General features: G+C 39.5%; 5 protein-coding genes, 2 long non-coding RNA genes and 1 other non-coding gene across 13 annotated transcripts; 4 read left to right on the top strand and 4 right to left on the bottom strand.

Moving 5' to 3' along the window:
• Positions 1-4,763: 4,763 nt before the first annotated feature.
• LOC119030972 lies at positions 4,764-6,788 on the bottom strand. Its single transcript, XR_005078478.1, has 2 exons — positions 6,531-6,788; positions 4,764-5,185 (listed from the first exon to the last, which is right to left on the bottom strand). It is a non-coding gene; the product is annotated as an uncharacterized LOC119030972 (long non-coding RNA).
• A 166-nt stretch (positions 6,789-6,954) lies between these two features.
• hspa8 (heat shock protein 8) lies at positions 6,955-13,305 on the top strand. The gene is made up of 9 exons (XM_037118993.1): positions 6,955-7,100; positions 8,102-8,311; positions 9,948-10,153; positions 10,237-10,389; positions 10,485-11,040; positions 11,128-11,330; positions 11,530-11,728; positions 11,801-12,033; positions 12,876-13,305. Exons 2-9 carry the CDS (start codon positions 8,107-8,109, stop codon positions 13,071-13,073), a joined length of 1,953 nt encoding a protein of 650 aa, XP_036974888.1. The 5' UTR covers positions 6,955-7,100; positions 8,102-8,106; the 3' UTR covers positions 13,074-13,305.
• Positions 11,364-11,456, top strand: LOC119031982. Its single transcript, XR_005078756.1, has one exon. It is a non-coding gene; the product is annotated as a small nucleolar RNA SNORD14 (small nucleolar RNA).
• A 420-nt stretch (positions 13,306-13,725) lies between the features above and the next one.
• Positions 13,726-35,527, top strand: jhy (junctional cadherin complex regulator). 6 transcript variants are annotated; one of them, XM_037118989.1, is made up of 11 exons: positions 13,726-14,028; positions 14,165-14,237; positions 14,618-14,755; positions 15,201-15,651; positions 20,645-21,362; positions 25,358-25,453; positions 26,271-26,611; positions 26,786-27,086; positions 31,556-31,642; positions 33,815-33,943; positions 35,114-35,527. In XM_037118989.1, the coding sequence occupies exons 4-11, from the start codon at positions 15,374-15,376 to the stop codon at positions 35,321-35,323; spliced, it is 2,160 nt and encodes a 719-aa protein (XP_036974884.1). In that variant the 5' UTR covers positions 13,726-14,028; positions 14,165-14,237; positions 14,618-14,755; positions 15,201-15,373; the 3' UTR covers positions 35,324-35,527. The 6 variants fall into 6 exon arrangements, with proteins under 6 accessions (XP_036974884.1, XP_036974883.1, XP_036974885.1 ...); XM_037118988.1 differs by lacking the exon at positions 14,618-14,755; XM_037118991.1 differs by lacking the exons at positions 13,726-14,028; positions 14,165-14,237; positions 14,618-14,755 and adding exons at positions 17,998-18,106; positions 19,228-19,319 and having other exon boundaries at positions 15,512-15,651.
• A 3,807-nt stretch (positions 35,528-39,334) lies between these two features.
• bsx (brain-specific homeobox) lies at positions 39,335-41,522 on the bottom strand. The gene is made up of 3 exons (XM_037119001.1): positions 41,037-41,522; positions 40,198-40,388; positions 39,335-39,713 (listed from the first exon to the last, which is right to left on the bottom strand). Exons 1-3 carry the CDS (start codon positions 41,278-41,280, stop codon positions 39,471-39,473), a joined length of 678 nt encoding a protein of 225 aa, XP_036974896.1. The 5' UTR covers positions 41,281-41,522; the 3' UTR covers positions 39,335-39,470.
• Positions 41,523-45,323: 3,801 nt separating this feature from the next.
• Positions 45,324-50,791, bottom strand: lim2.1 (lens intrinsic membrane protein 2.1). The gene is made up of 5 exons (XM_037119002.1): positions 50,674-50,791; positions 47,858-48,039; positions 46,740-46,889; positions 46,253-46,387; positions 45,324-45,438 (listed from the first exon to the last, which is right to left on the bottom strand). Exons 1-5 carry the CDS (start codon positions 50,727-50,729, stop codon positions 45,377-45,379), a joined length of 585 nt encoding a protein of 194 aa, XP_036974897.1. The 5' UTR covers positions 50,730-50,791; the 3' UTR covers positions 45,324-45,376.
• Positions 50,792-72,646: 21,855 nt separating this feature from the next.
• On the top strand, positions 72,647-77,626 carry LOC119030967. The gene is made up of 6 exons (XM_037118999.1): positions 72,647-73,083; positions 73,651-73,793; positions 73,902-74,810; positions 75,169-75,367; positions 75,511-75,628; positions 75,944-77,626. Exons 1-3 carry the CDS (start codon positions 72,961-72,963, stop codon positions 74,665-74,667), a joined length of 1,032 nt encoding a protein of 343 aa, XP_036974894.1. The 5' UTR covers positions 72,647-72,960; the 3' UTR covers positions 74,668-74,810; positions 75,169-75,367; positions 75,511-75,628; positions 75,944-77,626.
• Positions 77,627-101,773: 24,147 nt separating this feature from the next.
• Positions 101,774-103,376, bottom strand: LOC119030975. Its single transcript, XR_005078481.1, has 2 exons — positions 103,312-103,376; positions 101,774-102,605 (listed from the first exon to the last, which is right to left on the bottom strand). It is a non-coding gene; the product is annotated as an uncharacterized LOC119030975 (long non-coding RNA).
• Between the last annotated feature and the right edge of the window lie 3,515 nt (positions 103,377-106,891).

Here is a 106,891-nt window from a genome sequence, read left to right as displayed (position 1 = left end):
AATCATCTCCTCTGCCCTGGGTGAGTGACACAGCGCCATTTTCAGCACAGTATGTGAACAAGAATCACGTCCTCAGTGTCAGTTCTCTGCCTGCAGTAGGTTTGTGAAACATGAACGAATCACAGCGCGAACAAGAATCATGTCCTGACAGTTCTCTGTGTGAGTCGCGGCAGTTCCACTCCTGGCCGGCATGATCGCGGCTGAGCTCAACTGAACTGAGAAAGGAACGAATCAGTCCATGAAGTGATCCCGTTCACTTCGTTCACTGAAAAGATCCGTTCGTTCGAACGACACGTTCATGACCGACATAACACTATCCAACACTGCTGAACACACCGAAAAAATCAAATTGAGCTTCAGCGTCTGTCTGAGGAGGACAGCAACAGGGCTAGGCTGCCTGGTGGAGGGAGGAAAAAGGCTAGCGAGGAGCTGGAGATAAATGTGGGGATGGGATGAGAGAGTGTCCCGCAAAATGATCAGGACGATGGAGAAACAAATGTACGCCACTCTGACAGCAGAGATGAGGAGTTTGCCATGAGTGCTGGTTTTAGCATCCTTAGAAATGACCGCACAACAACAATACACTGGTCAAATGGATCCAAGTATAAATCGCCATCAAAAAGCCACAAATAAGGTTACCTAACCCTAACCCTAACCCTAACCCTCAGAACAGCACCAAACTTAAGCAGCATTACAAATAGGGTCCAAGCACATATTTCAAGGCATCAAACATTTGATATCACTGCCTGCTTTGTCGGAAAAGACAAACAAAACTCACCTCTCCAGCTGCAGGCTCGTTGTGGGGAAGCCCTGTGAGTCGATTACCGAGTGCAGTAGAGTTCCGCAGCTCAGTGAATACATAGACATAATATACGTAGACGCCTTATAGACTGACGCTGCCTACTGGAGCTAACGTATCAGCGCGGCCGCCATCTTGGATGGGTCTCCAATGCGACCCCCCTGCATATATTTCTACTGAGGAAGGCGTATCCCCAACTACAATAATCATAACCTCCTGAATTTTTACCGGATTTTCACAAGGTTACAAACGGAACGCAGAGATTTAGTTATGATACAGGGTGCTGTCACAAAAAATATTTTAAAAAATAAATAAATCTTACTTGTAAAAGGTAATCCCCCACGATCTGGTGACAATACTGCACCAGTTATTGCAACCATAAACTGCACAATATACGGTCATAGTTGCTCGCTCTCCGTTGATTCCTATTGACTCTGGTGTTAGCCTACAGTGAGGAGACCCAACCAAGAAGGCGGCGACGCGGGATTACGTTCTAGCACGCTATGAGGCGTCTACGTATATTATGTCTATGGGTGAATATCACTACTGCGGGACTCTACTGCACTCGGTAATCGACTCGTAGGGCTTCACCACAACAAGGAGGCTTCTCGGGTGATGAGTTTTATTTATCTTTTCTGACAAAGCCGATATCAACAATCAATCAATAAACGATATCAAATGTTTGATTCCTCGAAATATGTGCTGGGACCCTGTTTCTAATGTTGCTGAAGTTTGGTGCTGTTCTGAGCATTATTTGTGGCTTTTTGATGGCGATTTATACTTGGACCCATTTACTTAAGTGTATAGTTGTTGTGCGGTCGTTTCTGAGGATGCTAAAACTATGTAAGCTAGCTGTCCGCAAACTTTATCTCTCTGGGGGGGGTCGTACTCGGTGTCAAGGTGTGTTAGACTATGGATTAAATTTACACCGGAATATCCCTTTAAGTGATTGATGCAAATAAACGCCCCAGCTATTATTTGGTATGTTATGGTGTGATAACTCTCCCGGCCGGGGAGAGAGACATGCATCAGTTTGGCCCACAGTTGTCAGCTGTAGACACGGCAGAGAGGTGACGAGATGCGACTCATCATGACTGACAGGCATCAAGGCCACTCAGCGTTACCTTACCGACCCGCCCCCAGCTATTAGCAATCCTGGACAGCTGTTTTTTTTTTCTTCCTTTTTTTCCCCTCCTGACGGCGTCTGGGCCCCGTTGCAGCTGCACCGGTTGCACCGCCAATACTTACGCCACTGCCTGGACGGGCAAACACCTCTGACCCGGAAGTGACGCATCATTGAGAGCGCACAGACCAGGCATGACAGGTCAGGGCTGTTTTGGCTGGATAAGGGGAATCCTCACAATATTAGGCAGGTGGTCATAATGTTATGCCTGAATATCATGCCATATGTATGTATGTATGTATGTATGTATGTATGTATGTATGTATGTATGTATGTATGCATAATGCAATACACATTGAAATTACAGTACAAAAAGAGGAACACTTTTCCTTAGAATATGTTCAGTGTGTCTTTCAATTTTCAAAACTCGTTAGATTCCAGTTGGCCTCTGTTAAACCCTGCCTGCATTCTACTCTCACTTTCTCAATACACCCTCAAAAATAAAGAGTGTAGACTCTCCAGACAAAGGTCATTCGAGATCAGCCAGGCCAGTGTGTAATCGATCACCAGCGATTGCCACATAATGCATGCTGGTTAGATTTGTGTCAGACTTGCTCTGATGTCATGTACATGTGGCCAATGGTAACCTCGCAGGATTGAGGCTGTGCAGTTTTTGGGGTCAGGCGCTGCAGTTTCACCAACTTCAAACGACTGGCTTTCACCTGACAGCTGATTGGCTTAGATGTTGCCTCAGCTACATGATGTTTTATTAAAACTTTTTTATTTTTGCTGAATTGAAGAGTCTAAAGGTTTAGGCTATTCTGTTAACAGAATATGTACTGCTTCACCCAGCGTTGACTAGTGTCCTGGATTGAGATTCACAGCCAGCTAAACTCTTTCTGACATTTTATCCAAGGAACAGGCTGGAGTTGTGACAGGATCGCATTTATTGCCAGAAATTGTGAAACTGAAACAAATACACAAAAGGTTCAATTACCACAAGGTAAATAATACAAGTTTACATGTAGCCTGCTAACGGAGGTAGCGGATCTAACACACACAGATCTACGTGCAGAGTCCGCGATCACATCTCGCTCGTTAATTAACAAATTGTGATAAACTACAGAAGCGTTTGCAATCTACTAATGGAAAATAATGTTTACTTACTCATATTGCCACTACAAAGGGGTAAAACAAACGTGAGGACGGAGAAATTTCTTGCTACGGAGCCGGTAAAAAAAACAACAACCTCCGGTTCGCCTATATCACTTCCTGTAAAACCCATGCACGCAAAAAACACATGAATGAAACTACTGCGCCGTCTACTGGTCGTAAAATGCAACTGCAAGTAAAAATGTACACAGTTCCATAACAGAATACATTATGTGTGGAAACTTAATAGCCCACATACATAATATGTATGTGGGCTATTAATGTGCTTTGTATGGGCTTTGTATTATATTATTATACAAAGCACATAATAAGGCACAGTTCATCTTGACGAGCCTATTGTTGAATGTACTATGAATGTGTAAAACAATACCTTTATCATAAGGTAACTTAAATCCTTTAGGCTAGAAACAGTATTCAACCACATCATAAAACGGACATATTAGGATTGTAAATTCTACAATGTCACATCAGTAGTGCAATGAATTGTGGGTAGTTAAATCAGTGAAATCCCAAGCTGACTCCCTGGAAGTCTGCAGGAGGTCCTCTTGAGAGCTCTTGTGGACTGGATGATAAAGTAGCTGTGTCCCAATTCAGGGGCAGCATCCTTCAAGGACCCTGCCTTGGCCGCCTGCAAAGGCAGGGTCGTAATTTTAATTCCAGTTATCCAGAATGTAGTTTTGAATATCCAAAAATACATTGTGACTAGTAAAAATGTCATTACGAATATCCACAATTCGTATTATGACTAGTAAAAATGCAATTGTGGACATCTGTATATATATTGTGGATATCCATAATTACATTTTTACTAGTCACAACGTATTTTAGGATATTCAAAATTACATTCTGGATGTCTGGAATAGTTTTTCATTTTGGATATCTGAAATGAAAATTATGACTAGTAACAATTGAATTGAAGAAGAGTAAAGTTTGACTGTCAAATATGTTTGAGCTACAGGAAGTCCTTATTTCCTTTTTAAACCTGTTAGTGAACCCACAGTTATGTTATCAATATTATCATTATTAGCTATAGCTAACAGTTAGGGGTAATTAACATACAGATACATTATGTTAATGCTGACATATAAACTGTTGATCGCCACCTAAGATTTTATTTTAATTTTAATGGCATTATTCTTATTTAAACTGTTTGGTATATAGTTTTGTTTGCTGTGATGATTTATTACTATTATAATTATGTTGTGAAATTATAATTCTTGCCTCTTTCTTAAAACATTGTTAATGACATGGCAGCCGTCGATCAAGTCAGCCCTGCAAACCCAGTTGATAGAGGATGTGGTGGACAGAGGAGACTGGACCCCCAAACACCCTGAGTACCAACCCAAATGATGTCCCACTGACACCAGGATCTTTATTGTGGCACCCCATGCAGCCAGCAGCACTGCCAGGGACTCAAGCTCAGCCTACTACTGTACATCATCTGTAACTGTTTTAAAATTGTTTAATAATAACTGTTTTTGTTAATAGTTAATAATAATTTGTAAATAGTTATTTATGCTGTAATTTTGCAAATAGTTGTAAATGTTAAGACCTTAATAATAAAAGAAAACATTAAATCTCTTGTTGTCCCTGAAAAGTAGCACTTGATGCCATTTGCAGTTTTAAATTGTATTTAAGTTGTAAAAACTGAATGGAATAGACACCGTGTAACAAGAGAACAATTTATTCATTAAATTTTATTTTATTTCATGAATTATGTAAAATGAACAATTATGAACAAATAATTTAAAAAAGAACTCATAAATGAACTAAATAACAGAAATAATGTAAGGATTGTCATCTGGAGCAGACAGAAGAGCCTCTCCATCCTCTCTCTGCAGCCTCATGTCCTCCTTCATCCTGCCTCCTCCTCTTCCTCCTCGGCCCTGGCTGGCTCTCCTCCTCCTCATCGTCATCTTCCCCCTATTCCTGGTCACTTGGCCCTGTGCATCCTCAGGGATGGAGGCAGTTAGGACAGGGGGGCAGTGGTACGCCTCTGTCCGAAGACCTCATCCATGAGGACAAACCAGGACCCAGTAGCAGCACTGGGCCTTCCGCTGACCCTCTCCTGTCCCTGGATATTTGCAATCCTAAGGCAGTGGAAATCAATCACGTCAGCAATATTCAGCAAATTATTTATTAACTTGCAGAGTAAAACAAATATAATTTAGTTTCCACGTCATCATTCAAACCTGCACCCCCTGTGTGCTTGTTCTTTAAATGGTCCCACTTGTTTCTGGCCTGCTAAGGCTCAATCTTCCCCTGCAGGCCCATTGTTCAAGATCACATGAACTCAGAGATGCAAAGATTTACACAAAGCGACATCAGGACTGACAAATGGGTTGTTTATTCTGTGAACAAATGTTAGATCTGACCACGGACAGTGATGAAGCTCTCTGTTTGCTCCCTAACACAAAATGAAATGTAAAAGACGTTTTGTGTTATGTCAACAGACACGGGTTCTAATACTGCAAAAAAAAAAAAAAAAAAAAAAAAAAATGTAATCATCAGAAGGATAATCCTAAACTAAGCTCTTTATTCAAACATTTAACTATTGTTGAGTGCGGCCTAAAGCACCGCCTCGCCCGAGTCCGTTGATGCAGCAAAGGATCAGCCAGAGAATTGAGGAAAAGAATAAGCATTTATTACACAGTCTGCAGAGAGTGGAGATCAGTTCAGTATAGCATCAATAGCAAATATCAGAACAGATCTAACTCGTGTCTAGGGGTTTCAGTGTTATAAGCCTGTGTTTTGCTACGCCTACTGATGGGTATGTGTTGTTCGTATCTGTCATTAATTGGCTAATGATATGTGTGATGGCCGCATGCACAGCGTGTGATCAACGCTAGGATTGGCTCTCCGTCCGCATGCATAGCCTGTGATGACTCCCATGTCTTGACGGGAACGTCCTTGAGCATCTCCCCTATCTTACGTGTTTGCACAAATAGAGTTATTTTGTCACAGTATGTAGTTATGGCTGGCTCCCGTTATCTATCTGTGTCTGCCTGTGTGTGTGTGTAAAGTGTGACTATCTGTATGAGTCAGCCTGCACATGATCACATAGTTAAGCAAGTATAATAGTGTGCGCACATCAGTAGTACTATTTGTATATTCACACTATACTTTACAGTTTTACAGTCTGGAAATAAAGCAGGCATCACTGCCTGATCTAAATCTGTTCATCTTGGTCCAGTTATGTATATGAAGTGAAAATATTCTACAACATCTCAACAGTCCCAATACCATATAAGTCAACATCTGAACGTCTATCGTTGGAAAGTGAAGGCTTTTAACGCTTTACTTCCAAAGGCATCAAGCTGAGCATTACCAACGTATTTTAACTGAGGTTTTGAGGTTTTAATGTCCCCTGAAGTTTAACATGTCTACTATCCGATGTTCAAATGAGTGAAAAGAGAGTATTAACCCAATACTTACGTTTAATATGCCACTTGAGGTCGCCGTTATTTCTTTCTTTCTCTCATCTCTTCGGGCGCGCAATGAATCTTGGGCAATTTAGCCGCAAAGGATAGTGGCGGTGCATCCCCAGGATGAAGGAAAAGCAGACAGCATATGTGGGGAGCATTTGGAGGATCCTTTGAATTGGGGCAGCCTTCGCGCGGAGTTGTGACGTAATCGCACTTTAAATGCGCACTCCGAAGGATGCTGCCCCTGATTTGGGACAAAGCCACTGTGATAGACTGCCCTCCAGACTCGCGGACTTCCCGCGAACGCGCCTGTAAAGTCTGCAAGTCTGCAAGTGTGGTGATGCGCGAACATTGGATCCAGCCTTGTATTCAGCCAAAGACACGAGATGCATGACGTCATTGGCGAACCGTTGAGGAAAGACTCAAAGACTCGACGTCTGATTGGCTGCTTTGCCGGCAATATATAACGTTCCGGTAGCTAGCATTCTTCCTTTCCTTCCTCATACCGGCAAGGGCAAGCCAGCCTCGCTGATATCCATTCCAACCCAACACGTAAAGTCATCGTCGTGTGAACAATTCGGTAAGTTGTTCCTGAGTAAGTCGTCAATAATTAACATTTATATATATCTATATTGGCGAAAAGCTTCACATCCCTCGTGGGTTGCTCAAATGGTGTAAGTGACGTTAACCTTAACATTGTACCCAGTCACTGTCGCAGTTTGTCCACGTGGTATATTCTATATCCTTGGGTTTCTGATTATCTGATGCTGAATAGAACCGATATAGATTAACAGTGAAGGGTTAGGTGATTGGTGCGGCCCAGACACGACATGTTTCAGGGCCAGGCCCACGAGCACAAGCTAGTGTTAGCAGCTAAGCAGCGGGTGGGGGATGGGATCCTGCGCTGTTTAGAATGTTCTCGAACAATCGGTGCGAAGCTAGACACGATGAGCAGACTTCCGGTTTCCCTTTTCAGAACAAAAGCCTTTTCGCACTGCGTCTGAATTATTCAGCTGTCTTTCAGTTGTGTCCAGTTTGTCCCGAATTCGAGCATTGCTGTATTTTATTTGTTTATGTGGATGATAAAGTTAATAATTTTGCCAACTTGGCTTTCCCCATGGCCAGAACCAGCGTCTTGCTTAAACAATGCATCATCTTTTCCGATTGGATTATCCACTATGTTAAATTGAAAAGTAGAGGAAATATGAAACGTTTTAAAGCTTTTTTATTTTTTTAATTTTTTTTTTTAATTTTATTTTTTTTTGTTTGTATCTTTAACTGGACAAACTGCGATCCTATCAATAATGCTACTGGCAAGGATTTCCTATCCATTAGCCACTTAATCATACAAACACTAGATTGGCTTAAAATAATTTAAAGTACAGGGGATTTACTTGTAGTATCCTGTAATTTTGAGTTATTTAATGCTACTGTGTATGCTTCTGCCACACTTTTTTAAAAGTGTTAAATGCATCTGTTAGTGGCAGGACTGAATCCATGATGATGATGATAACGATTCTTTTTTTTGTTTTGTTGTTTTTTTTCCCCCCCAATTTAAAAAAAAAAAAAAAAAAAAAAAAGGAACTATGTCAAAGGGACCAGCAGTTGGTATTGACCTTGGGACCACATACTCCTGCGTTGGTGTGTTCCAGCATGGCAAAGTTGAAATCATTGCCAATGACCAGGGCAACAGGACCACGCCCAGCTATGTGGCCTTCACAGATAGTGAGCGGCTAATTGGTGATGCAGCCAAGAATCAGGTTGCCATGAACCCAACCAACACAGTTTTTGGTAAGAAATTAAGTTTTGTTTTAAATAAAAATGGTATCATTCTTGCCACACTTGCTAAAAATAGAAAGGGGGAAAAAAAACGTAGTGTCTTGTATCAACTTTGATGAACATAAAGTCAAGTATGACATAAGCCTGAAACTTAAATTGTCCTAAGAGACCACATCAAGCACTTCCTCACTGACGTTTATTCCTGCAACTTGACGGATACCTTGTTATCTGTAACACCTTTCACATATGAATTCTGAATAACATCCAGAGAATCAAATCAGGATATTGACCACATTTCAAACATGCAGCACGCAACAGGAAAGATGTATTCACACATGCTGGGAATACTGTTTTTAAGTGAGGGGTTGGTGCCCAAGGATGTAGGTTTGCTGTAATATTGATGGCAATGCAGAACATCACTGATATTGTAATGCAAAGCATTCCCTGTTGGCAGGTTTGTACTAGCAAGCAATTACTCAAGTAACATTACCACTGTCTCAAGCATAAAATAACCATCGAACAGCAGAGCTCAGTGGTCAACACCACTGAAGGGTTTTTTGTTTTCTTTTTGAAAGGGTGTGGACCATCAAGAAGGCTTAAACAGGTTTAACGTACTTCACAGTGCAATTGCCAACAAGTACTGTAATCACAAAGACATTCTCCAATTTGTCTGCGGAATGGAATTATTGAATCCTGGACACTGTCAGTACTGTTGTCTCTTCAAACAATGATCTGTACATTTTATTTACATCTATGCTTAAACAAAAAATATTATCCACACCCTCAAGTACTCAGTACTGCTTTACTCCTATTTGAGGGAGCTAAACACATGCATACACATGTCTGTAACAGAAACCAGCTGTTAAATTTGTTGCATCTGTTTTGTCCAGGTTCATATGGCACACAGCACCATTCAGTCATTTTGGTTTTGGGCAATGTTTTAAGGCATGGGGTTTCATCTTAATTGAAATGTCTTGGTTTCCATTATTGGACGTTATATATTTAGGTTAATTAAAAAAAAAGTGATGCTTGTGAATGGATGATAACGGAGTGACTTAACTGCAGCACTGGGCTGTTTCTCCTCTCCTCCCTGTTATTTCAGGTTTCCCTGAATCACCATGGAACAATGATACAATTGGCTGAAAATGTTCATATTTGTCTTGTTTCTAGCTTTTCTTATGCCTTTTACATGCTTCAGAAATATAAATATTGTCTGACTCAAAATGACAAATGGGATATAGCTGGCTACTACAGCCAGTACACATTAATGAACCAGCCAACACAACATCAATCTTATTAGTAATATTTAAGTTAGGCAGGAATAGAGAAAAATATCTAATCGTTTGTGTACAAAGTTATTGCCAAGGACAATTTATTACTCACTTGATACTGGTAAGGATATGTCCGTAGCTGCCCTAACCTAATCTGACATCCATATAGTAAGTAATATACAGGCAAGCACCATAAATGAAGATCCCACAGTAGAGTGAAAGCTGTTGCGCTTTTGGTCCGGTCCAGCAGCAGCGTTAATGGGCTGTGTGGCACAAGGGACGAGAAATAAAGTTTACGCTTACGCTTCTATTAGTGGAAAGTCCATATTAAGCGCCTATTTTCCTATGGTTTATAAAACGGGACTTGTCATTTGCAGATGCCAAGCGACTGATTGGCCGCCGGTTTGACGATGCAGTTGTGCAGTCAGATATGAAGCACTGGCCATTTAATGTCATCAATGACAACACCCGCCCCAAGGTTCAAGTTGAATACAAGGGTGAGTCAAAGTCCTTCTACCCAGAGGAGGTTTCATCTATGGTGCTGACAAAGATGAAGGAGATTGCTGAAGCCTACCTCGGAAAAGTAAGTAATTCAGCATAGCTCTGAATTAATATTTCACATTTTGGCATAAATTGCTCCAACCTTTCCCTTATTTCTTTTAAAAGACAGTCAACAATGCTGTAATTACGGTACCCGCCTACTTCAATGACTCCCAGCGCCAGGCCACAAAGGATGCTGGCACAATCTCTGGCCTCAATGTTCTGCGCATCATCAATGAGCCAACTGCTGCTGCCATTGCTTATGGATTGGACAAGAAGGCAAATGCGATTTGAAACAATTAGTTATACTTGATGTCCAATGTAAATACCAAATTGAGCAGCTTTGAAAATGTTAATTCTAATTGTATTTCTAGGTTGGGTCTGAAAGGAACGTTCTTATCTTTGATCTTGGTGGAGGCACCTTTGACGTATCAATCTTGACCATTGAGGATGGCATCTTTGAGGTAAAGTCCACTGCCGGAGATACCCATCTTGGTGGGGAAGATTTTGACAACCGCATGGTCAACCACTTTATTGCGGAGTTCAAGCGCAAGTACAAGAAGGACATCAGCGACAACAAGAGAGCTGTGCGTCGTCTGCGCACTGCCTGTGAGAGGGCAAAGCGCACCCTGTCTTCCAGCACCCAGGCCAGCATTGAAATCGACTCTCTGTATGAGGGAGTCGACTTCTACACCTCAATCACCAGGGCTCGCTTTGAAGAGCTCAATGCTGACCTCTTCCGTGGCACCTTGGACCCCGTTGAGAAGTCACTCCGTGACGCTAAGATGGATAAGGGGCAGATTCATGACATTGTGTTGGTAGGTGGCTCCACCAGAATCCCCAAGATCCAGAAGCTGCTCCAGGATTTCTTCAATGGGAAGGAGCTCAACAAGAGCATCAATCCAGATGAAGCTGTGGCTTACGGTGCTGGTAAGTGTCTTCAGCTAGATGATGCACACATTCTAATATCATTGTATGACCAAAAACTGAATTTCAACTCATGATTTGTTTTTACAGCTGTCCAGGCTGCTATCCTGTCTGGTGACAAGTCTGAGAATGTGCAGGACCTGCTGCTGCTTGACGTTACCCCTCTGTCCCTGGGTATTGAGACTGCTGGAGGTGTCATGACTGTCCTTATCAAACGTAACACCACCATTCCTACCAAGCAGACCCAGACCTTCACCACCTACTCTGACAACCAGCCTGGTGTGCTCATCCAGGTATGCACAGCATCATGCTAATATCTGTCTGTTTCGCAGTGATGACGCTTATTCCTGCCATTCGTAGTTTCCACCAGAGGTTGCAAGACCAAAGATGGCCATGACCTTCCTTGGATGTCTGAGCGAAATAGACATCCAAGTTGAAAGCACTGTGGATACATTGTGTCAATTTTCTGCTAACCCTGCATACTTCCAACAGGTCTATGAAGGAGAGCGTGCTATGACCAGAGACAACAACCTGCTGGGCAAGTTTGAGCTGACGGGCATCCCTCCTGCTCCTCGTGGTGTTCCCCAGATCGAGGTGACATTTGACATTGATGCCAATGGTATTATGAACGTCTCTGCTGTAGATAAGAGCACTGGCAAGGAGAACAAGATCACAATCACCAATGACAAGGGTGAGTATTTTGTTGAATACAAGCAATATCTCGGATGTACTTTCAGTTTCTGACTTTGCAATTTGCTGCTAGGTCGTCTCAGCAAGGAGGACATTGAACGCATGGTTCAGGAAGCTGAGAAGTACAAGGCTGAAGACGATGTCCAGCGAGACAAGGTGTCTGCTAAGAATGGCCTGGAGTCATATGCTTTCAACATGAAGTCTACTGTGGAGGATGAAAAACTTGCTGGCAAAATCAGTGATGACGACAAGCAGAAGATTTTGGACAAATGCAATGAGGTCATCAGCTGGCTGGACAAGAACCAGGTAATTATTCAGACAATGTTGTTGTCAAACAGGAGAACCAGTTTGAAAGCTATGCGTGTAGCATGTGCAACAGCATGCAACATGACAAATATGGCCTACACCTCCGCAGGCTGCATAAAGAATTAGACTGAACTGAGAACTACACTGAGGCAACTCTAAGGTCCTCATTTAGAGCTAAGTTTCCACAAAATTGCAATAACTAGTGCTTCAAGGATATTTGTAGCATCAGACATGCAACCTAATTCAGTGCTGGAAAACCCTAGATTTGATCATTCACTTGTCGTACTTGTGGCGTCTTACCACAAAGGTGTTGTCCTTGATGTGTGATGTAAAGGAAAAAGTTATTGGAGGACTTAACAGTGCAGATTTAGTGGCCTTAACAGATTTCTGGACCTCCAGAGCAACACCAAGCTAGAAGACCATCACAGCAACACTACATTAATAATTGGAAAATGTGTTAACCCGGTCCTTCAAACTCACATCACCTATGAAGCTCACAGTATGAACATTTAGCAGAATTGCTCAGGGAAGTAGTATACACTGCAGTTAAAACAGTCACTAGGTGGCAGGTACCCTCTATGGCTTCTCTTGTTTACAGTTGGTTTCCAATTGACTAATGAAACAATTTACATTTTATATTCAGTTATTTAAATATGACTAAGGCCTTGATGTACAATGTACTCGTGACACTGAGTAGACCATCTTTTGAAGTAACATTAAAAAATGGTGTTAATGGCATAAAACCAATAATACATCAGTGTAAATGTGGCATAACCACCTGTGCTAAAAGAGGAAGTAAAGAAAATCGAATCATGACTGTTCTTTCCCCCCCCCCCCTTAAGACTGCCGAGAGGGATGAGTATGAGCATCAACAGAAGGAGCTGGAGAAGGTGTGCAACCCCATCATCACCAAGTTGTACCAGAGTGCCGGTGGCATGCCTGGTGGTATGCCAGAGGGCATGGCTGGTAGCTTCCCTGGAGCCGGTGGTGCAGCCCCTGGTGGTGGATCATCTGGACCAACCATCGAGGAGGTTGACTAAACTTTCAGTCACCTCAACTGCCACTCCAGTCCCGAAAGATGTTTTCTGAGAAAGTAACCCTCTTGTAGCACAAGCTAAAGAGTGAAAGAGTAAAATAAAAATGAGGTTCAGGGATCATATTTATTGCATTGTCTGACACCTGGGAACAACTTGTTGAGCTTTTAGTTCACATGTCTCGTAATGTTTGTATACTGAGATCGCTGCATTGACAATAAAATATCTTGCAACCCTCTGTCAGTCTTTGTTTTGTGCATTGCAGAGGCCTTCAACTTAAAGCTGATTTGTTCAGTAGTCTTTTATTTTTTTTAAAGATATATTAAGCTAACAGAGGTATTAGTGACTTGTAAAATATGACTTGAATATTTTTACTGCCATTTATTCACTGTACATATTACTCAATGTGAGACCACTGGCTTGATTAACTGGCAGGGTATTTAAATAGACTTCTGAGGTACACGTTTTTAAAGGGAAGAATGTATGCAAACAAAACTACATGTACCATCTGAATATATTGTCTGTACTGTCATTTTGTAGTCTTTAGCTCATGATTAAAACGTAACCAGTGAACCTGTAAACTGAGTGCTTTACATGGAAATGGTAAAAGCACAAATACACAAATACGGTAATTGGGCCTTGTTTGAAACTTTTCTATTTCACCCTCAGTCACAGTGACTATAACGCAGGAGACAGACGGTTCCAGTTGGAGCTAAGGACTAACGAAGGCTAGAAAGCCGTGGGCATACTGGATGATAACATCGTTTTCTCCAGCAAAGGATTACTTTATGAAAGACTTAGTAAATGTATTACTAAACATGCAGATCGCTACGTTAGTCGTTACAAGAAAAAGTAATCTAAGTTTGTTGCCGGCATAATGAATCTTGATCAAAGTGACGAATATTTTTGCTTTACGGAAGTACTAGGACTTCAATGAGGCGGATCGCATGCAACGAATGCGGTAAGAGTTTATGACCGACTGTTGCGGCAGTTCTACGTTCTAGCCATTGTGTGTTAGATGGACTTTATTGCTGAGTCAATGTCAGCTGATAAATTACTCTACATATGTGACCCCATTTTTCGGATCTTTAATGAAGAGCACTTAAAGGCAGCAAGTGTGCGTCGGCGTTTCCATGGTTGCATGGCCGCGAAGCACTGAGTGGAAATCCGGTGAGCTTATTTACCTTACTTACTAAACGTTCATTTACCATGAAACAAAGAAGTGTTGTTTTAATTGTTACTGTAAGAAATGCAGTAGATTTTTTTTTTTACATGATTGAACTTATGTGTCTCTGTTTTTTCCTACTCTTCCTTCTTGAGGCAAAATAATGGCTAACGTTAAGCTTTGATGCAGTCGTTCAGCGATAGGCCTAGAATAAAAGCCATCTGTCACGCTACCATTAAGCGACAACGCCACTAATTTCAACTCTAGAAAGATCGATAGATAGTTAATTTATCCCAAGGGAAATTTAGAAACGGTATCAGAGAACAGTTACGGTTTTCTTCTTTGGTTTGAGATCTTCTCAGGATTATTTCTCTTGTCATTTCAGTGGCGTACCCAGGAATGCCCTCTGCAGACATTTTGACTTTTGTAACGCGGGTGTAGGCTAATCAATAATAAACATACTAATGATGATGGCCGCGATCTATGTAGGCGTGTATCGCACTGTCAGCGCCTAATTGTACAGGTAACCGAACCGTCAATGTTACTGGCCCCACTCGTGTTAATGTTTGCACACATTCATTGACTTGTCCCATCTGTGTTTCAAGCAAGCGTTTTGGTTAACCAGAGCAGAGACTCCCAATGTAATGAAACAGCGTTTTTTTTTTTTAGGGAAACATTTTGTGTCAGTGATAAAAATGAGTGATGGTTGAATGTAATACTTGAAATAGAATAAAGCCATTGTTAATATTAATCGCAAAACCTGTACTTTTGGTGTCTTAAGCAATAAAGGCATAAGAAAGTACAGATTTGCTTGCTGGAATGTGAGGTTTTGATGTTTCAGACATTGATCCTGGACTTTAAGAATGTGTAGCCATGAAATAAATGTATTAATGCTCAGAATACTTGCGCTATCACAGTCTGAGATTCATCTTATGCAATAAAGCTCTCTTTCTCTTTATGTGTGTTAGCTGCAGTGTTTGTAGGTAATCACAGACCATCATCTTGATGAAGCAGACTGTCCACCTACGACACAAACACGGATAAAGGACTCAAACGTGAGAGTATGTGTCAGGTGCTGAACACTGAGCAAGAAGAGCATCCTTTTCCAAGACAAGCACTTCTGGCCTACAAGTAGGGCTCTATGGAGTCCAATACAGAGAATTTGGCCCAAGAGATAGCTTATCAACAACAGCTACCAATGTCTGTTGATCAAAACAAATACATCCTACCTCAGAAGGAGAATGCTGACAGCCTACAGCATGGAGATGGAAAGGATGAAGATGCAACTGATGAGGAAACTGAAGATCTTCATGTCTATGATAGCCTGGAAGTAGTAGCACCCCCCCATACCAAGTGGAATCCCACCCTGTTACAGAGTGAATATATGGATGCACAAATGTATGAAAGAGAGGGAACAAGGTAAGTGACAGTAATTCTGAAGTTTGTCTGAAAAACAGCAACCCATTTGACATTGCAATAACATTATAATAACATTATAATATACAAAGTAACATCAGGGCATATCTGCGAGTGGTAACTCAGCATAAGTAAGTTATGGTTGGATTTGTGTTCTGTTGCACATGAAACGTCATCTGTTGTGTCACAACAATGTTACCAGGCTGTAATCGACACATTCTGAGTACACATATATTTTTTTCACAAGGGCCCCATTTTCATTGAATAGTGGTGGGGACATAAGGGCTCGATGAAAAATATTTTTAAAATGGTTTTTAATATGATTTAGTGAATGTAATGGTATGATGTCAGAGTAGACAAATATTCCAAAAAAAGAAATGTAATTAAAGCTGCAAGCAGCTATGAGCGGGCCCTTGCCGCCAATGTAAGTCGGGCTGTGGCGCCATTGGAATGCGCACAGGTAGATGTCTGCACATGCATGCGTTTACTGGATGTTGTCTAAATTGGTGAAATAACACTGCCTGGGTCCACTATGTGGCGCTAGAGATCACCCATCAATTATATGTCATATTGTAGTGTATGATGTGGAGAAAACAATTTGTAAATGCCATGTAAATCGGATGATGTTTGGTTTTCCTTCTGTGTTGTTTTGCTTGCATTTATTGTGTAATGTACTTTGTACTACATGTTATTGGTATGAAAAGTGCTATATAAATGAAGTAAGACTGATTGATATGAGGCTGACTTCTGTGGGTGGTGCTATGGATATGACAGTGTTGATCGATAGATGTATTCAGGGCGAAACCCTCTACATTTGTGACCAATTAGGTGTAGATGAGAAAGTGTATCTGAGGACTGACTGAACTGTGTTGTGGTAAATATGTAGGAGGAGTTCCTTTAAGTATGAGGCAGGGAAATGGCACCAATTGGTGGCGAAATATCAACTGTGAATCAAAATAACAGACTTCCCCTTGGGCTGAGGGTATGGGTCCAAGAGGGTTTTTTGTGCATCTGGTCATGATACATAACGAATGTCGTGCATGTATGTGCATATAGGAGGCGGGGCTTTAAGCTTGAAACCTTGGAGATGGCAGGGCTTCAAGTTTGAAATCTTCCAGGGGGGCACTGTGGAGGTATGTTGTCACTGAAAAGGCCCAGACCCTAGCAGATATTAGTGTTCATGACTGCTGATGAATGTGAAACTTGGGCGTGTGTAGGAGTTTGGCTGTATTTACAAATAGGAAAAGCCATTAGGGGCTACTGAGCAGTTGTGCTGCACCTGAGGGCAGTTGTGTCATCAAATTAAAGTACTAATGAGTTTGAAGCTACATGCCAAATTTGGTGTGTCTGTTAACATCCTAAAGTCCCTGAAGTGTTGGCAAAATGAAAATCAATGCACTCCATTTAAGATGGCCAACTTTCTGTTGGGGCAAAAAAAATCCTCAAAATTAATTCCTGGCTATGAAACGTGTTAGTCCTGCAAATTTCATTAAGATCAATGAAAGGTTTTGGTCACATGATGCAGCTACAGAGATGAAATCTGAAATCTGAAAATAATGAGCATAAAATGCAAAACAATGCACAAAGTACATGTTTAGTTTAGAGGAAAAGGGAGGAAAAGGGAAGAAATTGTTGGAAACTACAGCAAGCGGCACTGCACAGACATCTTCATATTTTTGCAAACCATATAGCTATTCTAGCTAGCTAAACAGTCCATGTTATACACTCTGATTAGAATGTGCTGATAGACTTATTGTATGATGAACATTAGCAGTTTTCCTGCACATGTTGCAGACTGTTGCTTAGCCTTATTTTATAGTCTGCTGTACATATCAGGCCCTGGGTTACAATGTTGTCATAAATTCAAATCAGAATCAGCAGCAGCAAGTTTCGGCTGTGCAGCTGATGGGGATCGAGAAAAATGGATGAAAGCTATTTTTCTGGCACCTTTACATCAACTGGTGAGGACATGTCCAAGCATCCCAATTCTAAATGACACCTGTTTGGATAAGGAAAAAAAAGTTCTAAATATCCAAGGCAACATGAAATAAAATTAGGCTCTGGTAATACTATAGTTTGATTATTGCAAACATAATCCACTATTCCAAGTTCCTAATAAACACCTGATACATTATACATTATTTCAAAAAAAAGTTGAGTTTATTTCCTAAAACTGGGCACTGGAGAAGTACCTGGAACTAACAGCAGCAGGATGACATATGTGGGGCTGAGTCAAAATAAAGGACAGTGGTGTGGTGTGTGTGTGTGTGTGTGTATGTGTGTGTGTGTGTGTGTGTGTGTGTGTGTGTGTGTGTGTGTGTGTGTGTGTGTGTGTGTGTGTGTGTCCAGCCCAGTCAAGCATCTGTAGGAAGTCTTGGCACAAGAGGCCCCACTCGCAACCCAAGTGACTACGGGGATCTGCCAAAACCCCAGAGTTCCTGTTTCCCTGCCTCGACAGGTCAGAGCCAGGTCTCATCCATGGTGTCTCCATGGATAGGACTTGTTTTGGGATGTCCCAGCAATTCTTAATCAGATTGGGATTTGGGGAATTTGGAGACACAGTCGGTGCTTTGAGCTCTTTGTCAGGTATCCCTGGCCATTCCTGAGCAGTTACAGTGTGGCAGGGCACATTATCCTACTCTGGGTCACACTCTGTGCTTTTGCCACGAGGGGTTTGATTTGTCTATGACAGTGTGTGTAAGGTGATATCCACATGACTGCCAGGTCCTAAAGTTTCCCTGTAGAACCATACCAAGATTATCAACGTAATTCACTTTAGATGTCAGTGGTTTTAATGTTTTGGCTCATGTATGTTGCTGCACCAATGAATAAGACATATCAGACTTTACATACACAAAGGTACTTATTTATGTCCTTCCTTAGTTATTGTTAGCCTTTTCAGTAAGATAGATAAAGAATATCACCAGACACCCTTTTACTGACTGCAGAATACATGACTTACTCTGATATGAAGTTTGTCCAGTAGATGGCAGTAGATGTTCAGTAATTGATATGAGTGGAACAATCGCTAAGCACTGACTAGTAAAACAAAACCTGCTGTCATTATTTCTTAATGAAACAGGATTTGTTCTGTTCTGATTACAACTCAGTTTCTCACTGGGTGGTTATAGAGATAAGTAGGGTATAGATATTGTTGTGAAAAAAATCTGACCAATCACATTATGTTTGTAACCTTGTGTATCACTATAAGTCTACAAACATGGCATTATATAAGCTGTTCACCAGGATGAGTTTGTGCCTAAACTTGATCAATTTGTCCATTGAAGTGGACTGTCGCTTTATTGTCAGTGACAAATTTATTAAAATTAAGCAGATAATAGAACTGCTTAGACAAAATACAACAAGGAGATTCACAGCAGCAATCAAACAGTTTACTTTTATAAAGCACAGGGATGACAAAAGATGAATAGCCTTCATTCTTCACTTAACAATAGAATGGTGTCAGTTATTCAATGAGATGCAGGCACCTATGCTACATTGTAGTGAGAATGTCCTAATTCAGATGCTTTCAGCATAATGGCTTTCATTTGAGGGAAATTAGATTTTTGTTTTGTTTAGGTGGATCTCAATAAGTGGTCACTCGTGGTCCATTACAAGGATCATTGTTGCTGTAAAGGAGATATGTCTTTCTCTCTTTTGATGGAGCAGAGGTAGGCATCTATGGTGAGGAACAACACCACATCTGTTTTTGCACTCTTGTCAACTCGTACTGTTGTTTCCTCTGCTCTTACCTTCAGATACTGCCTGACACTCATTTCTCTCCAAAATAGAAAAGCGGCATTCTTCATTTTATTCATAACCCGTGCAGATTGATGCCCATCAAGTGTGGATGTGCTTGAAAAGTACATTGTTTCAGAGGAAAATGACCATGACATATTCTCACAAAGGCTCCATTTCCTAGAGCCAAGGCAGTGTACACAGCCCCATTCCAATCATCATGTTCTCATAGTCCTCTCTACTGCCTCCTCAAAGCGGATAAGCCTTTTCACCCATTGCCATTGCATAGTTTACAAACCCAATGGGCATTCCTCATTCAAGCAGAAGATTCCTATTTAAACAACTCCATTCATACCTCCTCACTATATCTTACACCTATCTCACTCGAAATGTTGCAAAGGATATGTGGGTGTTGTCCGTATAACCAGTTTTTTCATTTTACCATTCAGCATTTGTCACAATATTTCACTGCCTTTTGTATTTAGACGTCTGTATCTTGGGCAAGACATAATAGGCTGTGGTGTTTTGCCACTGTTAGAGGCATCACGCCCAGCTGCATTTTGTCTATAATGTATTCTCCAACTTGTTTAAGTCTGAGTCATTAGAGAGACATCCCTTACCCTTTTGGCCTCGTCGAAGTGAAGGGCCCTACACCTAGGCAACCCTCCCCCCTGATGCCCAGCATCATGGCAAGAGAAGTAGGCTCCCCACGTCCTCCCAGTAAGCACAACAAAGAGGCTCTCTGCTATTTATTTTAATGAGATCTTTTCATCACCATCAGAAAGAGCATTTTAGCCTGCAATTTTCAAGCCATTTCATAAGCTGAAAATTGCCGTTTGTGAACCATTCCCCTGCTTGTAGCTCTCAAATATACTCTCATTAGTGAGCCTGGAGGTGAAAATACTAAAATTATCTGTAAATACAGGCTCATAATCCCCCTTATCTGTTTCAATTTCAAAGTCTCTAACAAGGCCTAGCTTTCTTTGTTTGAGGACACCATCATTCTAATAATGGTGTAATGCCTCTTGTTCCTTTGACTTCTCATGCGTATGTGGCATTTAGGTGTCTGTAAAACCGCCTTTGTTTATGGAAATCTCATTTATAAATCTACTTACCAACAACTGAATCAATTATTCACAATGTGATTTAGACTTTCCTAAATACATATGTACATCCTCTTTTACATAACTTTAGTTTCCTATCTCAGTAATTGTTTTATATATATCTTTATTGCGCTTGTCTTTCTTTAACTTTACAGCCAGCTGGTTTCTGATGATGCCTACTATGACCCCAAATGGAGGACCAACCTGAAGGGAGCTGGATGCTTCAATGAGAGTCCACAGGTTTCCATCGAGGAATATTACGAAGTCCCGAAAGATATATCTCATCAGACATGTGCTGACAGACAGGGGCTGATAATGAGAGGAGGATACAGATATATTGTTGACACAAGTTCAGCTGTTATGGTGACCCCTAGTATGGCTGTCAATAAGTCTGAAGAGCCATACCACCTACATCAACAAGATGGTCAGAATAACACAGTAATGAGTTCCCACAACCAAGCTTTGCATTTTATATCCCCTGAGACTGAACTTTCAAGGCCAACAAGCATTTTCACCAATAATAAAAGTGAAAACAGATCTTTACAGAGAGGATTCAGACAGACATTTGAAAATAGCTGTGACAGTGCTGGTGACAATGTAAGCATGTCTCCTGAACTGAAAGAGGATGTACATGCTAGGTACTTTCAAGACCAGCGAGGACTGAGAAACACACAAGGAGGACCCAGTCAAACACAGGGTATGAACACACCTGTATTGTCGAGTCCTAAGGTTTCATCAAACAAAAAATTAGAAAGACTCACAGACAACATAGTGGAGCGGAACAAAATAACTCTGGGGTACAACACATCCAAATATGGCTCGTATGCAATGGTGCATGCACAAAAGGAAGGCATTCCTCACAGTGTGAATAAGGTATGTATACAATGCTTTCTCAGCGATTCAGCTTTTGTTTAAATCGTAGGATGAGAATTTGATTACAAATTCCACGATGCCACTGTAATGGTCACTCCAGCGCACACCCTCTTTGGAAATAGGTTGCAATTACAGAAACAGTCACCAGGAGCTGCACTAGCATTGAAAATGATTCCTGGCAACGGAGCTGCGTTACACTTGAATGATTTAAGATTAGATTTGACGGAGGACAGACTATTGAAAATATTGTGATCAACATAAATGTTCTCTTTTAAAACATAGTTTGAACTGACAATTTACAATTACGTTTTTTTTTATGTGCACAAAGGCGTTACAGGTTATGGCTTGGTGATAGATTACTATATACAGCATTAAGGTTTTTTTTTTTTACAGACAGAGATCAGTTCAGACAGAGGCTTGTTAGTGCGATTCACAACAGATGGCTTTTGTTTCTTTATATTTTCCAGCATATTTGCTGTGCACAGGTGATAAGAAAAGCAGCCAAGTGTAAGTATTTTTACTCTGCAAAACTCACTCTAATCTGGTGACAATATTAATGAGCAATTGCTCCTGAGCACAATATAGGACAATATAGGCCTTTTCTATTTTTCTCCTTCTGCATCAGCCAAGCTTAGGCTCATTTAGTGACATTATTGGTAGCTGTATGCCTTTTATTGTCATCTCAGACAACAACCAAGAGAATGATGTTTGCTCGGACCCAATCCGGAAAATTAGTTTGGCAGAGGGCCATAGCTGTTTTCATCTGCCTCCTTCTCCACCATATGAAAAGAGCCATGTCTGCCTATACAGTGCTTATTAAGAGTCGCATGGTTACCAATAGGCTCTTAGACGTCCCTGCACCTGGCACAGCAGTATAATTGGTCAGAATGTCCCACAGTCCCCGTTTGTCGGGCCACACGACTGTTTGCTGGCTATAATACCCCCAACCTTGTTCACCCATCTGAGCCCCAGCCCTCTACAGCGTCTGTTTTTTTTTTTCATTTTCCCTCTGAATTCATTTATTAGTTTTACATTGGGCTGTCTACCGAAAGACGTTACTTAATAGGGACATAGAGCATAAATGAATAGGCACCAATTTGCATGTGGTTTATTTCTTGTTTCATGGTAGCATTAATCTATGAATTGAGTGTGTTGCAAAATATGCATGAAAAGTATGGCAACTTTAATTATTATTAAAAAGTAAATTAATATTTAAACTTTGGTTAATGTTAATGTCACTGTTAACAGACAATCTAATGCTTTATAAACCACAAGTCAAAGCAATTGACAAGGTTTATAAACATTGAGATTATAATGTTTCCTGATCCTGACTCTCTTCCTCTCTTCTTGGAGCAATCATTTTCGCTTTTGCAAACATTTTGTCCCGATGGTCTGGCTCGTCACTAGTGGACTGTCTCACAGCCTGCACTTAATCCAAACCCACAATTCCTTTTTCCGATGTTGATGATTGCATCTTTTCCGTTGGCAAAGCATGCTTCAGTAGAAGGGGCGTAGAGGCGGAAAAAAAACATATCATTATTTCATTATTTAATTGTTTAAGAATGTGAAACAAAAACTAATAACTCTTTCTTTTTTACTTACTTTTTACTTTTGATTTTATGCTTAGTTCAAAAGTAATGAATAACAGGACATACTTTTAGGCCCATCTCTCAGTCTTTTGCAACTCTCCTCTCAGTCAGTCATCCTCCTGAACAAACTTCACTGCAACTGCAGTGTCCCTGGGCTCATTGGGTACAGCGGACAGGCCGGATGGTGGAGCAGTGACAGGGCAGCCCACCTCCATCACCTGGACCTGTTCGCTGTGGTGCCATGGCAAGTGGCTCATTATCTGCTGCATCAACTCTGCTGCTGGCTGGTAGTTTTAACAAACCAACCACAAGTATAACACAAGCACAACCCATTAACACCAGATGACCACTGAACATGCAGTAATGAAATAATAATGATAATAACAACAACAACAACAACAACAACAACAACAATAATAATAATATTTTTTTCATAACTGGTAATCTACCATAAACAGAGTAGTTTATGAGCAAGACCTACTATGTGATTCAGTAAAGCAGTAATAAATAACCTCTGAGTAAAACAAATTGGATAAATTAAATACAAAATCAGATTCGGTCCTTGGCCCATTATTTGTTTTTTTGTATCAAATAATTACAAATCAAATAATAAAAATAATGATCATTTTCATTCTATGATTTAAGACTAGTTTAAATCAAATTAACAAATGATACATTGACCATACACAGATCAACGCAGACAGATTATCTGAAGATACCCAAACCAAAGCGGTAACGTAAGAATTTTATTTTCGATAAAACCCAAACCAAAGAAATAACATGAGGATTTTATTTTCAATGAAACCCAGACCAAAGAAGTAACATGAGAATTTTATTTTCTACATCCAGTTTGTGATTGTTGGAACATAACATGTTAAAGGTCTGCTTCCTCCACCCTTCCTTGTCCGTAGCTCCTTGCAAAAGATATCAACACTCCACGTACAAATCACATCAGTTTCATAAATAAATGCAAGTCAAGACAAGCCAGTTGTTACTAGGCCCTTTTAAAATACCCCATTTGGTCTTTTGAAGAGAACTACTATCTGAAGGCAACTTGTGATAATTAGACATGTTATTAAATGTACACAATTTCCTAATGCAGCAGATGTTTAGCTCAGCCAAGTGGCAGAGTGGCGGTAGCAATGATTGGCTTCATCAGGGCCTGGGCCTCCTTTGATAAAGACAGAAGTAGCAGATCAATCTTCTGCTATTGCACTCACCCCTTAGAGTCCCTTCTCCTCTAGCAGGCCCTCACTTCAAAGCCAGGGGAACATAATGTACAATCTTTTAATAGCTTTAGTCCAATGCTCTGGGGAGCTCTCTGGCACTGTATACCCTGCCTCAGTCTAAACATCTAATCAAGATTACCTGGGCTGGCCACAATAGCAGCTAAATGCAATTCAAGATCCACAGATCCTTTGAAGTCTTCATTGCAAAAAGCAGATGTTTCCCAGGTACAGGAGGTAATACAGCTAGCTGCAATTGTCAGACTTTGTTGTGACATCGTCTCGCAGAGAAGCAATTATGGGCCTCCCAATTTAGTAGAAAAGATTTTACACAGCTTACCATGCTCAAAATGCAATATAGCCATGATCATTTTCTCCAGCTGATTGGAATGTTTATAATGGGTGACAAAAGGCAATGGGTAAAGGTGAGAAGCACAACGTCTGAGTGTGTGTATTGATAGAGAAGTTACTGACACCTGATTTTCGAACAACTGCTCTCTCCTTACTGTTCATCTAAAAACAGTAGCCAAATGTCCCGAAGGCTCCCTGTCATTTCAAAAAGATTCTCCTTTGGGGTTCTGTTAATGCCCCAAAACACAAAAAAATGCTGGAAAGCTGCAGACAAAAGACTAGACCACTTACATATGTAAACAGCTTCAGGTCTAGGTGGTTTGGTCAACAGTGCCCTGAAATTTTCTCAGCATAATAGTAGCCAATTAGATGCCATCACAGACACACTTATTGATGGATGTGTTACAACTGGATCCACTCATTCCTTGTGACCTTCACCTATTCACGCTCACAGAATTAGTGGCATTCAGGGAACAAGTCTTCAGCCTGTCAATATCATTGATCCACTCAGATGGTCCTCTGTCGCTGAGGGGAGTCCTGAAGTTAACTAAATGATTTTCATTACAGCATTAATAGAACATATTTCCATTTCACAAGTGGGTACATTAGGAACAACTGAAACAGTAAATTGATGTAATATGATGTGGTCAAAGGAGACAGGCACTGATAGAAATGGAGGCGGTATTGATACCACTGAATGGGTATATTTGTGTTGGTTGCATGGGCCTTAGTAAAGGCTGCATTTCACACTATATAGCCAGGCAAAATTATTTGTTTCAACTTTCATCTGTATCAGCATGTTGCTTTCTCTTTTTTTATCTGTCTAAAGGTGCATGAAACTCTGAAGGAGACGGCCATCACAGAACATCAAAAGGACAGTACAGACCTCAAGCTGTGGTGGCTCCGGAAAACAAAGCAGTTGAGGGTAGGACTCTCCTTTTCTTTTGACTTGGTCGATTTGTTGGCCTAGTTTGTCTTGCAGTATTGAAAGCGTATAGACGTTTAATTGCAGAAGGTCTAGTGAGTTCTGTCTAGCTGGTGCCCAGACAGGACACTATCACCCTGGTCTTAATTTCCTGAAGAAACTGTGTACTCATCACTGGTGGCATTGTTTAACCTTTTTTTAAAAGTAGGTCTGAGGGAAAAAGGAGAGGATCGGAGAAGCATTTTTATATTGAGCACTTGAGCAGGTACCTCAAACACTGCCAAGCAGACAAGACTGAATATTTTCCCACTGGTATGGGCAAAGCTGGTGTTTGCTAAATCAGTTGCATCAGATGCATGAGACACAGGCTCAAATAATTTAGTGAGATAATGCAAAGGAGAGTGACAGTCCTTCTTACACACAAATCATGCCTCTTTTTTTTTGGAGCTACCTGTTGTTGTTTTTGTGGTGTAAATGTGTTGTGTGTTTTCATCGCTTAAATTTGGTTCAATTGGTCCAGATCAACTGAAAGAAATTATACACAGTTTTATTTTAGTTTTGGTCTGGTTCCTTTTGGTGTTGGTATTTTACAAATGAACCAAGAAGAGTAAACATGAAGTCATACAGACTGACAGGTAACTCACTGATTGACAATTTGGGTAATTGTCATCCCACATCATTAGTGCATCATCACGGCTGATCGGCTGACAATACCGGCCAGTTGATAAATTGGTTCAGCTTTAAAACAGAGTATTCTAGCTGGGTATGACTGGACTAAAAATATATACTCAAACAGTTTATCCTACTCTCCACCCAGGTAACCCAGATCGGCAAAGGGAAGAAAGTCCAGTGGAAAGAATACCCCAACCCCCCTCAACAGCAGCAGCCACCTGCCATAGGGGTCAGTGCTGAGTGGGGAGGCAGTCTGAGTTATCCATTAGCAAGACCCATCGCTGGAACTCAGGCAAAACCTCAGAAGATGACTTCATCACAGCCTTTGCCCCACACTGTCCACCTCAACATCAACCTCAGCACTTCATCCCATTTCCTTCCATTACTCCAACAGAGGGGCCAAGATACAGTCATCAATGTAGCATCTCCTCATGATGCTCCTCAGTTGAGCCCCACAACTGAAGCTGAGATTGCATTGTCCCATGGGTATCAATATTAAATTGATTAATTTGTTGAAATGTATGGGTGATACACCATATGTAAATGAATAAAAATAGGGAGTATATAAAATAATATAATATGAGTAATTTTGACATGTTTTGTCTCATCTATTATCATGGGACCCATCATTATTCATCCACCAATAATTTTGTGTTTCAGGAAAACTGCACTACATTGTCCATTATTCTTTGTGGGGAAAGACCAGAAGTGGAGCTCAAATGAGGTTCACAGTACACTATTTCCACAAAGCCTCCCCAGGACACCCACCACCACTTTGTCAATGTGTTCAGGCTCCTACACAGTTCTGCCCCCGATCGGAAAGCCAATTACAGGAAAAGAGTCTGAGTTGAGCCCCTGTCAGAGTGTGAGCACAGCCTATCCAATCCATAGAAGTAACTCTGATGGCTACCTGGTTCAGATGGAGAAACAGAAGCAGCTGAGGGCAAAGGTCACTTATAAGGTTGGTGTGTCTGTGAGCTTCATTTGTATCGTGGCTGGAAGGCTTGTAAATGTTTACAAATATTTGTGTTTCATCAGTGTATTATGTATGTCTGCCATCATATCTGGGATGATACACATGAAAATAACTCTGAGGATTTGTTTCATATGCATGGTTTTTAAAACAGTTTTAAAGCTCAAGGACCACAAAACTCTCTCAGCATGTACTGAATAATCACATTCTAGTTAAAGAAATAACAACTCATTATGCAGTTTCACCTAACAACAGTGACACATAAAGTCTTCAATTTGAGTGCCATTCCCCTTTAATCCCCATGAACACGCGAGGTTACACAAATACATGCCCCTTTGAAGTCCTAAATAATCCCCTAGCTTTCTCCATGCAGCAACTGCTTAATCCAGCAGGAGTGTTCTGGTGACTAAGGCTCCATAACATGGGGTTAATTGTCTAGCTCCACTACGATACACTTAATTGCTATGAGACGATGACTATATAAACCACGGGCTCTGAGAAGCCATTTGAAGATGTGCAAGAGAATAAGGTGATTAAAGACAGTCTGTGAGGCGCAGGGCCACTAAAGAAACCCATTTGCATTTAAAGATTTGGCTATTGTTGTTATTTTCCCGTCTGCTTTGGTTTGTCAGGCTAAGTTGTGCAGGTGGATCCTGAGTAGAAAGTGACTCAACCAGCCAGCCTTTTCCAAGGTAGCTGCATACACAGCAGCAATGTTAGGGTTTTATGATTTGGCTTTTGGAAGGCGTTGTTTAACAGGTCAGATTTAGCTCCAGCTAACAATTTCTACATCAATGTGTAGCCTTATTTAATTAGAGGTACCTGTTGCAGAAATACCATATTCTGTACTAGTTATGTGTAAGTGGTGATACTATCCCTAGTAGTGCTTTAAAGTGACAAACAAACTTAAATATAAATATATATATATTAAATAATAAGAAAAATATTGATATTTTTTGCAACCATGCTTAATTGGCACAATGCAAGACACATTTTATGATTGTGCTGAGACTACAAGCCTCACCTGTTAGTAACAACCTTTAACACAGATAGAATGATGCAAGGATGCAACTATAGGTTTCCTTATTTGGTCTATAAAATATCAGTAAATGTTGAAAAATGTCCTTAAATGTCTTGTTTTTCTACAACATGCTTTCTACTGTCATAGAGGAGTAAAAAACAGAATATATTCACATTTAAGAGGCTGGAATCAGAGAATTGGCTTACTGAATTCTGCTTTTTGCTAAAAAATTACTCAAACTAATTAGCTGATTATCAAAATAGTTGGCAACACATGTAATTGATGACAACTAATCAAATACAAATCAATTCAAATGCATCCTATGAATTGTTACATTAACAATAATTTCATTACATTAACACACATTAAGAAATGACATTATTGATAACAATACAACGTTCCGTGTACATTTTGTACGAGTTAACAAATAACGGTTGAGTTGAATGGGCTCAACAAAATCTAGAAAGTATGCTGAAGTACTTAGAATTGTATTCATGCTGGAGCCCTCACATAGTCCTCCTGTGGTGCCCACTACTCTCAATCCCTTGACCTACCATCTCTCCCACCGTGTTAGCTATCATGTCTGACGAGATTACAGGCTCACTTTGTAAAGCAGTCTAGCTGCAGTGCCTGGGCATGAAAGTAGATGAGCATGATTTAGGAGCTGGAGAAAGAGGGTAGAGGGCTTGGATTATTTCCAGGTAGCCTGTTGCATCCATGACCAGTGGCTAAAGTAAACTGAAATCCTCCTTCTGAAAAGCAACCAGTACAATCTGGAATGATTACCTCTCTTTTGTCTGGGGCAGCATGTGGACTACATCCAACCATGGTCACACACACACACACACACACACACACACACACACACACACACACACACACACACACACACACACACACACACACACACACACACACCATCATCATAATCATCACCAGCACCTGCGAAGGAGCAGGTATGCAGTACATCTCTTTGTGCCTTTGCTTGTATTACTTATATCACCTCAAACTCAGCTCATCAGTGTCCTTGAGAAAAGTACTTAAATATCATATCAGAGCCCAGTAAGGTAAAACGGTCTGGTATGCTGCATATGATACCAAGGCAAATTCCTTCAAAAACTCAACGTATTGTACTATACATACTGTTTGAGTCAATACACTTTTACTCTTCCCCGTGAAAAGAAACATTGGTGCATACAATAATGTAACGTAGTTACTCTGTTTTTTAGGAGTAAATGGGTAGTTTAGCATAACATCGACAGCCACTATCAAGAGGTGAAATTTTCCCTTTCTGGTAGGCCACTGTGGGATGCCATGTCAGAAAAAATGTGTATGGTAGTGAATGGCAAGAGGTACAGGATTTTTGAATTGTGCTAGTGCCTGCACATGATGTTTGTCACTCTTAAAGTCTACTGTTGAAGTATAAGTCTGTGAAAATATATAATTAGAGAGACTACACACCCAAAAGTTGCACAAGTGACGTCATTTCATCTAACACTTTCTGAAACCTTGTAGAACTGGTCTCAGTATTTGCTGAGGTGGAGGACATGTTTGTGTTTTTGCTCTAAACTAAATGACACTTCACAATCTTTACCGGCAACCTTCTTAACTTGAAAGTTATCATTTAGATCAACAAACACCATACAGTCTTGGTCAGAAATGCACATACACCTCTATTGACAAAATTCAAAATTTGCACACTGACTTGTTTTCTTCAGCACAGCAACCCCATCGAATGTTCTTGACGGAGTTCAAGTCAGGACAATTTTACCCTGATTCCTTTACTCCTTTATTCCTTTTGATTCCCAACCCAGCAGCCCCAGTGCTGGAGGGTAGTTATGTTGTTCTTGGGATTAAAGGTCTCTCCCTCTCACCTCCTAACATATTGCTGCTCATTATGGCCAAACAACTCAATTTGTGTTTCATCCAAAAATCTTTTTCTTTGTCCATGTGATCAGCAGAAAACTTCCATCAAGCTTTAAGATGCCGTGTCTTCTTTCTTGCATGGCAACCTCTCAGCCCATGACAATACAAAACATGCTTGACTGCGGTCATTGACACCTGTCTTCCAGCAGATTCTAATTCATTGCAGGCACACCTTTTGGTGGTTTTTGGTTGACCCTTAACCATCCCAACAACAAGCACCAGTTACAGAGACAGAAATGTATCTATAGAAAATACACAGAAAAAGAATTCACAAGACTGAATTTATTAATTGACTTACAGGTGAACTACAATGCATAAGCAAGGATCATGTATAGGCCCATAATATTTTTGATTCTAAAGTGCCATTAAAAGAGATGAAGAGTCCAAACCATGTTAAGGCTCCACTTCAGCTCTGTGGCACCTTAAGCTAAACGCTAACTTTAGAAATCTTACATTATGGCAATGACAAGGCTAATATACTGTTATTTCAGAAGCAGGTTTACCATGTTCACCTCTTAGTTTTGTCCATTAGTATGTCAACATTTGTTAATTAGCACTAAATATGCTCTCATAATGTCAGGGGATCATCCAAAGCCTTATCTGCACAATACTAATATTACCTGGGGACATTAGTAATTTATGATAACTGTAGATGACATCTGTGATTTTAATCCCATGCAAATCTGCCATGTCCATAGTCCAAATAAGAGGTCATGTGATGATATTGGTCAAGTGCAAATTGGCATGTTGGTGATTTGGGGTTGTTTTTCTTCTATCTGTTTTCTGTTGTCAGACAACTCAATAAACTTTGGTTGTGGCACATAAAATTTTGAACAGTAGTCACTAGCTGTGCTGCGAGATCAGTTAAACTGACATTGTATACAGTAACTGAATCTTGTTATCCTCAATTAGAGTCACAAAGCATCTTTCACTTGATCTATATGAGCTGCAAATGCGTATATATGCCTGTAACTCATGCAGAAAGCAAAAGTGTATTAATAATGTGGCTGCTGAAGAGAAAAAAATAAAAGTTGATGTTACTCAGAGCTCTAACATCATATCCAGTAGAGAATGTCAGCAAATACAAGTAGAGTATAGACTTAGCATGTGTCTGACTGAGCATGAGCTAGAATCAGGCTTCATCATGTCAAGAACCCCCTTAATAGATCAACATTAGGTCATCATGCCCCATGATAAAATTTTGTCCCAAGGAATGCCTTTTGAGACTCTCCATACACAGCTCTATGTCTATATTGTTTTTCAGAGATATAATAGTGCCCAGTTCAGTAGACGTTTCAGCAGTATTGAAAATCTGTCTGGCTCTTCTTTATAATCCAGGAGAATCCAATGCACTACTTAAAACTAGAATATATATTCTATAGAATATTAGTGGAACAGTTTGGTTGTTTGGTGAGTGTTTTTTTAGTTGTTGTTGTTTTGGAGGTGTTACAAATATTGGTGGTGGTCAACTTGCAAATCTTGGGTCTCTCTCTCCCACTCTCTCTCACAGGCATACAGTCTTAAAGACTACAAGCAGCTGAAGTCAGACATAAATCTGCAAGGCCTGGGTCCTGATTACAAAGCCACTGAAAAAACAGTAAGCACTGACCTGCAATGTCATGTCATCATATCATCAGAAATTGTCACTGAGCTACCAGTTTGTGTCAGGTGCATTAATTTATCCAGAAACTGCACAGATACATGAGGAGGTTGTCTGATAACAAACATGCCTGTCATTTTTCTACGTGAAATTATCCACATTGCTGTGAACTGTGTATGCTTTGTGGACTGTTGGTAAATACAGTGGTTACACTGCTTTTTGAGCTGCAGCTCAAACCTGGTTGTGTTTTCCCTGATATTTTATTCTTAAATAGGCAGCTACAAGGAACTTTCATTTTGTTTTGATTCTGGCAGCCCCTGTTAGCAAAAGTGAAAAAGCACCACCATCTTCTGCATGCATTTGTTATGGAAGCAAGTGATACCTTGTTTTTAATATAATTTTTCATTTTTAAACAGATATTTGCAGGATAGATAGCCATGAGATAATGTATCTATTTGTGTCTGTGTAAGATTAATAGTTGTAACACGATGATGGTTAAACAGCAGACTTTGCTCAAGTGCCATTCATAAATCTGGGTTACATTCCCTTATTATGTTGTGTCTTTATAGTAATAGGCCAATATATGTAGCATGATAGCAAGCACAACATCAAATGTTACAGCGTAAGTTGTAATCAAATGTATACCATTGTAACATTGTTGTATATCATATTGACCAATACCAATGTAGATTTATTGACATAAAATCATGTCTGGAAATAAGTTTCATAAATATTATAGACATATGACATACATGTCTAGGAGGATGAGGTGCAATCCCCAAATTATCTTTGGGAGACACCTTGCAACAAAGTTGACATGTATTTTTGTCTCACTTGCTCTCTTAGGTCCAAGGTAGGTTAGGTTAAATTATTGCTGCGCTCCCTCTCTTTCTGGGCCAGTTACACTGCTTGCAGTTGGATCTTGTCTGGCTGGGTGGCTGGAAGTTGCTGTGGAAAGTGATTGTATCAAGGTTCACTGCAATTAATGCGACCCCTCACTGTCTTTCCTACATTAAATACATTTATCTCGTAGATTACCAAGGCTGTTCAGGCTCTCCGGCCCAATTTACCCTCTGATCCTGCTATTGTATTAGCTATAACCACAAAATATAATGCCAAAAGAAAAAATCTCAAAAAGAAAACTCTCCTCTGCCTCCTTTTAACTAGATAACATACTGCTCATTGTAAAATGCGTGGGAAAATTATAACATTGGCTGCCCTGGTCTGTGCACCATTAATTGTTTCTTCTGGTTTTGAAAGGACTATGATCCAATAGCATGGCAGTATTGATTGGGAGAGAGAGGGAGATAGAACAAAGTGGAATCACTTTTTGTTCCCTACTGGGCAGAGACAAGCTAACAAGCAGGAAGACACGTGTCCCTGTAACTTCTTTGTTGACTGTCTCTTTTTTTGGTGTTTTTTTTACATGCATCTATCCATGTTATGAGAGCTTTCACCAATATGAGGCAGAAATCATCTGTTGACTACAATATATCCGCATGTCACTCTTTCTATGTTTGAGACCCTGTTTGCCCTTTAATCGATTTTTTTTGCCAAGAAAGAAGATGGAACTGAAGAACATGATTCCTACATATCAGGATGTCATATTAATTTGCCTTTAAGCATTATCAGCTATAAGCAGTGATTCAAACAAAAACAAACATCTTCAGACATTGTATGAATGATGTTTAGCTGCCTAAAACCTGATGTCCACTAGTGTCTCTGCGTATCCATTCACCCTCTCCCAATTGTCCCAGTTCATCATTTAAAGGCCCCATGCTGTTCCACAAGTAAAATAACATTTACAAAGAAATGGGGGAGTGAGTGAAGAAGTTAAGTGCTCGGTGTGCATTTATACATCTTTAACCAGTTGTAAAAAGGTAGCATGTTTGGTCAGTTTGCAATGGTTTTAGCCATGTTAATCTCCATGGCTAAGCCTATTAGTGAATGATATGTGTAAATCTTGATCGGCCCCACTGAATGGCTCACTGTGTCTGTTTTTTTTTGTTTTTTTGGACTTGATTAGGCTCTGCAAAGGGCATACACAAAAGGAAGGCACTTAAGGGAGAAATGGCTCAGTAAATTAAAACCCCTTTCATAATCTGTTTCTGTTTTTGTCTCATTTTCCCTCTCTTCTCGCTCCGTCTCTTACTCTTTCACCATCATTATGTTGAGAAAATGAAACGACAGAGGCTGTATTCAATTGTTATCCGCGAGCAGAACAGAGGGATGAGTAGGATTCCATTTCTACCAGCCAAGGACCCAGAAGTCGATGACAAGAACGTACCCAGGATGAGGGTGTGTATGTGTGTGAAGTCTGGGACATGTCTCTTTTACAACCGGCATGTGGGGGGGGGGGGGGGGGGTCGGACTGGGTGTCACGATGTGTTAGAACATGGATTAAATTTACACTGGAATGTCCCTTTAACTAAGGCAGGTTGCTCACTAAGCAAAACATTGTTTATCCTGGATAACTTGTCTCTCACAACTGGTTTGCAAAAAGATACCATGACAATTCATTACTATATTTGAATACTAAATAATGAATACCTCAAAGGTTAATTCCACCAGTTTACACAATTAAAGTGTGTTTGTTTGTCTTGGGGAGTACTATGTATATGTGCAAAAAGTAATATAAATCCTTTTGTGGCTCCAGAGGATTCTGCATGTAATCTGATACATTACCTCCAGTGATATTACTCAGTGACTAATTTGCCTTGTGGGTAATGTAGGCTATAGGTTTTGAAAAAGCCTCCCAGTGGTCTACACTGCACTCCTATAACATTGTTTGAATTAACAAATGATCAAAATCATTACAGCAGAACTAGAGATATCACCTTTTCAGTTTCACACATTCTTCCTTGTCTGGTACCCACATTACCCACAATGCAACTTAGCCACCGAGTTACATCACTGAAGGTAATTTATCAGATTAAATGCAGCTTCCTCTGGAGCCACAAAAGGCTCCACACTACTTTTTTCACTATGCAGTAGTATTTCCCAAGACACTGTATGCCCACTTGTGCTCTTTAAAAGAAAAAAACACTTTATTTTTTTATTGATTTTCCATCATTGAAAAGACCATATATGAATATATATATATACATATATATTCTCTCTCTCTCTCTCTCTCTCTCTCTCTCTCTCACACACACACACACACACACACACATAAATATAGTAAAATTCAATGCCATAGATGAGCAAATGCACATGGTATGATAACAATCAATTTTCATACATGGGATACCTTGAAACCAAATTACTCCTGCAACCCTATTCATAACGTGTGTGAGGTCACAGTGGAGGTGAGAGAGTGGTAGTCACAGTTCTACAGACCTTTTCTGAAGGACCATGGCCATTTCTGACTTCTTACTGCAGCTTGATCATTACACCGTGATTTGTACAGTAATACATTAACAAATGTGGATCTCTCTCTCTCTCTCTCTCTCTCTCTTTCAATCTTAGGCCTTAGAATATGCGAAGACCATAGAAAAGCCCCCTGTACAGTTTGAACCAAAACAGAGACAGAAACACCAGTCTAAAGGCTTCACTGAGTGCACTCCTTTCTTGGAGGACTTGGACATGTCCCAGCCAGCGCCACTGGACGTCCTTAGAAAACGGCATGAAGAAGAAAAGAAGGCTGTGGCTCTCTTCAGAAAAGTACATGGTGTCTGAAGGCAAGGTGCATTTCACTTAAATATAAAGAGTAATTGTATTAAGATGTTAAATTAATATACACTGTGATGTATGAAACTATAAAGCCACCTATGCCAAAATAACACATTGGTATCTTCAATATTTAATTGTAATAATTTATGTCATGGTTACATTGTGTCCTGTCTTGTTGAAATATTAAAGTGAAACTCTTGTGAAAATGCAGCCTAGGCTTTTTTGTGAATGTATGAATCAAACCTTCATGTAAAAGCTTAATTACGATGAAAGAGGCACTTTTAAGATTGACCGTATTTTCGTTTTCGGCTCAGACTCATTTTCAATGGGAGTGCATGGGGCACTTTTACGCTACCATCAACATTGCTATTTTTAAAACACTAAGAAGGCTTGACAGAACATGAAACTTTGGTCATAGTATCACTAGGGTCTCTATACATGAATGCAAGCATTGAGAACATTGTTTGTGTACACAGAGTTTACTAAATACAACGTTTTTGAACAACTCATGTTAGCAGTAGCTTCTTCCGTCATGGCAGCCCAGATGTACTCAGGGATCGGCATGTCTGGGTGTATGTGGTTCAGTTGAGCTATGTGTTGAGACCCTGGACACCTTCAAACACAGCCTCATTTGGCCATCCATGAAAAAGCTACTCAACCTCCCACTTTTTTATAGGAATACATACTTACTACTGGCAATGCATTAGTACTAATTGATCAGACATACTTGTATGTATGTACATATAGACAGATGTAACATCAACAGTGTCACTCAGACTTTGTGTTGTTACCAAGGAAGAGACAAATAACACTGACGATTATAATATAATGATGTCAGTGACAATGAGCAATCATAGAATCACCAACAGCATGGTGTGTTATGGTAGAGACCTGTAATTATTTTATTGTTACTTAGAAACGTGGCCAGTTTGTCTCTTCTTATCACATTACCGTTAATTTATTATAGTCAAAACACTCTTTGCTGTGACTCAGCACTCTATTTCTCGGTTAACAGTGAAGGAAATCCTGCTCAAATGATGGATGACACTTTAAAGCACACCTGATTTGGTTGTAGTCCTACTTTTGTAGCCATGATCTTAGTAGAAACTGCTCCCCAACACAAAACACTCTCAAGCAGCTCATTTTACTAATTGAACCCTCAGATTATTATCAAAGCACGATTTACCTCTGTGCAATATTTTAATTAGATTGTAGTCTCTATTTAACCCATCATGGACTCTTTGAAGCTCTGTGTTTTTAGTGTTAAAGTCCTCAGATGCACGGCTGGAAACAAATAACAGAGCCCTTTTTGATTTAATGAGAAACCCTGCCTATCCAGACTGAGTCTCTTTGCATCTTTTTTAGGTCCCACCTACTCGTTTTTTGCCATTGAAATCCAGTTAATTGAAGGAGTCTTTCACCACTATACATGAAGGGGGCCAAATTAGCATCCCTTTCTGCCCATTGGGAAGCTAAGGCAGACGTGGAAGCTTTGATGTGAAAAGCACACTTTCAGTAGGCGGCAGGCTTCCTGAAAATGAGCTGATGGCCCTGCTATTAGGCCCAAATGCAGATGCGTCCATGTGTTGCAAAAAGCTTAATCTTTTAATTGATCACCTTCTGCATGGCCTATTCTCCACATAGGTTTTCTCCCTACTGCCTGTTAATCAGAATCACATTTTGAGGATGACATGAATTGCTTTTTAGGAAGGAAGCAGGAAAGGACTGCAAATCCAGCGGGAAGAGTAAGAGAGGACTGCATTGTGCAAATGGCTGTTGAGAGATGCTGTTTGTGCAAAGACTATTTAATACATGGATTAAGAGCTGTTTCAAAATTCTGAAATGTGTGTGTGTGTGTGTGTGTGTGTGTGTGTGTGTGTGTGTGTGTGTGTGTGTGTGTGTGTGTGTGAAAGAGAGAGAGAGAGAGAGAGAGATCCACATCTGTTAATGTACTAATCACTGTGTACTGTTCAAGCTGTAGTAAGAAGTCAGAAATGGTCATGTTCCTTCAGAAAATAAATGAAAACAAACAAACAAACAAACAAACAACACTTGAAGGAACCAAGCTCTCTTATCAATCTGATTTTATAGGTGTACAGCGATGTTGTCTATGGACCTGAGGGGACCTGAGAAGTGAATTTTGTGATGTTCAATATGCCTGACAACTGTTCATCAAGACTATTTAAAGACTTAAAAAAAAAAGACATATTCTAGCATGGACTAGTATTAAATTACTTAATTGAAGAATTGCAAAACTCTATTAGGATACGGGCAATACTTCTGTTGCTTTAATTTCCAGCTCCAAATTTACCAAATTACACAACAGGATCCTAAGAAAAATAAAAGGCTCATTTCTCTACAGTAGTCACTGACAGTAAAAAGTGGTAAAAATTATTTTGTTGTTGTTATTTTATTACATTCTTTTCAAGGACAGTGTTCAGAAAATTTTCCTTAAGTAGAAAAAATATAAAATGTGTAAGAAAGATGGCCTCATTTTTGCAACACTGAATACAGACTTTTTTTTTTTTTTTTTTAAATACACAATATTTCCATGACCATATTCTGCACCAAACATAGTGGACATATCAAAGATACTTGGGTGGTAAAAATAATATGACATCAAATACTTACTTTGAGGCTATTGTAGTTCTTGCATTCTAATGCTTTTAGATGAAAACAATGTTATTAGGCCAATTAGATGCAGTCAAAGGATTTAGGCAGACTGGTATTGACTATATTACCAGTTGTCATGACTGATTTTCAATGGAACATCCAAGTCGCTCTAGTAAACCCTCACCACTGTGAAAGACATTATAATTGTGTGCATGGTCCATGTGCTGCACCTTTAAGTATTCTTAGCGTTGCATTGATGCAAACATTTACACATATTAGAAAATTCTGCGTGTGATGGTCATATTTTTTCTCTCATTTTCTCTCGCTCTCGCTCAGTATAAAATTCAGTTGCCCCCAAAAAACTGTCAAGGCCCTTCCCTTAAATCAAGTGTACCAACGTCCTAATTTGTAGTGAATTTAATTATTAATTAACCGTTGTTTATGTAGAATGAACTATGAACATATATCAATAATACATGAAAATTATATTTACGAACAGTCTGGTGTAAACGTTTGGCACCTACTGACCATTGGTAATGTCTCTCTGTCTGTTTTATACATTTGTGTTTGCTGGCTTAAAAATCAGTGGGCTCCAAGCCATCATGCAGGAAACCCAATAGAGAACACGCAGCCTCGTATTCATAACTGTACTATATGCTGTGGAGACTGGCTCCTCGGGTCTAACAGAGTAAACGGAGCCGAGAACCAAGTCATTATTTATGTACTATATATACAGACAATGGTGTAAATGCCAGTCATTGAAGCAGTGTCTTCGATCAAAACTTGATTTTCAAAACTGCCACCAATATGGACACACTGCAAATAAAATATCACAAGTAGACAAATGGGAAAAAAAGGATACAAGAAGAAATTAGCGTAGAAAATGCCGTTTGAAGTTAAAAGTGCAAAATGATGGGGTAGTATCATGTGTCTATGTTGCAAATATATATATATATATATATATATATATATATATATATATATATATATATATATATATATATATATATATATATATATATATATAAAACTTAATAATATTACCTATACTATTTTGTACAGATTTCCGTCCGACAACAAAGAAGACGTAAGTGCAACAATTCAAAACAAACAAATGTGTAGAACTTTTAATAGGTTACTACTACTACTACTACTACTACTACTACTAATCATAATAATAATAATAGCGTGATATATTCTGTCTCGCCAAACATCCGGTGAAAATCCTCATAGGAAAAGGGGCAAATATATATATATATATATATATATATATATATATATATATATATATATATATATATATATATATATATGTATATATATATATATATATATATATATATATATATATATATATATATATATATATATACAAAAAAAGGTATCGGCCCCCTGCTTGTTTGAATAAATATTTACATTATATTAAAGAGCCGGCCTAGTTTCAGTCTTGTTTGTTCAACTATATTTGCGCTGGAAGCAAAAGAAAATGTGTAGCATATACAGTGCATTTACAGTGTGATTAAAGTCACTCTGCAGCCTACTATAGTAGATGATCCTGGGAGCATATGTCATCCTCTATATCCACATCGTCGTCGTTCTCATCCAGCATGTACGAGTCCGGCTCCTGTCCGTGTTTCAGTTCCTCCGAGCTCTTATCATTCAGTTCGCTCTCGCTGGAGTTGTCTGCGGATCTCTCCAGCTCCCCAGGAGTCTTCCGCTCGTCCTGCGCTTTCCTCAGCTGCTTCTTGTGCTTCATCCGTCGGTTCTGGAACCATGTTTTTACCTGCACAGTGCAAAGTCGAATTACAAAGGGAATCCGCATGATCTCTTCTAAAGAAATCACTCAATATGAAACCAAAATGCTTAAATTTTTTGAGATAATTTTAATACCACAAACAGAAATAGGGGGTTTATCGAATACAGTGAATTTGCTGTATATATTTAGTACCAAATTGACTTGTAAACTACATTTATAATTTTTTTTATTTTTTATTCTTTAGATAGATGAAATATCAGCTATTTCCTCAATGTATTTTACATATGTATTAAATACTTAATTCAGCATTGGAAGCAAATTTACATGTGTGAAACAGCCAAAACGTACAGCCATAATGATTAATGATTAATGATTTTTTTGTGTGTGTTGTTTTTTTCGTCTGTTTGTATTTAGTGTGTGTTTAATCACCACTTTCCTTTCGGCTATAATTGAAAATAAACAATGAACCTCAGACATCACCCGTCCTGCTCTAACTTTCAGCTGCGTGTACCTGTGTCTCGGAGAGACTGAGCGCCGTGGCCAGCTCAACTCTCTCCGGTGTGGACAGATACCGCTGGATCTCAAACCTCTTCTCCAGGCCGGACAGCTGCGAGTCGGAGAAAACAGTCCGGGCCTTCCTGCGTCTGCAGTGCTTTCCCGGTAACTCTGCGTGGTGCTGGAACAACGCCGGCATCTGCATCCCTGCGGGTGACAGGAAATAGAGATTTAAATGGGTAACTTCTCGAACAAAAATCAATACCTTAACAGACAATACAACTTTTAAAATGTCTCAGCAACTCATTTCTCTGTTCCTGAAATAATATTTTGGGCGATTTAAAATTTGATGATGACTGTTATCGACATGATTGTTGCGTGAAGACAGTGACACAGTTTAGCTCCAATATTAACAGAATATTTACAGCATAAATAATTACCGAAAAAATAATTATTTTAATTTTAATTTTATTTTAACCAAGACAACTTTTCATAGTTTGATGCAGCAAATGAGAACGGCAGCTTATTGTGAGGCTATTTCCCATGAGGCTCAACTATAACTCCTTTGACTTTTCGTTCATTTTTCCTGCATTTTGTAGTAAGCTATGTGAGGTCAATCATTTCGACCCGTCTGCTACTGAAAATTATGTTTCATTTCTATATTCATTCGTGTAATACATGGTAGATAAATAGATTAGTTAGTAATAACAATGGTTGTCGATGTTTATTATTGCTTTTTTCAAATTTACCGTTTACAGCTCGTATTAGAAGGCATAACAACCTACGTTGTACTCCTGACACAAGTTTCCTTAGTCAAGTCGTGTACCTGCTCCTCACACTCTCTCCTGGTCTTACCCGATGTGAAGAAGTATTGGTGATGCTCTGGCTTGTGTAGAGGATGGTGCGGATGTGGCGCGAGTATTGGGGTTGGCATCAGTGGATATCCATACTCAAGGATGGGCATCCGGGAGGCCAGGGTGCTACAGAACGGCGAGGGAATCACCTCTCTCAGCGGCTTGGGTTTGTGCAATAAGATGTCCTCAATGAAAAACGACGTCGACCTCTGCGTGGTCGCCGCAGACGCGTAGTTCATGCTCATGATGTTAGTTTAGGTTTGTGCTTTTCCTGCCGTTAAACCTGCATCAGCGTTTGCCTCTTCGAACCCAAGTCTCGCAGGTTTAAATGCAGCCTCTGTGTGTGATCAGTGAATGACACTTCGTCGAGCATTACAGAGATATCAGTGGGAGGCCACATCTCCGACAAGTACTTATTCACAGAGAATAGCGGATTGGGGAAACTGATTTGCGCATCAGCCAATTGGAGCTGTGTATGGGCGGTGGGGAGATGCGGGGAGGGGGGGTTGATTGGCTGAGACGCATTGGAGGCAAGTGAAACAAAGCTCACAGATTCCAGCGATGCACCGCACCTGTAACCGCATCCCTGACAATCCTCACAGAGAATCACCACTCCTCGCGGTGCTTATCTGGTCGCCGAGCAACCATGCTGTTTTCGCCGGGTTTGCGCGCATTGAATGGCCTCATGGCAGAACCATTCTTCATTTAGTTTAGTCAGTAAAGTACAGTTTCCCAAAAACATTGCGATTAAACGTTCAGTTCCTCAGTTCTGAATACAAAGGAGGGCCTACTACTATCATGCTGTCAGGGGATGTAACCCATGGAGGTGCAGTGAGCTGCTCATTAAGTGTTTAACAGTGAACTGCGCTGGGCTGTAGTTAGTTTGTGGAGCCGGGAGTTGGTCATGGTGCTGAAGAAATACGTATATTGGTAGGCCTGTTTCTTTTTTAAACTTGTTTTATATTACTAGGAGAGACATTTCAAATTTGCGGGTCTTTGCCTACTGTTGACAGGATATTCGAAACTGTAATTAACGTTGCCTATAGAAAACAATTTAAATTATTGTTTGAATTGAATTCGTACAGTAGTTCATAATTGGTCTTCAGCCTCAGCAGTGAATCAAATGTGGCTTCACCCTATAGCAATATTCTAGCTTTTGACTTGGGACAGACCTGTTAAACATCTGGCTGATAATCAGCATTTTTCCGATTAGATATGAATGTTTTCTGTTTGTCTTTTGTCCAGCTGCCGATCAAACGAATTGATTTAAAGATGCACTGCTTTGGCTTTGATACAGCATCCGTTCTGACAGTAGTAATCACTCTGTGGTGTCACACAGTGTCCTGCCCTCAAAGTGGTTACACTCACAAGTAATACCCTATTAACACTGAATATAATGATAACAACAACAGCAATAATAATAATAATAATAATAATAATAATAATAATAATAATAATAATAATAATAATAATAATAACAACAACAAATAATCTGCAAAGTAACTGACAATGATCAAATAAATGTTTTGGAGATCTAGTATAAAGTAACAAAAAGGAAGTTCTTGACTAACTCTAACGTTTTTGTTTTTCCCCCCCCCCCCACAAATCTGACACCAAGTTTTTCATTTTTATTACAAATGTATCGGTCTATCAGTTCCAAATATCAGTTATCAGTCTCTGTCATTACTAATAATGGGTATATCGATGTCAAATCCGAAATAACCGTAGCCGACCCTTACTTTTGTCAGTGCGCAACATAAGAGTGAGTTTATTTCATTCGGCTTTACTGTGTTGCATACTCTACTGCACATGGCATTTGTATATCATACATATTTCTGTGTATTTCAGCCAGTCTAAAACATGTTTTTGTTTCTTGCTCCTCAGTGATTTTATGTATCATTCGGACAGTTCGTATATTATAATGACTTTCTATAAATAAACACCGATTAAATAAATTATGGACTTTGACACAAAACTTTAGATTGACTTATCTGGAAACTTGAACATGCGACCACATAGGGTTTATAATTGTCCATGAATTTCACTCGGATTTCAGCACTCTTCCTTCGTGTAGTTTTTCAATCAAGTGTTGCAGCCCGTGTCACAGGAGGATTGTTCTGCTGCAGGTCTGTCTAGTAATTTCGAGCAAATTGGCTGTAATTGTCGGTATTAAAATCTGGGAGAGTACAAGTGCCGCTCCTGTGCCCATTTGCGAAAGAAAGCGGTGCGCTGTAATTTGTTGATATGGTGTTGTCATCACATTTCCAATCAGGCCGGTTAATGTGAAAGTGTCTTAATGTAGGCAGAATTCACGCTGCAATGCTATTAGGCAATTAAGGGAGATGTCAGAGCGGAAGTTGTAATCCTTGGGCTGGGGGACAGGATTTCCATTTGATCAGATGGAGTGAGAACAAATTAATTACTGGGAATCAGTTACGCTGGAAAATCGCTTTTCTGCTGTATTAGTTTGCACAGGGCGGTGTTAAATGGACGTGTGTGCTCAAAGTGTAAATTGGTATAGTTGGTTTTTGTCAAATCAAACACCTTTTGGCATGAAATGGATTGTATATTAACTCTACCTGAAGACGAGTCAATAATAACTCCATCCATGAATAAAGCTTCTGTAATATGTGCACACGCTTCTGTAATATGTGCACAATCTTCAAACATTCTTAACCTTCTCTTTTGTAAGCATGGCCGTAGCCAGCTACAAGGTCACCGAGGTTCCGACCTCGATGATTATTTCCTAGATATCAAAATGAAAAATTAAAAACTGTATAATAAGGAGTTGAAACGTCTGGTCAGTCCTTTAATTGTCTGTGTGGCAGCTCTACCTTTATTTATATGCTATTTCATTAATTCATGCACAATACATTAATAATTGGTCAGCTAATCCCTGGTCTGCTGGCGTCCTGTTAGAATTTTGTAGAAACAAGCTGCGACTTGGGACATCAGGACAGGATCCAGCAAAGTTTAAGGACACAATAACATGTTGCTCTTTATATGTAGGCCTATTTCTATTTGTACTCATTTAATATTTTAATAATATTTTGTTCACACTTGAGAGATCCAAATGGGAAAATTGTCCTGGTGTATATGTGGCATTTTATCTAACCAGGAGATGGTGATTTGCCATTTCATCACAAATAAATACAGACGTCTCTTTACCTTCCCTTATTCCTTAAATAACTAGTCAGAAATACATACACTTTTATTTATCGTTTTTGTATATAAGTTGAAGAAAACAAAAGCGTTTTTAAAGAAAGGGACCAAAGCAGATGGTGGTAACCCTGGCTGTGCATCAATCCCTTTTATGGAGCGCACCAGGATAACAAGTTGCTTTTAGGAGAAAATTAGAAAGTAAATGAAACAAATGGTGATGAAATCGCCTTAAAGATCAATTCTTGTGGCGCGACTAAGCGGCTTTTTGTGGCCATTTCATTAAGTAAAATTTTGAGTCGGTCCAGGCAGTGCGTCACTCCATTAAGCGGCACGTTTGGGTAAGAGGGCTTCAGTAGTGTATTGGGTAATACTTTTTAAAGCTGCTGTGCTGAGGATAGTGAACGATAGATCCAGTGAATAATGGGATGTAGCTCCTCTTCATTTCTTTATCAGTTTGTTAACCCACGTTAAGTATGTTCACATTTTGGGGCTTACAGAAATAATAGTACAAACCAGTGGTAGAGTATGTCTACATCATAGGTCCCTTATGGTCCGTTATATTCTATAGTATTTCTAAATTACATAGGTATGACAGAAATTGTTTACGATGGATATGTAACAGAATGATGGTTTACTGTATTAAGTAGTTTCAGCTGTCTTCAGTAAGATTTTTTTCAGTACTCCTCTAAAACCTATTTACACCAATAGCACGTTTTTCAATGCACCCTCTAGAATTGTGGGGTAAAAGATTAAATTAGTCCACTGCGTAATTTTGGACTAGCGGAGTTTTCACGGGCATATAAGCTTTTGCTTTATGTGATTTCTATGTAATCAGCCCACAGTTTCTGAAAATGTACGTTTTGTTGTTTGTTATATATATCAAATTAGACATAGTAACAAACTGTCACCATTACCAAACGTTACCAGACAACGCTAGAAACACTGTTACTGGTAAATCGCCAGATAAAGTAAGTAGAAGTAACAATACACACTGTCCGTGGATGAAAATTAACAGTAAAGAAATCACCTTTTTCATCACTTCATCTTTTATTGAAATCATTAAAACTTTGATCGTTCATGCTGCAGAGGTCAGTTCTGCCTCCATGCTGAGAGTCTACACTGCCTGCCGCTCTCATAATCATAATCCATGTCTTATTTCTGGATGATGGTTGATGTCTTCTAATGCGGGTTAGCGCTCCTGGGGCATTCATGCATCCGATAGGCACACAAATAGAATATACCTGAAAAAAAACAAAGGTGTTGGACATATGTTAACCAAATTTAGATTAGGCTACATGATTTTACATCAATCCCTTAACGTAAAAGGCGAAGTATTGTGGGGAGTCTATGCTTATGTTTAAACCCATAAAACATGTGTTGCTTTATATTTGGTGCTGTTTTATGTGTGATCTGTGTGATTTTAATTCCATAGCTACATTACAGTGGTGGTCAATTGCTATTTTTGGGCCCTAATCAGTTATTGAATGTATTTCATCAGACATCATAAATTGAACTGAGTTTTTTTAAATTCTCTATACACCAATCTATATTTTTAAGGCCTTCTGCTGTGTCAGAAACATTTGATATGCATACCTAATCCATACAGTGGCTAATTCACATTATACATGTGCATCCAATTAATTCATGCATTTTTTGAAAAATATAGAAATACCTGTACATCACAGTCTTTCTGCTTTTCATCACTACTTATTAATTATCATAGTTATACTTCTTTGTATTGTGATGATATTTTCACTAACATCATGGTATTTTCACCATATGGATGCTGCTTCCCTCAATTTTCATATTCAGCATAGTGAAAAGCCTGCTGAACAGCAGGTACTACACAGCATGGGGGCGGATTCAGAGATGAGTGCTTACTACAAGCATCACTTACTGATAATGTCACGTCATTGATCCAGCTGCTTTATTATCGGTTAACCAATATATGGGTTGACTCTGCTCTGCTGAAAGTTGAGTTATATCTTGTAATTTTACGCTATCTCTGGAAAAGAGAGGAAGCCAACTGATATTTTTGCTGCTGTGCATATTTACCTGAAAAGAAGGTGAGCACCACTGATACCCAGCCAATGATATAGGACCAGGAGAACCTCCAGTTTCCATAGCGTTTCCCATAGTAGTTAATAGTCACACCAGTGTACACTGCCATTGCTAGAAACACTAAAAAGCCTGAGCAAGACAAAAGTTAATATTTAAATGTACTGAAAACATTTCTGAAAGTTGTACAAACAGGCAACCGTTACTGCTGACTGCTGACATAGAAGCTCTAATATTCATTAAATCAGAAAATTACTTAAGTTGAATTGAATTAATGAAAAGATTGACTGACAGAAGATTTAAGAATCATGTAATGAAAATATTTTTTTTCCCCAATTCAGTTGTGGCCATTGGTTGACTCTTAGTTACAGAATAACACCAAATTGTTTTGCTAATCCTGAACAAAGGCCTTTAGGTATAAACAAATGCAAATTACAGCTCAAACCAATGCAGCAAAGTACAGAAACAGTGAAGCTGAACTTACATGAAATGAAAAACAATATGCCTGCAGCAAAGGTTTTGTCAAACCTGTCAAAGGAGGAGTAATGGATGAAGGCCATAATGCCAATGATGATGCCAATGAAACAGGCCAAAAGAGATAGGATCATGAGGGCACGGGTGGCATCTAAGTGGGCTGTGGACAAGATCAAAGGTCAATAGGTACACTGCCAGGGTCATTGCGCGTCAACAGAGGTGAATGATCTTGCTTGAATGATTGTGACCCTGTTCAAGGCCTTGCTAAACCAATATGAGGAAGAATGGTAGAAATGAGAAAAACAGATCAAATCATAAATTCCATTGAATTTCCAATGGAAATCCTGAATCTATCAGTCAAATCTTTAACAGAAACATAACATACTATACTATAAGATAAAATGGCACATGCAGTTATGGAGACAGAGGCAATCTTGCAAGAATCAACATGATGTTGAAATTGGCATTTTGTGTGATTTGGTGTTGCTTTAACTAAAACTCAATAAGAGGAACCAGCAGTCATTAGATTATCTACCTCGGCTTTGCACTGTGTTTTCAACTCTTAAACCAAACAAAAGAAAATAACTAAACTGCAGAGTCAGGTATCACAGCTGTTTTTTTCCTATTAGAGAAAAGATCATGATCTCGGCAGGTTTTACAGATCAGTAATATATTCAGTACTTATTTTTTGTAATATGTTTATGACAATCACACATTTACTGTTACATTACACTATAATCTTGTGAGAAAGGCAAAGAGCAAGAATAACGTTACCTAATATTATGAAGCTTATTATGCCTAAGCTACTAACGGAAAAATCTTTTTTACACTACTGGTCCCTTTCAGTCTGAATAGATAAGAGAATGAGTCAGTCCAGCTGCAGTCCAACATCAAATTAATTACATAGAGCTTTGCAGATGCTGAGCTTGTTTACTAGCCTCCTGAGCAGTTACTGTTCAGGAGGCTACTGCAATCTTAAACACGTTGACATTCAATCTTAGAACTCATCTTCTGAGCTTTACCTCAGCCAATTAACTGATTTCTGCTAAGGAACAGCTCCACCTTTTTGTTGAGCTAACTGTAAGTAACTCCCCAATCATCTATATGAACTCTCCTGGTTACACTTACCAATGCTATCATTGTGTGGGAAACATTTCCCTGGCATACAGTAGCGCCACAGGCCCTGGTGCATGTAGTTGCTGGATTGCCGATACTGCATCCAGTAATCGGTTGCTGTGGAAACTATCAGGAGGATGTTCCCCACGCCTGCACAAAACAACCCTCCACCCATAAAGCTGTACATCCTGCACCTGCAGACACACACATACAGAGGTACATAAGGTCACTTAGCATCAGTGGTCAGTGACAGGGCCCACTCCTCTCTCCACCTTGTACACACACACTTCAGGGAGAGAGGGTCTAAGTGTCAGTAATTGTGTTGTAATGAACATATTATTTCCACTGGATTGAACTGTGGGGTTGCCTGTGTGTGTATGCTCCACTTTGTTCTCTAGGAGATCAGTCCCTGAAGATGGGCTTCACATACAGCTCCACCCCCCAACACAAGCACGCATGCACACACGCATGCACAAACACAGGTTTGTCTAGCCTCTATCCATGCTTTGATACATGATACATCTATTGCTCATTGTTCCACCTGGATGCAATTTCCTGCAGCCATCATCTCTTTCTCATAGAGAACTGTCGTGGATTCTCTTTTTTTTGGGGCGGGGGGGCTGGGGGGGGCTGGGGGGGGGGGATGGCAGATAGATATATCTTGTTATGTCTGAAACCTGAATGGGATGCTCGTTGAAGAGCTCTGTGTATTCACTGAAGAGCTCTGTATTACTGGATCACATTTTCCTCTTAGCATCCTCTCTTGCACGCTCCAACAGCTGTCTCAATCTAACGCAGCAAACAATTTAAATCCATTTGATCCCCAGCATGCCAATTGTCTCAGAATGTCAATAAAGCAAGTTGTAATAATTCTATTTAATGATCAGTCAGCCAATTGGATTTAATGTTTTCATGGTAGTCATTTTCCTGTAAGTCAGGATAGAACCCTCTGAAACAAGCAGTTATATTTCATTTTCTTTTCATTCAGACAGTGGCCTTGTTTGTGACAGGCACTGACCTCGAGGCTGACTGTTTCCTCTCAATCACAATCACATCACTCAACCTTTTCCCCTCCAATTTCTCAACTTCCACCACAAATGTCTTACTGACAAACACTTGAGAGAACTGACCTATCAAGATGAAGAGAAATACTGTGTATGTCTGTCATATAATCATTTCACTGATATTTGTATCAATGAGATGATGATGAAATCCTCCTCTTCTTCACTATATATATATATATATCTATATATCTATATATCTATATATATATATCTATATATATATCTATATCTATATCTATATCTATATCTATATATATATATATATATCTCTCTCTCTCTATATATATATATATAAATAGTGTGTACATTTTAAATGCCCAGAGCTGGTGCTTTGACTCCACAGAGGCAAAAAATCACACAAAGAAATGAAAACAAACAAAAAGATAAACAACTCTGTGAACAAACAGATATCAGTAAATAATCAACATTATCCTACCTTAATCAATCCCTTTTATGAAGATGTTTATGAGGACAGGGTGGTCTGACAAAATAAAACAAGAACCTTTGGTGCCAAGACAGGCTGATTTCCAGCAAGCTAATAGCACTAGCGTTTGACAGGGTGAATAGGGAGAAACTGGGGCTACAGCAAACACATATCTGAGACAATAGGCCAAGCTAACCACCAGCCAATCAGCACCCACCAGTTCTGTGGTTTGGGAATCTGCTGAAAAAACAGAAATGGCCAAAGCTTGGCAAGCTAAAGTAATACTGATGACTGCATGGTTTTGATTGAAAGTGGAGGGCTGAATGGGCTTTAGTGAAGAGCAAGTCAGGCATTAGATCAGGATCTTTGGCAGCTCTGCCTCTGAATTTTGTTCTGAAAAAAAAAAAAAAAAGTTAAAATATATATATATATATATATATATATATATATATATATATATATATATATATATATATATATATATATATATATACACATATATATACATACATATACATATATATATATATATATATATATATATATATATATATATATATATATATATATATACACACACACACAGTCATACTCTGATGTATAATATATATATATATATATATATATATATATATATATATATATATATATATATATATATATATATATATATATATATATATATATATATATATATATATATATATATATATATATATATATATATATACACAGTCATACTCTGATGGTGGGGGCTGTTGTGCAAGGTGCTGACCGGCACATCAGGAGCAGTTTGAGGTTCAGCATCTTGCCCAAAAACATTTCAACATGCAGACCAGGGGAATTGAACCAGCGACTTTCTGATAACAAGACGGTGGCTTGAGCCACAGCCAACCCTTTGTTTTACATTCTTTGCTGCACCCGATCCACTGGCAACCAAACAGCCCCACATCATAATACTACCAGCACTATGACAGTAGGTATGGTGTTCTTGGGTTAAAGGCCTCATTTTATCTCCTCCAAAGAAATTGCTGCTCAGTTTTTGCTTCATGTGACCACACTGTTTTCCTGTAGGTGGTTTCTTTTTTGTCCATGTGATCAGCAGAAAACTTCAGTCAAACTTTTGTCTTGCATGGCAGCCTCTCAGCTCATATTGATGTAAATCACACCTGACTGTGGACACTAACATGGTAGTGTTCTAGCAGCTTCTAATTCATTGCAGGCTTGCTTTTTGGTGATTTTTGTTTGACTCTTGACCATCCCAACCAGTTTCCAGTAGGTTTTTGTTTCCTTCCTGATCAGGGTAGTGACCAAAACTGTGCCATGCACTTTGTACTTACAAACAATTGTTTCCACAGTAGATTTCATGACCTGTTAAACTCTGAAATGGCTTCATTTGACTTGTACAAATCAGTAATGGGGTTCTTTCAGATGTATGCTAAGCTCTTAAGACTTTCCCCTTGTAGTGCTTCTGGCTGAGACTAATGGCTGTATCAAACAAGCCCTAATAAAATGGGCCCAGAAAAGTCTACAGCTGTTATCAATCAGAATCACTCAGAAGAAGTCAAGAGGATATGCAACAAAGACAATTTGTTAGACACAACTTTCTATAATCAACACAATTGATCATTTGTTGTGTATGTTTGATCCAGCAGATTTGGTCACATTTTCAGAAGACCTATGATAAATTAATTACTGAACGAAACTTCTATGTGTATGTGTTCCACTCATTCCATCAGAGAGGTGAGTGAGTACATATTGATGCAGTTCCTTATAAAAGTACAATAAAGTATAATAAAAGATAGGGTTATCAGGTGATTTGTTAGTAAAACACGTTGAAATTCATAGACCATAAGAATTTTACAATGTAATAATTAATCTCAATGTTTTACAGCTTGTGTGCTGCTCCGAAGTTGTGAAAAAAATTTAGAAAATATTTTCTTGAAAAGAGTTGGAGTTGGATCAGTTTAGTGTATGACCTAATTTTCAGTTTTGGTAAATATATAGACAGATTTTGAGTGTATTCAAGTGTAAACATAAGTTTCCTCCATAATGACTTGAAAATCCAGCATTCATTCTCATCCAGTAGTTACATTGCTGTATAACATAACATTTTCTTGTTGAAATACTTGAAATTTATAGAAATTCCACCTTGGTAGCACCAAAGGTAAATGGAGGCAGCAGATGTTTGAACAAGCAGCTCACACCAGCACAGATCCCTCCACTGTGTTCTGACTTCATGTTTCTTTCATTTTGGCCATCACCTAGCTGTATTACCTCCTGTTGCACATCTTTCCCATATCCAGCCAGGCCTCCCTTTGCTTTCTTGCACACACACACACACACACATGCACGCACACACGCATGCACGCACACACACACACGCACACACACACACACACACACACACACACACACACACACACACACACACACACACACACGCACACATACCCTGAAGATGAAAGGAGAAGAGTAGCTCCATTACCTGCATTACAGCAAGTTGCTCAGACCAATTGACAACAACAAAATGTCCCAGAAAAAGCATTTTTTTCTCCCCAAAATTTGAGTGCTGTACTTACATCTAACTTCATTTTTATAGACCACAGCCTATTTTCTTCCATCTGGAGTGTGGCACCCAGGAGGGCATTTGATATCCTCCCATGCACCATCAAAGTGGACAATATGCCTCTGTGACAGAAGAGCAAATCCATGTTTTCTTGAATTCATCCAGCTTTTGAGAGATTAACTTTGTTATGGAAAGTCTACATTTATGTGGTATTATTGGTGGGTAAGGAGCTCATGCAGCAATAAGGAAGGTAATGTGACGAGAGTAATTACAAAGAGTGTGTGGCTGGTGTGCCTGCATTGTTATTGTAAAGTTACTAAGCTTGGGCACATCTGAAATCCCTCTGCACATGGGCTTGCTCATGTGAACCTGCTGTCTGAGCATGATGATCCACTTTTTGTCTTCATGTTGTAAGCTGTTTAAAAAGCTATGTCTCATTCAGAACCTCATCACTTGAATTTGTAGTTAGAGGATCACAGGCTTTACTGACTGACAAAATTATAACACATGGTCTCTGCTTATGCAAGTTGTTAAGGTGATTTTGTGGTGCCTGATCAAGTAAGTACATTTATTCAAGTGCATTTCTGTGGAACTTTACTCTTGAATTTCCGGTTCCTCCTGCCAATATTGTACTTTTTGTTTTACGACATTTTAGCCGATGACTACATACTTTGGGTTTACACACAACATGAATAGGAGCAGGATAAATGTATAAACAGATTAAAGACTCTACATACTCAATTATTATGTCTGCTTATAGCTACTAAGGTTGGGTTTTCATTTGGTCACCCAAAAAATACATAACTAACAAAAATCATAAAGTTGTATTTTGTTCCACAACAAAATCCATGAAGAACATCAATGAAGAACAGTCTCTGTGAGGCCACAGCTCTCAGAGGAAGTCAAATCAAGGCAGTACAGTTTAAATGTCTGTATAGATTATGCTTACATTTTGATGCATCGGTTATTAAAATCTATTAATGTGTTCAACATACTGTCAAGATAATTATTAATAATAATTCTGTATTTTTACTCAAGTGGAATTTTGAAAACAGGACTTAAAGAGTATCTTTACCTTTTGCGATCACCACTGAAAGAAGCAGCAAGGAAACTTTATTTTCTGTTGTTTCTTTGGCCCCTGTGGACAAAAGTGGTATGAGCATCACTGCATCCTGTCTAGAGTCCTTGATCTGACTAGCATGTGCATTTGTTTTGGTAGCAAGTAAAAGAAATACACAACATAATTTTAACACTATTTTGCTTTTTCAAACACAGTTGTTATTCATATTTGTGGCTATTTTAGATAAATAACTGTCATATGAAGATGGTGAAACAAAGTAACCTTTGTTTTAAAAAAAGGCTTCTTTCCACAGACTGTGACACTCCTCAATTAATTCTCAGCACTCTGCCACATGAAACAGTTATCTTGTAACCTTATCTGCACTGCAAGTTAAAATCTGACCTGGTAAGAGGCATTAAGAATAACAATATAACTTATATTAAATATCTTCTGTCTTTACGTTAGAGGCATTGACATAAATTTGAGACTGTTTTATAACCAAACTCCTTGCAGTATATTGAAGTAAAGGATTTAAATACATTTTCCACCAATTCATATCAGGTACAACAAAAAGAAAGCTGAAAGGGGAAAAGTATTGAGGGTATATGTGCATGTTCTTTTGTAATTGCATTCTGAAGGAGATAAGTGGCACATCATAAATTTAAGGCAGTCTTTAGGAGAGGATCACAATACATTCCACTATTCTCTCACTCTTTTGCAGGGATGTGCACATGATTATAGAAGGGCAGGGGCTCAAAGTCAGAAAAGGGCAGGAATTTGTTTATTCATTAAAAAAACACACAAAAATGGCACTTTTTAATAAGAGGCAAAAAGGGCAGGGGCTCAGGCACCCCTTGGGCCCTGTGCACGTGCCTGCTCTATTGGGTAACAAAACGTTAGAAAGCTTCCACAAACTGGTTGCAGGTGGAAAAACAGTTGTGTTTCCTTAGTAAGAGATGTGAAATATAAAAAAAAAAATATAAACGTATCTTCATGGAGAGCCCCATCCCAAAATTGCTTTCCAAAATTAAATCCAAGTAAATCAATCACTTGGATTCAGGTGTCTTAATAAATCATCATTCTAATAATTTCAAACACCCAACATTATCTCTTGAAACTGAGTGCACAAGACACACCCAAAAACAACATTAGGTTTCATGGCAATATAAACACAAATTCAAAGTTTTGATGACATGCAATATCTCTTTTTTATTACAATTATAATATCTATCTATCTATCTATCTATCTATCTATCTATCTATCTATCTATCTATCTATCTATCTATCTATCTATCTATATATATATATATATATATATATATATATATATATATAAAACAAATGTGTGAACTCATATGCTCACAGTCTAATTTCTGTTTATTCATTTTCATCACTTATCTCCATTTTTTTCTACATTCTACAAAAACAAACAACAACAAAGCTATTTTACAGAAAAACGGCCTATAGATCATCGAAGAATATAGGTGTGAGTGATCAAAATGAGCTAAAAAGTGTGAAATGCTGGTATTTTTCAGCTGTGCTGTCACAAGGCACAAGTCTACAAAAAACTATAATGGCCTCTGGAAGTCACTGACATTAGTCTGCCAAATGCTTGTAAATCTTTACGTTCCAGCCACGCTTCGCCTAAATGCTTAAATCAACTCCTCGGAATTGAATTTTCAAACCTTCAAAAGGCTAATTTGTGCAGCAAGTGCTTTCAGCATTTTCTCAGCAAATGAATGGTGGCTCTAATCATAAGAGCATGTGGCCTCTCCACACCCACCCATGAGACAGCCCTGTGGACGGGGAGAGAAACATTTCCGCTTAACCACTTAAATGAATATATCAAGAAACTAATTTGCCATTTTAATTGCGTGATTTAGGAGGACGCTACTTCACTTGCCCCTCTTCCATCTTGGTTGATTTCCAATGTGAGCGCACATTAGATTGATCTATGAAAGACTGCAGAAATCACAACACTTAAGTCTTTTCATTTTCCCTCCCTAATGAAATAATTGAAATTCCTGTCAGTGTCTGCACTTAAGCCCCACACAAATATTGCAGGCATGCTGTGTAGCTGAATGAATTGTGAATGGCTTGTTTTTGTCCTTTCTTGCTTGCTGCATGTTCTTTTCTTTGCCTTCTACCTTTTTTTGTCTTCCAAGAGCTACAGATTCATTCCATCTGTCAAGCCCAGAAATAGATCAGTACATCCATTTTGCTGAGATTTGCCCGTCCCATTAAGTGATTGCTTGTAGAAATGGCAGGGGACATTTCTTCTGATACGTTCCCTGAAACAGCGCTGGCAGACATTAAGGACATATTATTGAGTCCCATTTTCTCCCAGCCACAAGGATATCCATTAGAGTGGCACACAGTCCTAAATTTTTCCATTTTCTCCCTCACCAAACTTGACTTTACACATTATTTCTGCCTCTGTTTTGTAATTTGCAGCCACAAATTATATCAGGGAAAAGCCATCTCGTAGCATGTGGCTCCTCTTCCCAGGGCTATTTGCCAGGACTTGATTCTGAAGTGTCAAAATGGGCCCATCGTTACAGGTAATCATGACTGACAGCAGGGTGCTTAAAAGTCCATACAAGTTGGCCCACACTGGAAACTTTTTGTGTGTGTGTGTGTCAGACCTGTGGATTTTGTTTTGATTCCTGTACACAAACAGTGACTTGCTTTTAATGCTTTACAGACAAAGAATATTTCTTTGTATCTATATTTTCTGAAACACTGATAGATGGTCAGAAACTGAATGCAAAGACGGATTAAAAGAAGATTGTAGATTCCAGATCAAATAACTAAACCCCATTTGATGCATATGTGGATTAAGAAGAAGAATGTTATATAATTAAATTATTATCAAATTATCACGTGGTTTCAGACTCGACTGGAATCGGACATTACATCCCGATCAGGGATGTAAGGGACTTTTTATAACCATTATGTGGTGGTACAGAGGCAGACCGTCTGACACCACTTTGCTGCAGTGACGCTGTATTTTGAATTTTGAACGTGGACCCAATTTTATTTTCTTTTTTTTACATCAGAGCACAGTTTTTGGCAGAACAGTGTGGAAATAAATTAAAAAGCGAAAGTAGTCCAGAGCGACATATAACATAAGCAATACAACCGTTTCGCGGGGAAATGCTAACTGAGTGATGCTAACTGGCATGTCACTGAACACAATGTTGCTCACCTTCACTGGGACAGGGAGGGGTACAGTTATAGGGAGACTGGGGTGCTGCTGACTCATTTACTAAATGAAGCAAGGACAATTATTTAATATGAATATCTTGCTAAACATTTCCCTGCACTGATTAAATGTTGATGAAATGTAGGCTAACACTAGTCTGTAGTTAGCTAGCTTATTTCGCTATGGACATTAAGCCAACAGGTTAATATCAATCACAGGCTATAGTCTTCCCACTCTTTTAGGTGAAAAACTAGGTCACAGATTGACACCCTTTGTCTTTCCTCTCTCTTTTTCCTCTCTTTCCTTTTTTGTAAAACCAGATTTTGATTTTGGCAACACTGTGATTACTGTAGTTCTAGCATCTACTCGTGACTACAGCTAAACACCTTCACTGATAAGTGCTAAGGCCAGACCAAACCATTTCATGCAGATAGAGGGGGGTGGTTGGTCAATATGGCTGTTTATTTTTTGATTAATGGGGACAAGTAAATAACAAGTAAAAACAAAGAGATCATTAATTATATTATGATATATATATGTTTATATATATATGTTTATGTGTGTGTGTGTGTGTGTGTGTATATATATATATATATATATATATATATATATATATATATATATATGTATATACACACACACATACATATATCATAATATAAGTGCAGATGCAGTCCTTCAGCAGTTGCTAGTGCAGAAATACAGACAAACCAACCGTTTGGAAGACAGACCAAGATCTGGGCGTGCAAGGGTTTCTTCAGCAAGAAATGACCGCAAACTGCCGAATGACATCACCGGAGCTTCAGCAGCAGTGGTCAAACCAAACCGGTGTCCAGTGTTCCACCCGCACTGTACATGGCTGACTTTTAGATCATGGGCTAAGGTCCTACAAGGCTGTCAAGAAGCCTCTGATCAATGAGAGACGAAGGTTAGCCCGGCGTCATAGGGCCCAAGCACACAGGAACTGGACAGCCAGGGATAGGAAGAAGATTCTGTGGTCAGATGAGTCCAGTTTCCAGCTTTATCTTCCTCCTGCTAATGTGAGGGTACGCAGAAGGCCAGGCGAAGCATTATCTCAAGCATGTACAGTATCTACTGTCAAGCATGGTGGGGGCAGTATCATGGTTTGGGGATGCATGAGTGCTGCTGGTGTTGGTCATCTTACTGTCTGTGATGGCACACTGAACTCTGCCAAGTATTGTGCCATTCTCGAAACCCACATGCTCCCATCTGCATGTGCACTGTTCCGTCAAGGTCAAAACTGGATATTTCAACAAGATAATGCCCCTTGCCACGCATTCAGGACCAGTAGAACTTGGCTGCAGGAGCACAGTATCCAGGTCTTAGACTGGTCAGCTCAATCCCCGGACATGAACCCCATTGAAAATCTGTGGTGGATTATCAAAAGGTCTGTTTCAAAGCATAAACCGAAGTTTAGATGAATTAAAAGCACTAATTCAAGAAGAATGGGACAAGACTACCCCTCAGCAGTGTGAAAGGCTCGTGGGGAACATGCCAGCCAGGATCAGAGCTCTACTGCGTGCTAATGGTAGGGCTACTAAATATTAACTTGATAATGTAATGGTTTATTTATTTTTTGTTCAGTTTTGAACACATTCTCTGTTATTTGTTGACTTTGATACCGACAATGTTGAGGAACTGACATATTAAAACTGTCAAGAATTTAGTTTTGTTAGTTTTTCTTGTAAATAATAAACAGTAAAAACACAATTTGTATTTGTTTGTGTCTGTCTAAACACAAAAAAGATTTTTCCACAAATATTTCATGATAATATCTGAGATCTTAAAGGGTGTCCGAAATTATATATATTTTATATATATATATAATTTTATATTAGTTTTAACCTATTTCTTTGGTAGGGGCCCTTGGAACTGTCCTATCTCTTCCCCACTATATGGCCCCCTGGTCTGCTGTCACAGTGTGTCATAGACTCACCTGCTAACACAAGGAAAGTGGTCGGCCAATGTTGGAATAGCATATGCAGAGTAAGAAAGAGCCATATGAACGTATATACTTTGTCCCAACAAAATAAAAAATAAAAAACTATTAAGGAATGCAGGTACTTTTTTTCTTATTGCAGCTGTATTATCCAGGGAAATATTTGTTAAGGCTGAGTATCGGTTTGGGACTCGGTATCAGCAGATACTAAATATTAAAGGACTCGGATCGGATCGCGGTAAAAAAACCCCTCTAATCCGGACATCCCCAACCGAAACGGCATGTGATGTGAAAGTTGAACAATGCTACAATTACTTGCACTCAACCGCTAGCTTATTTGTGACTCTGTATGAAATACAGCTTATTTGAATTTTCCTAATCTTAAAATTGCTTTAAAGTAGTACTTGTAGTAGTAGTAGTTTTGCTGGCAATGTAAAGTAAATTTTTCAGTGTTTGTGATGTTTGCTTAAATAAGCAGAAATCATGATATGTCAGGGAAATTTGATTGATTATATCACAGTGGTAATGTCTTCTAGCACATAATTGCAACATGAAATTGTTATAATTACACGTCCCTAAATTTGGCATCAACACATAGACACACAATAATACCACAACTTATGAGAGGATATCTCATGGTTACAGTTGTTTTATATTGAAGATAAAACTGTGTTTCTACTTAACACAGGTTTGACTCGGTTGAATGCATTACAATTGTATTTGTACGCATTAGCAAAATTATGTCCACTTGATTGTGGCCTCATTGTGTTGCTCACTCATAAACTCCAGGGTATTGCCCTATGATAAACACAATAGACTGTAGAAAAAAAGCATTCAAGACCAGATCCACCAACAAACAGGTCAAGCTTTTTCACAGTGTTATGGAGAGCACAATCACAGAGGCGTCAGAAGGCAGCTCAAAGGCCACAGCAGCCCCCCGCTGAGCTGACATTCTCATCGTGCCTTGCCCATTAATTCTGTCATTGTTGCTGCCCCGGCCTCCTGGAGTCCTATCAAAGACTCAATAACCACTGCTTAACCAAAGTCCATTGCCAATTCCCCCAATCCCTCTCTTCCCTCTCACTCTCTCTCCGCTATAAACCATCTGACAGCATGCTGGTGCGCATAGCAACTGCCTTTCAATTCAACAAGACTGGGTTGAAAAGGCCATTATTAGCCTGTAATTGTGGGAGTCAAACCCAATTAAGCAAATTTGTATGGGGGCAGATGCCCACCCCCACCCCTCCACACTTCGTTTACCCTTTTCTCTTGCTTGCTGTCACTTCAGTTAGGCTGATCTCTGATGTGGGCTGAACATGGAGCGACTCGGACCGCCTGCTGAGATGGACATGTTGCTTATTGAGTTCTTGCTGGTCAATTGCTTCCTCCAAGTGAGCAAAAAGAAAAAGAGAAAACTGCTACCTCATCTGCTGAGGCCATGGGAAGAAAAATGAAAAAAGAGGTGAGCAAAAGCCATTCAATTTACAGGGAGAGCAGTGAGAAAAGAGGGGCTTAGGCCTGTTCGGTTGCTCCAGCGGGGATCCACACAGGAGTGAGGGACTCTGACTCCAAGAGCAAATGCTCCCCCTCAGGCAGCATGCCACCCCCCAAGTCTGACACTTCCTGTCTTTGGGGGGGGGTGGCTCTGAAATTAGGACAGTAAAACCAAGGCATGTTCACGCTTCCATGTATAAATCTGAAAATGCATCTGATTCTCTAATTGTCTTTCTGACCCACTAAGCATGCGTATCAAATGAAATTGTAGCATTTGGATTAATTCGTAAATCTGATCAGGTTATATTGAAGTAGTGAGGTAATCAGACTGAATATTACTTACAGTCATATCGTAATTTTTTTACCTTCTTTAAATTCACAACTTTAAGTCACAAATACAGGTTATGGGCTACAATTCATTGGTCTGGGTATAGTATATAGCTACAGTACAGCTATAGCAAATCTCACTTAAATGTATACAATTATTTATAAACATTGAAAAATTAAATTTTTTTTAGTGTTTTACTGGTTAATGTTTTGAATTTCTCTACCTGACATAGTTATCTTAACTTCATGTCAGAAGGATTCCCTTTTTGTGATGTGTCAAATTCAACACTTCTGTAAAACTAAAATATTGTAAAATATCCTTGCACTATTATTCTCTGTGTTTGGGTTTGTCATTGCTTTACTTAGAAAAACAGCAGAAGTCATCTACTTTATATATTTCATGGGATCCGGATCAGTGTTTTGTTTTCATTCTTTACTGATGTCAAAATGCTAATATTTGTTACAAACATCTTCATAAAAGACTGAAAATAAAGTTATCTTCCCAGTCATACCTGAAGATTTTTTTTTTTTAAATTTTACTTCAGGCATTATTTAGCAGAAGATGTTTGTCTCATTTTGAGTCGAACCGGCATCACACATCTTTTTTATACCCAAAAGATTTGGACTCTCTTAGGGCACGGGCAAAAAAAAAAAAAAAAAAAAAGTGTTCACTTCCTGTACACATCCGTTCTATGTGAGCAATGGGGCAAATAAACTTTTACATCATTAACATTATTTCTTCCAATGCACTGCCCTCATTTAGCACTGGCATTTACATAGCTATGTGTGACTGTTCATCTTAGACATGGGATATGTGACTGGCTGAAAAGTGAGGGGTGGGTAACTGGTGGTAATACCACTGTCATGAGAAGTGACATTTGCCCTTTTTTACACCGTGCCACAATAAAACCCCTTCATTATGCCAGCCTTGTTTACACAGAAAAAAAAATGGTATGATGCTGTCCTAGTGTGTGATTTTACAGAACATGTTGGCAATCTAGAAGCAGAAGAGGCACAACATGTAACACAGCAGTGTCAGTGTTTAGAGTCATGTATCAAACATTCATTTATTCATCAGCTGTAACTGCTTTCCCTTTACAGGGGTGCAGGAGGCTGGAGCCTGTCCAGGCTAATCAGCTGATCAGTCTGCCAAAAAGAGAAGCTACTATGTTGTTATGCTACTAGCATGCTGGTCCTTCATGTGATCATTTGTCTGCATGGACGGATTAAAAATTATGGTAATCAACCAGGTTACGAGGTGTATCATTCACTTTTGTTTTAAATTGTGAAACATAGAGCTGTTGTGTTCATTCTGTAGCATTTAGACTAGTACATAGCATGACTCAGCATGTCGGTCCTACAGTCATTGTTTGCATTCGCAGATGACAAAAAGTATTTCTAACCGGTGCACAATGCCAAACTGAGTGAATACAACTCAACTTATGGTACATTCCACTGTTATTCATACTGCGAGACTGACTGGCAGCTTAGGTTATTGGTGGTATATATATATATATATATATATATATATATATATATATATATATATATATATATATATAATATATATATATATATATATATATATATATATATATATATATATATAAACTGATGTATACAGTAAAATCCTATGATTACTAATTTCATAACATCCTTTATTTACTTGTTACTACTCTAATGATTATAGAATGGCCACATGGCAAAAACAAAGGTTTTTAATCTGGTGTGCAGGGTGGCAGTTACTGCAACCACGTCAGTCTGTTCTGGACTAATATGGAGGCTGTGAACAAGCCGGACAATGTCATTGTTCACCCCTGTGGGTATCGCATGAATAAGAGCACTCATCTAGTTCATTTAAATGTGTGTGATCTCACACCTTTTTCACTCCCACCTTTGTTGCCTTCAGAAAGGACAGGCCATATCGGGTCAGTGGACACACACACCCATTAACAGACTGTGTATGTGCTTGTGTGTGGTGGATGCAGGAGGGGGGCTTGGGCTGGTTTTGAGTTCCACCCCTGTTGAGGGTAGGCACACTGGATTTCTTTCTTTCTTTTTTTTAACCAGGTTATACAAAGCCCAGACCAGAACCCTGGAGGTGAATGGACTCATGTGGTTCTGAATAATCCTGGCTTCCTCTACATCCCAAATGCACACCAACTCGACTAACCTTCCTACTTTCATGGGATCCTTCTCCTCTTTTTTTTCTGTACCTCACTAATGTTTGAATGCTAATGTTTGTTACAAACATTCATTTAAGACTGAAGTTTGAGTCATAGCTGAGGATTTAATCCTTGGGTTTTCATTTCACTTCAAGCATTATTTGAGCAGAAAGAACACTTATTTTGGGTTGTGTGCAAGTGTGAGTTTAGATTTTTTGCTTATATTCCTTTGTTGAAGAAAAGTACATGGTGCATGTCACATCTCTGTATATCATTATATACAAATAGTCTAATTGTTATTATTGAGCTTTTCTATTTTAATTTTTCTGTATCATTGCATTTTTTTGTATTTCTATGAAATATAATTTTTAGTATTGTATCATCCTAGTGTGTATTTAAAGTGTGTAGTACTGCACATATGCATGCTTTTTTTTCTCACATCATGGCTGCAGAATTGCATATGTATTTTTTATTTATCTGTAACTATCATATACATATAATTATGTAGTATGTAGTATTCACTATGATCATGTAAATGTTGTATATTGTTTATATTGCTTTTATCTTAACAATAAACGACTGTATATTAGCAGATCTGTACATGCATACATTTCTGAATACATTCACCCCAGCGTTTGAATGCAAATAAACATTTTGTGGACCACAATATCATATCTAACTCAATATCTGTTTGATGTAATGCTCCATGATTCATATAAATAAATGACCACTGCATATCATGTTTACACTGCAAAGCTCATTCACAGAAGCCTGACCTCTGCTCTTCAGACATATTAATTACTGTTCACAGTAATTCTCAGCCTGCTTTCCATGTGTAAATAGCCAATTAATACCCGCAGATGTCTTGGTTCACTCCCATGGTTGCCATCTCTGTCAATCAGGGCATAATGGCAACTAGGGAGCAAATGCAGCACTTGGAGGGACAAGTGACAAGGCCATAAGTCAGTAATTAAGCAGCTCATAAGGCAATCTCATTAATTATCCCCTTCACTGGTTGTTACATTCTCTGGATGTCCTGATTACATGCTTATTGACTCTGAATCCTATAACAAAATATTTCTTGCTCCACTTCCTAATGGAGTCTAAAAGAGGAGTCATTTACAAATGGCTTTATTAGGCAGAGTGCCCACATAGACCTTTAAAATGTTACTTGAAAATCCAATTTCACCTGTCGTTCGCAAGAGGCTTTCATGCACTTAAGCAGAGGTCATACAAACAGCAATGTAATTAGCAGTCTTCCTTTTACAGAGTCTGCTGATTTGAAAAGCGTTACACACCTTTTTTTGCTCGATTCAGCATTATTCATTTGTTTTCAGGGGGAAATTGCCAGACTTATGAAATATAAATCACCATTCTGGGTAGCCACTGCATAAGGCTCCTTATGGAGCAGATTTGTTAGACATACATGGGGAGGGTTCAAAAGCTTTGTGTCATGTGTTAATCATCTGTAAGAGAGGGCAGACTAATGATTTCCTTTGCTGGGAAGAATTAAGGGACTCAAGCAACACTGTGAAAGTACTTAGCTTTTTCAGGTTCAAAAAGCTTGATTTGCAAGTCCCCATGAAGATCACTTTAAGCTTGAAAGCATCAGCAAAGAGAAAAGAGCCAACATTGCAATCATTGAAACAAAAGTTGTAGGTAAATATGAATATCTATATATTTATGTACAAAAAAAATCTGGAGTTCAGTACTAGAACCTGACCAAAGCAATCCAGAACTGAGCAAATACAAACTATTAGCAAATTCCTTGTACAATGAAAGAACCTCTCAAATTCTGAAATTTGCCAAACCTACTCCAAGCCCATCCCAGCTCACGTTGAGCCTCTCAGTTTGACTCTAAATGCAGATAACGAAGAAATGGAAAAAATGGAGGCCAAATTGACCCTTTCACAGCGTGTAAAGTCAGTTTGTATGGGTACCTGGCGTGACTGTCCCCCTCCCATCAATAAAATAATTTAAGAACATATTATACTCCTTTAAAAGGGCCCATTTGTCAGGCCAGGTGACTCTTAAAAGACCCTGCGGATTAGAGACACCCTGCATCAGGTACTTTTAATTCAGCCACAATCGATTTGACTTTGGCCGCTGTTGTGTTGAGAGTGAATATTAAAAAAGGGTATTTCAGTTAAAATGTCTCTTGTGCATAACGTCAATAAAAATGGATGGGGGGCAGACAGAGTTGGAGATCGTGCACTATGTGCTGCAGTTCCAGTAATTTGGCAGAATCTGCACTAGAGACTGCTCTAAATAGACAAATTAATTACAACAATAATAGTAACAATAACAGTACTACTACTACTACTACTCCTACTACAACTACTACTACTACTACTAATAATAATAATAATAATAATAAACATAATAAAGTGACATAATAATATCAATGTCTTACAATTAACATACTGGTGCATGGTACATTGAAAAACCCATAACCTTCTCCACCAGTTTATCTTTCTCTCTCTCTTCATCAACATAGAATATTTAAAATGTGCATCAAGACAACTTCCTACTTTGATACTGCGCCAAAGCATTATTTTACATCCATCAATCCATTAGCTATACCCATTCATCCTTTAGAGGGTCTTGTTAAAGAACTATATGGGAAAATAATCACTGTATTTATTGGTGGATTATTTCAGCCACTAAATGATCATAGGCACTATAAATTGTTGCTACTGTATTTAGTGAAACCAGTCCAATCTCTGAACCTTTCACTACCTACAGGTAAATAGATTTCCTATATTAAATAATAGTAAATATAATACATAATCAGAACTTCGTTGTAAACATGGGTCTATGTTTATATTGTCAAAAATAATGTACAACAATTACACATAAAGTTATCCCCTGCATATAATCCATGAGAATCAAATCTATAATAACAGATTATACATAAATATATGCGTGCATATGCATGATGAAACCTTCTTGGGTGATCTGACTGAGGATGACAGAGATGGAGACAGAGAACAAATTTGCATTATAATAACCATAGTTAGTAAATGGCTTTAATAGTTAGCCTAATTAAATGTCAGTTAAATTTATTTCACTTTAAACAAACAATTAAATGCTTTCTGAACCATTTTTTAAGCAATTGTTTTCTGTAAAGTTGCAACTAATCTTAATAACAATTAGTGACTCGAGACTGTGTATTTCATCTATAAACATTATTTGGATGGCCATTATAATGAAACGACTGATGTTTCAAAACCTTTAAAATGACAAAAAGCAAGTAATCAACTGACGCTGCACAACAAATTACAAGAGACAGAATAACTCCAATAAGGAGGTTATGTTTGAACCTGTGTCCATTTGTTAGTTGGTTTGTCAGCAGGATTTCACAAAAACTTCTGAACGGATTTCCATAAAGCTTGGTTGGAGGATCAGTCATGGCCCAGACTGGACCTCATTAACTATTGGTTTGGTTGTGGATGAAGGGACATATAACAGGATTTTATTTTTTTCTCACTTACTTTAATGTTGCAATTTAGGGCTGACACTTATATATTTGTTTATTTCTCAGGGAGTGATGCATAGATTTGATGGAAAAAAAATCTGGTATATTTAGTCAAGTCAAGTCTGTTTTATGTGTAAAGTATTAATTCACAACAAATGTTATATCCTCACAATTGGTGCAGGCCAAGACTAAACTCTTTATTTGGTGGGTGGTATCCATGAGTGGATATAAACAAAAGGGTTTGCAATTTGAATCAATATTCATGGGAAAGATCATTTTTACATCACATTTTTTTTTTCATTTAAATTGTTTCATTAAAATCATGATGATGTGACAATTGTTGGGGTCTGAACAAAAATCTTACCTTAATCAAAGCTTCTGAAAATTTTATATTGTACTAGACTATATTATGATTTTGCTGATATTCCAATTCATCATGCAGCCCTAGACTACACATCAGTAAAGCTTTTTCTGCATTGTTTAATGTCAACAGAATTGTAAAAACACTGCTGTAATGCTGTTGAATAATGAAGAAAGCATAGGTCCAGCATTCAAATATGCACTGTGGATTATTTGCATTTGAAACAAAAGGAGGAGACAAACTAAGCAAGTTGGAAAAATGATGATTATTCACCACATTTAAACTTACACAAAATCAGAAAAAGACTAAAAAGAGGAAGGACTGACTGATCTGTTGAAAAATTTGCAAGGCAGCTCTAACACTCTGCTGTTAAGTGCTCCAGCCAAACAGGAATCAGCATAGCTGATGCATAGCTATGATTCTAACCTCTCAATTTATCCCCCATACAAAGTTCTGTTAGTTTTGCTTTAACTGATGATATGTTCAAAAAGAGTTATTACGACATCTCTGCGTGCAAAGTAGTTTATCCCTGACATTCCTGAGCCATAAAATATATGGCTCTGAAATACTATGGGCAAATGACAATGTCTTATATGTTGGTTTACTTTCATATTATCCTTGCAAATGCACTTCAAATAATATCTGTCATGTTCCAGACATTTTGGCACAAAACAGCGTGGTTTTGCATGCAATTTGAAGCACATTTGTCATCTATACTCCTGCTTATCTGCCTTGGACTTCATGTTTTCTCTATCTGTTTTTCAGAGAGTGGAGGTACGCGTCCACAGAGCGAAGCAGTGATTTGGCATGTTAGTGAGTGTGTTGAGGCTAATCAGACAGAGGGGCCACTGTAATGGACAGAATCTGGGCAGAATCACAGCTAGACCTGCCGCTGTAGGGAGCGGGTAATACAACTAATTTCTCCACTATCCCAGCGACCGCATAAACGGAAATGGGGTCAACAAAGGTGCAGGCGGCATCAAATGAACAGCTGTTGCCTTTCTCATTGTAGAGCTGCCAAAGAGGAGAATCTCAGCAAAGCCCAGCCCACACCCCCCACCTGCTCTTTGTGTAAATGCAGAAGAATGTATGTATAAATTAAGGGCAGGACCTGCCATATTACTTTTGTTCTTCTTTTCTGAAGTCTGTCTATCAGTGGTGGCATACTGTGGGAACACATAGTGCTGCTGTGTGATGAAATGTGCATAGGGTTACTCACAGATTCCCTTATTGGCTGAGGTTTGTGCATTGGTTGTTTTGGAGAAACAATTGGCTATTATAAAGACACCTATTGTAGACATTGCAAAGGCTGGAAGGAGCTGTATGAAGTGTGGGTCTTTGTGTATATATTAATGCAGATATTATGGTCCACTTTCTGTGAGCTCTGAGAGTTTGTTGTGCAATTTTTCTGTGATTGGACTAGTCTAATTCTAAAGACAAAGAAGAGATGTGTGACACTTGATATCATATCATATCATATCATATCATATCATATCATATCATATCATATCATATCATATCATATCATTTCATATCATATAGTACTGTGCCCTCACAGAATTTTTGTAGTTTTAAAGACAAAGTAAGGTAGTGAGCAGGGATGTCCGGTTTCGATCACGTGATCGGAAATCAGGGCCAGTCACATGGTTTCAGACTTGATCGGATGTTACATCCCAATCAGGGATCATATATGTATATATATATGTATGTATGTATATATGTATGTGTATATAATATATTATATTATATTATATATATATATATATATATATATATATATATATATATATATATATATATATATATATATATATATAACTAATTTATTAATATATTACTAATTTCATAACATCCTTTATTTACTTATTACTACTCTGATGATTATAGAATGGCCACATGGCAAAAACAAAGGTTTTTAATCTGGTGTGCAGGGTGGCAGTTACTGCAGCCACGTCAGTCTGTTCTGGACTAATATGGAGGCCGTGAACAAGCCTGACAATGTCATTGTTCAACCCTGTGGGTATCGCATATATATATATATATATATATATATATATATATATATATATATATATATATATATATATATATATATATATTTTGTTCTTAGGGCTGGGCAGGTCTTGACCTGCGAGGTCTCTGTTGTTTTTCGAATGATTACGAGGGCCTGAGCAGGTCTCGACCTGCGAGGTCCCTATTGTTTTTCTAAGGAGCATTTATTTAGATGGCCAAGCCCGAGGGGCAGAGGGAACGCGTATGCAACCCTATCGTCATTGTAAAAATTTGTAGTTTTATTTCTAACTCCTCTTTGGGGTTTTGTCCCATCTGCATGAAACTTGGCACAAATACCCTTCAACTGGACCTGATCTAAAGTTATTGAAAGAATTTTGCTTGGTCAAAAAATGCGAAAATTATTAACAAACAAATTTCTGTAGCTAGCTATAAAAATATAAACTCTTTGATATCTCAGTCAAACTAAATGCTATTAACACCAAATTTGAGATCCTTGGTTGCCATGACACTGGGAGGGGATGAGCCAAATTTGGCGAATTTTGGCCACTAGAAGGTGCTAAAAATATGGGAAGTTTTTATCTCTTGAACGGCTACACCGATTTTTACTAAATTTGGTCGGTATGATGTAGGGCCAATCCTGAGGCCATATCTTGATGGTGGTCATAACTGGTCAATGTGAGCGTGGCTTATTACAAGATAAACAAATAACATTAATTTCAGCCAAACTCCTGTTTTTATCTTTAATTTCCACATTTTAACTACATCCATTTGTTCCCTTAGTAGAGCTGGGTTTTCTGACATAGGACATGTCCACTTCTGCTGCACATTTTGTTCGCTAAATCGCCACATGTGCAAAACCTCCTTTTTTGACCTCCTCCTACAATTTAAGTGCCATCTGCCTGAAACTTTGCACATAGAATCCTCCAGATGTGTCTGATGAAAAGTTGTCAAAAGAATTTTGGCACTCCAAAAAAATCTGCTGGTTATAACCAAACAATCTTTTTTGCTAGCTAAAAAGCACATATTGTTTCATATTTCGGTCAAACTAAATGCTTTCAACATCAAACTTAAGTCAATTGTTCCTCATCTAGAGGCTCTGTGCCAAATTTGGTGCAAATTGGCCTATAGGTGGCACATACCGGATGTAAATGCATTTTTGCCTTTAATGTAGACCTTTTAAAGAACACATTCATAAACATCATATTTATGTATTTCACGAATAGAGCTAGGTTTTCTGACATAGGCCCCACCCACTTCTGCTGCACTTTTCCTTTCTTAAGTCACCACACACTAATCAACATAAATGGATTTTTCCTTGTCACTCTCATTTTTTGTTGCAATAATAGAAATGAAACAGTACTGATGTGGGGTCACTCCAGAGACCAGTCATATAGTTAAGTAACGAGTGGTCAAAGTGGGCATGATTTAGTACAACAAATCCAAATTCAGGACAGCTGACGAAGGGCTTACTGATCCACCACTAGGTGGTGCTCTGGCGGCCATATAATTCAATATCTGGCACCCACACCATAACACTTATTGGCCCTCATTTATCAAACAAACGTACAGCAGAAAACCGTGCGTACGACCATTTCCATGCAAGCTTTGGCATTTATCAATTTGGACGTGAGCGGAAGCTACGATCAGATCTCACGTCAGGTCTGAGCACGGATTTGCGGTGCAACACAGAAAAATCTTGCTGAGTCTGAAAGTAATTATTAAACCAACCTCAGCTGTCATTAAGCATAAGCAGTCACATATTTAGAACAGATCAAAATGGATTCTTAAAACAAATTAAAAAAAATAAAATAATATAATAAAAAAGCCCACGTTTTTACTGATGCCACTTTTTTGTAAAATAAAATATGATAGGCTAAACAGCCTAACATGACAATGTTATGTTATGTTATATGTTATTACTCAGTGTGCAATATTATTTTCGCCTGTACAGTTTTGCACAACATTGCATTAGTGAACGGAGTGCCTGTGATGTGCTGGCACTGCCGGGATGCAGATCTCCATCTCTGAAACTTTATCTTCTTGCCAGTATTTCTTGTCTCCACGGTTGACCTCAGTGGGCGAGGCCTCCAAACCAGGAATATTTAGGGGTGTAACATGTTAATGATGATCAAATTCAGCTGCCGCATTTATCATGACCCGATCATTCGTACACTGGAATTGGTCAGATACGAATGTTTCATAAATCACACTTGGGTCCTGTCGTAAGACCAATTCTGCACTTAGATCTGCACCCGTTTTCAGGTAAGATTGATAAATGAGGGCCATTTTGTGGGAGTTATGGGCCAGAAACGCTACAGGTGCTATGATATAGCACCTCTATGAATTTCATTTCCATATGTCACACATTGTTAAAGCTTATATCCACATGTTCCCTGAATTCAGTTGAATTGTGTGGTGTATGCCCCACCCACTTTTGCGGTAACTTTCCATTTTCAAAATCGCGACTAGGCCATTTGACCGATTTGACAAAAAGTTATTCAAAGAATTTTGATAAACCAAAAGATGCCCAAAATATAAAACAAGAAATTCCTGCACATTGTGTTTAATTTGGTGCAAATCGGCCAATAAGTGGCGTTCTGGTGGCAGTTTAATTAGTGTCAATGGAATTAAATGTGGAAATCTTCAAATCTTCTTCAAAACTCATTGACTTTCTGTCACATCGCGGTGAGGTTGTCTTGTCTTGGGATCTGTCTTGTGAATTTCATGTTTTATTTTGAAAGTAACTCTCCTTTCGTTTCAGGTCACTTGCCCTTCCTCTTGTGTCCCTGGTCTGATGTCATCCCTAATTCGTGATTGTTTTCACCTGTGTTCCCTTCCCCCATGTGTATAAAGTCTTTGTCTTCCCCTGTCTGCGTCGCCAAAGTATTTCGTCTTCCATGTTGTGTACCGAAGCCCTGATCCACAGTATTGTTCCTAGTCCTGATAAGTATTGTTCTTGTTTTATTTATCTGAATTTTGTCCTCTTGAGACGAGTGATTTTGAGTTTGTATTTTTCTGGTTAGGTTTTGTGTTTTACATTTTGAGATTCAATAGCTTTTCCCTTCTCCTCCTTGTGAGCGATTTTTTTTTTTGTTTTTTTTGTTTGTTTTTTTTTTGTTTAGTTTGATAAGAAAGAGTAGATATTTTTCATAGCCTTGTGCTTCCTCTTTGGAGTGATTTTCTTTTGTAATTTTGATACTCTACTACATTTCGAGAATAGAGTAGGTTTTCCTCCTGCGGGAGCATTTTGAGTTTTTCTGTGTTTCATGTTGTTTGTCTTGTACGTCTTCCAGATTTTTCATAGCCATTCTGTTATCATTCTTTCTGAAGAGTTGCAAAAACAGATTAATAAAACTTGACATTACTTCTGCCAATACTGCATCTGAGTCCTCTTTCCTTTCCAACCTCTCCTTGTCCCTCATGCTTTGAGCTAGAGACACAATTCCAACTTTAAAAGAGTCAGAGGACTTTGAACTATTGGGCATGTATTCAGCTTCTTAAAATCTTTTACGATTTTGAAATCATCACAGTTTTAATTGACTTTTAGCTTCTGATTTTATAATGGGTGTGTATTGCGTGAGCTAGAGTGCGTGACATCATCACTAGAGTAAAGAGCAGCTAGAAAAACTGGAGAAAAAATTCTCTTCAGCTTGATTTGGATCCACATCTTTTACTTTACTTAGACAATATATACATAGAAATGTAGGAAATCTTATTGGCTTTCAGCTGATCGTCTTAATTCAGATGTAGGAATTACAGTTTCGGCTGTTGAAGCCCCAGAGCAATAAGCACTCCAGCAATTCCCCAATAAGCCGCAATGTTAATTTTGAGCCTAAATTTTAGAGAGCAGACAGTACCTGTTTTGTCACTCGCTCTGGCGTCCTCATTTTTCAGCCTTCTTACTTTTCAGCTTTTTAAATATTCATCTTCCTTGTCACCTTCTGCAGCTTTTATCATGCAGCAGGTGACATCTCACATGCCATTAGTTAATCAGTTCTTCTCTGACCTGGCTGGATTTTTTTTTTTTTTTTTCTCGTAAGAGAACCAGTGTACTTGATAAAGTGGTGGCACACAGACTCCCAAGAGCAAGCACAGTAAGATGGAATTTCCATATCCATGCCGTAAACTCTGTGTTTGAGCACAAAGCTGACATCATCCAGTGTTTTGAAACCATCAGGGAAGTTTGAGCCTACTACTCTGCGGGAAGCTGGAGGGTTTGTGACACTACTGGACAATGATACTTTCAGCTTCTGCCTTAAATTAATTCATTGCATTATGCCTTGTGTGGACATTTTCTTCAGCCAGCTCCAGAAGCGGACCATCGACTCAGTCTTTGTCCGGGGAATCATGCAGCAGTTCATGCAGCTTTTCTGACCTCAGCATACATTGTTTAATACCAGCGGGAGCGGGCCATGAAATTATAAAGGAACAGCATCCTCATCGGCAGTGTTGTATAGTAACGAAGTAAAAATACTTCGTTACTATACTTAAGTAGTATTTTTTTATATTTGTACTTTACTACTTCTATTTCTGACGACTTTTACTTTTACTTCACTACATTTTCCGAAAAAAATCAATACTTTTACTCCATTACATTTACCTGAGCATCCGCGTTACTCGTTACAAAATAAGAAGGAACGTGATAGCCAATGGACAATCTTCGTATTATTGTAGTGGGACTAGTAGCCAATGATGTTGGAGATACAGACCGCAAGACGTTATCATTGGTTTACCCCGTTGTGCGGCGGATGAAATCAGCGGCCAGCGGGTACATTTCAAATTAATGGTCGCATTATCATGTCAGTAGTCTCAGACAAGTCGGGTCTCTAATGTTATTTGAAGAGAAGGAGGAAGACAGAGAAGCCTAAAATGTGGAGGTGACTGAATCGGCGACTGAATCGGCGACTGAACCTGAACCTGCTGCTGAAACAACCAGCATAGACGACAACGACGACGACGATGACGATGAACACCCGTGGCCATACCTGCGGGGAATGTTTAGCTACATCGGAGTGAAAGATTCCTCCTACCGGATGAAATGTCTGCTGTGCCTTCCTAAAAACAGTGAGATATTGGCTTACAAAAACTCTCCATCCAATCTTAGGAAACACGTTGAGGTAAGTTATAAAAGACTAATCCTGTGAACTGCAACATTCATTTTTATTAGTTAACGTTAACTGACTGTATTTTTCATAGTGTTAGTTAGCTAACGCTAACGGCTACTAGCTTAGCTACGTTAGTAGTAGTAACGTTAGGAACGTTATCCAGTTCAAGGTAACTTAATGTTAGTTATGTATGGATTGGAAGGGAGATTTAATGATTTAGCCATGTATGTTAATCAACTGTAAAAATATAACGCTGGAGTTAGACATATTTATCAGTGATGATCGTTCCAAGTGGTCACATTTTTTTGTTGACTTTCTTCTCATTCATTCATTCATTCATTCATTCATTCATTCATTTATTAAGCGTCAGTGCAATAAACAGTGACACAACACTGACACTGTCAATAGACTTTAATGGTGAAGCAAAGAGTGTGTTGTTCCACGCGGTGAAACTATACAGTCGAGGATTACGTTTTTGTTTGTTTGTTTGCTTGTTTTTTTTGTTTTTTTCTTACTGCCCCTCTGATAAAAAGGCAGTGAGATCCTCGCTCTCTCAATGTGTTTCTCTCACTGCTCCAGAGAAAACATCCAAACCAACTTAAAAAATATGAAGAGCTGACATCAGCTAAAAGAAAGAGGCCTGTAACTGAGACTCCCTCCACCAGCACCAACAGGCAGATGACCACATTTCTGACCACAACCTGTTCTGCTGTGTCCCAAAGGTAAGCTTTATCTTGTTTATTAGCAGTACTCCCTCTGTCACTGTTGCTGTAGCAAAAAAAAAAAAAAAAAGAAAAAATCCCTGGTTTTCTTATCTTCTCTCATCTTAGGTCACTTGATAAAGCTGTCTTGAAGTATGTGGTCCATGGACTCCAGCCCCTCTCTCTGGTTGAACAAGAACCATTTATAGAGTTTGTGAAGGATCTGCTGCCTAATGCCAGAGCAAAAATTATGACAAGAGTCACGCTGGGCTCCAGGATGGACGAGGCCGCCAAGGAGATGAAGACAGCGGTGACTGAGGCCATGAGGGGAGTTGAGTATATCGCCACCACCACTGACTGCTGGTCTGTCCGAAGACGAAGCGTCATTGGTGTTACTGCCCACTGGATCGACGCAGACACTCTCAAAAGATGCTCGGTAGCCCTAGCCTGCAAACAGCTGAGAGGCTCGCACACTTTCGAGTTGTTGGCAAATGCCAAGTTTGGGATTAGAGGAAAGATCGTCAGAACAACAACAGACAACGGCTCTAATTTTGTCAAAGCTTTCCAGGTTTTTGGTGAAGATAACAGTGCAGTGGAAGCAGTTAGTGATGGTGATCGATCTCAACCAAGAGAGGCTGAAGAGGATGAAGAGGAGAGTGAAGAAGTGGTGTTTGTGGATGTGTCAGGACTTCTGAGCGAAGATGATGGTTTGGAGTTCGAGCTGCCAAAGCACCAGCGCTGCGCTTGTCACCTAATCAACCTCATCGCTACAGTTGATGCTGCAAAAGCAATGTCCAACGAGCCATACAAGAAAATGCACCGTTCAACATTTGGCAAGTGCAGTGCCCTCTGGAACAAATCTTGCCGGTCGACACTTGCAGCTGAAACTGTTTGAGATGTGTGCTCCCTCCAGCTGCTCAGCCCAAATGTTACCAGGTGGAATTCCTTCTTTCTGGCAGTGGAGAGACTACTAAGGATCATCAAAGACAAGGGAGAGGGGGCCATCAGAGTAATCTGCACAGAGTTCAAAGTTCCAATGTAAGTAATAATGTACAGTATCATTGTTTTCATGATAGGCTTTATGCACAGCTCCACTACTTCCTGAACTTAAGCCAGTTTTTATATTTCCTGTCATACATTATTGGACAAACTGAATAATCCAGGTGTGTCTGACTATTTTTGTGAGGTCAGACACACCTGGATTAATCAGTTTGTCCATAAAGCCTATTTTAAATTGAAAATGTGAAATTTTCTGTCTGTTCTGCAAATATTAACTATATCGCAGTTGTATTCCTACTTCCACTTACCATTTTAGTTATTTACTCATCCTGTTATTCTTTTCTGCATCAGATTATGAAGTGTTATTGAATGGTGATGTTTTTGTTTTTTATTACAGGTTCAATCCAGCCGAACTTGCATTTCTTGCAGAGTATAACGCTGTCATGAGCCCAGTTGCCCAGGCCACCAACATCTTGCAGGCAGAAGAAAATGTCCAGATGGGGTGGCTACTACCCACAATCGACCTGTTTACTGCTAAACTTGACCGAGTCAAGTTGACGGTGAAATACTGCAGGCCTTCGGTGGATGCTCTACAGGTAAGACTCGATGGCAGTGTCATTTCACTTACTGTGCCAAAACAGCCAAAGGAATATCACAAAAAACAAGAGCTTGTTTAATTGCGCTCCTTAGTAGGAGAAAGCTTACATGGTAATGCAATTGTTTCTGATTTCTGATACAGGCGGGATTGAAGACTCGTTTTGGCCACATGACACAAGACCCGGAGTTAATTGCAGCCGTGATTCTTCTCCCAAAATTCAGAACTTCCTGGACGAAGGATGATGCCACCATCAGAATGGGTAAGGCAACATCCAAATAACATCCAAAAATAACAGTGTATGGCGTGTATGACTTGTAATACTGGCAATTCAATGATCAGTTATAGTTGCATTAATAATGCGTGATTTATATTCCTTAAAATAAAATTGATTGTGTTTTATTTCGGCATGAACAATTGCAGTGTGTATTCTATGTCAAACATAGAATACACACTGCAACATAGTTGTCATAACCGAAACCAAACTATTTTGTACAAAACTATGATAACATGTTAGAAATTATTTATATTTCATTTATCATTTATCATTCATATTTTCATCCTCAACACATTTCAGGAGGCGACTACATCAGAGAACACCTTGAAGCACCTCCCCTGCAGTCTGATGGTGGCAACCCAAGCTCTTCTGATGAGGAAGACTTCTTTTCCTCACTGCAGTCACCTCACACAGACAGCTCCAAAGAACTGGAGGGATATTTGGCCTTCTCATCAGATAGAATGGAATCAGTGAAGTCCTTCCCAGCCTTGTGCAAGCTGTCTCTGAAGCTAAACACACCTTTACCTGCCTCAGCAGCATGTGAAAGGCTGTTTAGCACTGCTGGTCTGGTCTTCAGCCCAAGAAGAGTGAGACTGAGTTCTCGCCATTTTGAGAACCAACTTCTTTTGAGGTTGAACAAAAAGTTTCTCAGGGTTCAGTAATGACTGGATGGACAGTTCAAGTGCTGTCACACTGAAGTCATGTTAAAGTTCAACCAATCAAGTTTTTGTTTGTTTGCATCACCTTCGCGCACCAAGAGTTCATTAGGAATTATTTTATATTGAATGCACGTGGGTATGAATGTTGGTAGGCATGCATGCATGCGGGTCTGTAAGGATATGTTTGTGTATTTTTGTATATGGTTGGGTTTATGTAAGGAGGCGTTGAAGCTCCTTTATTCTGAGTGTTTAAGTGTCTTGTGACACTTTGCAAATTAAACAAAACTTAAAAACTAAATTAAACAGGAATAAAGAAAATGTTACAACTCAAATTTCTGATTGCATTCTATTAACACCACTTTTTACTTTTGATACTTATGTACAGTAAATACTAGCTACTTTTTTACTTTTACTCAAGTAATATTCTAGCAGGCAACTTTCACTTTTACTTGAGTAATTTTCCAGTAAGGTACTTTTACTTTTACTCAAGTATGGCTTTTGGGTACTTTATACAACACTGCTCATCGGAAGGTAGCTGACGGTAGCCTGCCCTGATGCGTGTGGATTGCGGGGGCCCGTTCATCGCTACTTGCAGCTTAAATTATTCTCATTAAAAGAAAAAAGGAAACTTTCAATAAATATACCATGAATAAATTATTCTCATTAGTTTTTATCAGACCTAAAATATTTCAAAACAAATAGGAAAAGTAACAGCTTAGTATTTACTACTATCTTCATGTGGTGGTCAGACCGACTCAACTCCACACAGAAACAATGCATGACATCACTTTGCTGTAGTGACACTATTGGTTGAATTTTGAGTGTGGACCCAAGCCCAATTTTATTTTATTTTTTTTACGTCAGAGCACAATTTTTATTAGAACGCAGATGCGTGCATAACGTTACTCTGGCAAACCTGTGGATAAAATATTTGTAGTGTGGATAAATGGGACTTAAAACAGTGTTTACAATTTAAAAAAAATATTATGTAGTAAACTGCTGAGAAACTTTATTTCCACCTTTCCCTTCAGTACAAAATCATTAAAGGAAATCTGTCATTGTATCATTGATGCAGACTCCCTGTCGGGGGGCCACAGGGGTTCCGGACTCAGAGTTACGGGGGCACTGGCCCCTGTTGGCCCCCCCTAATAACCTTGATACATTTATCCCATTGAAATGTATTTAAGTGAAGTGTATTTAAATGAATATATTTACTGGAATTGAAACAAATATGCTGAATATGATATGTCATAATTTTTGTATTATAGTTTTGTTTGTTCTATTCTGAACCTGAGGTGTGATTTTTTATTTAAATAAAAACTTTGCCCAAATCCTGTCCTGGTTTTTAACTTATTAATAATTTGAAGGAAAATCACAAAAACACTTAAAGGTCATGAAAATTCATTCAGATTTAGCAATGTGCGATGCATCCACCGTAATTATTAAAAAGTATTGGTATTGACATTGGCGACACTGGCCCTGTTTTTACTTTGTATTGGGTCGATGGCAAAATTTGCAGTATCACCCACCCCTACAGTGCAGCGTCACAGACTCACCTGCTAACACATAGGCCAATGTTGCGATAGCATATGCAGCTGTATCTTAATGCAGCTGTATTTACCAGGAAAATATTAGTTAGGGCTAAGTATCCGACTTGGTATCGGCAAATTAATCTCAAACTGTAAAATACTGTTAGAAATAATGCATTCTGTGTAATATTTTGAGGCATCTTGCCATTTCCTATAAATGTATCATACTGTGAACAGCGTTGCATTCTGGGTGTGATTGTTAGATCAGGCTCCTACTGAACCATAGCATATGTCTGGAGGAGACACGCAAAACATGAAGTCATGAAGCCAAATTTGGACTTTTCAAGGATTACATTGCCCTCTTTTTATGAGCAAACAATACAAGGATCTTAAATAGTTGAATCTGTCTGGCATATCATATTTAAACAAACTGCCACTCAGCAGTAATGTTAACTCAGCTAGCTTGCAGCACTCTCATGCAGTCCCCTTAGCTTGCCATGGTGTGACTACAGGATAATGTTAACATTACAGCACATTAAGGCAAAGTTGATTTATTATTGTTAAACTGTAGTTAACCCAAATAAATAAAATAAGATTCATATCAACTCATTAATTCAAATTTTACTTATGTAAAAGAGCATTTATAGATTACTATCATACTGGATTATTATTATTATTGACATTCCAAGCAGCATGTTATTATCTTAACTGGTCAACTTTGAGTGGAGATGTTTTGGTTAATTCAGCTTACAATATCCCAACGCCTACTGACTGTTAACTGTTTAATATAAGAAACACAAAATGATGTGAAATACAAGTGGCACTTTCATGATCCCAGTTTTTGTGTTCTTGTATTTCCTGTTTTATTTTGAAATTGTGCCCTCATGTGTCATGTCTTGCTTTTCAGTTCCCCTCCTTCCAATGTTTTTCCGTTCCTTTCCCTCAACTGTACTTGTCCTACCTCACTCGAACTGTACATGATCTCCTCTTTAGTGTGTCTGTATATAGTCTTTGTTCTCCCTCATATCTTTGTCAGTTTGTTCCGTGTTTGTCCCCTGTTCCCATCCAAATTGTAACAGGCACCTTCCATCACATCCATTGCTCCATTGACCCAATGACCCAATGAGTCTTGCGCAGCTGAACTTATTTCCACATGTGGTTTTGCCGCAACAACAGCACTGGAGAAAGGAGCACACTGGAATCCCTGTCAGCACTGATTAAGTTAGTTGTGAAGTTAACGTTCCTTTGTGAGAGCTGTCCAGCAGTCTGAAGTGCTTTTCCATATGTTTAGTAACAGAATCTCTTGATGGCATAACATACATACTTGGCCTCGAGGCAGTGAACTAGCACTTTGAATCCCTCGCCCTTTATCGTACTAATATTTCTTCAGCACATCACACAGTGCTAATATTTCTAAGCTGAAGAGCAGCGTCATACCTAATAACTTGCATTTGACTTCTGGAGGAAATGTTTCCAGTCTGAGCTCTTGGTGTGTTTCACTATTTCCATCAGATGGCTCTAGTAAAGTCATTAGCAGATAGCAGCCCCATTCAATGACTTTTCAAGGTGGGAATCTTGAACCGATATTCCACTTCTCTCAGTGTGAAAGCTAGGGGGAATAAGGGGACAGATTGTTCCACCTAGTTGACATATGTGTGAATGTGTATGCCTTCAGTATGGAACAGGGGTGTGATGGATCTGATTACATTCTAAGTGGGCGAACCACAACTGGGGGATTTAAAAATCAGCTGGCAGCAGGAGGCAGGCATAATTTGGTTGAGAAAAATGGTGAGGAAGACTGTGGAGACAACGATGTCCGCAAGCTCATTTCTCTACATGCAGAGAATGAAAGCAACTGGCACTTCTCAGGCACAGCAAAGCATGGCCCATTGCTTTAAAGGCTGGCAAAAAGATGACAAGAGCGCAGCTTCACAAGAGACAGGATGCATGTCATGAGGAAGCATGTCATCAGGTTAACAACCAACAGCAGGGCTGATCAAGGATGTTTAGACTGGTCATACTGTATTTTGACCTGTCCTAGTCTATCTGGGGAACCAACCATTCAGCTAATCTAGTGTCCCTTGTGAGCAACAAGTCTGCTCTTGTGGAGCACTTTCATGAGGCATCTCCAAACTGCAGCGGCAGCAGCATGATCACTGAAGAAGTTAAAGGCCTCAAAACTGACAGCAATAAGGTAGGGGGCCTCTATCATGTCATGTAAAATGTTCTGTTGTTTGTGTTTAACATGGTTTTCTGCTGTGTGCTTTTCTGTGTGTTTGCCATCAGGTAGGTGTCTCGATAATGCTTGTATTCTATTGTTCTCTATCCGCCGCCACTGCTCCCACCATGTGCATCACGCGCTGTTCGTAGAGCACAAAGTGCTGGAGGGGATGAAAACTCATGATAGTCGTAATAACTATAATGTCGATATTATTTCACTATAGAAATATTAAACACTTTTAGGCATGTATATCCCAAAACAAGCAGAACAAAAGCTATATTTAACTGCTCAAAAAAGTAACAATGGTGTCCTCCCCCTCCCAACACACTCAACTTCCCAAGCTTGGGTGGGTGCCCTCCCTATCTCAGTGGTCTGTTGGATTGGACCTGACGAAGTTTGACAGCAGGCTGTCAACTTTTTTGGAAATGGCCCCGAAAAGACAGCAGGAGTCAGGGGCAGATAAAAGAAAGAAGAAGAAGCTGTGAGATGATGCCCGAGAATCGCTTGCAGGTAAGTCCATGTTTAATCATTCTTTAATACAGGAAATGTGCTGGTAATGTTATGGTTAGCCCAGCATACACCTCAAACTAGCTGACATTATTGCTAATGTTAGCAAACTTAGCATAACTTAGGTGCAAGCTAAATTGAGATTTTACAAGTAACTGACGCTAGCTAGCTGTTAGCTGTTAGACACTGAGCAGTAGTTTATGGTTTATTTTGATGTGACAGTGGTCAATACTTTCTCAGGTACAGTCAGCAGTCTTACCATTTATTACTGTGTAGCGTGCGATCGTCTTAGCCAGGCATTTAGCAAAGTTGGTGTCATATGAGAACACATATTTTGGCGTTTGCAATGCACAATAAACCATCTTTAGGATTGTCATTCAGTAGAATTCAGCAGAATGTAGGCTACAGTCTCTCAAACAAATTAGATGAGGTGTCAGATGTGCAGTGAGACCGAAAATGGCTCTCGATAATGTTAAGTCTGAAGAACTCAGAATTTTAGTGTATCTGCTACAGCTAGCTTAGTTACAGCTGAATGTGACAAATTAACTGCCATTTTGATTGCATTTATGTCAGGATGCAAAAGCATGGACGATATCTGCCAGTGAAATAGAAAAATGTTTTGTAGTAGACAAAATGATCTCGTAACCATATTTAAGTTGTATTCAATTAAATGGTAAAATAATGTTTAAGATTCAGAAATGAAGTCTTGTGTAAGGTGTATCATTTTGTCTGCACTTCTCTGGAAAAGAAGCTTCTCAAGATAAGACCTCACTTCCAGTATTGCATCTGCAGAGGGATTCCTTCTTGTTGTGTTTCCAGTTGCTCGTTCTTCAAAGCACCTCCAAACAGCAGATGCTTGTGGCTCCTCTTGTTCATCCTCTGTTGTGTCTTCTCCCTCTTGGCCCCCTGGCAGTGGAGTTGGCTGGCCGTATCTTGCTGCTGCTGCAGATATTCTCTGAAGATCTCTGTTGTCATTAAAGGCCAGCTTTTTGAATATCGTGGGTCAAACATGCTGGTTTCTGAGAGAATACTTGTATTCAATTTTGTGGAACTTTCTGTCCATGGATGAACAGAAAGCAGCCACTAACTCTGTCACCTTCCCTGCGGTTACTCTGGTCTGGTGCTCAGCTGTCACTCTCTGCAGACCCTTGCACAGGATCAGCATTTTGGAGGCTGTATCATAGCTGTATCATGTGCTTTGTTTTATTTAGCAGTATATATTATTAGTTACATCTGATCTAGATTTAGAACTGATCTAATCTGATTTTAATACCAATAATACAACGACAATAACTAATAAAAATTATAATTATTGAATAATTACAATAATAATAATAATAATGTGATAATATTTGTACACTGTACCTGTCTGCACTGATCTCCACTTTGACCTGCTCAAATGGCTCCATAACAGTGCATGCCTCCTGCAGTACCTCCCATTCCTCTTGGCTCCTGTAGAAGAATTCCACCATCGCCTTCACTTTGTCCACAGTCGGCTACATCACCTTCAGAGCATCTCTTACTATCAGGTTAATTGCGTGTGGAAGACATGATGGGTACATTTCAGGATTTTAATTGCTTTTATTATGTTGACTGCATTGTCACTAACACAGCAAACCACTTTGTTTTCCACGTCCCACTCTTTTGCCACTTTGAGCAGCTCCTCTGCAAAATTCTCAGAAGTGTGTCTGTCACTAAACTCAAAACAATCAAGAAACAGGACACCATTTTGTAATTTTCAACAAAGTGGCATGTAACTGACATGTAGGATGTGGTGGTTCGGGATGTCCATCAGTCAGTAGTCAGGCAAACTGCTGTGGCTTTTTTGACTTTCTCTTGCAGTGAAGCATGTTCTTTGTCATGTAGGCTTGGGATAATTTTTTGGGAGAGAATTTTCCTGCTTGGGATTGCATACATTAGATTGAGAGCATGTGTAAAGCTTTTGAATCCTTTGTCATCCATGATTGAAAATGGTTGGAAATCAAGTGCAACCATTTCAGCCAATTCTTCATCAATTGTGTTCTGTCTTACTGAGGTCATAGCCTTTTGAACAAATTGCCTCATCGAGCTCTGGGCTGGAGGTCAGGTTGTTGTGGTGGTGCATTGGCTGTAGACACTGACATAGCAGCAACAGTTGCAGTAGATGAACAGGCACCCTCATCAGTTGCAAGTTCACTTGCCTGTTTCTTTTCTTCTAACTGCACTGATGGAAGGTTATTTGTAGGGCCTGCTCTATATGATATTTTCACCTTGCATACTCTACACTCTTTGGTATTATCAATATTATTGAAATGCATCCAAATTTTGCTTAATTTCCTGCCGTTTTGGAAACCTTTCGAGTGTTGTCTCTGTAGTGGCTGTTCTCTCTCTCTCTCCCGCTCACATTTGCCTCCCTCCTGTTTCTTCTCTGTCTGTGTGTGCTGTGTCTGTAAGCCCTGCCCCTCCCCCTCCTGCTCAGTGCGGAGACACACACGCCACCACATATCATGTAGCTGACCAATCACGTGAAGGTTGAGAAAAATATACGAAGCGGCTCCAGCTCCTCCAATCGTTGACTTCAAAGAGCAGGCTCTAAGAGCCGTTTCGTTTGTGACCGACACATCACTACCATTTATGCCACTGCTGGTCCAGGGTCCCTGCTTTCATTCTGAGATAGTAAGTCAGTCTTTCCATCAAGTAAATCTCCTCAACAATATCCAGCCACTGTCCAGGACTCGGGGGGTCACTTTTCAGCCAGTTTCTTGTCATGGCCTTTTTACATGACAAGATCAGTAGTTTGAAAAGATAAAAGTCTTTCTTTTGAATAGTACCCTCTCGAATCAAGCCCAGGTACAGTGTGTGGGGATCCCTAGGTATCTTATAGGAAAAAAACTCTTCAAGAATCTGGACTACTCTGTCCCAGAAACCCTGCAGTTTTACACATGACCAAAAAACATGCATGTGATTTGCACTCATCTGCCCACATTGTCCTCAACATTGCTGCTGTTCACCTATTTGTTTATTTTTGATGTGTGGTGTGATGAAGAAGTGAATTAAATTCTTCCATCCAAAATCCCTTCATTTTTTCGAGCTGGTGGAAGTTTGTTCAGTCCTACACATAAAATGCCAATCACTCTCCGACAGTTTAATGTTCAGTTCTAGCTCCCATTTCCATTTTACATATAATGAGTTTCTTTTGTAGACCTTTATACAACCTAGAGACAATCTTTACAGGTGTACATTTATTTGCATTAGTAAACATTTCAATCACTTCATTTCCTTCTGCTGAAACTCCTCTTTTTATTTCTGTCTTAGCTGTAATCATCTCATCTGGGCAGCATAATAGTATTCCCTTAGATTTGGTATTGCAAGGCCTTGATGGTCTTTGTCAATTAGAAGTGTTTTAAACCTTACCCTTGGTCATGCTCCAGCCCAGATAAACCTTGATAAAACTGGTGAAACCACCAGATGAATGTGAACACGACAACCAAACAACCAGACAAGTTTCAGTGGAAGTGAATAAATTGGATTTATTGTGGAACAAAACAAAATATCACAACGAGGTGGGGGAGGATGGGACAACGTGATTGTGCCAAAGTAAATGAAATTAATATAACAACAAGAGGCCTGCCTAAACTGCAGCTGAATAAAATCAAACAAACAAAATGCCTCACTAGCTTATCTAACAAAATGGCTTCTCAGAACAATACAGGGGTGGCACAACCAATAAACCTAATGAAATAACAGTGACCACCTACGTGCGTGCAAAAGTGTACAGGGTACCCCAACTTACCTAGTCCCTCAGCAAAAAAAAACCTCCCACCACACAGCTTACCAAATACAGTGTTTACAAAAGCAGAGAGCAGAGCAAGGTGGCAAGGCAAAGCAAGAGCCAGAGCAACTGGGACATCCTCCATTTTGTAAGTCCACCTCCATCAGGATAGGCCAGCTGGGGACTTAGGGAGCCAATCACCAGTACCGCTTGCACTTCACAGGTGAGCAGTATCTTGCAGGAATCACCTGGAAGAGAACACACGCGCACACACACACACACAGGGAAGTGGGAGGAGAGATACAAACATACAATGCTCCTTGGCACGTCACACCCCCACCCTTACAAGACCAAACATAATGTTTGGAATTACATACTTTAAACTACAAAGCATGTGACAAGGCATCCGCAAGGACATTCTCAGATCCCTTTTTGTGGCAGATATTGAGGTTGAAATTCTGAATAATCAGAGACCAACGCATGAGTCGTTGGTTGTGATTATGCATCCTGGAGAGAAACACAAGAGGCTTCAAACTGGATCCAAGATAAACCTCAAAGTGTTGCAAGGCAAACAGTAGTGCAAGAGTTTCCTTTTCAATAATAGAATACTTAAGTTGCTGTTTGTTGAACTTTCGTGAAAAGTAACTCACAGGATGAGCAATGCCCTGGGAGTCCTCTTGTAGAAGAACAGTCCCCGTCCCAACCGCACTGGCATCAACTTCAAGTTTGAAAGGCAAAGAGAAATCTGGTGCAGACAGAACAGGAGTGCAAAACAGTAGACTTTTCAGACTCTCAAAAGACTGTTGACACTCACTGGACCAACTGAATGGTTTTGAGGGACTGGTTAAGGCAGTCAGTGGAGCAGCTACAGAGGAGAAGTTTTTGCAGAACCGGCGATAGTAGCCAGTCATCCCAAGGAAACGGCGCAACTCCCTCCTGGTGATGGGTGGGGGAAAAGCAGTAATGGCAGAAATCTTTGCATCCACAGGACGCACCTGTCCTCGACCAACCTGCTGACCAAGATAAAGCACAGTGCCTTTTCCAAATTCACATTGAGTGAGATTGAGTGTGAGAGATGCTTTGGACAGACGGGTGAAAACTTCCCTCAGTGTAGTCATGTGACCAAGCCAGTCATCTGAATACACAACAATGTCATCCAAGTATGCTCTGCAGTTTGAAACACCCTCCAGTACCTTACTTACAAGCCTCTGAAAAGTGGCTGGGGCATTGCACAGACCAAAGGGCATCACAGTGTATTGGTAGAAGCCATCAGGGGTCACAAATGCTGAAACCTCTGAAGCATGTGCGGTTAAAGGAACCTGCCAGTATCCCTTTAACATGTCCAGTTTACTAACAAAGTTTGCGGGACTGATTTCATCAATGCAATCATCGATCAGAGGTAACGGATGTGCGTCAGGAACAGTTACAGCATTTACCTTGCGGAAGTCGGTACAGAATCTGGGACTTCCATCAGACTTTGTATCCAGAAGACACGGGGAACTCCATGAACTAAAACTTGGGACTGCAAAACCGTTCTGTAGGAGATAGTCAACTTCTTTCTTCATAATTTCCCTCTTAGTGGGATTAACCCGGTATGCATGCTGCTTGATCAGTGCTGGATTTGTCAGAACAATATCATGAGCAATTACAGAAGTTTGAGAGGGAATGTCATTGAACAGATCAGGAAAATCACTTATGAGTTTTTCAACGTCATAACGCTGATCATCAGCAAGATGAGACAAGTGGTGGGGCAAATCAGACAATACCTCAGTATTACGGAGCCTTGCACCCTGGGGTGTAGCACTATGCATCACCAACCCATCATCATCTTGAGAGCTCACCTTTGAGATGGAAGCGATAGGTGAGATAGTAGTCTGAACATCTTGGACTGAGGAGGACCCATTACTACCCTCTCTGGAACAATACCGTTTCATCATGTTGATGTGACACATCCTGGACCGCCGCCTGCGGTCAGGGGTCTTGATGACATAGTTTGTCTCACTGAGTTTTTTCTCTACAACATAAGGACCAGAAAACTTTGTTGAGAGAGAAGAACCAGAAACAGGCAAGAGAATTAGAACTTTGTCGCCTGGCTGAAATGAGTGGGCTGTCGCTCCCTTATCATAATGCTGCTTCATCTTCACCTGAGAAGATGTTAGGGCTTCTCTAGTTAAGGAACAGGCTAGCTGGAGGCGATCCTTGAGCTTAGCAACATACGCCGGTATACTTGTGACTTTTTGTTCCGGCGTGACCAGATACTCTTTAAGGACCTTTAAAAGGACCCCGGACCTCATGTCCAAACACTAGCTCAGCCGGACTGAAACCTAGCGACTCTTGTACAGCCTCACGAGCAGCAAACAAAACAAATGGAACACCATCATCCCAATCCCTCTGAGATTTATGGCAGTACTTGCGCAACATGGATTTCATGGTCTGGTGAAACCGTTCCAGTGCCCCCTGGCTTTCAGGATGGTAAGGACTAGATGTCACATGGGTTATTCCCAAAGATTTAAGCACCTGGGCAAACACCTTGGACTTGAAATTAGTGCCTTGATCTGACTGAATGACTTTTGGCAATCCAAACACCGTGAAAAATTTTACCAAAGCCTTGGTGACCGCTGGAACTGTTATTTTCCGGAGTGGGATGGCTTCTGGGAACCTGGTGAAAGTACACATTACTGTTAGAATGAACTGATTTCCAGCCTTAGTCTTTGGTAATGGTCCCACACAATCAACAAGTACTTTCTCAAATGGCTGTCCCATTACTGGAATAGGACAAAGGGGTGCAGGGGGGATTACTTGATTTGGTTTCTCTGCAACTTGACACAAATGACAAGTGCGACAATGGCGAACAACGTCAGATTTGAGTCCTGGCCAAAAGAAATGTTTAAGGACTCTGTTGTATGTTTTAGTCACTCCCATGTGTCCTGACAATGGGTGGTCATGAGCTAAGGACAGCACCTGTAAACGATAAGCCACTGGCACGACAACCTGGTATGTTGCACTCCAGTTTGCATCTTCTTCCGAAGCATCACTAACCCAGCGACGCATCAACAGGCCATCATCATAAATGAATGCCGCCTTCTTCATCTTGGTTTCCACGTGGCTGAGAAAAGAAGATCGACATTTTGAAAGTGTTGTATCAACTTGCTGTGCTGCTATGAAGTCCTCTCGGGTGGCTGGTAGGTTCATATCCTCTAGACTGGAAGAGGATAACGCAGCATCAGTAGGTTTGGCTTTTACCGGACTTCCAGACTCAGCTATCCCTGCAACAGGGTCCTGTTCAAGCATCATAAAAGAGTCCGATAAGTCCACACCATATTTCTTAGACTGGGCTCTGGTTATCACACAAGCAGGAAAGATATCAGATGTCTGGGTTGTGTTCGACTCGAGGTTCAGATCAGGCCTGTCAAGTATCTCGGGGGCCGGCACAACCTTGTCTCCAGCTATGTCGTTGCCAAGAATGAAATCAACACCACGAATAGGCAAGGCAGGCAGAACAGCGACTTTAAATAATCCACTGATCAGGGGAGATTTAAGATGAATTTTATGCAGAGGAGCAAGTACGAAACCCATCTCAACACCCCGAACAATTGCACTTGAGTGACATGAAGATTCAGATGTCAAAGGCAAGATGCCATCGAGAATAATGGACTGGGCACCTCCTGAATCCCTAAGGACGGTTACCGACTGTTGATCTTTTGGATGCCCAGTTAGTGAAACAAAGCCCTCTGAAATAAACGGTTTAAAACAGGGATCAGGTTCATCCTCTTTAGCATCATCTTTTGACATTTCAGTGACTGGAAGGGAAACTGTCTTAACTAGACCCATACCTTTTGGTTGTAAGGAGCTAGAGGGAACCTGTTGTTTACGCTTTAGAGTTAGACAATCAGCAATAACATGACCCTTCCTATGACAGTAGAAGCACTCACGAGTCTCACGTGGAGGTAACTAGGGACCCTTAGCCTTTTCAAAAGGAGCATGGCTAGAATCAGGTCTCATGGGGCGAGACAGTGAGACTCTGTCAGGGCGGGAAGACATAAACACATTTTTATGTGTTAAAACAAACTCATCAGCCAATACAGCTGCTTTAGACAGGGTAGTCACTTTTTGTTCATTTAGGATAATCACCATTTTCTCAGGCAAAGCATTCTTAAAATCTTCCAACAATATCAGCTCACGAAGGGATTCAAAACTATTCTTGACCTCATTAGCACCACACCACCTGTCAAAAAGAACCCCCTTTTCCCTTGCAAATTCGACAAAGGTTTGAACACTGGACTTTTTATGATTCCTGAATTTTTGCCTGTAAGCCTCTGGCACAAGCTCATAGGAACGCAAAATTGACTCCTTAAGCACATCATAGTTTAAGCTGTTTTCTAAGGAAAGAGATGACAGAACTTCCTGTGCTTTACCGACCAGCTTGCATTGAAGTAGGATAGGCCACATGTCTTTCGGCCATTCTAGTGCAGATGCAATTCTTTCAAATGCACTGAAATAAGAGTCAACCTCCTCTGACAAGTGTCAGTGGAAGTGAATAAATTGGATTTATTGTGGAACAAAACAAAATATCACAACGAGATGGGGGAGGATGGGACAACGTGATTGTGCCAAAGTAAATGAAATTAATATAACAAAAAGAGGTCTTCCTAAACTGCAGCTGAATAAAATCAAACAAACAAAATGCCTCACTAGCTTATCTAACAAAATGGCTTCTCAGAACAATACAGGGGTGGCCCAACCAATAAACCTGATGAAATAACAGTGACCACCTACGTGCGTGCAAAAGTGTACAGGGTACCCCAACTTACCTAGTCCCTCAGCAAAAAAAAACCTCCCACCACACAGCTTACCAAATACAGTGTTTACAAAAGCAGAGAGCAGAGCAAGGTGGCAAGGCAAAGCAAGAGCCAGAGCAACTGGGACATCCTCCATTTTGTAAGTCCACCTCCATCAGGATAGGCCAGCTGGGGACTTAGGGAGCCAATCACCAGTACCGCTTGCACTTCACAGGTGAGCAGTATCTTGCAGGAATCACCTGGAAGAGAACACACGCACACACACACAGGGAAGGGGGAGGAGAGATACAATGCTCCTTGGCACGTCACAGTCCCACATTGAAAACTGTGAATCTGGGATTCTGACAGGTAATGATAAAAAAAAAGGTAAAGCAGCCTTGGCAAGCACGTTAATTTTCATTGCCTCGATCCTTGAAGTAAAGTCTAACCCAGGTGTGGACCATTTTTGAATATCTTCCTGTATCTTATCATGTATTATTTTGTAGTTTATTTCATATATTTGATTTTCTGACAAATGAACACTCCCAAGTATTTTATTGATTTTACTACCCACTTTACTCTATATTTCAGCCTAATATCATTACTTGGTGTGATATTAAAAGGGAGTATTTGCGTCTTACTTATGTTCAATTTATAACCTGACTTTTGGCCATACTCGTCTAAAGTTGTCATGAGTTTAGGAAGTGTTAAATTAGGATTTTGGAGATAGATAATGATGTCATCTGCAAAGAGTCCTATTAGATGGTCCTCATTTGCTGATGCTGATTCCTCTTAACTCAGTCCCCAGTACGTTAATAAGACATAACAAGCCATACTTTCATATCAACTTAGGCAAAAACAACACACAAATAACATGTAAAAAGCCATACTTTCGATGAAATTAGACAAAAACAATACGCTAATAAGACATAACAAGCCATACTTTGTCTCAAATTAGACAACTAGAAATAATGTAATCTTTATTAGATAGTGAACAAAAAAGTTATACTGTAGTTAGACACCTTATAACCTACCCAAATTATGCTTTAATCAAAAACCACCTATAAAGTCTTGTTACCAAAAATATAGGCTAATATACTTAGACACTATCATACCAAAGTATACTGTAATAACATACCAAATCGGAGATCCTAATACACTACCAAGCTATGCATTTAATGCTTCCAACATCGGTCTATAGATTAATTAGATGAATGTACTGCTATATTATATCAGGCACGGCCTTTAAGTCCTGTGGAGTTTGTAGGTGGCTTCCTCGACACACCGTTTAAAGACATGTCACTATCCAACCCCAGTAATATTAGACAGCTACTGAAGCCTCCAGGACATTGCATCTTTATTTCCCACTGTTAGACCCTTATAACAGTCTTATTTAACTTACTTATAGGATAACTGGTGGCACATTACAACAATAATGTACTGTAAAGTGAAGACCCTCTCATTGTTAGACCCTCATTACAATCTTATTAGACTTACTTATGGGACAATTTGTGACACATTACAACAGAAATGTACTGTAAAATAAAGTGAAGACCTTCTCACTGTTAGACCCTTATTACAGTCTTATCAGACTTACTTACACCATAATTTGTGACACATTACAACAGAACTGTACTGTAAAATAAAGTGAAGGTCTTTTCATTGTTAGACCCTTATTACAGTCTTATTAGACTTACTTATAGGATAATTTGTGGCATGATTAATATTATAATGGCCACTTAACACTATGTTATCATGTACCAAACAAACTGCAAACATTACGCACACGGAACACTTTATTGTATGTGCAACACATCTTATAACTGCTTCAATCTGTGGCTTCATGTTAACAAATTTCAAAACTCACCATTTATATGCATGAGAACAATCAAACAGTACAGTGAGGTCACTGACATTATGGCGCGATGCCATTAAGCCTTGTTTATGCACACATGAGGCTCTCAGTCTTAAGCTAGTCCACTCAACATACATTCATAACGCTGTAAACATATAAACATGGCACCACAACTTACAGACAAACTTAACACATGTGAACTGGGCATGTGTGCACTTATCTCACCTGCAAATACAACAAATGACAGTCTTGTGTGAGTACAGGCTCTCCATGCTGCTAACTTGACTGCCCTATGCTTCGCAACTGAGCTTACCTCTTTCTTGTTTACAAGGATTGCAGCACCAGTCACTGGCCTTGAAAAGCCTATACTGACACCTATTAGCGAAATTGGATATTGCCCAACAGGGACATGAAGTGAAGCAGGTGAGCTTCTCCCATTTCTGCCTACGTTTTTTTAGTTTTTTTTTTCTTTTTTTTTTTGCAAATTTGTGACATGTCAAAAACCTACTTTTTGAAACACCTCCCAAGCGATTTCGACGATTTGCACGAAACTTGGCACACAGCATCTGTGTAGCTGTAAATAACAACTTCCTGCAGATTTGGTTCCAAAAAGGAAGTCATGTATATCTCCACATCAGTACATCCGAATGACAACTGAATGAAACTCTGGCTCCTACTTCCCCATGAGCCCCTGAGGGTCTGTGCAAAATTTTGGGAGATGACCACAAGGTGGCGCTGTTTAAATTGAAGTATTTTATATCTCAATATCAGTTGGGCAGATTAACATGAAACTTTATTTATTATTTTCAGTGCCCTCCTGAGGATAGCTGATGAAGGGGTTAGTGATCCGACACTAGATGGCGCTCTGGTGCCAGGGTTTTTTTTTTTTTTTATATTTGGCCCTGTGCCCACACGATAACACTAATGGAAATTAAATTCATAGGGGTGGTATGGAATGGCCCCTGTAAATCACACACCAAAAATGACCAGCAGGTGGCTCTATTTTCTACACAAAAACGTTTTTGGCCCATAACTGCCACATAACATGTCACACATTGTTAAATGTTATATCTGCATGTTCCCTCAATTCAGCCGAATTCTGTGGTGTGGGCCACGCCTACATTTGCCATAACTTTCCATTTGCAAAATCACATAATTTGAAAAAAGTACCTTTTTCGAACTCCTAGGCAATTTAAGCGATTTGCACCAAACTTCTGTGGACCCTTTAACAGCCCAAAAGACGCCCAAAATATAAAACAACAAATTCCCACACATTATGTTCAAAACAGACAGTCTTTCGTATTTTCACCTAATACATTCCGATTACCACAACACTTTTGTCAATTGTGTTCCATGGCCCGATGAGGGTTTGTGTAAATTATGGTGCAAATCGGCCAATAGGTGGCACTCTGGTTACTGTCTATTTAGTGTGAATAGAAAGTAAATGGGAAAATCTTCAAATCCTCTTCAAAACTCATTGACTTTCAACCTCTTCTTGTACCTTATAGTTTGAGCTACAGACACCATTTCACCTTTCAAAGAGTCAAAAGACCTTGAACTACTGGTCATGTGCTCAGCTTTTTTACGCTTTTAAAATCACCACACTTTTTGTTTTTAGGACTTTTAGGCTGTCTTCTGATTTCTTTTGCATGAAGAAGCCTCAACAGCAGTCCACCTCGATGGCAGCATGCCCCGACATGCGTGGGCTGCGAGGGCCTGTTCATTGCTGCTTGCAGCTTTAATTAGGGCCTGAGCAGGGAACGTGCAAGGACCCTATTGTATTTTGAATGATTCTTATTATTTTTTTTGCTAATTGTTTTTGCATTTTTCACTGCCTGAATATACCCCAAAACTCACCAAACTTGGAATATAAGTTCACCTGGTGAAAAATTTTATAATCTATTATCGTCCTGAATTTCCACCACTAGGTGGCGCTACAATCAAGTGAAGTGCATTTTGGCTCATAACTCCCATATACTTTGTCGCACATTCAAAAAATTTTCTAACTCCTCCCAGGCGATTTCACCGATTTGCATGAAACTTGGCACACAGCATCTGTGGACCCCCCTGACAAAAAGATATTAAAAGAATTTTGATTGGCCAAATAATACTCAAGTTATTAAATAACAACTACCTACAGATTTCGTTACAAATAGGAAGTGTTGCATATCTTCACATTGGTGTGGTCTAATGACTTGAATCTCAGGTCGTTACTTCCTCATCAACCCCTGAGGCCCTGTGCAAAGTTTTAGGCAATGACCACAATGTGGCACTCTTTAAATTGAAGTATTTTATATCTCCACACCGGTTCATCAGATTAGCATGAAAGTTAGTTTAATTATTGTCAGTGCCTTCTTGAGTTTACCGATCCGCCACTAGGTGGTGCTCTGGTGGCTGTATGATTTAATATTTGGCACTGTGCCCACACCATATCGCTTATGGAAATGAAATTTATAGAGGCGCTATAGGATGGCCCCTGTGACTTACACACCAAAAATGACCAGCAGGTGGCGCTATTTTCAATGCAAAAGCGTTTCAGCCCATCATTCTCACATAATATGTCGCACACTGTTAAAGGTTATATCGACATGTTCCCTCATGCCCACGTCCACTTTCCCGGGAACTTTCCATTTGCAAAATCATAACAAATGAAAAGCCTACTTTTTCAAAGTCCTCCTAGACGATTTGACCCATTTACACCAAACTTTGCATGTAGCATCTGTGGACCCTCCTGACAAATGTTATTAAAAGAATTTCGATAGTCCATAAAATGCGCAAAATATAAAACAACAAATTCCTGCATATTGTGTTGAAGACAATCTTGCATATCTTCAGAAAATATTGTCTGATTATCATGGAAATGTTCAAAATTGTGTTACAAGGACTGATGACGCTTTGTGTAAAATTTAGTGCAAATCAGCCAATAGATGGCGCTCTGGTTGCAGTCTAATTAGTGTGAATGGAAAGTAAACGGGAAAATCTTGAAATCCTCTTCGAAACTCATTACTTTCAGCCTCTTCTTGAGCTTCATACTTTGAGCTACAGACACCATTCCACCTTTTAAAGAGTCAGAAGACCTTGAACTATTGGGTATGTATTCAACTTTTTAAAATCTTGAACGGTTTTGAAATCATCACAGTTTTAGTTTTAAGGATTTTTAGGCCATCTTCTGATTTTATGATGGGTGTGAGCTAGAGTGCGTGACATCATCGCTAGAGTGGAGAGCATATAGACGAACTGGAGAAACAATTCTCTACAGCTTGATTTGGATCCCACATTTTTTACCTCACACAGACAATATATATACATAGAAATGTAGGAAGTATTGTTGGCTTTCAGGTGAGCATCTTATATTAGATGTAAGACTTACAGTTTTGGCTGTGGGAGTCCTGGAGCGACAAGCACTCAAGCAGCTCCCCCATAATCTGCAATGTAATTTTGAGCCTGGAGGAGAGCAGACAGTAATTGCTTTGTCTCTCGCTCTGCCGCCGTCATTTGTCACTCTTCAGAAATAAAAAATGACATCACAGAGTCTCCTGTTACTCAATATATAAATAATTTTGGCCACTAGGGGGCGCTAAAAATATGGGAAGTTTATATCTCTTGAATGGCTACACCGATTTTTACGAAATTTGGTCAGTATGATCTAGGGCCAATTCTGACACCATATCTTGAAGGTGGTCATGACTGGTCAATGTGGGTGTGACTTATTACAAGATAAACAACAAACATTCATTTCAGCCAAACTATTATGTTGAGAGCTTTGAAATTTATATGGTACAGATAGAACCAAAAATTGCACATGTACTCCACAAGATGGCGCTATAATGGATGCAATCGCGTTTTTGCCTGTAACTTCCACACTTTGAATAACACATTCACAAACCTTATATCCATATGTTCCCTGAAGAGAGCTGGGTTTTCTAACATAGGATATGCCCACTTATGCTGCACATTTCGTTAGCTAAATTGCCACATATGCAAAACCTACTTTTTCAACCTCCTTCTACAATTTAAGCGCCATCTGCCTGAAACTTTGCACATAGAATCTCCAGATGTGTCTGATGAAAAGGTGTCAAAAGAATTGTGGCACTCCAAAGAATCTGCAAGTTATAACCAAATAATCTTTTTTGCTAGCTAAAAAACACATATTGTTTCATATTTCAGTCAAACTACATGCTTTCAACATCAAACTTATGTCAATTGTTCCTAAAAGCTCTGTGCCAAATTTGGTGCAAATTGGCCTATAGGTGGCACTACAACGGATAATAAATGCGTTTTTGCCTTTAACTTCTACATTTTAAAGAACATATTCATAAACATCATATTCATGTATTTCCCCAATAGGGCTAGGTTTTCTGACATAGGCCACGTCCACTTCTGCTGCACTCTTCCTTTGTTAAGTCACCACACACTAATCATAAATGCATTTTACCTTGTCACTCTCATTTGTTGTTGCAGTAATAAAAATGTAATGAAACAGTTCTGATGTGGGGTCACTCCTGAGGCCAGCCATATAGTTAAGTGACAATTGGTCAAAGTGGGCATGATTAAGTACAACAAATCCAAATCGGCACACATTCAGCCTTTTGCACTCCCAGTGCACTTCCCATTACAGTGAATACCATGGCTCAGGCGTCAGCCTGTGTCCTCACTTTTGCCACGAGCCATCATCCTTAGGGGCAAACTTCTGTGGGCTCTGCGCGGGGTCCAAGTCGCATGGTGAGGCTTGGTCCCTGTTCATAACTGCTTGCAGTTCTGGTTAATAAGAGAAATTACTGGCTTGGTCCCCTGATGCCATATACCAAATTTCTTGTTGATAGCATATTTCAAAAGTTGTATTAATTTTACTGCTTTTAACATTATGCAAATTAACAAAAAATCTATAATAGCGGCATTCATGGCTTTTTTGTAAAGGACTATCAGGAGGATGTGTCAGAAAAAAATCAAGTCAATAGCACTTATGGCTTGGCGGGGAGAGCCTTTCGAAATTTACACCCTATGTTATAGCTCCCCCATCTGATGGATTGGGATAAATTTTTGGAGCCGCATTGGGACGTAATTTATACTCAACACACCAAATTTCATGTCTCTGGTTGCTTCCAGCTTGCCATAAATTAATAAAATGCAAACAATGATGGTTAATGACAAATAGGCCACACCCACTTTAACCTATCAACATGACACTCAAGATCTTAGTTGATACTTGCCCCTAGACCATGTGTACCAAATTTGGTGAAATTCCGTCCAGTGGTCTTTGAGATACGCATGTGTAGCATTTATAGCGCCCCAACATGCTTTGGTAGGCAGATTCCCAGTCCTGTTATGAAACTACCCAACAAGTTCTGTGATGATAGGGCAAAGGGTGTGGGAGTCATGGCCAATCATTTGTAAGCCCCGTCCATTGCAAAAATACATTGGTCCGTGGTGGCCACATTTTTTGACCAATCTGGCTAATTTACAATAGTCTTGGTCTGTCTTTTCATCACCCGAAGCTGTATACCAAATTTGGTGTGGATAGAGTCAATCTTTCAAAAGTCCTATTCATTTTACGGTTTTTCACATTATGCAAATTAACAAAAAATCTAGTCAGGCGGACTTTTATGGTCCAAGAGGCTTTTTTGTAGAGCACACTGAGCTGGACTTGTGTGTCAAATTTCAAGTTATTCAGACTAATGCTGTGAGGGACTTACGATGTCAGACTTATGGTGAGATAATAATAAACCGGCACAATTTCAGAAGAGTTCTATGCCTTTGGGGTTAGAACCCCGATAATAATAATAATGATAATAATAATAATAATAATAATAATAATAATAATAATAATAATAATAATAAATCAGCACAATTTCAGAAGGGTTCTACCCCTCCGATGTTAGCACCCTAATGAACTGGCACAATTTAAAAAGGGTTCAGCCCCTTCTGGAAAGACGTATCTCACAAGCAGAATGTGGCATCCACTGCATTAGTTTCACACAGCCAGGCACATCTCCACTCTGTGTCAGCTCCAGATAAAGATATGCAGTTCTCATTCAGGTATCTGGCTTGTTTGTATGTCTTTAAACCTTGGTTTATGTTATGTCTAATTAATGATGTAGCAACATCTGCCCCTGCATTACAGTGTTGGGGGGAACTTAAGCCCTGACATTTAAATGGATAAATTCCCCCCAAAAAGGTAAGGTGGTTAAGGATACTATGGTTAATGACTAGGTTTGATTCAGGGTAACTTATCATTCTAACTGTGTGGGTTGCTAATTTGGAGGTTATTGTTGTTTCCCTTAGTGATGGTTTGAACACAGTAAGTGTGGAAGAGAGAAAAAATCCATTTGGAATGGTGGCCCAATAACAGGCTTAGACTAGCAGTGTAAATCTGGTAAATCAAGTAAGGTGAGACCTTTTGTTTGTCACCCTATACATTTCTTTGGACTGCTGAGAGCCGGCTAGTTATCACCCTTCTATACTACTGTTGTCATTAATTGATTGATTGATTGATTGATTGATGTTCATGCAATATGGGCCAAGAACAATAGGCATGTTGCAAATTAGTTTTGTGGCTCAAATGTGTCAACTTTTCCCCAAATTTCATCTTGCTTGGGCAAATCTGACAACAAAGATTACATTTGCTGCTTTAGACTTACAATCAATACTGTGCCTGAATGCATCCTGTGGAGCAAGATAGAAATTCATCAGTCAGTGTGGAGAAGGGAGGGGGATTAGGTGGAACTCTAATAAACAGTAACAAAACACTACGACTGTGTAGTAGACCAATGGGTGATCAATTGCTCATGGCCTGTAGAGGATGGAGAGTAGCTAAAACATGCACTTACTTGCCATGCATAGCTGTTGTGTTCACTATCACTGGTTGACATGTTAACCATCATAGAGCATTACTAGCTCAGCAAGCATCCAGTGTTTGTCAGTGTCCATTTGACACTGAACATTTCCAGGAAGAAATTAGCTTCCTTTTTGATTTTGGAGGTACAAACACAATTAAAAAAGTCTTTTTCAAGATTGTACATCCTTAACCTATTCATTCAGCCCTCTTAGGAATTTACAAACTTCCTGCTTCGAACAGCGAATGAACAAGGCATGAATTAATCAAGACATTTATCCTTGATACCACACATCAGCCTCTCATAGTAACAAGAAGCAGCTCAGTGAGAGAGAGAGAGAGAGAGAGAGAGAGAGAGAGAGAGAGAGAGAGAGAGAGAGAGAGAGATGCACATGCCATCTACAGCTGAGTTGCAGTAAACCTTCCCCATCAGTAGAAGTAATGGATTAAAGGCCGCTGTGGCTCTGCAGTTTGCCAGTCAATGTTTTTTTCACTCTCCTCCAACCCAAGTCCCCCACCCTCCTCTGTTCCCTTCCCGCTGGAAAAAGTTGATTTACCATCAATTGCCATCTTGGCTGGCGCCATTAATGCACGCCCACAAAAGGATGACACATCGCATTATCACCTCACTCCCCTTCAAATTAGAGCTGAGCGATGCCTCAGCGCAGCTTGTGACTGGTTAACAGTATCAGCTATTTGTGGGGATTGTTCCCTAATACGCAGCATCTAAAGATTTCATCAGGCATTTGATGACGGAAATAAACCACTGCCCACAGGGAAATTGAACTGATTAATGGAATTATGCGTTGGAGGGGAGTCAATACAGACAGCAGACACTCACTTGGGGATGCACAGAGCTGTCTATCATGGGCCAGACTGGAGTGGCTTGGCTGAGGATCCTCGGCTAGGAATATACTCACCTGGAGCAGGGCCTGGTTATGTGTGTCCACTGGAACCATCAGGGATCAAAACCTGTGCTGTTAACTGTGGCTGTTCTCAGCCTGCCTCCATGCTGACTGCCCATGACCATATGGATCCTGTTATTAATACTGATACTGACAATCTATTGTCATCAGTCTAACAGAAAATGCATTATAAATTTTACAATCAACACTAAGAACAGTACTGAAATGCCACTTCCTCTGCTTTGTGCTCTTATCCAAGATCAGTTTTGTGCCCTCATTCAGACACCCCCCCCGCCCCCCGCCCCCCAGCATTGTTAAGTGCTCTCTTAATGCACCTCTACCCAGCCACTGAAACTATAGATGACACCATCATAGCACATGGGTCTGTGCTGAATATCACAATCTGGTTTTAACACAAATTGTTCCTCTCCGTGAAGGAATATGCAGATACGTTGCTATGGTCCAATCACAATCAGCCACACTGTTGGGAAAATATGTGGGCTTATTGAAGCTTTTCACATTCACTTCCTCAGAGAATATGTACAAATTAGGGGTGGAATGGTTCATCAAAAAAATCCGTCGGTACGCTTGTCACGATTCGGGGCGCGTGTGTACCGCTCGGTTCATAGGCATGCACAACTTCTTTTTCTCATTTACCAAGGAGGCGAAGCGTGTACACTCCAGAACAGCAGGTGGCAGCACTGAGCTGGATGCCAACCGTCAGTAAACAAGAAGAAGAGCTACGAGTCGGATGTGTTTCCGGCGTCGCGGCTCGTGGGCTAGCTTGCGTGCCTCGATGCCGGAAACACAGCCGACTCGTCATAGCACTACCTCGCGAGCCACGATGCCAGAAGCGCTCGCGACTCGGGTCAGAGGAGGTATAGCCGGCTACGTTCTGAATGAATAGCAGACGAGCGAGTCTCTGGGTTAGACTTCCTCCAGTCAGCGTGAAAAGCACATATCTGTCATTGTACAACAGAAGCCATTCTTCCACTTCTGAAATAACATAATGTTACACAACGCAGGTAGCCAGAGGCTACTGTAGGTTTGGTGTATAAATGTAGCATAATTATTTTGCAATATAAAATAATTTATATATAAATATTAAGTAGTATATTGTAAGTAGGCTATTATTATCTCTATTTGGGAACTTTATCCATTTACACCGTTCCTACCTCAGTACTCTATTGTTTATTTGTTTTATTTTGTTTTATTTTATGTTAGTATCTCTTATTTTTCCAATCATGTATATACTGTTTTATTGCATTGTGTTTTTTTTTTTTTTTTTTTACCACGTTATTGGTTAAGAGACAATGGGCTAGGACTGAGATTCCATGGTGATTACCAATACTGACTCAAGTGACTCAAGTGACTCGCACAACCCGGTTCAGTTTAGTGAGTGACTCATAATGACTCAAATCCTTAAAAGGAACTGCATTTACCAGCTCTCCTCCAGGGCTACTGAAAGTTTCCTGACTGTGACTGCCCACTACATTACATTAGTGACAGTGAATAACTACTTGTTCTTAGCATTTGTTAAAGATAACTTTGCCAAATAAATGCATGCAATAAAAGCATGTTGGAACTAGCAATATCACCTCTCTTGCAGTGCCAGAATCTTACCTACTTTTAACCTAAGTCTGTCACAATGACGTATCAAATGTCCGACTGCCTCATTCTTTCAGTTTTAACCTGACTATACAAGACATAATTGATTTTGCTAATGAACCGAACCAAAAACCATGACCACAAAACCGTGATATGAACTGAACCGTGGATTTTGTCAACCATTCCACCCCTAGTACAAACTATTCAGAGTAAATTCAGACTTTCTAAAAATACATCAGTATTTACATTAAATTTTGTGAGCAATAATAATAATAATAATAATAATGATAATAATAATAATAGAGCAATCTTTTATTGTTGCACAGCTTACCCTTATCAGAATCAGAGCAAACATATAGTATGAATGGTTTATTTTTTGTTTTTTTTACATATATACACACTCAACTGCCAGTGATAAATTGGATGGTTGGTTCGTGTCAAGTGGCACTCAGATGAATGCCAGCACCCAAGGTTTCCCAGCAGAACATCACATTGTGATAAGATGATCAATGTTATTCACGTCCCCTGTCAGTGGTTTTAATGTTGTGGCTATATGTCTAAACTGATTAGCAGCTCATAGTCCAGGAAACTTCCTTTACTTTGTGTCTGCTGACCTGATTTAAACAATAGCTACAACGTGATTTTACTAGGTTCGTGTACCATTCGCATATGAACCTTTACCGTTTCCGATACTGATACTGTTTTCAGTGAGTGGAATTTGATACTGGTTCCCAACGGTAAATTTTTTTTTTTTTGGTACTATTCTCACCCTGTAATAACAAATAAGTAATTTCACCTCTACAAATGTGCACTGTACCACTTCCAGTAAGAATGCACATAACATGTCTGTTAGTCAAAGTTTTATTTTAGTAGCAATCTGCAATTCTACATAAAAATCTGGAAAATTATATATTTAAGTTATCTCCTACATACTTTAGCTTTTCCTGGTCATCAACCTAGTACTATAAGAATAAATATAATAGAAAACAAATATGTATATGTGTTGCCTACTGTAAAAGTCAAAATATATATTTTTTTCTAAATTGAGAATATAAAAAAGTTTTTGTAATTTAGGAATTTTCAGAACCCCCCCTGTCAAAAGATGTACTGTAGTATTCTGTCAATAAAATGTACCTACTCTGACATCAAATGTTCAGCCTGTCTTACTCAGGCCAGATGCCTTTTAAGAACTAAGGAGTAATTCAGCAACCCTGAATATTTTTCTTTACCTAAAATGTACACATTTCTTTTTCATCTCAGATCATGTGAATATTTTGGAAATCAGATTTTTGATTCTTGGTTTTGTAACAAACATATATGTACATACACCTTCCAGTCTAAGAAAAAAAATACCAGTTTCTCACCTCTAACAAATTTAAGCACTGCATTTCAGGTTCTGTAAGATTCTCTCAAAATGCAACATACAACATGCTATTCAGAAATCCACTGTAAAACACAAGCAAATACACAAGAAATGAGAAAATCCAAGAAAATTATCACATGTCTCCTTTATGTAATATAATAAGTGTTTTTTTTTTTGTCTTTGCAAGTTAGTCCATGATCAGTTTGCAAAGTATGAAAATGCTGGTTTACACAAATCCATCCAACTTGGGGTACATTAAAGAGGAACCAATTGGTGGAGCCCAGCTGGTAACTCAAGAAGGACACAGTGGTAAATTGGAAGTTTATTCAGGATCATTTTATAGATTAAAGAAATAACACTTGTCCGCTTCTTAATGAAATGTAAGATGCATTGTGAACTAAGCCACTGTTTGAACAAATGGAGGCTGCATTCATATACTTTCAATATGTCACTGGTGTCAATTAGCAGAAACGTAGCATCTACAATTTGTATGTTTTTAGCATGAAAGTAACGCAAGACTGAATTTAAAATAAAAGCAGAACTTCCCTATGAGATTTCAAACTAGATAAGCAATATGTGCATTAAAGAACTTGTCCAGCTATACAAGAATAAGGATAATTGTAAAGTTACTTGACCTGCGAGTAAGGCCAGAAATTGGGAGCTTAGAGGATGAATGTAGTATTTTGTCTGATAATGTGTTTTGTGAGTAAAAAGGCATGTACATATTTGCGATCATACATGAGTGTATTTATGGAAAACACACAGAATGATCAATAGCGGACCTATTTCCACGAGATGAAACCAAGGGATAAGGTGCACTAATCAAAACTTGGTTAATCCATTTTCAAAGCTTTAGCAGGAGTGCCCTCTGGTGTTTATTTAGTGAAAGTGGAACAAGTCACATTCTAACAACAGACGAGATGGTTGATTCAGATCATTACATCTATCCATGTCCTGGAACACAGAAGTAAGGGTTAGGGTAGTGTAATTTAACATTACCATAGTGATGAATAAGACATCCTTGTCTAACGGACCATTCACAAAAGGAGACTTTACATCATGCCCTGTTCTTGAAAGACAAAAGATTCAGATTATCTGTCCAACATTATGGTGTCTTCTTATACTGATTTTCTCTGACCACTACGTTGCTCCAGTTGTTCCTCTGCGGTGTAAAAGGACATCACTTCCTGGGAGATTCTACTGAATAAGAGCCAGGAGCTAAAACAAAACTTTTCAGACCGAGGGGGTATATACAGTGCTGCAGCACTGGATAATATTTGAAAACTGATGTGTTTTGGGGCACTAAAGCATGGAAACCTAATCTAGTAGTACCCCAAAATAAAATGTTACCAAAAAAAATTGAAAAAAAAAAAAAAATATGACCATACTATGTCACCTCCTTTAAAAGTATCTAGTGCAACTGCAAATTGTTATGCTTTAAAGGAGAAATAAATGTGGGCCCAAAAGCACACACACACACATGCACACATAGGATAGGGGGAAATAAACACAAAGTATATAACAAAGCTGAAGTTACAAAAACCAAGAGAACAAGGAAACCATAATGAGTCACTGGGACAAAAACAACATAGCAGCTAAAGGCTAAAAGTACCAACAAAAGCAAAGTACAAATCAACAGAAACCAAAATAATAAACATACCACACGAGGAGACACTGTAGGGACTCTAGAGCAGAACATCATGAGGAGATGAACAGTTGCTCACGGACGACAGAACGAACTGACACGGAGAAGAAAAGAGAACAAAGACTAAATACAAAGACACTAACGAGGGTATCAGGAGCAGGTGAGGTGAGTGAAGAGGGAAAAGGTGGGGTAACCAAGGGAGAAACACACAGGAGAAGCTGAAGAAGAGACACATGAATGCAAAATATCAAAAATAAATCAGAACACAACAACAAGACACTGAACCATGACACAAAAACGCAGACTTGAACTGCAGTCACTAGGTTGGCAGCCTTCTCACCTGGAACTCCACCTCCATCCCCTCTACCTTCCAGATATAAAAGTTAGGTCATAAACATGTAATATGAGACATGTCAATATGGTACACAGCCTATTGCATGTACAAATTCAAAGGTATCAGTGGTCTGCAGAAACCTTAACTGCCAACATTTTATTCTGGCAAGCTGTCTGCTACAATCCACCAAACCCATCTATCACCTGACTGTATCCCTCAGTGGATTTGACGAAATGTTCTTGCTAAAACTTAACTAACTGACTAAATAGTTCTCATTCCCACCAGCTGTATCAACATGTTGATTTCACAAATGCCTATCTGAAAGATGGGCCAATTAAGCTTCCAGTTTTAAAGCAGATGGATAAGATATCCTTGCAGTGCCTCTACTTCAAATCCCCTTAGTCATGGCTTCTCTGCAGTGATCTGCTTTGCTGCAGATCCGGTTGAGACTGGATCCTAATGGTCATGTTTGAAAACAAGACCTTTCACCTATTAACCTCCTAACTATCAACAAACACTCCACTTTAATGAAACTTTTAGTTCAACTTGTTGTCACACTGTCTTTTGACATGGATGAATTGCTTGCATAGGAGAATGTATGTTTTATTCATCTATTGTGAAATGAAAACTAAACCTCTGAGGAGAGCAGAAAGTGGCATAATGGGAGTCCTTGGCATGATTTCTGACCTGACTAATGATAACGTGTTATATCATATTCACATTCCTTACTTCAGCTGTTTTCCTGTTATGACTTACTGCTAGCAGCCACAGAGGCATCAGATTGGAACGTGATGGGATTCCAACAGACTTAGACTTTGGTTCAAAATGGTTTAGTGAAACAATGCAAAAAACAGGCAGCACCCTGAACCCCCAGAGAAAGTTTTTAAGCCTCTTGTGAGTTGGTCCTCAAACACATTAAATAAGTTCCTTTTCCACTGCCAAATTGATAATGAGATTACACAGAGAGGCTGTATGGAAAGTAGGCTGGAGAGAACAGCAGGGCTGAGTCAGGTGGGAGAGATAAAATGTGGAGGATAGTATAAAAAAATCATAGATGGGTGGACGGAGGAGCAGGCTAGAGAAATAATGTGAGAAGTTGAGATGAGTCAGTCTTGCCACCATAGCAAGAACTATGAATATATTCTGTAGTTGCATCAATAATTGTTCATTGTTAATTTTGTGAAATGCTGCATTTTCTGAAATGTGTATTAAGAAAAATGTGTATGCATTCTGTGAAATGTGTTGCTGTGTACTGTGAATTCTGGTTGTGTTTTATGAAATATCAATTCTTTCAAATGCTTCGTTTTCTGAAATTCTGTGTTCTGTAAAATGTAGCATTATGTGAAATATTGTGCCACCCTCAGGATGGCAAGAGGTTTTTTTTTTCCTGGACTCTCTATGGGATCCTCCCCTGTTAATATCTTCCCAGGAGGAGAATATTGATCAATCTGATGTTCTCTCTCTCTGTGCTTGAGAATCTACTTTTGATAGTGGTGAGCAGATGTTGTTTAACTTAGTTTTCCCATTGACCCCCCTACCAGAGTGGATAAGGCAATCGGTCTCTGTTCCTGCGGCTGAGGATTATCTCCTGATGCTCCAAAAGTCATTGAATGCCCCTAATGGGACGCCTCAGTTTAATGTGGGCTGCCGAAGTCTCTCAAAGGTCCAATATGGCTCTGAGATGGGGATGGCGGAAATACCTCTGGCTGTGCGAGAAATGACAGTTTTAACATCTCTAGGTCCAGAGTGGGCAACAGCTAATCCACGCTGTATAGCAAAAAAACATGCGAGACATGGACCGACTGGTGTATCGGATTTACAATGCCGCCACATTGGCAGCTTCATTTGGCACTGCACTCGCTGTTCTGTAGGCAGCTCTCAGGAGAGCAGCTAACCCAGAGGACTAGGATACTATAAGCCTGATAGATTGAGCCCTTGTCACCCATTCCCATTTTACAAGGGATATTGGTACCACTATGTGATTTGCCATGATGTCATGAAGGCAGATTTGGTTGCTGCAGACATCTCTGCGAGAGAACATCAGGAAGGAGCCTTCTAACATACTGATTGTACCAGCACAGGTGTTTCACCCTGACTCCCAGGTCTGGATAAGGCTCAACAGTTTCAGTGCACAAGAAATTGTGTTAAGCACACATTCAGCAGAGCCCCTGTTACCAGGTATAAACAGAAATCTGTGTAGCAGCTTTGTGGAGTGCTCCTTGTACATTTTTCAGGTTCTACAGAGTTTATATGACATGACATTGATGATACAAGTCATTCAAGGTAAGACCATGGTGACAGTCTGAGTGAGGTCGAAATAGATCGAAAGTTATGACTATAACTAACGATGACTATCACCTTCTCTCGTCGCTCAGAATGGGCTTACGCCTTCCTGGCAAGAAGAGGAGGCATGCTCAGCTGACTCATGACTGTGTTATTATATGATCTCGAGGATAGGTAAATGATGGCATCATTCAAGGTAAAGACCGTAGTGATGGTCATCATTCGGTCTCAAAGATCCATAGGCCCGAGCAGGTCTTGACCTGCGAGGTCCCTATTAGGGGGCCAAGCCCGAGGGGCCAAGGGAACCCGTATGCAAGCAGAAGCATTTCCTAGGACCAGCGGTGCTAGGAACCCTATTGTAATTGTAAAGATTATTTTTCTATCACTAAATGTGGTGCTGCAGGTGAGGGAGGGTGGTGCAATTTGGAGGGCTGGTCCAGATACTGGGGGTGGAACAGTTCATCAAAAAAATCTGTCCCCTTTGGTATGCTTGTCACGGTTCGGAGCACGTGTGTACCGTTCACTTCATAGGCAAGCGCAAATTCTTTTTCTCATTTACTAACGAGGCGAAGTGTGTACACTCCAGAGAAGCAGGTGGCGGTACTGAGCTGGATGCCAACTGCCAGTAAACAAGAAGAAGAGCTACGAGTTGGCTATGTCTCCGGCATTGCAGCTCGTGGGCTAGCTTGTGAGCCTTGATGCCGGAAACACAGCCGATTCGTCATAGCACTAGCTCGCGAGTCAGAGCAAGGTAGCGCAACCAGCCAGCTACGTTCTGAATAAGTAGCAGACAAGCGAGTCTCTGGGTTAGACTTCCTCTAGCCAGCGTGAAAAGCACATACCTGTCATTGTACAACAGAAGCCATTCTTCCGCTTCTGAAATAACATAATGTTACACAATATTCTGCAGGTAGCCAGAGGCTACTGTAGGTTTGGTGTATAAATGTAGCATAATAAAATGAAATAAGGTCGATCAAT

The sequence above is a fragment of the Acanthopagrus latus genome, chromosome 13, assembly GCF_904848185.1.
Source record: "Acanthopagrus latus isolate v.2019 chromosome 13, fAcaLat1.1, whole genome shotgun sequence".
NCBI lineage: Eukaryota > Metazoa > Chordata > Actinopteri > Spariformes > Sparidae > Acanthopagrus > Acanthopagrus latus.
This window is presented reverse-complemented; position numbering and strand designations above follow the sequence as displayed.

Coding starts and splice junctions, on each gene's coding strand:
- hspa8 (XM_037118993.1), top strand. CDS start 8,107: ATGTCAAAGGGACCAGCAGTTGGTATTGACCTTGGGACCACATACTCC. Junction 11,041..11,127: donor AGCTGTGGCTTACGGTGCTG/GTAAGTGTCTTC, acceptor TTGTTTTTACAG/CTGTCCAGGCTGCTATCCTG. Junction 11,729..11,800: donor CACAATCACCAATGACAAGG/GTGAGTATTTTG, acceptor ATTTGCTGCTAG/GTCGTCTCAGCAAGGAGGAC.
- jhy (XM_037118988.1), top strand. CDS start 15,374: ATGGAGTCCAATACAGAGAATTTGGCCCAAGAGATAGCTTATCAACAA. Junction 25,454..26,270: donor GGAAAACAAAGCAGTTGAGG/GTAGGACTCTCC, acceptor CTCTCCACCCAG/GTAACCCAGATCGGCAAAGG. Junction 31,643..33,814: donor ACAAAGCCACTGAAAAAACA/GTAAGCACTGAC, acceptor CACCATCATTAT/GTTGAGAAAATGAAACGACA.
- bsx (XM_037119001.1), bottom strand. CDS start 41,280: ATGAGCATGAACTACGCGTCTGCGGCGACCACGCAGAGGTCGACGTCG. Junction 40,389..41,036: donor CCAATACTTCTTCACATCGG/GTAAGACCAGGA, acceptor TGTCACCCGCAG/GGATGCAGATGCCGGCGTTG. Junction 39,714..40,197: donor TCAGTCTCTCCGAGACACAG/GTACACGCAGCT, acceptor TGCACTGTGCAG/GTAAAAACATGGTTCCAGAA.
- lim2.1 (XM_037119002.1), bottom strand. CDS start 50,729: ATGAAGCCATTTCAGAGTTTAACAGGTCATGAAATCTACTGTGGAAAC. Junction 46,890..47,857: donor CCCACACAATGATAGCATTG/GTAAGTGTAACC, acceptor TCTTGTCCACAG/CCCACTTAGATGCCACCCGT. Junction 45,439..46,252: donor GGTGCTCACCTTCTTTTCAG/GTAAATATGCAC, acceptor GTTTTTTTTCAG/GTATATTCTATTTGTGTGCC.
- LOC119030967 (XM_037118999.1), top strand. CDS start 72,961: ATGTTTAGCTACATCGGAGTGAAAGATTCCTCCTACCGGATGAAATGT. Junction 73,084..73,650: donor ATCTTAGGAAACACGTTGAG/GTAAGTTATAAA, acceptor TCACTGCTCCAG/AGAAAACATCCAAACCAACT. Junction 73,794..73,901: donor TGTTCTGCTGTGTCCCAAAG/GTAAGCTTTATC, acceptor CTCTCATCTTAG/GTCACTTGATAAAGCTGTCT.